Source organism: Ranitomeya variabilis, chromosome 4 (assembly GCF_051348905.1).
Source record: "Ranitomeya variabilis isolate aRanVar5 chromosome 4, aRanVar5.hap1, whole genome shotgun sequence".
Classification (NCBI taxonomy): domain Eukaryota; kingdom Metazoa; phylum Chordata; class Amphibia; order Anura; family Dendrobatidae; genus Ranitomeya; species Ranitomeya variabilis.
In genome coordinates, this window is record NC_135235.1 from 602,682,347 (window position 1) to 602,826,525 (window position 144,179).

The window sequence follows — 144,179 nt, forward strand, 5'->3', positions numbered from 1 at the left end:
GGATATCTATCACTAGGTTTCTGCTATGTAATCTAAAAGCACCGTAATGTAGGAGGAAAGGCACCGATTCCAGTGATGTGTCACTTACTAGGCTGCGTTTTGCGGTTTCAATAGTTAGTGTTTTATCAGCAGGAGATCATTAGAGGACAACTAGTCACATGTAGAGAAAAGAAAGAGAAAACTGTGACAATCACAACTGCTGCGTGCGCGTAGCATGAATAATGGTCTTTGTCCCTGCCTCTTGGTGCTATCAGATTGCATAGCAAAAACCTACCAACATATTCCCATTAAAGACACACTCTCGCAGCTTTTTTTATTCACTAATCGCATATAAATAATGTGGTGCTAGTGCAGCAATATGCTCACCAATCACCAGTCTTATTTGGTGTCCAAACCCAGTCAGGTGACTGTGAGCGACTTCCGGCTCACACACAAGCCCTATGTAATCCAGTGAGTCGGAATGTCAGTGTAAATCTATGGAAGCTCGTATGGATGCTCCATAGACTTACACTTTGAAAGCCACTTCTGACTCTCGCAGAGCACAGTGTGAGCCAGCTCATCAGGATTTCAGTCTCAAAAGAGGAGTGGCGCTGGAAACTGAGGAGGGTGTCGATCATTAAGTATATTAATGCATTTACAGTACACATATTTACGGAATAAAAAAATTTGTGGACAATTATTTTTTTTTTGGCTGTATTTTTACATGGATTCTCCCAGAGACCTCCATTCTTTGCACTGCAGGTACCATGTAACAGAATCTCAGAGTTTGCTGTAATAGAATCTCATCCTGCAAATATTAGCAGCGATTTCCAAACTGCGGCACGACTTTTGCGCATCTTTCCTATTGGACAGTGTGGGGTGTGACAAAGCCGATTGTGGCCTATACCGATCACCATCAGGTAAAAATCAATCAGTTATGAAACTTTATTATGTATCAAGAATTAACCACTGAATCACGGGTGAAGTCTCTTTGCGTTTTAATCCTGTGGTATCTCGTTGTAGCCAAGTGTTGGCGGCTATTTACATAATGTCTGGCTGTGTTATGGGGGTCCGCTCCCATCCCGAGCTGTAGTATCATTGTCCCCCTACCACCCAAGTTCTTTTGCCGAAGAGGTCAGGTATCGCCTACACTGGTGAATGCACGGTCCTGGACGTCTCGACAACTCCCGGCATTATAGTGGCGTTTGTAGGATCTTCTAACAGGTCCGGCAACAGGAATGTATGAGGCGAAAAACAAAAAATTACTGGTGCAAAAGTGGAGTTTTTATAGAGGAATCTGCACCTCGGGTAGGTGATTAGTCACGTGTGTCCTCCACAGACTATCTACTGGCAGGGCTCACAGTCCAGGAATCCTGAAGAAAGTCTTCCAAGTATTAACAATGCTTCAAGTTCATAGGAAGAGTCTTCTAGAAGGAGAGTTATCCTTCCCAGCCCTCCCATAACTGGTCTCTGCAGAACACAGAACAGACAGGGTCAGAGCGCGGAGCGCCACATCCCCTCCCCGGCCTCATAATCGGCATACAGGCAGCAAAGCAACGAGACAGGGGCTTATTTAGGTAAGGATAGCGCATGGATGTATAAGCTTCCAATCCTAAATTCAGGTACTGTACTTTTTAGGCTTAAAATACGGCATTGATTAATTAATTCCGCATATATAAATATATTACAATATTATATAAAAATATATCTCAGATAACTAAAACTCTACCCCATTACATGGCTCCAAATACTCCAAATTACCTCCTTCTGCCATAGAGGTATGATGACATTCTAACTAAAGTCACCACTAGGGGGAGCTCAGTGCATACAGATTGATACACATCTTCCTGAAATCTGATTTGTATGCAGTGAGCTCCCCCTAGTGGTCTCTTCAAGAAGAGCTTTATGTAGCTATAGTCTAAAGTTATAGGAGCTGTCCAGGCTTGGAGCTCAAGTCTGTAGTCATTCTATGTGACTGAAGACTTGTAAATCCTCATAGCACACAGTGTGTGCACTGTCAGGATTCTCCAGTGCAAGCATACATGCAGTCGACTAGACGTGTGATATCTTATTTAATACAAGTGCATGGAGCGAAGCCGGACACGTCTAGTCTAAAAGTGGTCGAAAGCGCAAATCATATACTTGCATGCACATGAATCCTGACAGTGCGCATGATGTGAGGATTCACAAGTCTGCAGTCACATAGAGTGACTGCAGACATGAGCTCCAAGCCTTCACAACCCCCTTTAAGCAGGTTTGAAGCTTTTTTTTATCAGTAACCGATCCATCCCACACACTAATTAATCATGGACCCGAAACCATATTCATGTTTCTGACTGTTAACTAGTATTGCTGCTTTAATAGAAAGTAATATATTGGATAAATGTGTGTATAAAAATCCCTGAATCTGCAGGAAGGAGAAGATATTATGGAATATATCGCTATCTGTCCGAACATGATGTGCGGAGAACAGAAGCCTTACATCTTCTGCAACAGATCAGTCACTATCTTTATCTAAGCATGGCTCATGACTCTCCCCATAGCGAAGCAGTAGGCTAAAAAAACCGGTCCCGTGACCGACACGGCATACATGCAGTTAAACAGGAAAGATATACTGTGTGATGTCCCACGACTCACAAGGATTTCGATGACGGTCTCTTCGTTTTTGGCCACTTTCGACGCTGAAGTTGTCTGATTTCAAGCAAGGAAGAAGAAAAAAAAAAAAAAAAAGAGGAAGGTAACCCATCACCAAGAAGAAAAGTGGGAACACACCACACTACAGAAGATCTCCAAGCCTTGTCCACAGGTAACAGATGCTACATGACCACCTATAAAAGGTGGTCATGTGCAAAACTAGGAGCAATATAATGGCAGCCATGAGCTTCCCCGTGGAGGAGACCAGGATAACACTATGTAAGATGTGACGGCCGCTGATTGCTCCCCTTAACCCGTAATCGGGATGACACTTACTTGAACTGCTCGAAACTTTCATCCTTCAGACCTGCAAGTACAAAATGAAGATTAGGCAGAGCTCAAGTCCAAGAAGAGCAGCAGACGGAGGAAGAACGACGACAACCACTCCTCTCAGCATCCTAGGAGTTGTGGTTCTCCAACAGTAACCTACCGAGCTCCACGTTCCGCGTGCGGGGGTTGCACTGTCGGGAGCCTCTACAGCTGCGCAGCTCCATCAGCTGGACGTGTAACTGGTTAAGGACATCCCGATCCAAAGTGTTCACCGCATTAATCAACTGCAAGAGATAAGTGTCCAGGAGGAGTCAGCCTGGTTAATAGGTGGCCCCTTCTGATGGATGCATGAGGGTGACCGCTATTGTCCTCTGTTAGCAGTTACATTGGCGCTTTTTACCTGATACGGGTCAGTGTTGAGGTCAAAATACTCCAGGAAGCCAGTGGCGAATTCACAGAACAGGAAGTTGTGGGTTTCATTAATGGTTCTCAGGCACCAGTAAGTGTTGTTGTTGGCGCTGGTGCAGGCACAGAATGGCCCCACTGTGATGGGAGGAAGAAGAGGCAACAGTGAGGAGAGGGGCTGACACCCACCCATCCACAGATACAGGACAGCCCTATGTAAATGGCTTCCCAACGAATGTCTGTCATCTACCCTGATAGGGCCTTATAGCGTGAGCCCAGTACTAGGACCTTACATGTCCAGAAGGGGGCGGTCTGCCAGTGCTGGTTGTCGTGGGTGAAACAAGTGAGGCCAGGCATGCTGCACGTGTCGTTGTTCTTCAGCCTTTTCAGCAGTTTGCGCAGTTTCTTCTTGCGTCTCTGATCCCGCAGGAGAGAGATCTTGTCGTGTTCTTTCAGCGATTTCCTGGGTACAAACCTCACAATCAGGACCCCTCGTCATCACTTACACGCACTGCAGGCAGCCTCTGGGTGCACTTACTTAAAGGGGTGCATAAGGGGACTCCCACTCGTCAGCTTCCCCTTCTTGTGTTTGAAGTGATAGCTGAGGAGACAGTGAAAGGCAGATATGAAGAATCATTTGTACCTGTGACATTCAGCATTACACACTGTCTCATGACGTCCGGGAGGTTTAATTCACGCCATGGTCGTACTGAATGTGCAGGTGGCGATACCTGATCTTGCTGCAGTCACAATCCTCCGGACGCTTCTTCTTCAGGTGGCCTCGGACCTCTCTCAGGTTCTTGATCTTATTCTGTAAAGTCTCAATCTAAAATATAAGGGTGACAATGTCAGGTTTGCTGTGAGGTAGAAGGAACCCTGACTTGTACCCAACAGCACCCTGTATTATACTTCAGAGCCGCACTCACTATTCTGCTGGTGCAGTCACTGTGTACATACATTACATTACTTATCCTGTACATATCCTGAGTTCAATCCTGTATTATACCCCAGAGCTGCACTCACTATTCTGCTGGTGCAGTCACTGTGTACATACATTACTTATCCTGTACTGGTCCCGAGTTACATCCTGTATTATACTCCACAGCTGCACTCACTATTCTGCTGGTGGAGTCACTGTGTACATACATTACATTACTGATCTTGTACTGATCCTGAGTTACATCCTGTATTATGCTCCTGAGCTGCACTCACTATTCTGCTGGTGCAGTCACTGCGTACATACATTACATTACTTATCCTGTACTGATTCTGAGTTACATCCTGTATTATACTCCAGAGCTGCACTCACTATTCTGCTGGTGCAGTCACTGTGAACATACATTACATTACTTATCCTGTACAGATCCTGAGTTCCATCCTGTATTATACCCCAGAGCTGCACTCACTATTCTGCTCGTGGAGTCACTGTGTATATACAGTTATATGAAAAAGTTTGGGCACCCCTATTAATCTTAAGCTTAATGTTTTCTAAAAATAGTTTTTTTTTGCAACAGCTATTTCAGTTTCATATATCTAATAACTGTTGGACACAGCAATGTTTCTGCCTTGAAAAGAGGTTTATTGTACTAACAGAAAATGTGCAATCTGCATTCAAACAAAATTTAACAGGTGCATAAGTATGGGCACCTCACCAGAAAAGTGACATTAATATTTAGTAGATCCTCCTTTTGCAAAAATAACAGCCTGTAGTCGCTTCCTGTAGCTTTTAATGAGTTCCTGGATGAAGGTATTTTTGACCATTCCGCTTTACAAAACAATTCCAGTTCAGTTAAGTTTGATGGTCGCCGAGCATGGACAGCCCTCTTCAAATGATCCCACAAATGTTCAATGATATTCAGGTCTGGGGACTGGGATGGCCATTCCAGAACAGTGTAATTGTTCCTCTGCATGAATGCCTGAGTAGATTTGGAGTGGTGTTTTGGATCATTGTCTTGCTGAAAGATCTATCCCCTGCGTAACTTCAACTTTGTCACTGATTCATGAACATTATTGTCAAGAATCTGCTGATACCGAGAGGAATCCATGCATCCCTCAACTTTAACAGGATTCCCGGTGCCGGCATTGGCCACACAGCCCCAAAGCATGATGGAACCTCCACCAAATTTTACTGTGGGTAGCAAGTGTTTTTCTTGGAATGCTGTGTTTTTTTGCCGCCATGCATAACACCTTTTTGTATGACCAAACAACTCAATCTTGGTTTCATCAGTCCACAGACCTTCTTCCAAAAAGAAATTGGCTTCTCCAAATGTGCTTTTGCATACCTCAGCCGACTCGGTTTGTGGCGTGCTTGCAGAAATGGCTTCTTTGCATCACTCTCCCATACAGCTTCTCCTTGTGCAAAGTGCGTTGTATAGTTAACCGATGCACAGTGACACCATCTGCAGCAAGTTGATGCTGCAGCTCTCTGGAGGTGGTCTGAGGATTGTCCTTGACTGATCTCACCATTTTTCTTCTCTGCCTTTCTGATGTTTTTCTTGGCCTGCCACTTCTGGCCTTAACAAGAACTGTACCTGTGTTCTTCCATTTCCTTACTATGTTCCTCACAGTGGAAATTGACAGGTTAAATCTCTGAGACCGCTTTTTGTATCCTTCCCCTGAACTATAATAATAATAATCTTTATTTATATAGCGCCAACATATTCCATAGCGCTTTACAGTTTAACAGCTTCAAACACAACAGTCATAAGTAACAATGTTAACAATACAATAATTAAAGCAACACAAGACGACCCTGCTCGTGAGAGCTTACAATCTACAATGAGGTGGGGGAGATACAAAGTACAGGTGTGTATTTACAATGATGTATTTACAATGATGGTCCGGCCATCTTCAGGGATTGGGGGATAGATGGAAGTAGTGAATGGGCTGCACTCAAACAAAATAACTGATTAGGGAACATGATAGGCCGCTCTAAACAAATGTGTTTTGAGCGAGCGCCTAAAACTATGCAAATTGTGGATGGTCCTAATTTCTTGGGGTAGAGCATTCCAGAGGATTGGGGCAGCACGGGAGAAGTCTTGGAGTTGAGAGTGGGAGGTACGGATTAGTGCAGAGGTTAGTCGAAAGTCATTTGCAGAGCGCAGAGGTCGGTTAGGCCGATAGACAGAAATGAGGGAGGAGATGTAAGGGGGTGCTGCACTGTGAAGAGCTTTGTGGGCGAGAACAAGTACTTTGAATTGTATCCTGTAATGAATGGGCAGCCAGTGTAATGACTGGCGAAGAGCGGACGCGTCCGAGTAACGATTAGCTAGATAGACGACCCTGGCTGCTGCATTAAGGATAGACTGGAGAGGGGAAAGTCGAGTGAGGGGGAGGCCAATTAATAGAGAGTTGCAGTAGTCCAGGCGGGAGAGGATCAGGGCGACAGTGAGGGTGTTTGTTGTTTCTATAGTGAGAAAAGGGCGGATTCTAGAGATGTTCTTTAGGTGTAAGCGGCATGAGCGGGCAAGAGATTGTATATGGGATGTGAAGGAAAGATCGGAGTCAAACAAAACACCCAGACAGCGTGCCTGCTGCCGGGGTGTTATTATGGTGCCACCCACGGAGAGGGAAACGTCAGGTTTAGGGAGGTTAGTAGATGGTGGGAGCAGAAGAAGTTCAGTTTTGGAGAGGTTGAGTTTCAGATAGAGAGCGGACATGATGTTGGTGACTGCGGACAGATAGTCAGTGGTGTTCTGTAGTACAGCAGGAGTAAGGCCAGGGGATGACATGTATAGTTGTGTGTCGTCGGCATAAAGATGGTACTGAAAGCCAAATCTGCTGATGGTCTGTCCAATTGGGGCCGTGTAGAGGGAGAAGACAAGGGGGCCAAGTACTGAGCCCTGGGGTACCACGACAATGAAATGGAAGAGGAGATGAAGTGGAGCCAGAGAACAGAACACTGAAGGAGCGGTCAGAAAGATAGGAGGAGAACCAGGAGAGAGCAGTGTCCTTAATGCCAAGTGACTGGAGCCTAGAGAGTAGGAGAGGGTGGTCAACAGTGCAGAAAGGTCGAGAAGAATGAGCAGAGTGGTCACCGTTACATTTTGCTGTCAGAAGGTCGTTGGTCACTTTGACGAGTGCAGTTTGTCGAGTGTAGGGGGCGGAAGCCGGACTGTGAAGGGTCTAGGAGGGAGTGAATGGAGAGGTAACGGGTAAGGCGGGAGTAGACTAGGCGCTCCAAGAGTTTAGAGATGAAGGGGAGATTGGAGACCGTCTGTAGTTGTTTGTGCAGGATGGGTCGAGGGTGGATTTCTTTAGTAACGGAGTAATGATAGAGTGTTTGAAGGAGAACGGGAAAATGCCTGAGGAGAGTGAGAGATTAAAGATTGTAGTTAGGTGAGTAGTGACGACTGGAGAGAGAGACTGGAGGAGATGTGCAGGAATGGGGTCGGTAGTGCATGTAGTCGGACGAGAAGAAGAGAGGAGCCTGGAGACGACTTCTTCTGTGATGGGATCAAATGCGGAGAGTGAGCCAGGGGAGATGCAGGGAGGGATGGATTGGGAGTCACTGAACATGGTGATTGGGAGCGGATTTCCTGACGGATATTGTCTATTTTCTCTATAAAGTGGGAGGCCAGGTCATCAGCACAAATGTCTGTGATAGGGGCTTGAGCTTTTGGCCTGAGGAGGGAGTGAAAGCTGTCAAAAAGTTTCTTGGGGTTGTTGGATAGTGAGGAGATCAGAGTGGTGAAGTAGGTCTGTTTGGCGATGTGAAGGGCAGAGTTATAGGTTTTGAACATAAATTTGAAGTGTATGAAGTCTTCTGGGGTGTGAGTTTTCCTCCATAAGCGTTCAGCACTCCTAGAGCATCGCTGGAGAAATCGGGTTTGCGATGTGAGCCAGGCCTGTTTTACTCTGTCTTTGGAGGTTCTGAGGGTGAGGGGAGCTAGTTGGTCTAGGGTGCTTCTAAGAGTGTCATTGTAGTGATGTACCGCCAGATCAGGACAGGAAAAAGAGGAGATTGGGGACAGTGATGAGTGTAAGGAGTCTGAAAGTGTATGAGGGTTAATGGTTTGTAGATTTCTGACTGAATGGTAGGTAGGAGGGTGCTGGGGTGAGCGAGGATTTGTGAGCATGAAGGAGAGAATGTTGTGGTCAGAGAGGGGAAGCGGTAAGTTATTTAGGTAGGAGATTGGACACAGCCGGACAAAGACCAGGTCAAGGCTGTCCTTGTGTGTCTCAGAGGTTGAGAGCTGTGAGAGGCCGAGCAAAGTGGTTAGTGATAGAAGCTGGGATGCAGATGTAGAAGTGGGGCTGTTTATGGGGATGTTGAAATCTCCCAGGATAAGGATTGGGAGTTCTGAGGACATGAAGTGTGGCAGCCAGGCAGAGAAATGGTCCAGGAAGTGGGTGGGCGAGCCTGGGGGCCAGTATATGACCACTACTCTGAGGGAGAGTTGAATAATCTGTTTTCAGATCATTTGACAGTTGTTTTGAGGAGCCCATGATGCCACTCTTCAGAGGAGATTCAAACAGGAGAACAACTTGCAAGTGGCCACTTTAAGTAGCTTTTCTCATGATTGCATACACCTGGCTATGAAGTTCAAAGCTCAATGAGGTTACAAAACCAAAAAAAGTGCTTTAGTAAGTCAGTAAAAAGTAGGTAGGAGTATTTAAAACAACAAAATGATAAGGGTGCCCATACTTATGCACCTGTCAAATTTTGTTTGAATGCAGATTGCACATTTTCTGTTAGTACAATAAACCTCATTTCAAGGCAGAAACATTACTGTGTCCAACAGTTATTAGATATATGAAACTGAAATAGCTGTTGCAAAAAAAAACAATTTTTAGAAAACATTAAGTTTAAGATTAATAGGGGTGCCCAAACTTTTTCATATAACTATACATTACTTATACCGAGTTATGTCCTGTATTATACTCCAGAGCTGCATTCATTATTCTGCTGGAGCAGTCACTCTGTACATACATTACTTATCCTGTACGGATTCTGAGTTATCTCCTGTATTATACTCCAGAGCTGCACTCACTATTCTGCTGGAGCAGTCACTCTTTACATACATTACATTACTTATCCTGTACTGATTCTGAGTTATATAGTACAGGATGCAACTCAGGATCAGTACAGGATAAGTAATGTATGTACACAGTGAAATAGTGAGTGCAGCTCTGGTGTATAATATAGGAAGTAACTCAGGATCAGTAAAGGATAAGTAATGTAATGTATGTACACAGTGACTGCACCAGTAGAATAGTGAGTGCAGCTCTGGTGTATAATATAGGAAGTAACTCAGGATCAGTAAAGGATAAGTAATGTAATGTATGTACACAGTAACTTCACCAGCAGAATAGTGAGTGCAGCTCTGGAGTATAATACAGGATGTAACTCAGGATCAGTACAGGATAAGTAATGTATGTACACAGTGACTGCACCAGTAGAATAGTGAGTGCAGCTCTGGTGTATAATATAGGAAGTAACTCAGGATCAGTAAAGGATAAGTAATGTAATGTATGTACACAGTGACTGCACCAGTAGAATAGTGAGTGCAGCTCTGGTGTATAATATAGGAAGTAACTCAGGATCAGTAAAGGATAAGTAATGTAATGTATGTACACAGTAACTTCACCAGCAGAATAGTGAGTGCAGCTCTGGAGTATAATACAGGATGTAATTCAGGATCAGTACAGGATAAGTAATGTAATGTATGTACACAGTGACTCCACCAGCAGAATAATGAGTGCAGCTCTGGAGTATAATACAGGATGTAACTCAGGATCAGTACAGGATAAGTAATGTAATGTATGTACACAGTGACTGCACCAGCAGACTAGTGAGTGCAGCTCTGGAGTATAATACAGGATGTAACTCAGGATCAGTAAAGGATAAGTAATGTAATGTATGTACACAGTGACTGCACCAGTAGAATAGTGAGTGCAGCTCTGGTGTATAATATAGGAAGTAACTCAGGATCAGTAAAGGATAAGTAATGTAATGTATGTACACAGTGACTGCACCAGTAGAATAGTGAGTGCAGCTCTGGTGTATAATATAGGAAGTAACTCAGGATCAGTAAAGGATAAGTAATGTAATGTATGTACACAGTAACTTCACCAGCAGAATAGTGAGTGCAACTCTGGAGTATAATACAGGATATATAACGCGCTGTATGTGCACAGTGACTCCGCTGTTTATAGAGAGGTGTTTAATATGTGACTTGTATATTGGAGTCGGGGTTATAAGCTCCACATAGAGCTTTATAGATAGATCTAGAAGTTTGTAGGGTCTGCAGTTATGGAGGATTGCACCGCTCACCTCATGGTCGATGTGCAGCTTGTGATCCTTCCAGGCCTGTAGAGACTTGTATAGATCCAGGTCGCATTTCACAGTGTCATTAGGAAGGATATGGCACCTGTGTATGGGATGGGACATTATGTAGAGGGAGACACTGCTGCCCGACCATACCTATGGCTGCAGTGATCCTGACCCCAGACCTCTCACCTGTGAGTCACTTTCACAGCACTAGGAACAACCAGTTCATTTGTGATTCCTCCAGTGCCACTAAAGTCATCGGCGTCCTTATCCTCATCACCATCGTTGTCTTCGGGTTCAGGCAGCTGACGCTTGGTCAAGTTCCTCCTCAGCACAGGTTCATATTCCTGCTCTATGTCCATATTAATGACATCCCCTGACACTTCAATGGACACAGAACGGACGGAGCGGTTCCTCATGTAATTGGCCTTGTACTCTGCAACAGAAGAAAAGCACTGAGGTCAAAATGGAGAATAAAAAAAATAAAGGGCAACTACCCTGTGACTACAGTTCAGCTCCTGTAATACCACAGAATAGCCACCAGATGGCGCACAGACAACACTGCAATGCTGTCTCCATCTACCACCTGTATGACACAGACACGAAGCCTACAGCGACTTGCACTGTATGTGCTGAGGAAAATCAGGCCTGAAGGAATCTGCTCCACTATCCCCAGAAGACACAGTGGGTACGGAAAGTATTCAGACCCCTTTAAATTTTTCACTGTTTCATTGCAGCCATTTGGTAAATTCAAAAAAGTTATTTTTTTTCACATTAATGTACACTCTGCACCCTATCTTGACTGAAAAAAAAACAGAAATGTAGAAATGTTTGCAAATTTAATAAAAAAGAAAAACTGAAATATCACATGGTCATAAGTATTCAGTCTCTTTGCTCAGACACTCATATTTAAGTCACATGCTGTCCATTTCCTTGTGATCCTCCTTGAGACGGTTCTACTCCTTCATTGGAGTCCAGCTGTGTTTAATTAAACTGATAGGACTTGATTTGGAAAGGCACACACCTGTCTATATAAGACCTCACAGCTCACAGTGCATGTCAGACCAAATGAGAATCATGAGGTCAAAGGAACTGGCCAAGGAGCTCAGAGACAGAATTGTGACAAGGCGCAGATCTGGCCAAGGTTACAAAAGAATTTCTGCACTACTCAAGGTTCCTAAGAGCACAGTGACCTCCATAATCCTTAAATGGAAGAAGTTTGGGACCACCAGAAGTCTTCCAACACCTGGCCATCCAGTCAAACTGAGCAATCGTGGGAGAAGAGCCTTGGTGACAGAGGTAAAGAAGAAACCCAAGATCCAGAGATGCAGTAGGGAGATGGGAGAAAGTTCCACAAAGTCAACTATCACTGCAGCCCTCCACCAGTCGGGCCTTTATGGCAGAGTGGCCCGACGGAAGCCTCTCCTCAGTGCAAAACATATGAAAGCCTGCATAGAGTTTGCTAAAAAACACATGAAGACGGATGAATGTGGAAGGCTGACTATCGCAAGATCGTTGTATGCTGCGAGAAAGCTTATCGCAATGCATTGGTTGGATGAAAAACCGCCAGGGAAAAAGGAATTCATCAACACGATAAATTGTATTGTCCTTATGGAAAGAAACATATACAGTAAGAGGAGTCAGAATACAAAATTTGAAAATGTGTGGGGTGGATGGATGGATTACCCAGGTGTGGCGTCTGCTGAGTTACTGCAATGTAGAATGGGTGTCATTTAGTTGTTTCTGGGGGGACTCCTACATGTACAGGCGTGTTTTTGTAAAGCTTATCATCTTTTCTCAAGAGGTGATGTTGTTAGATGGTTGTATTGGATAATGGGCAAGAGATTGGGGGGAGGGAGAGGATGGTTGGTTAGGGGGTAAGGGTGTTTAGTAAAATGAAAATGTATTATCAGGTCATGTATCTAACGTACGGTATTTGTCTGGAAATTGTATTGGACTGTGTTAATGGCGTTTCATATGCTTTAATAAAAAATACATGATTAAAAAAAAAAAAAAAACACATGACGGACTCCCAGTCTATGAGAAATAAGGTTCTCTGGTCTGATGAGATGAAGATAGCCCTTTTTGGTGATGATATTAAGCAGTATGTGTGGAGAAAACCAGGCACTACTCATCACCTGCCCAATACAATCCCAACAGTGAAACGTGGTGGCAGCATCATGCTATGGGGGGGTTTTTCAGCTGCAGGGACAGGACGACTGGTTGCCATTAAAGGAAACATGAATGTGGCCAAGTACAGAGATATCCTGGATGAAAACCTATTCCAGAGTGCTCTGGACCTCAGACTTGGCCGAAGGTTCACCTTTCAACAAGACAATGACCCTAAGCACACAGCTAAAATAACAAAGGAGTGGCTTCAGAACAACTCTGACAATTCTTGACTGGCCCAGCCAGAGCCCTGACCTAAACCCAATTGAGCATCTCTGGAGAGACCTGAAAATGGCTGTCCACCAACGTTCACCATCCAACCTGACGGAACTGGAGAGGATCTGCAAGGAAGAATGGCAGAGGATCCCCAAATCCAGGTGTGAAAAACTTGTTGCATCATTCCCAAGAAGACTCATGGCTGTACTAGCTGAAAAGGGAGCTTCTACTCAATACTGAGCCAAGGGTCTGAATACTTATGACCATTTGATATTTCAGTTTTTCTTTTTTAATGAATTTGCAAAAATTTCTACATTTCTGTTTTTTTTTTTTCAGTCAAGATGGGAAGCAGAGTGTACATTAATGAGAAAAAAAACATTTTTGAATTTACCATATGGCTGCAATGAAACATTGTGAGTGAAAAATGTAAAGGGGTCTGAATACTTTTCGTACCCACTGTACCTTCAGCCTCTCATTCCCAAAAAAACGAGCATGAAGGAAAACAAACAAATGGCATTACACCGCCTCGCCTTTTGACGCAGAGAACTAAACCCATGCAATAAGGGGAATGGGGCGCCATCAGTCACGCGACTGTGCTGGTGAGACCTTCGCACATATTCACACACTCAGGGACACAAACTGCCGCTTCTCCAGGACTCACTTTTCTTGGCGAGAAGCTTCTTGGTGCGGCCCAGTCGAGACATCTTATAGCCAATGGCGTCACAGTTGCATTCATCGCTGTTGGTGTTGTAGTAACTGGTCATGAGATTGGGGGACATCTTGCTGTCGGGGGCTGCAGACAGACTTGCCATCCCCTTACACTTATGCAGTCGTAACTTTCCTGTGGGATCCTCCACACACTGCCACTTCTGCAGACAGGAAAAAATAAGAACAAGGGATAGGTAAGAGCATTACACAGCATGAGGCTGAATCCAGGAACTGTCACTTTAAAAAGTGTCACATGACTAACAAAATATTCATCTACAGAATCATCACACAAGTAATACACTACAGACAGAAGAGCCACTGGGTACATACATTAGCATCAGTGAGTGACCTCCAACATTATACTTCAGAGCTGGACTCGCTATTCTGCTGGTGCAGTCACTGTGTACATACATTGCATTACTTATCCTGTACTGATCCTGAGTTACATCCTGTATTATACTCCAGAGCTGCACTCACTATTCTGCTGGTGGAGTCACTGTGTACATACATTACTTATCCTGTACTGATCCTGAGTTACATGCTGTATTATACTCCAGAGCTGCACTCACTATTCTGCTGGTGCAGTCACTGTGTACATACATTACATTACTTATCCTGTACTGATCCTGAGTTACATCCTGTATTATACTCCAGAGCAGCACTCACTAGTCTGCTGGTGCAGTCACTGTGTACATACATTACATTACTTATCCTGTACTGATCCTGAGTTACATCCTGTATTATACTCCAGAGCAGCATTCACTATTCTGCTGGTGGAGTCGCTGTGTACAGACATTACATTACTAATCCTGTACTGATGCCGAGTTACATCCTGTATTATACTCCAGAGCAGCATTCACTATTCTGCTGGTGGAGTCGCTGTGTACATACATTACATTACTGATCCTGTACTGATCCTGAGTTACATCCTGTATTATACTCCAGAGCTGCGCTCACTATTCTGCTGGTGGAGACCCTGTGTACATACATTACATTACTGATCCTGTACTGATCCTGAGTTACATCCTGTATTATACTCCAGAGCTGCGCTCACTATTCTGCTGGTGGAGACCCTGTGTACATACATTACATTACTTATCCTGTACTGATCCTGAGTTACATCCTGTATTATACTCATTATACTCCAGAGCTGCACTCACTATTCTGCTGGTGGAGTCCCTGTACGTTACTTATCCTGTACTGATTCTATGTTGGTTGTTCGGTGTAATATTTAGCAGTTTCTCGCTTTTCTACAGCTGGGAATAGGTCCGAGAGATGTTGGATTCTCTGATTTGGCTCCGTCCCGACTGAGCAATGCCATTTGAGCTGTAACTCCAGCAGACACCACCAGATGTCACTACTGACCTGCGCTTTTTCCTGTAGGGTATCACATATTCCTCACCTGCCCCAGCTGCTCGCAGGCCGTCTGATACTCCGCTCGCTGACACAAGTCTTTGACGCGCTGATACTTGGGCAGGAAGTTCTCCTCTTGTGGATCAATCTTGTCTGCCTCCCTCTTATGTAGCAATTTTCTGTAATTATATATATTTGTGTAATACAATATAGCCGGGGTCACTATTCAGCATTTATACAATGATGGCAGAGGACGGCACATACATACAGGTCTCAAGAGGTGACGTAAGAGCAGGTGCAGGTTCCCCACTCTTCCCCTGTAGGCGCAGGAGCACTTACCCCCGCTCCACCAGAAATGAATCTCTCCAGACTTTCACTTTTTTCTGAACTTGAAACCTGAAATAAAAAGAAATCTATCACACCCCAACAAGGCGATGATTTGGCGCAGTGATGGGCACAGCGACAGCCACGGCGTGCGCTATTTATACAATCACCCTTCTTTTATATGGGGATGCCACTGTGGAGTATCCGGTGACAGCCGGCGCAAAGATGCGAAGATTCCCAAATATGCTGATAATGTGCAGAGAGAGAGTGTTGCTCATCAGACGTGGCAGCAATGCCAGGAAGGAGGCCAATTAATGTCTCCTGTGCGGGTTCCTACATCCGTTGCCATGGTTACATCACGTTGTATGACTTGTACGGACCTTTGATCCAGGTGGATCTGTGTCACCGCACAACACATCCAAACATAACCGCAATTATTGCATACATTACTAGTTCTTCCAAAAATAACATTTATTACCTAACTAGAGGGTAAGATCGCTGAGGGCCCCACCAATCTGTGGGAATGCAGCACTAGTGCATGTGTCACCTCCGCTCCATTCATTTCTATCAGAGTGGCAGTGTGCTTGTGTCACCTCCGCTCCACTCATTTCTATCAGAGTGGCAGTGTGCTTGTGTCACCTCCGCTCCTCTCATTTCCTTCAGAGGGGCAGGGCGCTTGTGTCACCTCCGCTCCATTCATTTCTATCAGAGTGGTAGTGTGCTTGTGTCAGCTCCGCTCCACTCATTTCTATCAGAGTGGCAGTGCGCTTGTGTCACCTCCGTGTAGTGAAATATGTATATGTTTATATGTGTAACCAGCAGTAGTTTAACATCTGTCCTGAGACTTGCAGGACTCACAAGGTCACAACATATGTATCTTGGGAAGGCAGTCTACTGTCTCCAATCTTGACAGGGGGTCTGGCTGGGAACCAGGAAGAAGGGGAAACATTTCACACCTTCTAGCGCTTTGAAGAAAGATGTCAATTAAGGCCTGACACTATATATCTGTGAAAAACTTTTACACAGGGAATCTCAGAGGAAAATAATATATTCATTGGGGGAGCGGCCGTGGCCCAATCAAAAACAAGCAATTATTATATTAACCTGAGAGGCTGGTCAAGAAATTTGACCTGCAGAGTAACTCTATAAATTAGGCTTGTATACATATAAAGTTGTTCACATATTGGGGGCAGCCGAGCTGATGTGTTCCAGTACATTTTCACCCCCCCTCAGGGAGCAGAAAGCAGACTACAAAGTTAGACATTTCGGTAAGTTTTCTCCTGTGTATTTTTATAACTGTTTTGCATATTTGTATGTCTCTTTATTACCATATTTTTATACCTTTTTTATTATAAGCACTGTGCCTTTTGTATTAAAGCAAAACTTTAGCAAGTTGAACCTTGCATGTTCTAAAGAACTGTGTGAGCCTTATGAGACAGTAGTAGTAATATTTCCGGGACTCATCGCCCATGTATTCTGTGAGTGGTGGCAGCGTGTATGAGCGGGTGTGTGGCCTGGGTCGGTGTGCAATTTATGCTCCCATTACAGCATAGGACAGAGGTTGAATTCTGGACTGAGAGAGGAGAGATAGATTAAACCGTGCAGGCGCAACCCCAAGTCACATGCTGAGAAGTGGGTACGTGACAAATTGGTAGCAGCACTTTGGGATCTGTGACACTCCATTTCACTAATTTCTATCATAGTGGCAGTGCGCATGTGTCACCTCCGTTCCACTCATTTCTATCAAAGTGGCAGTGCGCTTGTGTGACCACTTTAAAAGATCCCTGCTCTTGCGATCGGTGGGGGTCCCAGTGAGTTAAATGTTATAAATGATCCCGCATCACACGGAGCTCTCACCTATTCACCGGTCTCTCCGTGTCCAGCAGTTTCAGAATTGACTTCCCGTCCATATCCGGGGGAATGTCCAGGCCGGCGATGTCCAGGATAGTTGGGGCGAGGTCGATGTTGAGCACAATGTGCGGGTTCCTGGGGATGGATGCAAAAAAAAATAAAAATAAAAAAAAACAGGGTTAGTGATGAATACTCCACTCACACCGAGAGCTGCAGTCACAATTCTACTGTTCCATCGTGTCATGTTCAGCGCCTTTTGAGTCTTTGCTGTGGTGCGTTTTGGTTGTGCGGTTTACATAGACGAGAAGCACTCACAAGTAGCCAGCATCCACGTTTGGTCCACGGATATAGAATGGTACCCGGATGTCAAATTCGTATGGCATGGACTTTCCCTTCACCAGACCGAACTGGCCGATGTGGTAGCCGTGGTCAGCCGTGTATATGATGTACGTGTTGTCCAGCTCGCCCAGCTCCACCAGCATGTCATAGATCTGGAAGACCATATTCACCGTTACACAATGTACACCTCTCCCCTCCACCCCATCACATATATACGGCCGCCCATCATCATCCTCCTTCAGGAGGGCAGCAAAGGAAATAGAGACACTGAAGTCAGATATGGAACGTAAGCTCATAAAATAATAAAGTAAATATAAATAATCCTGAGCAACTGTAACTTATCTTCCACTGACTCAAAGTCACAGCCAGAGCTGTATTCCTAATTCTGATGTTCCATTATATATTTTACTCTAAACACATCCAGAGCTGCACTCCAAATACTATTGTCCCATTATAACTTATATTTCAGGTACATCCAGAGCTTAACCATTATAGAATATACTCCATGCACATCCAGAGCTGCACTCAATTTTATTGTCCCATTATATCTTATATTCCAGGTACATCCACAGCTGCAGTCATAATTCTATTACCCCATTATATCTTATGTTCCAGGCACATCCACAGCTCCACTCCTAATTCTGGTGTTCTTTTAGGTTTTACACACCTGTCACATCCAGAGCTGCACTCACAATTCATTTGCTTTCTTGGAGCCAAAAAGTAGTGCATTATGGCAGCTCAGGTGATATTTACACTGTCAGAGCCTAGGTCATACAACTGAGAATGAAGTGCAGAGAAACTGAGAGAAATTGTGTGCACAGCACTGGATGTGACTGGAGTATAAGGCATGATATAAGCAGAATTGTGAGCGCAGCTCTGGATGTGGCCCAGTAGAAGACATGATGTCACTAGAGACATGGTGTACCTTGGGATCAGTACAGGATAAATAATTACAGGCGCTGTATTACAGTGAAAGCTCCGGTGTCTGAGGCTGTAACACCAGGAGACATCACCCTCTCACCGTCCTGTAATAGCAGGATTATTTTGGAAGCACACGAGAGGTTGGCAGTATTCTCACCATATTAAAGAACTCTGCTTGATGTCCGTTACCACTGATCAGAGCTAAACACTGTCCAGGCCTAGTCATGCTCACAGCTGAGGGTTTGTTAGTTTGTATCAGTACAGACAATACAGCAGCACAAGTCTCTATCCTGTGCTGGACTCCCTGCACTGACACACACAGGTGCCGGATGGCTGGGGGCATCCTTCCTGCGGTGTCCGCACCTTCTCCATAGAGTCCTCCACGGACATCAGGGTCTGTAGTCGCCGGCGCTGCAACATGTTGGTGAACTCCATGTGGATGGGCATCATGGGGCCCGTGTACCTCATGATCCAGTGCTTGTCTGGGTTTGGGGCGTAGTTGTAGCTTGGGGTTCTGAAAGACAAATCGGGGTCCAGCTGGTCAATGTCAGGGGTAGACAGGAGAGGTGTGGGTGACATGGCCTGGATACTCACATGTGCTGGGAGGCATTGGAGAACATGTCGGAATACTGGGGCGCAGCGTCTTCAGGGCCGTGGGGGGCGGCGTGGCTCAGCACCATCAGCACCGGTCGGTGGGGGTACATTTTCTTGGAGTTTTGGAAGAAGCTGAGGCTGTTGTTTGTGATGAGATCTGTCAGATAATCCTACAAGAAAAACAGGAGACAAGTGAGACTCCTCTACCTGATCCATAACCCGGGGAGCACCAGCAGAACTGTCACCCCAACATCTCATAGGCCTTTTTATTAATCCAGGTGATGACCAATATGGCCACCAGTAGAGTTCACATATAAGTTGCCACCTAACTAAGGTCTCTGAATGCGAGACCCTTAAACGGAGATGGCGGCCACATTGGTTGTCACCAGCTTCTATAGCATATAGTTTTTACACCTCGGCCCCTGCTCAGCAATTCCTCCGGCTGCCGCATCATTAACCTCTGAGAAGAAGGGCACCGCTGATCAATGATGTGTAATTGTTCTCCTCGTCAGCCCCGATCACACAGAGAATTTCTCCCTACAGGCTCTGTCGCCTGCGCCGAGACATCGCCGCTCATGTCAGGTCTGATCAATAATCCTGCTCGCTTATCGACAATCTGCAGAGAAGGAGCGAGGACATCACCCCAGAGGATGAACCCCAGGGTTATTAACGGGGCCGGGGTCCAGTCTTCTGCAGGACTCTGGAAGCTTGTTCCAAAATCTCAATTATAAATTATTTTTATGAAGAGATTGGAAACCAGAAAAACACCTTCCTGACCCAGTCCTTCCACAGCTCAGGGTTTGGTACAGTGTATTCAGTGTAATGAGCGCTTCACTAGGACGGTTTCCATATGAGAATCACACTCAGACCCCAGTGTGATCCCTCCGGAGCCACCCGCACCGGCCACAGGGTGGCGCTCACCTTGGAGTATTCCGACCCATGTTTCTCCTTCACCCCGTTCCGGCAGAGCGTGTAGTTATAGAAGCGCGAGTTCTTCACCAGCCCGACCCACTCCTTCCAGCCCGGGGGGACGTACGAGCCGTTATATTCATTAAGGTATTTGCCAAAGAAAGCTGCAACATAAGACGGAGGAAAAGATGAAGTCACAAGACGAGAACAAGGACAGCGGTGTTCTGCTCACCCTGCGGGGCGTGTGGCCGAGCGTCACCAACACCGGGCACCAGACACAGCGTCACATGTAAGTGTTAACAGTGTAGAGGCAGCCCCTGTACCTAAGCCTATCCTGTGCTACACTGCCTGCTGATGTATCTAATCCTATGTGTGATAATCTACTGTATCTAATCCTATCCTGAGTGGTACTGTCTGCTGAGCTACTATATCTAATCCTATCCTGGGCGATACTGTCTGCTGAGCTACTATATCTAATCCTATCCTGGGCGATACTGTCTGCTGAGCTACTATATCTAATCCTATCCTGGGCGATACTGTCTGCTGAGCTACTATATCTAATCCTATCCTGGGCGATACTGTCTGCTGAGCTACTATATCTAATCCTATCCTGGGCGATACTGTCTGCTGAGCTACTATATCTAATCCTATCCTGGGCGATACTGTCTACTGAGCTACTATAACTAATCCTATCCTGGGCGATACTGTCTGCTGAGCTACTATATCTAATCCTATCCTGAGCGATACTGTCTGCTGAGCTACTATATCTAATCCTATCCTGAGCGATACTGTCTGCTGAGCTACTGTATCTAACACCATCTTGTGTGATAATCTGCTGATCTACTGTATATAATCCTATCCTGTGCAATACGCTCTGCAGAGATACTATACCTAAACCTGTGTGATACAGTCTGCTACGCTACTGTATTTAATACTATCTTGTACTGTATCTAATCTGTCTACTCCGTACCACACTATAGGATTAGCAATAGCAGCTGTATGCTGAGCTACTGTATCAAATCCTATTCTGTATCTAGTCCTATTCTGTCTGACACTGTCTGCTGAGCTAATGTATCCAAGCCCATTAGATACATAGCTCAGCAGACAGTATCATGTAGTATAGGATTAGATACAGTATGATACAGAATAGGATTAAGCACAGTAGCTCAGCAGACAGTATCACACAGGATTGGATAAACAGGTCATGTCCGATACTATTTGCTCAGCTACTGTATCTAATCCTATTCTGAATTATACTGTCTTTTAAGCAAATCTATCAAAGCCATTCTTTTGTGCCGAGCTGCAGCATCTAACCCGATTACATATGATACAATCTTCTGAGCCACTGTATCTAATCCTGGGGAACCACGCAGCTCTACATCAGCCATCATATTACTTAATTGCAGATTGCGCTGTATCTAAGCCTCGGATCATTAGATTGTGAGCTCCGCTAATCCCCCGTCAGAGCACGGCCAGGTCCTCCACAATGGAGGGGTCGTCTGATACAGCCGAAAGGGGCTCTTGGGAAATTTACAGGGGCCACACTATAAAGTATATGATGTACATGGATGCATATGCAGTCACATCATCAGTCTCAACACTGGGGTTCGGGGGTCTCCCCCAGCGCAAGCTGCTATGCAGCATCTTATTTACAGATTTGGAGACTTATTTTTTGTCCCCACAAATTTTTGGTCTCACAGACTCCAATTAGCAATGAGAGTGACACACTGAGGATGAGGCAGAACGGGCGCAGATGGCGGAGCGGGCGCAGCGGGGGAAGGGGAGACGTTTTATTGTTCTCTCGCAGCCTCATCAATAAAACATGGAGGAGAGACGCAAACGTGTCCCAGAATTCTCCTCCAGATCTGTATGGGGATTTTTCCTGGATCACTTGCGGCTTGTGAGCCGACGACTGGCGACACCGTTCACTTCTTGGGGTTGTGCATCTGTGTCCGCCATAACACTGGACGGGGTAACCCACGATTATGGGGTGAGGATATGATCAGATCCGGCCGACAAGTGGCGCCGATGCCGCTAATTGCTGTGAATTGTTTGCAGCCGATTAGAATAATCCCGTCGACCGCCCCCGAACATTTACAGGAATCAATTTGTCGCCATTTATTCATATGAAAGGCAAAACAAAGCTGCCCCCGACCTGCGGAGCCACGGTTTCTGTCACCGCTGATGATTATTTATCTTCACTTGGGGATAACTGCGAAGACACGATCGCCTGTGATCGGCACAATCACCAGATGTGATAACATGCTGATACAGAGGACAGCCGCCGCAGTCCTATGTAAGTATTGCAACAAAGCCTCAGCTGTGCCACAAATGTGCAACATTTCAAACTGATTTACTGTACAATGGTTACCTCTGCCGTAACGGTGCCGGGAGCCCCAGCCTACACTAACACTACACAGATACAGACGTAGACTGCGCAGGACGCCGCGGACTCACCAGTCCTGTAGCCGGTGTTGTTCAGGTACACAGAGAAGGTGTGCGGTTCGTGCTGCGCCTGCCACGACGGTGACGAGCAGTTCTCGTTGTTGGTGTAGGTATTGTGGTTGTGGACATACTTTCCCGTCAGGATGGAGGAGCGGGAAGGGCAGCACATGGGGGTGGTGACAAAGGCGTTAATAAAGTGCGTCCCTCCCTGCTCCATGATGCGCTTAGTCTTGTTCATCATGGACATGGAACCTGGAAGAGAATAAGAAACCAGGAAAAATTGTAAGCGCAGACTTTGGGAACACATGGAGTCTGGATACACAACATAACACTACAGGATGGGTGGTATAACACCACTATAATAATACAGGACGGGTGGTATAATACCGCTATAATAATACAGAATGGATCGTATAATACCGCTATAATTATACAGCACGGGTGGTATAATACTGCTATAATAATACAGGACGGGTGGTATAATACTGCTATAATAATACAGGATGGGTGGTATAATACCACTATAATTATACAGGATGGGTGGTATAATACCACTATAATTATACAGGATGGGTGGTATAATACCACAATAATTATACAGGACGAGTGGTATAATACCACAATAATTTCACAGAATGGGTGGTATAATACCGCGATAATACAGAATGGGTGGTATAATACCACTATAATTATACAGGACGGGTGGTATAATACCGCTATAATAATACAGGACGGGTGGTATAATACCGCAATAATACAGAATTGGTGGTATAATACCACTGTAATTATACAGGATGGGTGGTATAATACCACAATAATTATACAGGACGGGGGGTATAATACCGCGATAATACAGAATGGGTGGTATAATACCACAATAATTATACAGGACGGGGGGTATAATACCGCGATAATACAGAATGGGTGGTATAATACCGCTATAATAATACAGGATGGGTGGTGTAATACCGCTATAATAATACAGGACGGGTGGTATAATACCACTATAATAATACAGGACGAGTGGTATAATACCGCTATAATAATACAGGATGGGTGGTGTAATACCGCTATAATAATACAGGATGGGTGGTATAATATCACTATCATAATACTGGACTGGTGGTATAGTGCTATAATACATCTATATATATATTAAAGAGGCATAGTGATTACTCGCTAATCCCGCCCCCTGCACAGTAGCTCCGCCCCCCACCACATCACTACACATAATCCTGCCCCCCACCCCATTACCACACACAATCCCGCCCCCACATTACCACACACAATCCCGCCCCCACATTACCACACACAATCCCGCCTCACCAGACATAATCCCGCCCCCCCAACACATCACCACACAATCCCGCCCCCCCACATTACCACACATGATCCCGCCCCCCCACATCACCACACATGATCCCGCCCCCCCACCACATCACCACACAATCTTGCCCCCCACATCACCACACATATTTCCGCCCCCCACATCACCACACATATTTCCGCCCCCCACATCACCACACATATTTCCGCCCCCCACATCACCACACATATTTCCGCCCCCCACATCACCACATAATCCTGCACCCCCACCACATAATCCTGCACCCCCACATCACCACACATAATCGCACCCCCCCACCACATTACTACAGATAATCCCGCCCCCACCACATTACCACACATAATCCTGCCCCCCCACATTACCACAGGAGGCTCCATCCCCACACATTACCACACGAGGTTCCGTTCCCCCACATTACCACATGATGCTCCGTCCCCCCACATTACCACACGAGGCTCCGTTCCCACACATTACCACAGGAGGCTCCTGAGCGTGCCGAGCGTTAGCTGGCTGGAAACCGCTAGTACAATATATAATAATATTAGGATACTACTATAACAATGTGGTTCTGGATGTGACTAGTACAAGGCCTGATATAACTGTGGTGAGGAATACAGGGGGTTCTCTTGGGTAGATCGGAGGTCCCATTGCACCCTTTGCTTCATCCGGTGCTACATTTCAGGGGCTCAAAGGCTCGGCCCCCCATTCTGCATTTGCTCAGCCTACACATTATCCCGGGGCGGCTCCGCAGCCACACTAAACGCTCTTCCATTAAGGCTCTCTGGCTGATTGTGAGGATGTGACAGGAGCATCTGTGCGGGCACGATCGGACATGCGGCACGGCCCTGGGGAGCGCGCAGGACCCCGCCACCACCGATATGGAAACACATGATCTAATATGAAGGTAATAGAGGATGACAGCGGAGGGGCGGCCGCCATCAGCAGCGCTCACACAACTGGGGCGAACATAAATATTTAAACTTACAGCCAAAACAACTTTAGATTTAAATCACTACAACCCCCAACAGACAAAACGTTACATTAACCCCCTCCATGCTCACCGGAGCCAAGAACGCCACCACCACTCCTCTGGTGTAGAGATACAGTATTGTTAAGTAATGTCTTCCCTCCTTGTATCGATATATATTATTATTAATCATTTCCTCTCTTGCTTCTCTCTATGTGATCAATATTCAATTCTTCCATGTATCAATAATACTAATGTGTCCATACTCAAGAGAAATAGTAACAATGTAGCAAAACACAAGAGGAGGTGATTATTAATAACTAGACTGTGGCCCGATTCTAATGCATCGGGTATTCTAGAATATGCATGTCCCCGTAGTATGTGATTCGCGGCAGACTGTGCCCGTCGCTGATTGGTCGAGGCAACCTTTATGACATCATCGTCGCCATGGCAACCATTATGACATCATCGTCGCCATGCTGTGCCCATCTCTGATTGGTCGAGGCCGCCCGACAAACCGTCGACCACTCCATATAAGGTATGGTCTACAAACCGCCAACCACTCCATATAAGGTATGGTCTACAAACCGCCGACCACTCCATATAAGGTATGGTCTACAAACCGCCGACCACTCCATATAAGGTATGGTCTACAAACCGCCGACCACTCCATATAAGGTATCCTGTTTGTAGACCATACCTTATATGGAGTGATTTCCAGGACAGACAGACAGACAGACAGACAGACAGACAGACAGACAGACAGACGGAAAAACCCTTAGACAATTATATATATAGATATATCACTATACCACAGGAGGTGATGACTGAGGTGCAATAATAATCGTCATCCTTTGGTATATTGATATATTAATAATACTCACCTCCTCCTCTTATGTATGGATACATTTTCATTAACATTGATAATTTCTTCCTTTCATATTGATATGTTATTACTAATCACTTCCTCCAATGTATCGATACTTTATCAATAATCACTTCCTCCTGTGTAAAAATATATTTTTAGTCAATGCCTCTTATATCGCTAATAAAGTAGCGATACGAAAGGAAATAATAATAATAATAATAATAATAATAATGTAGCAAACACGAGAGGAAATTATTAATTGTGTATCAATATAACAGGAGGTGATAATTATTATTTATAATAATCTCCCTCCTTTGTACTGTTACGTTATTATTGACTTCCTCCTGTATATCAATTTTTAATGATTGTTAATTACTTCTTTCTTAAATAATAATGTATCAATACTCTAGAGGAATTATTAATATTAATAATAAAAAATGATGATTAATTAAAAGACCGTAAATTATTATATTATCATATACCTCCTATATTAATGTAATTTTAACTACCTCTGCTATATTTCTATATTATTAATAACCACATCTTGTGTATACGGTATCATTACTATTACTTCGTTTCTTCCTCTTGTGTCGATGTTATTACTAATCATTATCTCTATGTCGTGATATATTATCAATAAGTTTTTCTCTTGTATTGAGCTGTTTCTCATCAATATTCACTTCCTCCTGTGTATTGATAATAATAAAGTATCAATAAATAAATAATTATGATAATAATGTAGCAAAACACAAGAGGAGGCGATCATTAATAATACATTAATATACCAGAGGAAGTGATGATGATGATTTTTTTTTTTTATTAATCATCCTCACTTCCTCTGGTATATTGATATACTATTAATAATCACCTCTTCTTGTGTAGATAAGTTTCCATTGCTAATAATTCCTTCCTTTCATATCGATACGTTATTACTGATACATTATTATTGATTCTCATTTCCTCCTGTGCATCAATAAATTATCATATTATTCATTTCTTTAGCTCATTCCTCTCCTTTTCTTACATTATTATTAATAATTACGGTACTTAATGATCGAATATTAGCTTTATTCTCTCCTTCCTGTGTATCGATACATTATTATTATATTAGTCCGGTCCCCTAGTGTCTCGCTACATTATTCTTCTTCATCTCCTGCACTTGTACTCATGTACTTTGTCGGGTTCACAGATACATTGGTATTCATGTTTTGCGCTCTCGTATCGATGCATCGAGGATTTTCGGCCGCCGGCTATTTACATTTTCTGGATGAGCAGAATAATAAATGATCCCCGGGGCAGGGACTGAACAATCTCCATCTAATTGAAGAATGAAATTACCCTAATGTCAGCTGCACGTAATAAACGTGGCAGCTCCATCACTGGTGTTAGCAGATCTGACAAGTCGTTGTAGACGCTGCCGTCTGGGGATTTGATGGCTCGGTAACTCGTAGTTAATGCATGCGGTGGCACGAGCGCTGCTGATGGATTCCAGGCGCAGGGGATAATCTGCTGCTCTGCAAATCTAAGCCCCCAAATTTCCTGAGATTTGTCACTCTGTATGGATATTAGTGACAGGAAATGATGGCGAGAAGAACGCGGCCGACAATCACCTCCCGGCACCGGCGGCTTCTTACTTCTCATCTATGTATACAGGGACAGGATTCAGCTGTCCATTAACCAGGGCACAACCAGCACCGCACGCCATCTTTATAGCCAAACATGTAGCCCGTCTGACGTTAGTCGCCATCTTTCTCTATATGCTACTAGAACGGACTTCACATCTCTCCCTTCCTCGCAATTTACATACAGACCAGGCCACCATCATGGCACGTACCCAGCTCCACGTCCTGGTCGTCGGTCAGCACGAGGATGATGTTGGGGCGAATATTCCTGCGGTCCCTCTGGAATCGGCCCTTCAGTCGCTGCTTGGACAAGAAGGGGAGGCTTCCACTTCCCTCAATCACCGACAGGACAGACACTATCAACAGGCCGAGCAGGAGAACCGGCCGCGCCATCGCGGGGCGATGAGGTCTTGTCTCTTCGGAGGGAGTCACAAGTTCTATGGAGAAAAGGACAACTTGTCAAAAACTGCCATTTCCACTTGTATTATGCACTCCATCCAAAGCTTGAACATGTCGTCAAGCTGCCCGCAGCCCTTTCACTGAAGAGTACAGGTATACTAGGGACTGCGGGCACCTTGCTGAAGCAGGGGGGACCTGTCGGGAGGCAGTAACATGACCGCCCCTTCATGGCTGGAGGTACGAGGCATTTTTCTGCTCACAATGGAGTCTATTTAACGAGGAATAATAATGCCATTTCCTACTAATCCCTTATTAATTGGCCTCATTCACAGTCACTAGGAGGACGCTGCATGAATCCGCCTCCGCGTGCTATGGATTATTAAACGCCATTATTCCAAGGTTCTGCACTCAATACTCAGTTATTCACCGTCTCATCGGGAACGTTGTGATCCTCACTGGAGCAGTGGGGTCACACGAGGCCGGAGCAGCTCTCGCCATCCCTCACAATCTGACAGCTGAACATTACAATCACCGGCAGCCCCCCATACATAAACACGGGCTTCCTAAATGGGGAAGATGAAGGGGCAGAGGTACGGGGCGGAGGGGCTGCTGTAATTACACTGGCACTGACTCCATACACCATTTTCCCCTTTGCAGCAGTCAGATATCTAATCTCAAGTGTCTGATCCAGAATTCACAAAGGCTTTGGGGCAGAAAAAGAAAAATGCCATGAATGGGGGAATATGTATTTTAGAGCCAAAAACGCAAACGAAAAATTGGAAACATTCACTTGAGACCACAGATAGTATGTGATGATGATGGTGGTATGAAAACCACTGGTGTCAGGCGAACTGAGGTCACCAATGACCCTAAAGTATCGGCGGCCAATGTTGTTGGGGATGAAATTTGCCAAAATGTGTAGAAAGGCTACATCCAAAGGATTCCGATAAGTCTCAAAATGAGGGCGCAACTCGGCAACCAAATATGATGTAGAAAAAAAAAATGTGACAGTGATCTTAAAACAGATCATTAAAACCTCTGACTTGACAACGGGGATCTCTGTACCACGGAACTCATTCCTTATTTGTAAGGCTTTTCTTTATAGGTTTTAAGATCACTGTAGCGTTATTTACTTTTTACAACTTTTTACATATATTTTTTGTTTTCAAATAAATATTTTCTCCATCATATTTGGCTGATGGTTGAGCCTCACTTTTTTGTAGTTAGTTCCTGAATTTTAGGCTTTTCTGAATTCAATGGATCTGGCCTCTATGAGGAGATGCATGTGGGTCATGAAGTCACAGTTGGGATTTGCAGTCCTGTGAACTGGTGGTTATAATTTCTGACAACAAAAGGCGACGGGTGCCCAGCCATGGGTCAGGCGACGGGTGCCCAGCCATGGGTCAGGCGACGGGGAACACAGCTGCCCCGCTATGGGTCAGGCGACGGGGAACACAGCTGCCCCGCTATGGGTCAGGCGACGGGGAACACAGCTGCCCCGCTATGGGTCAGGCGACGGGGAACACAGCTGCCCCGCTATGGGTCAGGCGACGGGGAACACAGCTGCCCCGCTATGGGTCAGGCGACGGGGAACACAGCTGCCCCGCTATGGGTCAGGCGAAGGGGAACACAGCTGCCCCGCTATGGGTCAGGCGACGGGGAACACAGCTGCCCCGCTATGGGTCAGGCGACGGGGAACGCAGCTGCCCCGCTATGGGTTAGGCGACGGGGAACGCAGCTGCCCCGCTATGGGTTAGGCGACGGGGAACGCAGCTGCCCCGCTATGGGTTAGGCGACAGGGAACACAGCTGCCCCGCTATGGGTTAGGTGATGGGGGACAGCTGCTCTCACTCTGTGTAGAGGCTGAATAGAGATTGCACTAAACTCTATAAGTACAACCTCTGCTATCATGGATGGAACAAAGCTTCGGCTCGGTGGGTACGAGGTTTTTTTCAACCATGAGAGAGTGTTGGGTTTGCTCCAAGTTGGACACAAAAGTGAAATAATTACAATTTTAATATGTCGGCCTCGCCTTTGTCTGCCTGGAAAAAAGCCTAGAAAAATAATACATGTAAGAAGGACAAGGCAGTGGACTCCAGCGCAGTTTACAGGCATTCTGTTTGCAGCAGAAAAACAACTACACCACCTCTGAAATGGTGGAAAAAATTGGTGGCGTCCCAGCAGACGGGGGAGGAGGGCTCATGTGACTGTGATTGCTGCAATTATTGAGAGCAGAGGCTTCTCTTACTCAATTCCTTCATCCAAGACGCCCAGAGAGCCAAAAACAGAGAAACTCAAACCAGAACTAGACAGAAGTGAAAGTGATAGAGATAAGCATGGCCCAAACCAAGGACAGTGGAGGCCTCTGGGCAAAACATTACTCAGAAATATCAAGCCAGGGGTCAAGGATGGAAATTATAAAACTACAGTATAATAAAACATCACAAAGAACAAATCACAAAAGTAACAGAACTATGCAACGCCCAAATATGACTCATACAGTGCATAAATATAATACTGCCATACAAGGCATAAAATGGTAACATACAGTGACAGAATAATAAAGTCATGGCGTCCCAATGATATCATACAGCCACCCAACCAGTACAGCTGGATGGTCGCCCAACGACTACAGCTGCACGGCAAGCACCCACTACAGCCACGAGGCAAGCACCCACTACAGCCACGAGGCAAGCACCCACTACAGCCACGAGGCAAGCACCCACTACAGCCACGAGGCAAGCACCCACTACAGCCACGAGGCAAGCACCCACTACAGCCACGAGGCAAGCACCCACTACAGCCACGAGGCAAGCACCCACTACAGCCACGAGGCAAGCACCCACTACAGCCACGAGGCAAGCACCCACTACAGCCACGAGGCAAGCACCCACTACAGCCACGAGGCAAGCACCCACTACAGCCACAAGGCAAGCACCCACTACAGCCACAAGGCAAGCACCCACTACAGCCACAAGGCTAACAACCACTACAGCCACAAGGCTAGCAACCACTACAGCCACAAGGCTAGCAACCACTACAGCCACAAGGCTAACAACCACTACAGCCACAAGGCTAACAACAACTACAGCCTCAGGGCTAACCACCACTACAGCCTCAGGGCTAGCAACCACTACAGCCACGAGGCAAGCACCCACTACAGCCACGAGGCAAGCACCCACTACAGCCACAAGGCAAGCACCCACTACAGCCACAAGGCTAACAACTACTACAGCCTCAAGGCTAGCAACCACTACAGCCACAAGGCAAGCAACCACTACAGCCACAAGGCTAACTACCACTACAGCCACAAGGCTAGCAACCACCACAGCCACAAGGCTAGCAACCACCACAGCCACAAGGCTAGCAACCACCACAGCCACAAGGCTAGCAACCATCACAGCCAAAAGGCTAGCAACCACCACAGCCACAAGGCGAGCAACCACCACAGCCACAAGGCTAACAACCATCACAGCCACAAGTCTAGCAACCACCACAGCCACAAGGCAAGGAAACACTACTGCCACACAGCACCTAAAGAGCACAGCGATAAAGCGTCAAAACATTACAAACATACAGTGACAAAACAACCCTACGAAGCCCACATAATATTACTACACGGTTTCCAAATATTACCGCTATAGTGGTATATAAGGGCTACATAAAAATGGCAAGGTCCTGAGGACACACAGATACACACATCGTCAAGTCATGTTGGTGATTGCCTAGCAGTGCAGCCTGTGTAAATATGGGAAACACTAATTGAGCTTTGGCTGAGTAACAGGAAGCGTGCGCGGCCCAGAGAACGTTCTCAATTCCGCAGCTAATGAGCACGACTTCCGTCAATTAAAATGCTTAACAGCAAACATAAAAGGGTCACAGGTATCATGGAACATGTCCACCTCAACCAGGAGCGACTAAACGTGAATGACGAGACCCCACATACACTCCACGGCTTAATTACATGTCTTATACTTCAGAGCTGCATTCAAAATCTGTCACTTGTCTATCCAGCTCCCGTTCCTAATGACATACATTAGGGAGATCCTCAGGGCATCGGAGGAGTAGATTGATTGACTTTGCTGCAATTCCTCCCTGGCAATAAACTATGTGGAATAATGAAGATATAATAGATATCTGCCACTGAAGCTTCTGTTAATATTAATTAAGGTTATGGCTCATAATGAGAGTCCCCATAGCTCCAAATAAGACATTCATCTCCGTAACTGCGGGCACATGGGCCAGTAATGGGATGTGAAGGGTGGAGCGCTCCCCCCGGGTGCAACAAATCATATATTATCAGGTTTAGGATCACCGGGAATACCATGACCATGATCTGCATCTCCTGTAAGAGAAGAGACGAGAAGCCAGAACCACTATTACCAGCCAGCAATCTCCCGCCCCAGCCGAGGCTGTGAGCAAGAGCATTAGGCACTCCACTTTAGGCCCTCCGAAATACAGAGCAATTATGAAGTGCGGCCACAACAACAACTAATTCACGTTATCATCAATCAGGGACTTAAAAAAAAAAAAAGAAAAATGAAACACTTAGTAAATTAATCAGTATACAACACAAGCCTGTGCAGCAGAGAGGCAGGTTACTGTATGGCAGATAATACAAGCCAGTGCAGCAGAGGCCAGTTACTGTATGGCAGATAATACAAGCCTGTGCAGCAGAGAGGCAGGTTACTGTATAACAGATAACACAAGCCTGTGCAGCAGAGGCAGGTTACTGTATGGCAGATAATCCAAGCCTGTACAGCAGAGAGGCAGGTTACTGTATGGCAGATAATACAAGCCTGTGCAGCAGAGAGGCAGGTTACTGTATGGCAGATAATACAAGCCAGTGCAGCAGAGGCCGGTTACTGTATGGCAGATAATACAAGCCAGTGCAGCAGAGAGGCAGGTTACTGTATAACACATAATACAAGCCTGTGCAGCAGAGAGGCATGTTACTGTATGGCAGATAATACAAGCCTAGGCTGCACAAAGGCAGGTTACTGTATAGCAGGAGACATGACTGTGTAACAGAGCAGCAGGTTACTGTATAGCAGATAATACAAGCCTATGCAGCAGAGGTAGGCAGGCTACTGTATAGTAGCTGATACAAGCCGGTGCAGCAGACAGTCAGGTTAAAGTATAGCAGGTGACAAAATCCTGTGTAGTAGGTTACTGTATAGCAGATAATGCATGTCTGTGCAGTTACAAAATAGATATCATACTCTACAGCATATGATACTAGACTGTTCAGCATAAAGAGAGAAATGGAAGTACAGCAGAAAATACAAGAATGTATAGCAAGTAAGAGCCACACCATACAAGTCCTTGAAGCGGCAGGTATTGCATAAAAAGCCTACACTGCAGTAGCATATAATACAAATGTGTACAGCACAGAGGCAGTTTACTGTACAGCAGATAACCTCTCTGCTGCACAGGCTTGTATTATCTGCTGTACAGTTGCGGTAATTGCCTCTCTGTTGCACAGATTTGTATTATATGCTACTGCAGTGTAGGCTTTTTTATGCAATACCTGCAGCTTCATGCTTCAAGGACTTTTATGATCTGCCTCTGACTTGCTATACATTCTTGTATTTGTCTCTTCATGCTACATGGGGTTGTATCATCTGATGTAGAGTGAACCATCTCTCTGTGCTGCACAGACATATCTGCTATACAGTAACATGCCTCTCTGTTGCACAGACTTGTATTATCCGCTTTACAGTAACCTGCCTCTCAGTTGCATAGACCAGTATTATAGCAGATAATAGAATCCTGTGCAGCAGAGAGGCACAATACTGTACAGCAGATATATAATACAAGCCTGTGCAGCACAGAGGGGCAGCTTATTGTACAGAAGATAATACAACCCTTTGTAGCATGAATAGACAGTCAATTGACAACAGATCATATAAGTCCTTGAGGCAGGGGTTGCATAAAATGAAAGCCTGCACTGCAGTATATAATACAAACCAGTGCAGCAGAGAGAGGCACAATACTGTACAGCATATATATAATACAAGTCTGTGCAACACAGAGGGGCAGCTTACTGTACAGTGGATAATACAAACCTGTGTAGAATGAATAGACAGTCAATTGACAGCATATTATACAAGTCCTTGAGGTAGGGGTTGCATAAAATTAAAGCCTACACTGCAGCATATAATACTAACCTGTGCAGCACAGAGAAGCAGCTTACTATACAGCAGATAATACAAATCTGTGCAGCTCTTACATATCTTTTGGTTCAGGAGTAGAAATTTATTCCAGCTCCCTTTCGATTAAGGCTGACGTATGAAGTGATTGCAGTTGGTGTTGGGAATCCTTCCTGGTAAAACTTTTAGCATTTATACATCCTGTCTACCGATGACAAGATGCGTCAGGCCTCATCAAACGCAGGCAAGAACCCCGAGCCCACAAGGTACATGCTAGGAACCACAGCAGATAGAGCCTAACATCCACCGATAAGTCGCCATTCCTCCTGCACGGCTGTCTTCTGTTTTCGGGGTTACCCTCTGTGTTTGTTTACACTCTCCAAAGTCTCCAGAGACAAAATGTGAAGCAGTAACATCAGGACCCCGAGGGGATCTGCTCAGTGTAAACAGAAGTATGATCATGTAACGCAAGCCGACACGCGTGATCTTATCTCCCCCTGGAGCTCCGCATCTCCTCCATCTGCACTCCTTAAAAGATTTAGGCTGGGTTTACGCACACAGATTTCTCTCCAATCAGACCGATCTTACAGATGACGAAATTGGTCAGAGTTGACCGTCTACACCCACGGATTTATTTTTAGCCTAGAGGCAACTCTCATCTTCTTCATCAATTCTGAGGAAGAGGATTTCTGTACCCTATAATGGAGTCATCATGGTACAATCATGGCGATTGCCAGTTTTTTTTTTGTTTGTTTGTGTTTTTTTTATGCAATTCAGATCAATCTTCGAGCAGATGATACAGACTTCACCTAAGACCAATGGTCTATTTACTCCCCCAAAAAGAAGACCCTTTTACTGGGGACTCAAAATGACAGTAACCGATCACCGTCTATGTAAATACGCTTGAATGAGCAAGATGCCTTCATGCTCAAATAATGGTCGGCAGCACGTCCCCCCATATCAGCCAGGGCTGTGGAGTCGGAGCCCGTTTTCGTGGAGTTGGTGTCATGGAAATTGAGGAGTCGGAGACAGAGGTTTGGCTTACCAATTCCACAGCCCTGGCAGGGCTGTAGAGTCCGAGTCGTGGAGTCGGAGCCCATTTTGGTGTAGTCAGGGTCGGTGTCTTGGAAATTGAGGAGTCAGAGGTTTGGCTTGACAACTCCACAGCCCTGAATCAACAGTGACGAAAATTATGCAAAATTTTTGGGATCTCAGTAATGATTGTTCTTCTCCATGCAGTTTGACTGTCGCATGTAAAATACGACAGTCGATCGGCACTCATTTAAGCAATTCATCTGTTGATGTAAAAGATCTTGTAGACCAATTCTTGGTCAGATTTTACATATTTTGCTTAGATATTTGTACATATACAAGCCCTCTAATCTTAGGTACAGGGATTGACGATGGTCCAATGCCATAAGAGCTAACGTGACCCCGCAGTTTAGTTACTCCTGAGCTCAACTAAAAGTCCCAGCATCAATGGGAATCTGAAAATGATGGAAACTGGAGTGATGGCTTAGTACATCCCACAAATACAAAACCTGCACCATTCTTCAGCCAAATATAGGAAGTAACATCGGACTAAAAGAGGAAACGAAAAGTCGAAAAAGCGATAATCCTTCAGATATAATCATGCTGGTAACATGGCATTCGGTTATATTTCACAAGACCCTGGATATGACCCCATGATCGACGCCGCTGCCGGACGACTTACCAGGAGATATAATGATGCTGGTCACATGGCATTTGGTTATATTTCACAAGACCCTGGATATGACCCACGCCGCTGCCGGATGACTTACCAAGCTTTGGGCGATGCTCCGTCTATGCTCTGTGTGAGGCTGATGCCCAGGTTTCAGTTTGGCACATCCACTGCAGCTCCAATAAGACACATGAGTGGATCCCGTGCGGCTGGCATCTGGCTACTTGGACGTGTGAAGAGAGGAGAGGTGGAATGAACCTGTGGCCAAGTCCAGGAGCCCATGTCTCAGCATAAGCTTTCAGCAGTCTGAGGAAGACGAGGCAGCAGGGAGGCATCACCGCCCCGAGTCCTCCCAGTGATGTCATGGGCTGGGATTCCTCAGGGAGTCAGCGGCAGGTTTAAACTTCTGAGCCAAATCACTCAAAGCTGCCAGACAGCTGCGGTGGCGAGACCCTGCGTGCAAGGCGAGGAGAAAAAGCGGGAGCGAGGATACAAAACAAGGGCACAGTCCCTTTAAATATTCTTCATTGTGAACAGCAGTGTCATTAACTCTTTCAGAGAAGCTCCGACGTCAGTGCCCGGCAGAGTGTGTAAGAGAAAACGCGCTGGGAAGAGACGACAGCTCCAGCGGAAGACGGTGCAATTAGCAGAATGCTGCATACATGACACGTCGGGGACAACAGATCGACTGGCACGCTCTCCGGGGTAAAGCCAACACTCAGGTTAATGGAGGGAAAATGACTCCGGTCTGTCCCATCCACTCAGCACAGAAGACAGGACGACTAATTGATCTCTCAGACAGCTGGCACACTCGCCCCACTGGTGGGGGCTCTATCTACAAAAACGATCCCACCAGTGGTGGCTCCACGCACAAGTGCAATCCCACTGGTGGTGGCTCCACGTATATATATAAAAAAAAAAAAAAAAAAAGTCATCCCACTGGTGGGGGCTCTACATATACAAATCATCCCACTGGTTGAAGCTCCACGTATACAAATCCCACTGGTGGAGGCTCCACGTATTAAAAATTTTTTTTAAAAAAAATCATCCTACTGGTGGGGGCTCCACGTATACAAATCATCCCACTGGTGGGGGCTCCACGTACAAAAAGGACCCACCGGTGGGGCTTCACATATAAAAATCATCTTACTGGTGGGGGCTTCACGTATAAAAATAATCATCCCACTGTTGGGGGCTACATGTATAAAAAGTCATCCCACTAATGGGGGCACCATGTACAAAAAGGACCCAACCGTGGGGGGGGGGGCACCATGTACAAAAATAATCTCATTGTTGGGGTCGCCACGTACTCTACCGATGGGGTTTCATGTACAAAAAAAAAAAAAAATCATTCCTTTGGTGGTGCTTCAGGTACAGAAATTCCAGCATAGTTGGAATTTGGGGGCTATATATACACACGATTACACCGCAGCTGAAGGCTCAATATACAGGAATTACCACCCACCACCAATGGTGGGGGCTCCACGTACAGAAATCATGCCCCACTGGAGATGTGCTAACACTAATGTTGGCAGAGACAGTGTGCTTTACATGCTGCGCATTAACGTTTGGTAGAAATTTGTTTTGCTTTGTCGTTTCCAAAACATCGCACACAAACATAGGAAGCCGGGTGGATCCGCTTATACATCCCCCGGCCCAATCATCTACAAATCTGTCGGCACACACCAGTGTGAGAGCAGAGCTGGCGCTGTGCCAGGACAGCAACTACCATGTTTACAAATAGTGAAGGAGTGAGAAGAAGCAGCTGAGGTTCTTGTATCCGGAGGAATCAACTGTTTCCCGTAGCAACTAGTTTTCAAATTGTAACAAACACACAACGAATCATCCTGGTTGCCAGGGGTTATTAATGAATAGACACAATGTTTGAAAACCACAGGACACTTAATTTGTCTGATGAAGCCCCTTTATACTGTTTGGTACATCAGGAGTAAAAACATCTTGAGACCATTCATGTGTGGGGCTTTTATCCAAGGAGGGGGCTCCATGTGACTAAGAACACTGCCATGAATACAGAATGGGAACTAAATCTCCTCCAAGAGCAACTTCTCCCAACCATCCAGGAGCAATGTGATGATGATCAATGCTTTTTTCAGCAGATGAAGACCATGTCACACGGCAAAAGTGATAATTAAGTGGCTTGCTGAAGAAATCAATGACATTTTGGGTCCATTGCCAGGAACCTCCTCTGCTATCTATCCTATTGAGAATCCTCAAAAAGCGGAAGGACAAAAACACAGAAATTGTAATAAACTCCAAACCCTGATTAGGCAAGAATGGGTGGTGGTCATCAGTCAGGATTTGGCCCAGAAGATGATATCCAGCTGCCAGGGCGAACAGCAGAACACTGTAAATATTGAGTCTTTACATAAAATTGATGTATTTGTCAAAAAAAAGTGTAAAAACTTATGATATTCTGATAATTGTACTTCAGTAACCAGAGAAACATCTGACTAAAAGCGAAAACTAAAATTTCCATCAGTCTCCAAACCATCTGGCCATGACTATAGAACATCAAGACCAGGTGAGCCTCATACTCTGGAGTAGAGTGTGAGGCGGTGAGTGGAATCATATACGAGGGTCATTATGTGTCCCCCCGGATGTGAATAGAAGCATACTAAACCAGCTAGAGAGCATTGTAATTACAGCCACAGCTGTGGTTACAATGCAAAATAAAACAGTGTGGATTTGATAAAACCATTTGACCAAGTCAGATTTAAGAAAATCTGACCTGGGCTTTTATTTTTGAAGAGATCTCTAGGATGGTAGTGGGACGGATCTCTCCCTCCACTCATGATGTACAATAACAAATTATATTCTGGAACCGTGTTAGCCAGAAAAATCCATGTGAATACTTTTCAGCCCAATGATGACAAAAGTATTCTCACAGTGATACCTTTATTGGCTAACCAACCAATAAAGGTATCACTCTGAGAATACTTTTGTCATCATTGGGCAGAAAAATATTCACATCCCTCCACTCAGAGTCTTGAAAATGACCTGTGTCTACGATTCTCATTTAAACTTTCAGTTAAGGCTTGGGTGTGTCAGTTTTGGTTTGCAAGCATCAGAGCAGGAGGCTCTGTGTAGGCCAGAACCAGATAAAGCAAAGCCATTGACACACCCATGAGTGATACGGTGGTGCAGTCGCCCGCCGCAACAGATTTGATAAGGACAATCCGGCTGCGAATCAGAGGATAACATTTGATTTATGTTTGTAAGTTGACAAAATAAAGACATTGAAGTTGAACTAACCTGGGTCACTGCCTCTTTACTGCACTGTCATGAAAGCTACTGCCTAACAATAGACAGAAATACTCAATGACCTTCATCTTCTGGACTATAGACCGCAAGACCTGGTGACCCGCATCTTCTGGAGTATAGACATCAAAACCTGGTGGCTCATCTTTTGGAGTGTATACAGCAAGGGATGGTGACCACATCTTCTAAAGCAGGGGTGGAGAACCTCAGGCCCGCTTGCCTTTTACAGCCCTTGATGACCTTTTATCAGTTCCTCGTTCAGATTCACGGGGACCACATTAAATTCTTTTTGCTCTGTAAGCAGGAGCACGCAGTGTTTATTACTGAACACTGAGGCGCGTACAGTGATAGACTACGTCCTGACACCAGCACGTACTTTGTGGGCGAAACTAACACACAATTTGTATGGCCTCTGAAGGATGGTATAAATATGCAAATGGCCTTTGGCAGAAAAAAACATCCTAGTGACTATGCAGAAAGAGGACATCAAGGTTCAAATAGAGACGCAAAGAAGTAAAATTTCTTCTTCTTCCTTTAGTTAAAGGAAGTTTAAGATCACATAGCAGGATTGAAGAGTATTTGTTTTTTTATTCTCCTCTGCACCCCTCACCCCCAGTTGCACTTATGCCTAGGTGCCATACAGTGTTGCCTTTATATATACATTTTTAATTATTTAGTAAAAGAATAAATTTTTCTTCTGTGCATCTCTATTTGAAGATGGATCTTTTTTTCTGCGTACTTATCTGACGTTCAGCAGCAAAATAATCCTGTACTTCAGTTTGCCAAAAGTCATCTGAATTATTCTCAAGGGTGAGCCGATTTCTTGTTTTTTTCCCCCTCAAGACCTGGTGACCCTATCTTTTGTAGAATAGACATCAAGACCTGGTGAGCCCATCTTTTGGAGTATAGCCATCAAGACCTGGTGACCCCATCTTTTGGAGAATAGACATCAAGACCTGATGACCCCATCTTCTGGAGAATAGACATCAAGACCTGGTGACCCCATCTTTCGGAGTATAGCCATCAAGACCTGGTGACCCCATCTTTCGGAGTATAGCCATCAAGACCTGGTGACCCCATCTTTCGGAGTATTGACATCAAGACCTGGTGGTGGCATCTTCTGGAGTATAGACATCAAGACCAAGTGACGCTCATTCCCTTGAGTAAACTTCACAAACTAGTAAACCTAATCTACCACAGCATAGATAGGGAGAATGGGTAATCTTCATTTCCTTGAGTACAAATGTCAGGAATGGTGAAGCATAGGTAATATTACTGATACCCTGGACCACAATTGCTCTGTTGGCATCCTGTTTTAAACCTACAGAGATGCAGGTGTGAAGGATCTCCTAAATGACACCTCTGCTAAGGCAGTAAGTATTGTATGGAAATTACATGCAATACAATATGAGGCCCAAGAGTTCCCATTGCAAAAACAAAAAGATGTAGAAGGTTTACTATGCGGCGAATATTTGCTTTTATTGTTTCCCTCTCTTTAGCTAAGCAGAGGATACTCCACTTTCTTATATGTTAACACATACTGACCCAGTGTATACGAAACGGCTTATGCTAGGTTCATAGGGGCCTACGGTCACATGGTGGGGAATTTCCAAGATATGTACCTCAGACAAGGAAATAAACATGATGTGGACATAGTGTAATGCTCACCCTCCTTGAGACACATCAAATGGATCAACAGATCTATGATAATCACGCTCAGATTTGTTCATCACACGGAGATAAGCAGCATATTGCGGTATGTGACGAGAACATTGGCTCCATGTGCGAGACATCTGGCTGGAGCTCAAATGCATTGAAGGTTTTTTTTCCCCATCTCAAATACTTGGACGGGTTTGGCTTGCTTGGGGCCCTAGAACCATCAAGGCCTGACGAACCATAAAGACAGTTGTGGCATGCTGGGAATTGTAGTTTTTCAGCAGAAGATCCACAGGTTGCAGATACTTGAGCTATACCATCAGCCCACCACCATAAACTGACATTCGCTGAAAGTCCAGGACCATTTTGCCGATAAATATGCTGTGGCATCTGAAGGCTTGCACTCTACTGCTGCAAAAGAAAACTGTGATATGAAACCTAGAGATGCTGCGGCTTTCCATGGAGATGTCTGCGTGTAACCGGATCCACTCAGAGCGAATTGTCTATTAGTTGTATTTATGTCTCCACTTCGCCCACAGAAAGAATGTCACAATTCACTCCGCAATCAAGATAAGAGCCGGGGACACGCTGCCGCCACGAAAAACAATTGCGTTTTATAGGACTTCAACAAAAGCTGGAAGAAGGATGATTGCCAAAACCCGATCTCCGGCCCTGGGAAAACACTGGTCACCCCCACATCGGAAAACCAGGCAGATGTATACATCATGGTCAATAGTGTGGTCCATGCTTATCCCATATAAAGTGTTTCTCATTATACACAGGATCGCAATCTACAGCAAAGCGCCAATCTGAGCTGAAAATCTGGGTGGAGTGGGTGAGATCAATTACACCTGCCCTGTGACACGCTCTCTTACAAGTTTGTGCCCCCCTCCCAGACTGTTTTCTGTCTGACAGATATTTGAACAATTACAACATTACATATCGATAATGAGGGAAAGTGTAAATCTACAAACAGCAGGGAGAATTAGCATCCAGGAAGGCAGAGACCAGCCTGGCACCACCTGCAGATGCTTCTGCCAGCTTGTCTTCCATCTCTGCCAGAGAGGTTGGCGTTCATGCTTTGGCATGTGAGATCCCAGCTTGTTATGGAAAATGCCGCAAGAGTGTTATAGACTGCAAAGCTGTGGAAGGGGGGCTGTATCCAACATTGATCCCTTACATTATGCCCGAATGAATGCTGATTGAAGCATCCGAACAGCAAGTACAATAATAAATAACGCTGCAATACATAAGGAGTGGAGTGATGGGATTTAGACCAGATGCTCACTAACACAGTATTCATCTCAATACAGAAGCAAGATTTGTATGTTTATGGTGTTGGGTATAAGGCAGAGACACATCGCACTCTCGCATCAGGGATTCATGTTATTAACATTCCATATATTATACATCACATTTTTATATACGTTGTAATATCCAGATCAGTGGATGCATTACCTTGTCATGTACGATTCTTCTAATCCTCAGTGACAAGCCCGGCTGTAACTCCTATACAAAGAGAAGGAAAACATTGCAAATAAATTCTAACACTGCCAGAGAAACTACTCCCCAGAGGGACAGCTGACTCCACCACTGAAGATCCTAGCTATAAACATACCAAAGGAAGTCCTCACTCTGCCTGAGAAACTCCTCCCCTGAAAATTAGGTGATCCCACCCCCGAAGATCCTAGCTATGAATATCAGAAAGCCTCACTCGGCCTGTGTAATTCCTATCCTGAAGATCCACGTGATCCCAATCTGAGGATTCTAGTCATAAAAATCAGAAATCCACCCTTGCCTCTGATGAAACTCCTCCCCTGAAGATCAGCCGATTCCATTCTGGAAGATACTAGCTATAAATATCAGAAATCCTCACTCGCCTCTGAAACTCCTCCCCTGAAGATCAGCCGATTCCATTCTTGAAGATACTAGCTATAAATATCAGAAATCCTCACTTGCCTTTGAAACTCCTCCCCTGAAGATCAGCTAATTCCACCCTTGAAGATACTAGCTATAAATATCAGAAATCCTCACTCGCCTCTGAAACTCCTCCCCTGGAGATCAGCCGATTCCATTCTTGAAGATACTAGCTATAAATATCAGAAATCCTCACTCGCCTCTGAAACTCCTCCCCTGGAGATCAGCTAATTCCACCCTTGAACATACTAGCTATAAATATCAGAAATCCTCTGCTCCCCTTTAGATCAGCTGATCACACCTCCAACGATTCTAGCTATCAACATCAGAAATTCTCACGTGCCTGTGAAACGCCTTCCTTGAGGATGAGCTGAACCGACCCCCGAGGATCCTAGCTATAAATCTATAGTGTCTGCACTAACGATCACGTGAATGATATGATAGATCCACAGAAGACAGGCGAGTAATCCTCACAGTCCATAACTGATAACAGTGTGGGAGCAGTTTAGGAGAGCAAATATCAGTCACACAAACAGTTGTAAATGGCGATGGAGATACTTGACAAAGTAATAAGAAGCGAAGGGCAGGAAACACTACAGTCAGCCTCAGTGTGAAATCGCTCATAAAGGGAGGAATAGATATTACTCATCCATTTTACAGTCTGCTTTAAATAGTTGGTAACAGGCAGTAGATAGAGGTGGTTAATACTTCACAAAGCTGATTACAGGACAAAAAATTTTATTCACTACGGTTTAACGCTTTTCACTTACGTTCTTCACTGTGATCACTTGTGGATGACAGGTTACCTGTTTTTCACTTTTTCTCCCTCAGTATTGAATGCCAACAAAGTGTTTGGGGGGTCTCGAGCTCTGCCCCACCTCAGGTCGTAATTTGCATCAAAGTCCTAAGTATTGTCCACATGCAGCCCCATTATTAACACACAGGTATCAGTCGGTAAATACATCGATAGAGTGGCAGTAACACCTGTGCTCTCTCCGCTGCCAAGTCGCCTCAGCGGTGCGCCCGCTGCAGAGCTGTAATTAGTGGGTATTAGAGCTGACAGCTCCCGCACCGCACCCGTTCCCTCAGCACAATGATTACTGCTCCAAGGAAATCCCACACAAATGTTTAATACCATATTACTTGAGGCTTGTGCATTCCTCACATACCGGCGTGCTGGTATTACAACACAATGGAGGCAGGGCTGTGGACCTAGAAAGGGAGGTAGAAGAGTCCCCTGAGCTTACACCCCTCTACTGTGCAGTAACAATGACCCAGAACTGCCCCATACATAGTCTGGGTTTTACCATTAATGAACAGAATGCAAGAAGTGCAGTGAAGACTGACACTTCTACAGAAACAATGCTTGGAGATAGTGGAAGCAGGGGATGAAACGTCCACAGTATGTCTGCAGGTAGTGTGAGGAGGTTATGTATGATTGAGATTGCCTTCAGCACTTTGCATCTAACACGCTCCACCAAAAAGAATGAGGAGAACCTGAGGGCATGTGGATAAAAGGTAAAACTGATAACTATAGAATTAGGAGGAGATACAGGGTGTATACAGTGCCTTGAAAAGAATTCATGCCCGTGAACTTTTCCTTTTTCTTTTACGTTACACCCACAAAACGTAAATGTATTTTATTGGGATTTTTTGTGATATACCAACACAAAGTATAAAGTATTTGTGAAGTGTAAAGGAAATGATACATGGTTATCAAAATATTTATAAAAAATATCACTCTGAATATTGTGATGTGCATTTGCATTCAGCCACTCCTGAGTCATTCGTCTGTAGGACCACCTTTTACTGCAATCACTGATGGAAGTCTTTTGGGGATGTCTCTACCAGCTTTGCACATCGTGAAGCTGAAATATTTGCCCATTCTTCATTGCACACTTTCTCTTGCTCAAGACGGATGGAGGAGTCAGTGATTAGCAATTTAAAAGTCTTGTCACAGGTTCTCAATGAGATTTCGTCTGGACTGTGACTAGGCCATGAATATGATTTTATCTAAACCATCCATTGTAGCTCCAGCAGTATGTTTAGGGTCGTTGTCCTCCTGGAAGGTGAATCTACACCCCGGTCTCAAGTCTTTTGCAGCCTCTAACAGGTTTTCCTCCAGGATTGCTCTATATTTAGCTCCATCCTTCTTCTCATTAACTCTGACCAACTTCCCTGTCCCTGCTGAAGAAAAGTATTACCACAGCATGCTGCTACCACCACCACGTTTGACGGTGGGGATGGTGTTTTGAGGGCGATGTGCAGTGTTAGTTTGCCACACATAGCGTTTTGCATTTAGCCCAAAAAGTTCTACTTTGGTCTCATCTGACCAGAGCATCTTCTTCTACATGCTCGCTGTGTCCCCCTACATGACTTTTTTCAAACTGCAAACAGGACTTCTTATGGTTTGCTTTAAAAAATGTCTTTCTTCTTGCCACTCTTCCATAAAGGCCAGATTTTGGGAGAATATGATTAACAGTAGTTCTGTGGACAGATTCTCCCACCTGAGCTGTGGTTCTCTGCAGTTCCTTCAGAGTGACTATGGGCCTCTTGACTGCTTCTATAATTAATGCTCTCCTTGCCTGGGATGTTCGTTTAGGTGGACAGCCATGTATTCGTAGGTTTGCAATTGTGCTATACTCCTATTTTTGGATGATGGATTGAGCAGCGCTCTATGATAGCCCAAGCTCTGAACCTATTTTTTAACCTACCACTGCTTTACTTTTCTCCACAACTTTATCCCTGAGCAGTCTGGTGGGTTCCTTGTTTTTTATGATGCTGTTTGATCCCTAATGTTCTCAAACCTCTGAGGCCTTCACAGAACAGATGTAGCTCTACTGAGAAGTAATTACACACAGGTGGACTCAATTTATTAATTATGGCACATTTGGGGGCAATTGGTCACTCAGGATTTTATTGAGGGGTATCAGACTACAGGGGGCTCAATATAAATGCATGTCAAAATTTTACACTTCACAAATACCTGCTACTTTGTGTTGGTATTTCACATAAAATCCCAATAAAATACCTTTAAGTTTGTGGGTGTAACATGAAAAAAATGTGGAAAGTTCACAGGATATGAATACTTTTTTTAAGGCACTGTACATGCAGAATAACACAGATACTGATAATTACATACAGAATACAGGACAGGAGATGTGGTATGGAGCAGTATATATATATATATATATATATATATATATATATATATATATATATATATATATATATATGTGTGTGTGTGTGTGTGTGTGTGTGTGTGTGTGTGTGTGTGTGTGTGTGTGTGTGTGTGTGTGTATATATATATATAAAATATATATATATATATATATATATATAAAATATATATATATAAAATATATATATATAAAATATATATATATAAAATATATATATATATATATATATATATATATATATATATATATATATATATATATATATATATATATATATATATATATATATATATATATATATATATATATACATATACATACATATACATACACAGTGGCGTGCGAAAGCATTCTCCCGCTTGGTTTTTTACCTATTTTGTTACATTACAACTTGTGTCTAAATATTTTTGTGATCTTATTTGTGTGTGATGCATCAGCACTAAATAGCCTAAATTACTGAAGTGATGTGAGAAAAATAAAAGCTTAAATTAAATTTTTGGGATCAAATAACTAAAAATTGGCATGCTCATATTTATTCACCACTTTTGCTATGAAGCCCCTAAAATTTCTGGTGCAAGCGATTATCTTCATAAGTTACATACTTAGCGAAAGGAAGTCCACCTGTCAGCAAGCTAGGTCTCACATGGTCTGTAGTATATAATACACTTTACCTTTTGTAAAAGGCCACAGAGACTGCACAACCATAAAGCAAGAGGCACCACTAACCAAATAACACCACGAAGACCAAGGAGATCTCCAAACAAGTCAGGGACAAATTGTACAGCTCGTTTTGCATTTGCCAAAAGACATGTGGGAGACTCCCCAAATGTATGGAGGAAAGTGCTGTGGTCAGATGAGGCCAAAATTGAACTTTTTGGTCACCGAGATAAATACTATGTCTGGCAGCAAACCAACACATCTCATCACCCCAAGAACACCATCCCCACAGTGAAACATGATGGTGGCAGCATCATACAGTGGGGATATTTTTTGGCAGCAGAGACAGGGAAAATGGTCCAAGTTGAGGGGAAGATGGATGGTGTGGAATACAGGCATATTCTTGAGCAAAACCTGTTTCAGTTTGTCAGTGATTTGAGACTGGGATGGAGGTTCACCTTCCAACAAGACAATGAGCCAAAGTATACTGCTAAAGCAACACTCAAGTGGTTTAAGGGGAAACGTGTACATGTTTTGGAGGGGACTAGTCAAAGTCCAGACCTTAATCTAATTGGGAATCTATGGTTAGAATTTAAGATTGCTGTCCATCAGAGGAAACCATCTAACGAGAAGGAGCTGGAGCAGTTTTGGCTTGAGGAATGAGCAAAAAATCCCAGTGGAAAGATCAGATAGACTTATCTAAAGCAACTTTCAGCTGTAATTGCAGCAAAAAGTAGGCTCTACAAAGTACTGACTTTAGGGGGCGGAATAGTTATGCACACTGAAGTTTTCAGGTTTTTTTGTTCGATTTGTTACTGTTTACTTCACAATAAAAAGAAAACAAACTGTTCACAATTGCAGGCATGTTATTTACATGAACCGATGCAAACCCTAAAATAAAACAGTGAAATTCCAGGTTATGAGGTGACAAAAAAATGCCAAGGGGAATGAATACTTTTGCAAGCCACTATACAGGACAATACAGATACTGAGAATTACCCCCAGTATAAAAGGACAGAAGTGGTACTGTGCAGTGTATATATACAGGATAATACAGATACTGAGAATTACACCCAGTATACAGGACAGGAGAAGTGGTACTGTGCAGTGTATATATACAGAATAATACAGATACTGAGAATTACACCCAGTATACAGGACAGGAGAAGTGGTACTGTGCAGTGTATATATACAGGATAATACAGATACTGAGAATTACCCCCAATATACAGGACAGGAGAAGTGGTACTGTGCAGTGTATATATACAGAATAATACAGATACTGAGAATTACACCCAGTGTACAGGACAGGAGAAGTGGTACTGTGCAGTGTATATATACAGGATAATACAGATACTGAGAATTACACCCAGTATACAGGACAGGAGCAGTGGTACTGTGCAGTGTATATATACAGGATGATACAGATACTGAGAATTACACCCAGTATACAAGACAGGAGAAGTGGTACTGTGCAGTGTATATATACAGGATGATACAGATACTGAGAATTACACCCAGTATACAGGACAGGAGAAGTGGTACTGTGCAGTGTATATATACAGGACAATACAGATACTGAGAATTACACTCAGTATACAGGACAGGAGAAGTGGTACTGTGCAGTGTATATATACAGGATAATACAGATACTGAGAATTACACCCAGTATACAGGACAGGAGAAGTGGTACTGTGCAGTGTATATATACAGGACAGGAGAAGTGGTACTGTGCAGTGTATATATACAGGACAATACAGATACTGAGAATTACACTCAGTATACAGGACAGGAGAAGTGGTACTGTGCAGTGTATATATATACAGGATAATACAGATACTGAGAATTACACCCAGTATACAGGACAGGAGAAGTGGTACTGTGCAGTGTATATATACAGAATAATACAGATACTGTGAATTACCCCCAATATACAGGACAGGAGAAGTGGTACTGTACAGTGTATATATACAGGATAATACAGATACTGAGAATGACACCCAGTATACAGGACAGGAGAAGTGGTACTGTGCAGTGTGTATATTCAGGATAATACAGATACTGAGAATTACACCCAGTATACAGGACAGGAGAAGTGGTACTGTGTAGTGTATATACAGTACAGAGCAAAAGTTTGGACACCTCATTTAAAGATTTTTCTGTATTTTCATGACTATGAAAATTGTAAATTCACACTGAAGGCATCAAAACTATGAATTAAGTGTGAAACAACTGAAAATATGTCTTATATTCTAGGTTCTTCAAAGTAGCCACCTTTTGCTTTGATGACTGCTTTGCACACTCTTGGCATTCTCTTGATGAGCTTCAAGAGGTAGTCACCGGGAATGGTTTTCACTTCACAGGTGTGCCCTGTCAGGTTTAATAAGTGGGATTTGTTGCCTTATAAATGGGATTGGGACCATCAGTTGTGTTGAGCAGAAGTCTGGTGGATACACAGCTGATAGTCCTACTGAATAGACTGTTAGAATTTGTATTATGGCAAGAAAAAAGCAGCTAAGTAAAGAAAAACGAGTGGCCATCATTACTTTAAGAAATGAAGGTCAGTCAGTCCGAAAAATTTGGAAAACTTTGAAAGTGTCCCCAAGTGCAGTTGCAAAAACCATGAAGCGCTACAAAGAAACTGGCTCACATGAGGACCGCCCGAGGAAAGAAAGACCAAGAGTCACTTCTGCTTCTGAGGATAAGTTTATCTGAGTCACCAGCATCAGAAATCGCAGGTTAACAGCAGCACAGATTAGAGACCAGGTCAATGCCACACACAGTTCTAGCAGCAGACACATCTCTACAACAACTGTTAAGAGGAGACTTTGTGCCGCAGGCCTTCATGGTAAAATAGCTGCTAGGAAACCACTGCTAAGGACAGGCAACAAGCAGAAGAGACTTGTTTGGGCTAAAGAAAACAAGGAATGGACATTAGACCAGTGGAAATCTGTGCTTTGGTCTGATGAGTCCAAATTTGAGATCTTTGGTTCCAACAACCGTGTCTTTGTGCGACGCAGAAAAGGTGAATGGATGGACTCTACATGGCTGGTTTCCACCGTGAAGCATGGAGGACGAGGTGTGGTGGTGTGGGGGCAGGGCCGGACTGGCCATAGGGCACTTCTGGCAAATGCCAGAAGGGCCGGTGCCAGTGGTGGGCCGCTCAATCCGCCGCCCCCACCGTCGCATTCAACTATACCGGCGTATAGACGCCGGTACAGTTGAATGCAATGATGGAGGAGAGCGTCTACAGACGCTCCTCTCCCATCATTCCCCGCTCTGCCTCTGACACTGTGGGTGCGCGATGATGTCATATCATCGCGCACCTGCTGTGTCCCGGGCAGACTGCAGCTGCTGAGACAGGAGCAGGAACCAGGAAGCAACGCTGGGCACGAGGAGAGGTGAGGAGAGTTTTTTTTTTTTCTGGACTGTGGGGCCATTCTCGGAGGAGGTGAGGGGAGGAAGAGAAGAGATGTGGGCTGTATATAGTTCTCTGTGGGCTGTGCTCTGTGCTGTATACTGCTGTGGGCTGTATATAGTGCTCTGTGGGCTGTGCTCTGTGCTGTATACTGCTGTGGGCTGTATATAGTTCTCTGTGGGCTGTGCTCTGTGCTGTATACTGCTGTGGGCTGTATATAGTTCTCTGGGCTGTGCTCTGTGCTGTATACCACTGTGGGCTGTATATAGTTCTCTGTGGGCTGTGCTCTGTGCTGTATACTGCGCTGTATACTGCTGTGGGCTGTATATAGTTCTCTGGGCTGTGCTCTGTGCTGTATACCACTGTGGGCTGTATATAGTTCTCTGTGGGCTGTGCTCTGTGCTGTATACTGCTGTGGGCTGTATATAGTTATCTGTGGGCTGTGCTCTGTGCTGTATACTGCTGTGGGCTGTATATAGTTCTCTGGGCTGTGCTCTGTGCTGTATACTGCTGTGGGCTGTATATAGTTCTCTGTGGGCTGTGCTCTGTGCTGTATATAGTTATCTGTGGGCTGTGCTCTGTGCTGTTATACCACTGTGGGCTGTATATAGTACTCTGTGGGCTGTGCTCTGTGCTGTATACTACTGTGTGCTATATATAGCTCTCTGTGGGCTGTGCTCTGTGCTGTATACTGCTGTGGGCTGTATATAGCTCTCTGTGGGCTGTGCTCTGTGCTGTATACTACTGTGGGCTGTATATAGTTCTCTGTGGGCTGTGCTCTGTGCTGTATACTACTGTGTGCTCTGTGCTATATATAGTACTCTGTGGGCTGTGCTCTGTGCTGTATACTACTGTGTGCTATATACAGTTCTCTGGGCTGTGCTCTGTGCTATATATAGTACTCTGTGGGCTGTGCTCTGTGCTGTATACTGCTGTGGGCTGTATATAGTTCTCTGTGGGCTGTGCTCTGTGCTGTATACTACTGTGGGCTGTATATAGTTCTCTGTGGGCTGTGCTCTGTGCTGTATACCACTGTGGGCTGTATATAGTACTCTGTGGGCTGTGCTCTGTGCTGTATACTACTGTGTGCTCTGTGCTATATATACCGGTAGCTCTCTGTGGGCTGTGCTCTGTGCTGTATACTGCTGTGGGCTGTATATAGCTCTCTGTGGGCTGTGCTCTGTGCTGTATACTACTGTGGGCTGTATATAGTTCTCTGGGCTGTGCTCTGTGCTGTATACTACTGTGTGCTCTGTGCTATATATAGTACTCTGTGGGCTGTGCTCTGTGCTGTATACTACTGTGTGCTATATATAGTTCTCTGGGCTGTGCTCTGTGCTGTATACTACTGTGGGCTGTATATAGTACTCTGTGGGCTGTGCTCTGTGCTGTATACTGCTGTGGGCTGTATATAGTACTCTGTGGGCTGTGCTCTGTGCTGTATACTGCTGTGGGCTGTATATAGTACTCTGTGGGCTGTGCTCTGTGCTGTATACTACTGTGTGCTCTGTGCTATATATAGCTCTCTGTGGGCTGTGCTCTGTGCTGTATACTGCTGTGGGCTGTATATAGCTCTCTGTGGGCTGTGCTCTGTGCTGTATACTACTGTGGGCTGTATATAGTTCTCTGTGGGCTGTGCTCTGTGCTGTATACTACTGTGTGCTCTGTGCTATATATAGTACTCTGTGGGCTGTGCTCTATGCTGTATACTACTGTGTGCTATATATAGTTCTCTGGGCTGTGCTCTGTGCTGTATACTACTGTGGGCTGTATATAGTACTCTGTGGGCTGTGCTCTGTGCTGTATACTGCTGTGGGCTGTATATAGTACTCTGTGGGCTGTGCTCTGTGCTGTATACTGCTGTGGGCTGTATATAGTACTCTGTGGGCTGTGCTCTGTGCTGTATACTGCTGTGGGCTGTATATAGTACTCTGTGGGCTGTGCTCTGTGCTGTATACTGCTGTGGGCTGTATATAGTACTCTGTGGGCTGTGCTCTGTGCTGTATACTGCTGTGGGCTGTATATAGTACTCTGTGGGCTGTGCTCTGTGCTGTATACTACTGTGTGCTATATATAGTTCTCTGGGCTGTGCTCTGTGCTGTATACTACTGTGGGCTGTATATAGCTCTCTGTGGGCTGTGCTCTGTGCTGTATACTACTGTGGGCTGTATATAGCTCTCTGTGGGCTGTGCTCTGTGCTGTATACTGCTGTGTGCTCTGTGCTATATATAGTACTCTGTGGGCTGTGCTCTGTGCTGTATACTACTGTGTGCTATATATAGTTCTCTGGGCTGTGCTCTGTGCTGTATACTACTGTGGGCTGTATATAGTACTCTCTGGGCTGTGCTGTATATAGTACTCTCTGGGCTGTGCTTTATATAGTACTCTGGGCTGTGCTGTATATAGTACTCTGGGCTGTGCTTTATATAGTTCTCTGTGGGCTGTGCTGTATATAGTTCTCTGTGGGCTGTGCTGTATATAGTTCTCTGTGGGCTGTGCTGTATATATTACTTTGTGGGCTGTGCTGTATATATTACTTTGTGGGCTGTGCTGTATATATTACTCTGTGGGCTGTGCTGTATACTACTGTGTGGACTGTGCTGTATACTTCTACGTGGGCTGTGCTGTATACTACTGTGTGGTCTGTGCTGTATACTACTGTGTGGTCTGTGCTGAATACTGCTGTGTTATCTACTACGCGAGCTGTGCTATAGTATGCAGGCTGTGCTGTATACTATGCGGTTTGTGCTATATAATATGCGGGCTTTGCTATATACTATGGGGAGTATATTATATTCTATGGGGGAGGCCATGTTATGTACTATGTGGCTGTGTTATATACTATTGTGGGGGTATATTATATTCTATGGGGGAGGCTGCGTTATATACTATGGGGGGCTGCATTATATTCTATGGGGGGCTACATTATATATTATGGGGAGGTGGGCTGTATTATATTCTATGGGGGTTACATACTCTGGGGTGGCTGCATTATACTCTGTGGGGTGGCTGCATTATACTCTGGGGTGGCTGCATTATACTCTGGGGTGGCTGCATTATACTCTGGGGTGGCTGCATTATACTGTATCGAGGACTATGGGGAATACGTTATACTATATGAAGAACTATGGGGTGCATTATACTATGGGAAGTGAATTGTACTACATGGATGACTGTGGCGGTGCATTATACTATATGGAGCACTATGAGGATTGTATTATGCTATATGGAGGACTATGAGGATTGTATTATGCTATATGGAGGACTATGAGGAGTGTATTATACTATGTGGAGGACTGAGCAGTGTATTTTAATATATGGAGGACTATAGGGAGTGTATTATACTATATGGAGGACTATGGAGCACATTATAATATATGGAGGACTATGGGGTGTATTTTACTAAACAATTAAAAGGCTGCATATTCGGATTGTTTTTGCTGGAACTAAAAGCCTTGTTGTCAGCAGCACATTGCCAGTGTAAACTGTAGATGTGCTGCTGAAAACATGATACTGTATGGTGATCTGTTAGTGATCTATTAGTGATCGTTCTGTCTCATCATTATTCCTCAGCTGGTGGAAAGAGGCCGGGAAACAAGCGTTGAACAACTTCAGTATTGTCGATCAAACTTGTTTAGCGGCCTGAACTCAGCGCACGTAAATACAACAGAAAGGCTTCTGTGTGATGTGCAATATGTTAGCATTTGGGGACCCATTTTAAACTTTGCCTAGGGCCCCACTTTGCCTAAAACCGGCCCTGCCTACAAGTGTACAAAGGTATTATACAGTCACCATGTGACAAGTGGGCCTGTGTAACTTCAAATGCCAGGGCTGAATTTTAGTCCCAGTCCGGCCCTGTGTGGGGGTGCTTTGCTGGTGACACTGTTGGGGATTTATTCAAAATTGAAGGCATACTGAACCAGCATGGCTACCACAGCACCTTGCACAGTCATGCTATTCCATTCGGTTTGCGTTTAGTTGGACCATCATTTATTTTTCAACAGGACAATGACCCCAAACACACCTCCAGGCTGCGTAAGGGCTATTTGACCAAGAAGGAGAGTGATGGGGTGCTACGCCAGATGACCTGGCCTCCACAGTCACCAGACCTGAACCCAATCGAGATGGTTTGGGGTGAGCTGGACCGCAGAGTGAAGGCAAAAGGGCCAACAAGTGCTAAGCATCTCTGGGAACTTCTTCAAGATTGTTGAAAGACCATTTCCTGTGACAACCTCTTGAAGCTCATCAAGAGAATGCCAAGAGTGTGCAAAGCAGTCATCAAAGCAAAAGGTGGCTACTTTGAAGAACCTAGAATATAAGACATATTTTCAGTTGTTTCACACTTTTTTGTTAAGTATATAATTCCACATGTGTTAACTCATAGCTTTGATGCCTTCAGTGTGAATTTACAATTTTCATAGTCATGAAAATACAGAAAAATCTCTAAATGAGAAGGTGTATACATACAGGATAAAACAGATACTGAGAACTACCCCCAGTATACTGGACAGGAGGAGTGGTACTGTACAGTGTGTATATATAGGATAATACAGATAATGAGAATTACACCCAGTATACAGGACAGGAGAAGTGGTACTGTGCAGTGTATATATACAGGATAATACAGATTCTGAGAATTACCCCCAGTATACAGGACAGGAGAAGTGGTACTGTACAGTGTATATATACAGGATAATACAGATACTGAGAATTACACCCAGTATACAGGACAGGAGAAGTGGTACTGTGCAGTGTATATATACAGGATAATACAGATTCTGAGAATGACACCCAGTATACAGGACAGGAGAAGTGGTACTGTGCAGTGTATATATACAGGATAATACAGGTACTGAGAATTACACCCAGTATACAGGACAGGAGAAGTGGTACTGTGCAGTGTATACATACAGGATAATACAGATAATGAGAATGACACCCAGTATACAGGACAGGAGAAGTGGTACTGTGCAGTGTATATATACAGGATAATACAGATAATGAGAATTACACCCAGTATACAGGACAGGAGAAGTGGTACTGTGCAGTGTATATATACAGGATAATACAGATACTGAGAATTACACCCAGTATACAGGACAGGAGAAGTGGTACCGTGCAGTGTGTATATACAGGATAATACAGATACTGAGAATTACACCCAGTATACAGGACAGGAGAAGTGGTACTGTGCAGTGTATATACAGGATAATACAGATACTGAGAATTACACCCAGTATACAGGACAGGAGAAGTGGTACTGTACAGTGTATATACAGGATAATACAGATACTGAGAATTACACCCAGTATACAGGACAGGAGAAGTGGTACTGTGCAGTGTATATACAGGATAATACAGATACTGAGAATGACACCCAGTATACAGGACAGGAGAAGTGGTACTGTGCAGTGTATATATACAGGATAATACAGATACTGAGAATGACACCCAGTATACAGGACAGGAGAAGTGGTACTGTACAGCGTATATATACAGGACAATACAGATTCTGAGAATTACCCCCAGCATATAGGACAGGAGAAGTGGTACTGTGCAGTGTATATACAGGATAATACAGATACTGAGAATTACACCCAGTATACAGGACAGGAGAAGTGGTACTGTGCAGTGTATATATACAGGACAATACAGATTCTGAGAATTACCCCCAGCATATAGGACAGGAGAAGTGGTACTGTGCAGTGTATATATACAGGATAATACAGATAATGAGAATGACACCCAGTATACAGGACAGGAGAAGTGGTACTGTACAGTGTATATACAGGATAATACAGATTCTGAGAATTACACCCAGTATACAGGACAGGAGAAGTGGTACTGTGCAGTGTATATATACAGGATAATACAGATACTGAGAATTACCCCCAGTATATAGGACAGGAGAAGTGGTACTGTGCAGTGTATATATACAGGATAATACAGATACTGAGAATTACACCCAGTATACAGGACAGGAGAAGTGGTACTGTGCAGTGTATATATACAGGATAATACAGATACTGAGAATTACCCCCAGTATATAGGACAGGAGAAGTGGTACTGTGCAGTGTATATATACAGGATAATACAGATACTGAGAATTACCCCCAGTATACAGGACAGGAGAAGTGGTACTGTGCAGTGTATATATACAGGATAATACAGATACTGAGAATTACCCCCAGTATATAGGACAGGAGAAGTGGTACTGTGCAGTGTGTATATACAGGATAATACAGATACTGAGAATCACCCAGTATATAGGACAGGAGAAGTGGTACTGTGCAGTGTATATATACAGGATAATACAGATACTGAGAATTACACCCAGTATACAGAACAGGAGAAGTGGTACTGTGCAGTGTATATATACAGGTTAATACAGATACTGATAATTACTGCTAGTATACGAGACAGGAGAAGTGGTACTGTGCAGTGTATATATACAGGATAATACAGACACTGAGAATTACACCCAGTATACAGGACAGGAGAAGTGGTACTGTGCAGTGTATATATACAGGATAATACAGATACTGAGAATTACACCCAGTATACAGGACAGGAGAAGTGGTACTGTGCAGTGTATATATACAGGATAATACAGATACTGATAATTACTGCTAGTATACGAGACAGGAGAAGTGGTACCATGCAGTTTCCATATATGCAGCATAAGGTAATTGGTACTGTGTAAAATATATATAAAAATTAGATACTGAAAATTATTTTCTCTATGCTTTGTTTTGATGTGACTGCACTGACATTCTACTCATGAATCAGGAGGCTCAGGATGAGAACAGTTGTAAATATGTCTTTCGTGCTGGTCAGTATTACTTCTCTTTAACATGATGTGATATCTGGATGTAACAAAAGACTCCAAAATTTTGTATTAGGAGCCTCCAAGCAATGAATCGTTCTTGCCCATCATCTTGGCACCATGTGGACTTGGCAGGGAACTCAGATTGTGCCAAGCAATAAACATTTTTGACAAAGTTCCATGGAGCCGGATTCTGCCAAGAAGGAGCCAGAGATATGGCGGGAATGTGGCTGTGAAATAAAGAGAAGAGGGAGGGGGCAAAAAGGCAGCCATGGAGAAAGAACACCTGACTGCATACAAGTCCACTGGACCACCCTTAGTTACTCAAGGAGGCTGAGATCTCCATCTCAAAAAAAGGGGTTAAAGGAGGCAGAGTAACTCTTTATACACCAAGTCCAGGACTGCTGTAATTATTAAGATGAGGGGCTCCACAAGCATGCCGCACAATTTGCATAATATAAAAAAGTCTGAAAAAAGTCCCAGTGTTATCCAAAAGGTTCTGGTCTGGTTCTGCAGAGAATAGGGCCACTGCCTGATTACACTTTGTTATATGGAGAACTGTGGTCACTAAGACTGCTCATCCTCTGTGACCCCACAAGTATTGATCAGCGATGCTCGCTGACTGCAGGGATGAGCCACTTACTGGCATCTGTCAGTCACCCTGCACCGATCCTACGCCCAGGACAATGCAGAAGCACCAACATCGATCACACCGTGTCTAATGGACTCCATGTTTATTTAATGGACAACGAGGTCACATGTATATTCTCTATATATATTGTACTTTGGTAATGAGCACCGACAGACCATTCATAGGGAAACCAGCTGAGGCCGCAGTCACTTCCCGCACATTCCTCAGACATGACTATCCCATTAAGAAGTGGAAAAGAAGGAATTATATTGTCATTTTTCCTACTGTTTTTTCTGGATGGAAACCACCTTCCTTTTTGCATCTAATTGTAATGACAGCAGCACAGTGGCTCAGTGGTTAGCACTGTAGACTTCCAATGCTGGCTTTCCGGCGAACACACATATATATATGATTGAGCAGGTCCTGGGTACAGGTGCTGGTGCAGCAAGAAAAAAGCCTAGGAGACGGCCACAGATAAGGGAAATTATTTGATACATTTACAGCAGAAAATGTAACAAGGATGTTTTCAGGTTTTCTTTCTACCTTCACTACTTATCATTTTCTCTCTGATTACAGACCTCGGGGATTGAGACGGAGAGGACAAATATTCAAGGGGAAAACTAAAAGCAGATTATATAAAACAAAAAACTTTGCACAATTGAAACTTTGCGCTGAGAGAACAAGACTCGGAGGAATCACGAAAGGATGACATTATAGGATAAGATACAGGCGGCAGCAGGGGAAGACATCAAGAATGGCAGAGAGAAGACAGGGAATAATGCGGGGAACACAACTGCACATAGGCACACTGCTCTCCCTGCAGGTCATCCACTAGAGATCCCAGAGAACAGTGCAGGATCTAGAGAGCCGGAGACAAGTCAGCAGCGGAGTACCTCTATACAAGGAAGAAACATAGCGAATAATGACCACAACATAGCATAGGCACACTGCTCTCCCTGCTGGTGATCCACTAGAGATCCCAGAGAACAGTGCAGGATCTAGAGAGCCGGAGACACAAGACAGCAACGGAGTACCTCTATACAAGGAAGAAACATAGCGAATAATGACCACAACATAGCATAGGCACACTGCTCTCCCTGCAGGTCATCCACTAGAGATCCCAGAGAACAGTGCAGGATCTAGAGAGCCGGAGACAAGTCAGCAGCGGAGTACCTCTATACAAGGAAGAAACATAGCAAATAATGACCACTACATAGCATAGGCACACTCCTCGCCCTGCTGGTGATCCACTAGAGCTCAGAGAGAACAGTGCAGGATCTAGAGAGCCAGAGACACAAGTCAGCAGCGGAGTACCTCTATACAAGGAAGAAACATAGCGAATAATGACCACATCATAGCATAGGCACACTCCTCGCCCTGCAGGTCATCCACTAGAGATCCCAGAGAACAGTGCAGGATCTAGAGAGCCGGAGACACAAGACAGCAACGGAGTACCTCTATACAAGGAAGAAACATAGCGAATAATGACCACAACATAGCATAGGCACACTGCTCTCCCTGCTGGTGATCCACTAGAGATCCCAGAGAACAGTGCAGGATCTAGAGAGCCGGAGACACAAGACAGCAACGGAGTACCTCTATACAAGGAAGAAACATAGCGAATAATGACCACAACATAGCATAGGCACACTGCTCTCCCTGCAGGTCATCCACTAGAGATCCCAGAGAACAGTGCAGGATCTAGAGAGCCGGAGACAAGTCAGCAGCGGAGTACCTCTATACAAGGAAGAAACATAGCAAATAATGACCACTACATAGCATAGGCACACTCCTCGCCCTGCTGGTGATCCACTAGAGCTCAGAGAGAACAGTGCAGGATCTAGAGAGCCAGAGACACAAGTCAGCAGCGGAGTACCTCTATACAAGGAAGAAACATAGCGAATAATGACCACATCATAGCATAGGCACACTCCTCGCCCTGCAGGTCATCCACTAGAGATCCCAGAGAACAGTGCAGGATCTAGAGAGCCGGAGACACAAGACAGCAACGGAGTACCTCTATACAAGGAAGAAACATAGCGAATAATGACCACAACATAGCATAGGCACACTGCTCTCCCTGCAGGTCATCCACTAGAGATCCGAGAGAACAGTGCAGGATCTAGAGAGCCGGAGACACAAGTCAGCAGCGGAGTACCTCTATACAAGGAAGAAACATAGCGAATAATGACCACAACATAGCATAGGCACACTGCTCTCCCTGCAGGTCATCCACTAGAGATCCCAGAGAACAGTGCAGGATCTAGAGAGCCGGAGACAAGTCAGCAGCGGAGTACCTCTATACAAGGAAGAAACATAGCGAATAATGACCACAACATAGCATAGGCACACTCCTCGCCCTGCTGGTCATCCACTAGAGATCCCAGAGAACAGTGCAGGATCTAGAGAGCCGGAGACACAAGACAGCAACGGAGTACCTCTATACAAGGAAGAAACATAGCGAATAATGACCACAACATAGCATAGGCACACTGCTCTCCCTGCAGGTCATCCACTAGAGATCCGAGAGAACAGTGCAGGATCTAGAGAGCCGGAGACACAAGTCAGCAGCGGAGTACCTCTATACAAGGAAGAAACATAGCGAATAATGACCACAACATAGCATAGGCACACTGCTCTCCCTGCTGGTGATCCACTAGAGATCCCAGAGAACAGTGCAGGATCTAGAGAGCCGGAGACAAGTCAGCAGCGGAGTACCTCTATACAAGGAAGAAACATAGCGAATAATGACCACAACATAGCATAGGCACACTCCTCGCCCTGCTGGTGATCCACTAGAGATCCCAGAGAACAGTGCAGGATCTAGAGCAGGGGTTGGGAATCTTCTTTCTGCCAAGGACCATTTGGATATTTATACCATCCTTCGGGGGCCGTACAACCTCCGCCCACAAAGTACATCCTGACTCTGGCACTGGTGTCAGGACGTAATCTTTTATTGCATGCCCTTCAGTGTTCAGTAGTGAACACTGCGTATGTGTGCTATTAGAGGAAGAAGAAATTAATGAGCTGGTTGTAATCAAAATACAGCTCCCTGCCAAAGAATGTGATCCCTGAGAATCTGCTCAGGGGCCTGATAAAATGTCATCGAGGGCCGTAAATGGCCCTGGGGCCTGAGGTTCACCACCCCTGATCTAGAGAGATGGAGACACAAGTCTGCAGCGGAGTTCCTCTATACAAGGGAAACATAGTGAATAATGACCACAACATAGCATAGGCACACTCCTCTCCCGGCAGGTCATTCACTATAGGCCCAAGAGAACAGTGCAGGATGAGGAGAGACTGGGAAACAGAGTAGCGGACTACATAAATACAGGGAGAATATTGGGAATGAAGAAAAAATAAATAAAAAATAAAATCGGGAATAATGCCACAAACACAACTGCACATAGGCACACTCCTTTCCCTGCAGGTCATTCACTATAGAGCCGGGAGGACAGTGCAGGATCTAGAGTGACGGAGACACACGTCAGCAGCGGAGTACCTCAATACAAGGGAAACTGTGAATAATGACTAACATAATATAGTATAGGCACACTCCTCTCCCTGTAGGTCACCCGTGGTAAATCCGAGAGAACAATGCCGGATCTGGAGAAATGGAGACACCTGGAACAATTAAGTACATTAATATAGCGAGAACACAAGGAATAATGGTGGTAAAAGCAGTGCATAAGCACACTCCAATCCTTGCAGGTCTCTTCTTAAACGAATCCTGGCGATACAATTGTACTATTAGCCGAGTCAGAGGGACTGATAGATCAGAGCCGTAACTGTGGAACTCAGCAGTAGCACAGCCGCATCCCCTCCTCCCATAAAACAACGTCCAGGGTGGTCATCAAATGTGAAGGCTTAGTCCTGCAACTACTGCTTATAGTCCATGAGCCGGGCCAGATATCGGTACCACCCGGAGTGACTAATTTTCTTTGGTATTTTTAGGTAGATGCATGTCTGTAGTTTATTTTTTGATATGATAGCCCTTACATATACGTAGCTTATTAACCCCTTCAGCCCTAGGCCTATTTGTACCCAAGTGCCTAAGCCAATCTGACCTGTGCCACTTCATGGGCTAATAACTTTGGAACGCTTTCACCTATCCAAGCCATTCTGAGATTGTTTTCTCGTGACATATTGTACTTCACGTCAGTGCTAAATGGGAGTCAATATATTTTACCTTTCTATATAAAAAAATGCTAAATATTCGGAAATTTTGGAAAAATCGGCAATTTTTTAACTTTGAAATTCTCTGCTTTTTACAAAAATACTGATACCCCCCATAATAGTTATTAATTTACACTCCCCACATGTTTACTTCATATTGGCATCATTTTGAAAATGAAACCTTATTGTTTTACGACGTAATAGGGCTTATAGTTTTATGCGCAATTTTTCACATTTACAGCAAAACCCACTTTTCAAAGGACCAAGTCACTTCTGAAGTCACTTTAAGGGGCTTACATAACAGAAACCACCCATAAATTACCCCATTTTGCAAACTACACCCCTCAAGCTGTTCAAAACTCATTTTTAAAAACTGTTAACCCTTTAGGTGTTCCACAGGAATTTTAGCAGAATGAAGGCGAAATTTCAAAATTTCATTTTTTTTCCAGATATTACATTGTAATCCAATTTTACCTGCAACCTAGCAAGGGTTAACGGCAAACCCAAACTTGGTTACCCTAATTCTGCAGTTTATAGAAACACCCCACATGTACTCGTAAACTAAAGTATGGGCACACAGCACAGCTCAACACGGAAGGAGCGCTATGTGGTTTTTGGGTGGCGGATTCACTGGAAGAAATCTAGGGGGCCATGTCACATTTGAAGGCTGCCTGAGGTACCCCCACAGTGGAAACCCCAAAAAGTGACCCTATTTTGGAAACTACACCCCCAAGGAATCTTTTAGGGGGTATAGTGACCACTTTGACCCAACCAGTGTTTCACAGTAGTTGGAAACACTTGGTTGAGAAAATGGAAAAAGTGCATTTTTTACATGAAGGTGTCATTTTAGGCTCATTTTTTTATTTTTAAGAGGTGTACCAGCAAAAAATGCACCCCACTATTTGTTCACCAATCTCTCCCGAACACAACAACACCCGATATGTTGTCGTACACTGCAGTATTGGGGAACGGCAGGCCTCGGAAGGGAAGGAGCGCCAAATGACTTTTGGAGTGCAAATTTTACTGGAAGAAATCTAGGGGGCTATGTCACATTTGAAGACACCCTGAGGTGCCCCAACACACGCACACACACTGACACATACACGTTCTGTGCTGAACAGGACTCTCCGGTCTTCTCTGCAGAGCTCCTATCTCCCTCTGTAGAGGCTGACACCTATTTCAGGATGCAGGCCTTAGAGATCTGTGTGTTGAATCCGGTGTAATCGCTGAAGGATCAGTGTCTGGAGTGATGGACGGCCGGAGGTACAACAGAGCAGTGAGACTACACAAGCTGGTCTATGAAGCACTTATGAGGCTTGCATGGAAAAACTTCCTTCCATGGCTAGAAGAAAACCATGCAAGGGACCTTCACCATCTGGATGAAACACTGAAGAACATCACAAACTTTCGCATCAGTGTGTCGCAGGGATCCTTCGAAAAGCTCTTGGATAATGAATCTTGCACACTTACCCTGAAGCTCTTTCAAGTTTATCTTGAGACCCTCAGAAATGAACAACTCTCAGCATTCTGGATGTCATACTTGGACATGGTCGAGACCATGCTGGCCCTGGTTCGAGCTTCAAGAGAAGGCAACTGGATGCTTCACCTAGGAGCAATCCGACAGATGATACCATGGTGTTTTGCCTATGACAAGGTCAACTATGCCCGATACCTAACCTATTACTATGCCACAATGTCTCGGCTGCCCATAGAACACCCAGAGGTCCATGAATACTTCATGCAAGGTGGCTTTTCGGTCCAGATCGGTAGCAAGAATCCTTTTGGACGAATTCCTGTGGACCAGACCATTGAAGAGACAATCAACAAAGACACCCAGACACCAGGGGGCACAAAAGGCTTCAGCCTCAAAGTTGGAGCTGTTTCCAGGTTCTACCTGACATCAGAGTACCGCAGTATGTACTTGAGGCAGCTGAGGGCCCTGGTAGGCCAACAATATACTGACTTCAGCCATTCAGACCTACAGGTGTCTAGGATTAGAAGAGATGAAGCCGATGTCCAATCTTTCGTTCAACTGCTGGAGACAGGTTGGGTGAACCCCTTCAACAAAGAGCATAATGGTGAACTTATCAGTTTGTCAACAGCGACTGTAGCACCACCAGATGTAGCCAAAGACCTTCAAGGGGCATACAGTATAGGAGAGGATGCATATCAAACATTCAAGGATGAGCGTTTGGGTACCGATAAGCCAACTACATTGTTTCATGACAAGATGACGAAGAACAAACTTAAAACGTTCTCTAACATCCAAATGAAGACACGCAGACAAGGTCTTGGCAAGGAGGTAATTTTGAAGGCTGACAGAAACCTATTTGGCCAGATGATACTTGTAGCTGAGAACAGAAAGCTACAAATGAGTGATGTCTTGACTCATCCCCTGGGTCCATTGCCATGGGCACTTGCCAATGGTGATGGGTCTATCCGCAAGACCAACAAGGCTGCCCTCGCAAGGGAGTTGGAGAGGAATGCTCGTCCTGCAGAAGTGATCCCCGAGCCCTCTGCAACCATCATTGATGGGATGAGCCTGGTTCAGAAACTGAAGGGAAACAATGCAACATTTGGCCAGCTAGCAGGCACAGCAATGAGTCGCGCTATCCATGAGGGTGCTAAGAGCAAGCGCATTGATATTGTCTTTGACATCTACAAGGAGACATCCATCAAAGATACAGAAAGAGTCAACAGATATGAAGGCACAGGGATCCATTTCAAGAACATTCAACATGGGCACAACATCCAGCAGTGGAAAAAGCTTCTAAGTAGTTCCTCCAACAAGGCAAGTCTCATAAAGTTTCTGGTAGAAGAATGGAAGGCGAAACACCACAGGGAGAAGCTTGAGGAGAAGGAGCTGTATGTCACATGTGAGCAGCTCTGCTTTAAGATCACCAAAGAACAGTGGGAAGAGGCTGCTGACCTTAAGTCAAATCAAGAAGAAGCAGACACACGCCTCCTTCTCCATGCTCTTCATGCAGCAGAATCTGGTTACAAGTCGGTCATCATCACTTCGGAGGATACTGATGTCATGGTCCTGTGTCTGGGCATGTGCCACAAAATCCCATCCCACCTGTTCCAGAAATGCGGTACACAGAACCGGACAAGATTCCTGGATATCACCACTCTGAGCCGAACATTGGGAGGCAGCGTATGTGATTCATTGATTGGTATGCATGCATTTACAGGCTGTGACACCGTCAGTGCATTCGCTGGCCGTGGGAAGATGACGACACTCAAGCAGTTGAAGATGAACAAGACATACCAGGATGCCTTTCAGGAAGTTGGTCGTTCATGGGAAGTGTCTACCGAACTTTTTGAGAAGTTACAGGAAATCACCTGCCACATGTACCTGCCAACTACCCAAACAACTGAGGTAAACAGGCTCCGTTATCAGCTGTTCTGTGCCAGACGTGGAGTGGTAGAGTCAAGTCAACTCCCTCCTTGCCAGGACTGCCTTTTCATGCATGCACTGCGTGCAAACTACCAGGCTGCGATCTGGAGGAGAAGTCTGCAGAGCCAGCCATGGGTTGCAAACCCAACAGACTGCGGTTGGATGATAGATAACGACGGAAAGCTTGTTGTCAAGTGGATGCAAGGGGCACCAGCACCAGAAGCTATTATACAGCTACTGTCCTGCAAGTGTGTGCGGTCATGTGAACTTCCTCAGTGTACTTGCCTCAGCAATGGCCTGAAGTGCACAGACATGTGCAGATTACAGACATGCCAGAACAAGGGTACTGAAGACGAGCCAGTAGAACAACAGTCAGATTCAGAGTCCGATGTTGAAGATATTATGGAGTAACATATATATATATATATATATATATATATATATATATATATATATATATATATATATATATATATATATATATATATATATATATATATATATATATATGCACATGACATGTTCAGTGTGTATTTACATAACTTGGATTAAATTTTGTTACAAATACTACATCTAGTCACTCCGGGTGGTACCGATATCGTCATATTTGGTTCTTGGCTCATGCTAAAATTCCTGTGGAACACCTAAAGGGTTAACAGTTTTTAAAAATGAGTTTTGAACAGCTTGAGGGGTGTAGTTTGCAAAATGGGGTAATTTATGGGTGGTTTCTGTTATGTAAGCCCCTTAAAGTGACTTCAGAAGTGACTTGGTCCTTTGAAAAGTGGGTTTTGCTGTAAATGTGAAAAATTGCGCATAAAACTATAAGCCCTATTACGTCGTAAAACAATAAGGTTTCATTTTCAAAATGATGCCAATATGAAGTAAACATGTGGGGAGTGTAAATTAATAACTATTATGGGGGGTATCAGTATTTTTGTAAAAAGCAGAGAATTTCAAAGTTAAAAAATTGCCGATTTTTCCAAAATTTCCGAATATTTAGCATTTTTTTATATAGAAAGGTAAAATATATTGACTCCCATTTAGCACTGACGTGAAGTACAATATGTCACGAGAAAACAATCTCAGAATGGCTTGGATAGGTGAAAGCGTTCCAAAGTTATTAGCCCATGAAGTGGCACAGGTCAGATTGGCTTAGGCACTTGGGTACAAATAGGCCTAGGGCTGAAGGGGTTAATAAGCTACGTATATGTAAGGGCTATCATATCAAAAAATAAACTACAGACATGCATCTACCTAAAAATACCAAAGAGAATTAGTCACTCCGCTTGGTACCGATATCGTCAAATTTGGTTCTTGGCTCATGGACTATTATGCACACTGGGATCAAGCCAGATTAACCCTTCATACTGGGTTAGCCATTAGTGGATGGTAGAGATTACCCTCTTCAGCCATTGATGTCCTATGGGACTACGCCGGACACTGGGGAGAATAAGTTAATGCCCCCCTTTAACATCAAGGCATTTCTCTTTAACCCCCTCTGCGAGTTTAAAGTTAATCCTTTTTTTAGCCTGGAATTCCCCTTTAGTACAGGAAACTATCGCCTGCCAAGGCCACGGAGTTAAAGGGCATTGAGGAAGAAATCTTTGCAGCTTTGTAATTCCTCCATGGTAATGGCCATGGGGGGGCAGTGAGCGCACGGTCGCGGTTTACTCGCTGCTTATGCCCCATTAATAATGCATCATTAGGCCTTCTTAGGTTATTCTAATTGCCTTAATGTGTGAAATTTACACCCAGCCTGGTGCCAGCAGTGCTAATGACCCCCAGCCTGGACTCCCTGTGTGCTGCCTGCATCACATCCAGAAGAGGGGATTCACCCGGCTTTCCCAGAACCCTGAATACAAGAGGTGGTCATTCAGAAATCGGAGAGCAGTAGTGGAAGCCATATTGGTTGTAAGGGTTTACTATGGAGCGCGATGCCATTAGCAGATGAATGGCCTACAACCTAGATGTAGGCCATATATAGGTGATGCTTAGACTGGCGGGATATGCCTGGTGGCGCAGTGTCCTTATAGCGGTACCTTCCCTTTAACAGCAAAATTCCAGCCGGATCCAGTCCTCAGAAAGAAAGATAAAACCGAAGGATCTTTAAGGAGCACTTGAGTTAATTCCGTGCCCCCCTTCCTCCCGGCATCGGCTGACATTAACTACATGACATAACATTGATTATGAGGTTTTATTACAAGGAACGTGCACCCCCCTCGCTCTCCCGCCGCCCTTGAAACGTCTCGTAATGAAAACCAACCCCGGGCAGAGCGAGCCAGCGAGAGCCCAGCGTTCCTGAATTACCAATAACTTGTGGCCTCCATCTCTATCAAAGAGCGGAAAGCTGATCCCCCGGCGGCGGCCCTCACTGCGGCTCCGGCAGAACACAAGACGCTTTGTTGCAGCTCGCTTCCTTATGATGCGGAGACAATTTCCTCTTTTTTTTTTTTCTTCCTTTCATGAGGATTCTCGAGGAAGAAATCCAGATAAAAAAACTGCGAAAACCAAAACGGAAAATGCGCAAATGTTCACGGAAATGACTAAGAACGTCAACCGCGCTTAACCCCCACAACACTGATAAGACCCCTCATTTCCCCCAAAGTATCATCTTCAGAGCTGCCTTTATAAAAGTTTTACAACCTTAGGCGTCACATGACTAGGTGCGCATACGCAGGAAACGGAAAGCGACAAAGGGGCGGGGCTTGACAACAATTTCCTGGTTTGTGGGAAAATCAGTGTCAAGGATAAGCCGACAAACTGCAGCACAGGTAATGGAGACGCGTAGATGGGCGAGAGACCAGGTTTTATTTTTACCTCAAGTTTCCCTTTAATTTACATTCATCAGGTCACCCACCAGTACAACCTGTGGGTAGGATGACGGTGGGTGTGAATTGTATAACAGCCCTCATACAACCTAAACCACGTATTTGGCAGCTCAGGTGACACAGACTTGGATAATCCCCTCATTTCTGCTCAAGTGCCCAGTCAAGGAGAAGGAGCGGGGGGGATGGGAGAGATTTCCTGCAGCCATTAACCTATGCTGTGAATCTGTGACCCTGGCGGGATAATCCGATGGCGCTGTAAGTGATGGCGGATAACGCAGCACTGCACAGACGGTAACAGCGTACATCTGTCACTTATACTAATACTTCTCAGCTTCTACACAAGTGTGACCACAACAGGCACACACCATGTCTCCGTGCCACGTACTGGAGTGTAACCATTCAGGACGCAGTACCACTTACAACCTAATAAACTGGGGGTGGCACTGTAGAGCTCTGCCCCTTCATTAATGGGAGCCATAAAACACCAAGTCATGTGAACCACCATAATAAGGTATGCAAATTGCCTCTTCAGAGAAAAAGAGGACTTAACTCTATAGCGCTACCTATTGGAAGTAGCGATCCTACAAGTCACAATCAACCCTCTAACGAGTCGTGCAATATGACTTAGGATAAAAGCCAAATCAGTATCTCAATTCGCAGACACGGTGTTTCGGGCTGTTGGCCCTCGTCAGTGCGAAGCATGAGAACTAATGTGGCTAGGTGAGAGGCTCTGGACTGGGGTCTAAGGGGTAAGAGGGTAGAAATCAAGTGGACGTTTATCACCTAACAGTAGATTATTATACAGAGTTCTCTATACTTACAGGGGGTATTCCCATTTCCAAAATCATATCCCATTATTAAGTAGATGTAATAATAATATTTGCAAATACCTCCAATTAGAAATGTAGTATAGTTATTCTGATAAGCTATGTCACTTACCCCATGTGCACAAATAACTGTCACTATATCAGTGGTCGTAACTATGGATAGCTAAGCTACTGCAATGCCCTGCACATGGGGCAAGCATCATAGCAAATCAGAAGAACTACACTGCACTTCTAATTGGAGGCATTTATTACTTTTATTATTATTACACCTACTACATGTTGGGATGGGATCTTGGAGATGGGAATACCCCTTTATGGTTCTCTTTTTTGTTTCGATCAGTTTGATAATCGTTAAGGCTGACATCCCTATACCGACAATTGCTCATAAACTAAAGCAGGAAAGGATCCATCTCCGGAAACCCATAAATCTACTGCCCATCATCATCCACATTGCTAACAGCTGGAGGGCGAGGGAGAAAAGGGGACAAGACATGAAGAATAAGCATGCATGACTATCTAGTTGCTGCTTTTCCTCTATGGTTTCAGCCATTTTCGGCAGGGTATGTGACTTCTGTCGGACAGATGAATAACATTTACAGTGTCTCGGTAAATCAGCCATTCCACGAGGGTGTGGGTGATTTATAGGGATTAGACAAAAAAACCAAGGCTGCTGGCTTTCAGACACAGCACCACCCATATGCGTAGGTTGTCCATGGTACTGCTGCTCAGCTCCATCCACTTTACAGTGCTCAGTTGCAATACGAGACACAACCTTTAATCAAGGGTGGCGCTATTTTTGGAAAAAAAAAGCCATGTTTTTATAATCCCAGACAATCAGTATTGATAGTGAAGAGCCATCTTGACATCTGCAGTCGGGGATTAGTCTGCACAGCCCACTACACATTATAGTCATTCTCTCCTGCCATAAGCCTATAGCCACCCTTAGGATGGCGTTCTAACCTACGAAACAAGGGGCTCCTCATATAATGATACAGAATGGTTATTGGCCCCTTCAAGATTAGTAATAAAATCCACTCACCGCTGTCAGCGGCAGCTCGTGGAGTCGGCTGCATTGACCGCGACGTCACATAAAATCTCCGATTCTGAAAAACACAGAGGAAGTCACATCATAAATATTTACTTCTTCCAAGATCACAAATGGCGAATACGATAGATGGACGATCCATCATGAAGGATCTAAGAAGTCACCAGGATCTGTGACCGTTCCATTCGTCGGCTGATGTCCCTATAGCCACCGTTACATCGGCTATGCCACAGCTTTCCGCGCCCACTGAAAGGCAATTCTCTCTAATACAGTGGTACATCAGAAGAGCCCAGACAGTTCGGAGTTAATGCGTGCGCTTTCACGCTGCCGCTCACTCCGATTTATTCTGCTCTGCTTTATGTGACCTGGCAGCGATGCGGATAAATCACGGATAACGCTCGGCGCTGCCGCCTGACCCGTGTTTACTGCTCGCTGCAGAGTCTTAATTACAATCCGCAGGAAGCCGACAAGAGCGGCATAATAATAATAACGAGGCGTCAGCGGAGAGAGGACATTAGCGCTAATACAAATGAGCTTCATTACAAATAGGGGAGAGAACAGGAGCGCCCGGGGCCATCGTCTGCACCGCCGCCACGTGGAGTTTAATTAGCGGGAAATCAAATGCTCCATTTCTGCCACCAGCACAACTGTCAGGACGATAAAGGGCTAGGAGGGAGGAAGGTTCGAGGTGGAACACGGCGGACTATCACTTAAAGAGCGTTTCACGGTAATAGTCAGCTCCCCAACTGCTGGCAGAAAACGTCATGTAGGCCCAAAACGTCTGACAAGCGATAAAACGCAGCGATTTCATCCTAATGGCGTATTTATCTTAGTACCTGTTCCGTTGCAGTGTCCCCATGACAACCCTTCCAGTCTTGTTATTAACCAATGTATGGATTAAATCATCATGCCTACCTAGTATGATGGTATTCACATGTGTGGATACTGATGTGGATGGGTATTTTGACCAAAAGAAGATCACCATGAAAAGTCTGAATTGCTATGGGGGGGGGGGTCTAAAATTGTTGATGATGAAGGGACTCTATCTCCGGAAAATGACTGACCAAGGTCAGAGAGCAAAGCTCAGGAAGAGATGTCATGGGGACACGGATAAAGAAGATCCGGACACAAATTGAATAATTTTGGGTTCCCGGCTACAAAATAGTCTAGTCTGCAGTATCAGGGCCAATGTGGAGCGTGCTGAAGAAAAGACGACTGCTCTAAATCCCACCACATTGGCAGGAGAACAAGACAATTCCTGGAAAGGTGTTAAGGCCCCCATAAATATACATTAGACTAATGTCGGCTGATCCCACCGATATCGACAGGTTCGGCTGAGGATCTTCTGTGTATGGGGGGTATCGACTGACTGATGGTCGGGAAAGATGTTGATCGGACATGTCTGATTTCGGCCTGCCAATCCCATTGTTCTCCAGGAAATAAGCCACCTGCCGACGCATTTCTCATAAACACAGGAGCGCTCGGTCGCGAAAGGGCTCGGTGTATGGTGAGTGTTGACTAAAATTATTGTCGAAGCTTCGTTCTCTCGACAGCCATCCAATGTGTATTGGCAGCTTAGGGTCTACCAGAGGAGGAGAATCACACTACCGATCACTGTTCTGGAGGAGGATCCCTTCCGATGGTGATAAGCGGCTTTGCCCTCCTCCTTCTTGAGACGCTGATCTTCCAGTTTTTACCTAGTTCTGTAAAGATTCACGGGAGACCTAAGAGAAATGTAAAATCACGTCTCTAATTGGTCTGTAAGATGACACAGACACAACAGGAGCAGCGGCGCCTCGGGCTGAATAAGGCTCCAACCCGTTACCTGGCCGTGTACAGTGCCACCGGGATCTACCATCATGGGGCTACACGGCGACATCTGCGTTCTGGCCAACTGAACGACCAAGAACATTTGTGCAACTTGCTGTCACACGACTATTTTATTGTGTCGTGTGCAACTTACAACCAGCGACAGCAAACGCGTGTGATTGTGTTGCAAGCTGCAACGTGACACCATGGAAAATCACTACATCCAATGTTGCAATACACTGCTCAACAATGTAGCCCCAGCCTACAAGAGGCAGACTAGGTGGACATCAACCCCATCATCCCTGCCGCTAGGCGCTCACAGTCTAACCTCCTATTCACACTTACAATGTATCAACTTCCATCATCTCAGAGTCAAGGGGGGGAGAACAATCCAACCTGCATTATATCACTCCCGTCATTGGCAATCTGTCCTCTCCCAATGTATCACTCCCGTCATTGGCAATCTGTCCTCTCCCAATGCATCACTCCCGTCATTGGCAATCTGTCCTCTCCCAATGTATCATTCCCGTCATTGGCAATCTGTCCTCTCTCAATGTATCACTCCCATCATTCCAGCCACTAAGGCTATGTGCACACGTTGCAGAATTGCCGCGGAAATTTCGGCGGCAATTCTGCAACTCCCTTCCACGGGAAATGCACATGCGGAATTGGCATGCGTATTCCCGCTAAACACTAGCGTTTTGCAAGCATTTTTAGCTTGCTGAATGCTAGCGTTTTTCAAGCGATCTGTAGCATCGCTTGGAAAACTGATTGACAGGTTGGTCACACTTGTCAAACATAGTGTTTGACAAGTTTGACCAACTTTTTACTATTGATGCTGCCTATGCAGCATCAATAGTAAAAATATATAATGTTAAAAATAATAAAAAAAATAAAAAAATCGTGATATTCTCACCTTCCGGCGGCACCCACAGCCTTCCCGCTCTTCGCTATGCTCCCGGCAGCTCCCGTTCCCAGTAATGCCTCACGGCAATGACCCCAGATGACGTAGCATCACGCGAGACCGCTACGTCATCACATGTAATTGTCGCAAAGCATTACTGAGAACGGGAGCATCGCGAGGTGCGGGAAGGCTGAGGGGGCCGCCGGAAGGTAAGAATATCACAATTTTTTTTTTTTTTTTACAGGTACATGGTTCCCAGGGCCTGGAGGAGAGTCTCCTCTCCTCCACCCTGGGTACCAACTGCACATGATCCGCTTACTTCCCGCATGGTAGGCATTGCCCCATGCGGGAAATAAGCGGATCAATGCATTCCTATGTGTGCGGAATCGCTGTGATTCCGCACAAAGAATGAACATGCTGCGTTTTTTTTCCGGAATGTGATTCCACCGCGGAAAAAAACGCAGCATGTGCACAAAAAATGCGGAATGCATTAAAAATGATGGGATGCTTATGTAAGCATTTTCTTTAGCGGAAAACGGCCGGAAAAAAACGCTAAAAAAAGGCTAAAAATCTTGAACGTGTGCACATAGCCTAGAGTTCAGCCTAATTGGCAACATTGAGATTACGTTACAAGCCCATCAGCTGTATCAACAGGACTAGGTTCACCATAAGGGATCAGAATATTATTTTTGTCAATTTACGGGCAAATTGAGCTTTTGACGACGCCAATGTACCATTAATTTGGAGGAATTTGCGTCATTCTGAATGTAAAGAAAAGAGAAGGTCCAGTCCTGGCTCTGATGATGGGAGAAGATTACAAGCTCCTGGGTATCACACTCCTGTACCGATCCAGGAATGCAGGGGTGCACATCCCCCCTCCGGATGCCGCTGCCAAGTATTCAGCAAGAGGCTGCAGCCCCACAAATGATCTCATCCCATTTTGTCTCTTTTGACAAATTAGACCCCTTTCTTCATCCAGAAAATGTCTTTACAGACTCTTTATAACACAGAGGAGCCGACCGTGCACACAGACGCTCCCGCCGAGCAGCTGCAAATCTACAGGGAGAGTCCGGCTGAGCATGTCATTACAGGGTTAATGGAGATATGCCCACTGATTGCGCCATTGAAATGTAAATGGCAGCATAGAGGATAATTCAGGAGCAGACAATAGACCTGGACTTTACCCCCCCAACAAATGACAAGGAGTAAAGTCAACCTCCCAGGACCACGACACCCACAGGGGGTGAAATGTAACATTCACACATTGAGAATCTTACATAGATTTTCACAACATCAAGAAACGTCAAATCCAATCAAATCACAAATCCTCCTTATTTTCGCAAAGTTCACACGGAACATCCAGCATATTTTCAACAAGTAGATGAGCCTACTCCTTGCATGAGAAAATTGCATATTTGAAGCAGACACCTGTGCAACGTGAGAACCTCGAATACGAACGCAGTCGTGTAATAGGATTCCACCCTTGTAACCTACTACAGACTCAATAAATGCAGAGTTCAAACCTCCAAAGACAAACATCAGCACATAAAAAAATGCCCCTGCCGGAAACATCATAGTGTGGATTTCCATGGACGAGCAGCCTTACATCACCAAGCACAATGAAAAGCATCAGATGGAGTGGTATAATGCCGCTGGCACTGACGCTGCTGCAGTAGAAGTGTTTTATGCAGTGATGGATCACACTTATCTATCTAGCATTTGATGGACAAGTCTGCTTTTGGTAACTGCCAGGAGATCGTTACATGCCTGACGGCATTATGCCGGCTGTAAAGTATGGAGGAGGACGGATAAGGCTATGAACTGATTTTCAGGGGTCGGCCTCGAGGCCTTATTTACAGTGAAGGGAAATATTAATGCTTCAGCACAAAACATTTTTGACAATTGTACTGTACACTACCAACCATGTGGGTACAGTTTGAGAAGGGGTGAGGGGTGGGAGAGACACTTGTGTTTTCCATGACTGTTCTCCAGTGCACAAATTAAGGTCCATAAAGCCATGGTTGGCGAAGAACATGGACAACCTCACAGAGCCCTGGACCTCAACCCCATCTGACACCTCTAGGATGAACTAAAGCAGAGATTGCAAGCCCTGCAATGTCATCCAACATCACTATCTAACTTCACAAATGGGGTTCTCAAATAATAGGCAAAAATTGGAATAGACACCCTCCAAAATCTTGTAGAAAACCTTTCCATAAGATTAGATGGTGTTTTAGCTTAAATGAAGGGACCCACTCCATATAAATGCCAACCGATGTACTGTGGAATGTATATAAAGAAGCTACTGTAGGTGTAACGTGGAGGTGTCCCATTCCTTTTGCACGTGTAGGTGTAACGACGAGGAGGCCTCATTCCTTTTGCACGTGCAACATGGAGGCGTCTCATTCCTTTTACACGTGTAGGTGTAATGACGAGGAAGCCTCACTCCTTTTACACATGTAGGTGTAACGACGAGGAGGCCTCACTCCTTTTGCACATGTAGGTGTAATGATGAGGAGGTCTCATTCCTTTTGCACATGTAGGTGTAATGACGAGGAGGCCTCATTCCCTTTGCGCGTGTAGGTGTAACGACGAGGAGTCTCATTCCTTTTGCACATGTAGGTGTAACGATGAGGAGTCTCATTCCTTATGCGCGTGTAGGTGTAACGACGAGGAGTCTCATTTCTTTTTGCACATGTAGGTGTAATGACGAGGAGTCTCATTCCTTTTGCACATGTAGGTGTAACGATGAGGAGTCTCATTCCTTATGCGCATGTAGGTGTAACGACGAGGAGTCTCGTTCCTTTTTGCGTGTGTAGGTGTAACGACGAGGAGTCTTGTTCCTTTTTGCACATGTAGGTGTAATGACGAGGACTCACTCCTTTTGCACATGTAGATGTAATGACGAGGAGGCCTCATTCTTTTTGCACATGTAATGACAAGGAGGTCTCATTCCTTTTTGCACGTGTAGGTGTAATGACAAGGAGGCGTCAATTCCTTTTGCACGTGCAACATGGAGGCGTCTCATTCCTTTTACACGTGTAGGTGTAATGACGAGGAGGCCTCACTCCTTTTACACATGTAGGTGTAGCGACAAGCAGGTCTCATTCCTTTTTGCACGTGTAGGTGTGATGACGAGGATGCCTCATTCCTTTTGCGCGTGTAGGTGTAACGACGAGGAGTCTCACTCCTTTTTGCACATGTAGGTGTAACGACGAGGAGTCTCATTCCTTTTGCACATGTAAGTGTAACGACGAGGAGGCCTCATTCCTTTTGCACATGTAGGTGTAACGACGAGGAGGTCTCATTCCTTTTGCACATGTAGGTGTAATGACGAGGAGGTCTCATTCCTTTTTGCACATGTAGGTGTAATGACGAGGAAGTCTCATTCCTTTTGTTCACATCATGTGTATAATTTTAAATATATCTAGTTGCCATAGTCCAAAAGGGTAGAAAATCTGGGTAACTGCGGCCATATTGTTACCGAACTTTTCCAGAAATAGATATTGTATAGCAGATATGTTGTAGGAGGGTGAGTTATATACTGCTCTATTCTGAAGACTCATCATAAGATGTTATATGCTGCAGGGAAAGGAACAGAAATTGGGAGATTTGTATATTTTTCCTCTTTCCTGCAGATTTGATGGATTTATATATTTATTTTCCCTTTCCGTAGACTTGATATAGGAGTAAAGATGCTGCAGACTGGGAAATTTATGTAGTTTTCTTCTTTTTTTCTTGGAGGCTTGTGATAAGATGTGAGGTGCTGCAGTGAGCCGAGCGGCTGTCTCCCCGAGTGTGAAATTACTGGCTGAGGGGAGATTTCACAGCGGCTTAATCACAGAGAGGAGGTGTCACAGTGGGGAAAGATGGACACAAATCCCTTGCCCTGGCACAGCAGCAATGACAAGAGTCTCAAGTGTTTCACCAAGTGGAGAAGGAGGAATAATCCTCCCCACACTCTCCAGACACGAGATCAGTGTCGTAAGATAAACCAGAGTTTACAGCGGACCAGAGCGACAGCAGAAAAGACCATTTATAACGCTACAGTGGGTTATATTATGTTGGTATCACGTCTATTGCCTCCATTTCACAAACTGGGAAAGCTAAATTACAGGGACTTGTAATAATACAGGTAGAAAAGATCAGGTTATAACTCTACATGAAGGATACAGCGGCTGATAATTATGCAGGGCATATGCGTCAGAAAAAGAGATGAGTAAGTCGATTCACAGGATTCTGGTCCAGGTCAGTGGTATCTGGTCGCTAGATGGGAGGCCTTCAAATCACATCTTTTGGCATGGCTTCTGATTAGCTGGGGCTGGCGCAATGTCATCTGTATATCACGTGGCAAAGAGGACATCAAACCAGCCCAGACAAATCAATCTAGCATCCAGTTGCTACTGACCTGGACCAGAGTCCCAAGAATCGATCCGTTCATTTCTAGTCAGAATCTAAAGATGAGGGAAATATATTCCATAGTCCGATCCTCACACTCCCAACTCCAACACTTTTTCATGCTGCGCCATTTCTTTAAAATGTACCAACGCAGGCAATCAAGTTAAATTCCCAGTTTTAAGCGTAGCCTAAAAGCATTCAGTCACACTCCGCACATTTGGTAGGACTTCATATCGGGGCCTATACAGATGCTGGCTGGTGACCGGCTCATGCAACTTTACTTTAATACCCTTAAAAAAGCCCCAGAAGAAGACGAAAAGGTGAAACTCAAGTCAGGCTGCGGAGTTTTCGAAGATATGCTGTTTTATCTATGCCATTTTAGCACAAACAAGTAACTATATACTTATGGATCGAGAGCTGATAATGTGATGTTAAAAAGAGTGACCATTTCAATTTTTACTTCATAAACTGGTAATACACGTGAACATAAGAAACCTTGTTACCGGTATATATCTTATCAGAGAAATCTACTTCTTTCTCCCCCAGGACTGATTTTTCATTCTCAAAATTCTCAGTTCACAGGTAACATCTGTGTTCAGTGAATACAGATTTACATTACCGAGATAGGAGCTGATATTTGGTGCTTCTAAAATTCCATATAGAGTGAAAGAAGTGGGAATAGCTCTGCCTCTAGATCCTCCCTCCCCTCTAGTTAGCACTTTATGAGCACCAACTGTTATCTACTATATTAGTAATGAGAAAATCTGTCTCCACTGAATACAGATTTTACTCATGAATTGAGAATTTTGAGAAAGATCGATCAGTCCAGGAGGACATTGAAGCAAATTTCTCTGATAAGGATAGATTTCAAAATTTCTTATATTAACATGCATTATTGATTTATATAATAAAAATGTTAAAATGACAAGTCTTTAAAGAAGAAATTTGCCTTTGCACGAACAGTTACTACTGAGAGAAGTTCCAAATTTGGGTATAACGTTTTATACATTATTTTAATACCCATGTTTGTTATAAAGATGGCTGGACCATACATGACGAGCATTTTTACCTTACGAGTCTCCCCCATTTTCTTATAGATTGTAAGCTCTTGTGAGTAGGGCCCTCACTGCTCTTTTTCAAATTGTTGAATCCTATATCTGATACTGGTTTGTACATGTGACGCTGAGTCACTTCTTCTGTGAGATGGGATAGTCAGGAGTCTGAGGTCAAAAGCCAGGAAGCTATGTCAAACAGATGGAAGAGAAAAGGTGCAGTCAGATAACATTCCAAAGTCAGAACTCCAGGAGGATAGCGGATCACAGTAGAATAGGTTAAACAGACGCATGGTCAGAACGAGGTCCAAGATCAGGCAACTAAAGATCTATAAACAAAATGCAAAGCACAGAGACACAAACCACACAGTAGCTGAATGTACATCTGAGAGTAACAGCCAAGTTAAGTAACCTGGCAATTACCTGGGATAATGAACACCTGGACACAGCCAGCGTCTACCAGTCTCAGATTGGATGGCCGACCTATCAATCAACACACTGACAGCTCAGCACGCCCCTGAACCAGACTGGACGACTGAGCTGTCAATCAAAGTACTGACAACGTTAGCACACCCTTGTACCAGACTGGATGGCTGGACTGACAGTAACCGCATTGTAGACACACTGAGGAGTGGAACCGTGACAGTACATTTATTTCTGTCTGAATTGTGAAGTGCTGCAGTATATGCAGGCGCTATATAAAACGGTAATTAGTTCTTACCGGTAATTGTATTTCCAGGAATCCACCTGACAGCACCATTGGAGGACGTCCTTCTTATCCGTAGTGGGATAGTGGGACAGGAACCACAAGCAGTTAAAAGGACCCTCCCCACTCCACCCACCAGTGATTTTCTAAGTACCACATCTGGATGGATGCAAAAAAGAGAGTTTATTTACAATTACACACCAATGTTACATCACATTAGTCAGTAGTATAAGTTTGCAGTGGGAGGGAACTAGTAGTGCTGTCAGGAGGATTTCTGGAAATACAATTACCGGTAAGAACTAATTACCGTTTTCCAGTCCACCACCTGACAGCACCATTGGAGAATACCAAAGGATGTTTAAAGGGAACCTATCACCCCGTTTTTTTCGGTATGAGATAAAAATACTGTTAAATATGGCCTGAGCTGTGCATTACAATAGTGTAGTTTGTGGACCCCGATTCCCCACCTATGCTGCCGAAATACGTTACCAAAGTAGTCATTTTCGCCTGTCAATCAGGCTGGTCAGGTCGGATGGGCGTGGCTTCTTCCCCCAGATATTGCGTAGTTTTCCGTTGGTGGCGTAGTGGTGTGCGCATGTCCAACGTCCCCAATCCTGCACGGGGGGGTGAAAATAGCAGCGATGTCCGTTATTCCATTGGTGGTCGGTGGGCGCGGCCATCTTCCTTTGGCCGCGCGTGCGCAGAAGCGGCGCTCTGCTGGCCGCGGCTTCAGGAAAATGGCCGCGGGATGCTGCGCGTGCGCAGATGGAGATCGCGGCGGCCATTTTCCTGAAGCCGCGGCCAGCAGAGCGCCGCTTCTGCGCACGCGCGGCCAAAGGAAGATGGCCGCGCCCACCGACCACCAATGGAATAACGGACATCGCTGCTATTTTCACCCCCCCGTGCAGGATTGGGGACGTTGGACATGCGCACACCACTACGCCACCAACGGAAAACTACGCAATATCTGGGGGAAGAAGCCACGCCCATCCGACCTGACCAGCCTGATTGACAGGCGAAAATGACTACTTTGGTAACGTATTTCGGCAGCATAGGTGGGGAATCGGGGTCCACAAACTACACTATTGTAATGCACAGCTCAGGCCCTATTTAACAGTATTTTTATCTCATACCGAAAAAAACGGGGTGATAGGTTCCCTTTAACTAGGGTGGGACTACTGCATGTAAGACTTTTCTACCAAAGGCTAATTGATCTGATACGACATCTAATTTATAGTGTCTAGCAAAGGTAGAAAGACTAGTCCAAGTCGCCGCCCTACAGATTTGCTCAGCTGAGGCTCCCCCCTTCTCTGCCCATGATGTAGAAATGGCTCGTGTTGAGTGGGCCCTAAGAGTGTCCGGGGGATCTTTCCCTTGGTTTGTATATGCTAGGCTAATCATGTTTTTAATCCACCTAGCAATGGTTGATTTTGCTGCTTTACAACCCCTATTTGGACCACCGTATTGTATAAATAACTTAGTGTCCTGTCTCCAGCTTTCTGTCGCCCCCAGGTATTTTAGAACAGTCTCCCTAACGTCAAGGTTATGGTAGACCCCTTCTTTTGCGTTTTTAGGGTGTTGGCAGAAAGAAGGAAGGATTATCTCCTGATTTATATGGGTAGATGATACTACTTTGGGGAGGAAAGCTGGGTTAGGTTTGAAGACTATTCTGTCGTCAAAGATTTGAAGATATGGGTTCTGGATAGAAAGAGCCTGCATCTCCCCCAGCCTTTTAGCCAATGTGATGGCAATTAGGAAGGCAGTTTTAAAAGGAGAGATTGGCTATGTCCATATCTTCCGACAGTAAGTAAGGGGTTTTACACAAAGTGTTAAGGACCAGGTTTAGGTCCCAAGGAGGAGATGATTTCCTCACAAGTGGCCTCATTCTCTGTGTGGCCCTGGAAAATCTCGCTATCCAGGGATGGGAGGCTAGTGATGTATCAAAAAATACACTAAGTGCTGCAATCTGTACTTTTAGAGTACTAGGCCGAAGGCCCTTGTCAAATCCGAGTTGCAGGAAATCGAGGATTCTGGGAATATTTGGTTTCGAAGTATCCACCTGACCTTCTCCCAGAAAGGAACAATACCGCTTCCAGATCTTGTTGTAATTCGCCGAAGTCACCGGCTTTCTGCTTGCCTGGAGTGTGGTAATGACATCTTCTGACAGGCCTCTGGATCTTAGGGTTTGCCGTTCAGGATCCAAGCAGATAGGTGAAGAGAGTCTGGATTCTTGTGGAATACCGGACCGTGAAGTAGAAGGTCCTGCCTGTTCGGTAGAAAGACTGGTTCCTCTGTTGACATCTTGGATAGTAGAGAAAACCAGCTCCTTTTCGGCCAGAAAGGAACCACCAGGATTACGGTTGCGCTCTCGTCTCGTATCTTCCTGAGTGCCTTCGGTATCAGAGGAAGAGGCGGAAATGCGTACAGGAGACCTTCTCCCCAATACGGAGACAAGGCGTCTACTCCTGTGGCTCCATCTAGAGGATTCAGAGAGAAAAATGCTCTGGCCTTTGTGTTTGACCTGGTGGCAAAGAGGTCCACCTGAGGCATTCCCCATTTCTGGCATAGACTGCTGAATACTTCCGGGTTCAGTTCCCATTCTCCGGGATGTACCGACTTTCGGCTCAAGAAATCTGCTACCTGATTCTTGGCACCTTCCAGGTGAACTGCCGAGATGGATTTGACAGATCTTTCTGCCCACCTGAAAATCTGGTCTGCTAAGTGTTGCAGTGGTGGATGTCTTGGACCTCCCTGGTGTCTCAGAAATGCCACTGCTGTGACATTGTCGGACAGTATTCTCACATGTCTGTCTCGGACCAATGACTGGTCTGGCACAACACTTTCCAGATCGCGTACAGCTCTCTGAAATTCGACGATCTTGCGGCAATTTGAGGAGTCCATTCTCCCTGGTAGTATGTTCTTCCTATATGACCGCCCCATCCGTATTGACTGGCGTCTGTGGTAACCGTAACACAGGGATTGAGTACCCATGGTACTCCCTCTCTCAGGTTCCTCGGTGTGGTCCACCAGGTTAGGGATTTCTTTACCGATGGAGACACAAGCATCTTCCTGTCTAGGGAACTCTGTTTTCTGTTCCAAGATCCTAGGACTTCTCTTTGCAACTCCCGTGAGTGGAATTGGCTCCATCTCACACAGGGTATGCATGCTGTCATGAAGCCGAGTATCCTCATTGCCTCTCTTATGGAGGGGGTACTTCTGAATTGATGGATGTGCCTGATCAAGGCCTCTTGTCTGTCTTCTGGTAAAAAAGATGTTCTTAGATTGGAATCTAAGATCACCCCCAAAAATTTTATTCTGGAATTTGGGACCAGGCAGGACTTTTTCCAGTTCACAATCCACCCCAGTTCCTGTAGGATGGAAAGAGTGAACGTGCAGTCTATCTTGAGGAGTTTCTGTGATTTCGCCATTATCAGGAAGTCGTCCAGGTATGGGATTATGGTCACATTCTGATTCCTTAGATAGGCCACAACTTCCGACATCAGCTTGGTAAAGATCCTGGGGGCTGAAGCAAGCCCGAAGGGGAGACATCTGAACTGGAAGTGATGTACAATCCCCTTGTTCATTATGGCAAACCTCAGGAACTTTTGGTAGGAGAGGTGTATCGGGACATGATAGTATGCGTTGCTTAGGTCTAGGGTACACATTACCATGTCTTTGTCTATTAGAGGCGTCGTGGATCTTATAGATTCCATCCGGAATCTTTTGTACCGGACCCATTTGTTTAATGGTTTTAAATTTATAATCGTCCGGGAGTCCCCGGACGGTTTCTTTATTGAAAACAAATGGGAATAATGGCCTTTGCCTCTTTCTGAGATGGGAACTGGCACAATTGCTTCTAAATCCAACAGTTCCCGGATGTTTGTCCACATGGAGGAGTCGGAGAGCGGGCAGGGTCGGGTCACTACAAATCTTTCTGGGGGACTGCTGGAGAACTCTAATTTGTATCCCTGTGCAATTACTTGTAGAATCCAAGGATTCTGGGACACCTTTTGCCAACCCCCTAGAAATTTCTGTAATCGACCTCCCACCTTTATGTCATTTATTTGACTTTGGTGTGCCTGCACTAGGGAAGATGGAGTCTCTACCCTTTCCACCCTTGGGATAAGACCACCTCCCAGTCTTCCCTTTCCCCTTGTAGTCTGTCCTCTGACCAGGTCGGGACCTACGAAAGGGCTGATATTTTTTGGTATTCTCCTCAGGGAAACCCTTCTTTTTATCTGAGGCTTTTTCTAGAATATCGTCTAGAATCGGCCCAAATACTTTATTCCCTGAGAATGGGATTCCACACAATTTATTTTTTGACTGGAGATCCCCCGACCAGGTCTTTAGCCATATGGCTCTTCTGGCCGCGTTAGACAGAGATTCGCTTCTAGCCGCAAAACGTACAGATTCGGCAGAAGCGTCTGCCATAAAGCCTGTTGCGAGTTTAAGCAATGGCAGGGATTTAAGGATAACCTCTATGGAAGTCTTGGCTTTGAGGTGATCCTCTAAATCGTCAATCCATAAATGCATTGACCGGGCTACGGATGTTGCCGCTATATTGGCCCGTATTATTGCCGCGGAGGACTCCCAAGTTCTCCTTAGCAAACCGTCCGCTTTTAACGCGGAAGAGTCCTCAAATGGAATTGAGGTTTTCTTTGCCACCTTTGCTAGTGGGACATCGATCTTGGGAACTTCATCCCACACTTTAATGTCCTCAGGGTTGTAGGGCAGACGAAGTCTAAAGTCCCTGGGAATCACTAGCTTCTTCTCCGCTTCCTGCCACTCTTCCAGGATCATGGAACGAATGTGATTGTTGACGGGGAAGACTTTTGTCACCTGGGCATGTAATCCACCAAACATCTCGTCCTGGATCGAAGTCTCCTCTGGTGTATCCTGTAGCTGCATGGTGTTACGTACAGCATAAAGAAGCTCATCTGTGTCTGCTGCAGAGAAGAGATATCTCTTCCCTTTGCCCACAGATCCGTCTCTTTCTTCCTGGTCAGAATCCTCCGAAACGTCACCCTCGGAAGAGGGGCTAGACTCCCTTGGTCTCTTCCGTGAAGTCTGCGGTTCTGACTGAGTCTGGGAAAGATTCAAGCTTGAGATAGAAGCCTGAACCTCCTGCCGAATCATGGTTCTCATGCTGGATAGCAGTGCCGTCTGCTCATCACCCACAATCTTAGATGTGCACGATCTGCATAATGGTTTCCGCCAATTTTCTGGAAACTTAGTGGCACAAATCGGGCATTTATTCTTCCCCGATCTTTTCCTTTCAGTTGTGGGGGTGGGAGGCTCAGCCTAGGGTAAATAGACATACGTGGCACCGTAAGTAGGGAAGCAGAGGAGGGGGGCTTTGTGGTATGGCTTTTACATAGCCTACTCACGTGCCCCTGAAGCTGGTCAGTCTCCTCAGGTCTGGTAGGCTCCTCCATGATGAGGATAATATCACTATACAGCCGTGTGCACCCTTGTCAGGATAGCCGGCGGAACAAAGACCCCCATAGAATGTTTATATAGGTTTTACCTGGTTGATCCTGCCTCCTTACCGCGCCCCGCGCGGTCGACCGTGCTGAAAAGGCCTTCCTAAAGGCCGGCGCCGCCACTGGCGTCCCCCGGTCCGATGCTCGTCGCGACCGGAAGTGACGCGGCCGCCAACCGGAAGTGACGCGGCCGCGTGTCCTGGAGCCGGCAGTGGCTGCCGCACAGAGAGCGCTCACCGAAAATGGCCGCGGCCGCATACGGGAACAGCCGCCGTTCGCCCCCAGCAGACAGCGCCCGGACCGAGAGCCCCAGCATGGAGAAACGGACCCTGGACCCAGGAGCAGCGCTACACTGGGGAGGCTGAGGGACCCCCCATCGCAGGTATCAGCCGCAGATATCTTGCGGCGGGGAAGGGAAAGGCTGGGCCCCCCGATCCCCACCATCTGCACAGCACCGTCGGAGGATACGCTTGCAGTTCCTATCCGCAGTGGGACAGGAAAAACACTGGTGGGTGGAGTGGGAAGGGTCCTTTTAACTGCTTGTGGTTCCTGTCCCACTACGGATAAGAAGGACGTCCTCCAATGGTGCTGTCAGGTGGTGGACTGGAAAATACGATTATTATCATTATTAGAATATAATGATGCGGTCAGACATATTAGGCTGTATAATAACGGATAGCTACTCCAGGTTATAATAATGCACAGCAGATAGGTCAGGTTATAATACAGCATGTTGTAATAGATGGCATATGGCAAGTTGTAGGTTGTAATTATATGGGACATATACAGAATATATTAATATGGGGGCAGATACATATGTAAACCCTCACCAGTGCTTATCTTCCATTCACCATAATGCCTAATAACACACTGGTCAGTTCTGATTTTTTACCTTCATTATGGGCACTCATCTTTTCGTCATTTTACTTACTTGTTGGGGGGGGTTGAATTCCTACTCAGCACCTCCCTGGTCAATTCCAAAGCACAATTCTAATGATAATGAGAGAAGTGACACCAATCACATGGTGAATATAAGAGATGATTGGGGATGGGAAGTATCAAATACGTATCTGTGACCATCAATACAACATCCCGCGCAGCCCCCCATGGGTCCCGAAGGGTGACAGTCACTGCCATTGTTTTCAGCCTCTGCGACAGACGACCCCTCAGCTTTGTTTCTGGAAGACCTCTAGGTGGGGGTTTGATGGAGACCACCCAACTCTGTGCAAAGCCAACAGACCCTGACAAGACAATCCGGATTTCGCAGCAGTACGCAGCAAGCCCCCCCGACGGTCCTCGCAGCTCATTCTGGAACTAATCCTCTTAGATATAAAGCCTTCCTGCTGAGATTAGCTGCTGCCTCTAAGAGTCGCCCCAAGCGCCGTTCTACAGACCTGAGGTTATCCAAACGGCCGTGAACCCTAAAGTATCACCACGAGTGATCGTATTGTTCACAGTGAACCATGGAGATAAGTGTCCAGGCAGAACAGAGTACCTACAAGTATATATTTGGTTACAGGAGCTCGGCCCCTGAGAACAGTCTGCAGCTTTTTAAGAAACTAATCTTAACCCAATTTGCTCTTACAACTGAGAGTCATGTGTATTCCCATCATTTACGATGTATACTGGGTGTCTTCTTTGAGAAAACCACCCACTTAGAGAAGACCCCTTCAAATGCAATTTTGGGTGGTGGTTGCAAAAGCACCTACTGCCATTTTTCTGAACTGTATATCATTCTGCATGGAGAGATCTTCATAATGGGGAAGAATTCAAAAGTTTTGTTTTAGAAATCTTCACCCTCCTCAGAAGACTTTAGTTATATGGTCCTTGAGGGCGAAGCTCCATGGCTCTGCAGTCGGTGTCACACATTCTGTTGTGTTCCAGAAGGCACCAATAATTAAGTATCAAGTCCTCATCAGTTTGCCCTAAAATTTCGGAAAACGCTTTCTGGCAGAGGGTCTTACATTTGCTGTCTCTGCTCTGTCTTTTCCCGCTGGAGACGCGGGGATATTAAGCATTCAGTGCGTCGCTTTTCCCTGTTTTTCCTCTTTTCAAAGCGCAAGGATCAACAGTGACAAAAAACTCATTCATAGAGATGGTTAGAAGGCATCAAGAGGCGGGTGAGGGGCTCATTCCCATTCTGTGCCGCGCTCTGGTTCTTTCCTCACATAATAATGGGGGCCAAGGTTGTTTGGGGGGTGCTCTCAGCACCTTTTCCCAGGACACCGGGACACAAAGGCTGAACCCAGGGGTTAAACGGGTCATTAGCGGGAAAACAATGGAGTCCGCTGCACATTTAATTAAATCCCAATTTTACCGAAAAGCGAGAACAAAAACGAGCAGCCGGTTCTCACAGCAGGAAAACAAGACTTTTACTAGCGCAAGGATGTATCCGGGAGACGAAGGCAATGGCGGCGGCCAAGAAGCCACTCTGCGACTTGTTACCCCAACAGGAGGGGGGCAGCAGATATAACAAACAGAAGGGCAGGGCCAGGAGGCGCAAAAGAGCAAATTAACCACAAGCATAGGAACCAGTGGTCAGCCTCCAGAGTACAGCATCGTGGGGCTCTGGATGCCACGTGCAGTTTTCACATTCATCGCTCTAAACACAGCAACGACACAAAACTACTCCAAATCTGCAATGTATCCATGCAGGTGTAATGAATCAGCCTTGAATCCAGGGAAATGTTTGTTCCTTTGCGATTACTTTTTGTAAGGCAGAAAACAACTGTAGACGTTAAAAAGAAACTTACTTGTGCAAGCAAGACTAGATCAGGACACTGTCTTCACCTAAAGAAACTACAGAGTTCCCAATGAGATGGAATTAAAATACAAAACATCTTTAGAAAGTTGTAGATCTTTATACGATGATTGAAGGAGTAGTACTTTCTTATATAACCTCCTTAAAGGAAAACCATACTGTTTTCTGGCCCTTCTCCTACTGGATAATGTGCCTTCATCTGACACGTAATCAGTCCTGGTCAGAGTCTACCACAAACATGTGTTATGATTGATAAGGACACGTACACAGGCGATCATCAATATCTAAATGAAAACCATGCATGAGCCATTCGAGAGTTCACGCCAGATAGAATAAGTTTGAGAGGTAAAGCATGTAACAGATGTATGTTGTATGTGACCAACAAATGTAGGAAAAGGTGTATTGGATTGTTGCAGACAAATGGGCACCAATGTGGAGGTCCAATAAAAACAAAAATTGTGATGTAAAAACTTTTATTTAATTACTGCTTTGAATTAACAAACTGAGTTTAGATTTGCTACATGGTGGACAAGCTTTTTTTTTTTTTTTTTTTTTTTTTCTTCTTCTTCTTCTTCCGGCAGAAGACGGACAGTCCCTTTAAAAGCTAATGGACAATACTCTGTACTCCTCCTTCTAGACCTGTCCTCTGCTTTCGACACAGTTGACCACTGCCTCCTACTACAGATCCTCTCCTCCTTTGGCATCAAAGACCTCGCCCTATCCTGCATCTCCTCGTACCTTTCCAACCGCACATTCAGCGTCTCCCACTCCCACACCAGCTCCTCATCCCACCCTCTCCCTGTTGGAGTCCCCCAAGGCTCTGTTCTAGGACCCCTACGCTTCTCAATCTATACACTTGGCTTGGGACAACTCAAAGTCCCATGGATTCCAGTACCACCTCTATGCTGATGACACTCAGATCTACCTCTCTGGCCCAGACGTCACCGCTCTGCTCTCCAGAATCCCAGAGTGTCTATCAGCCATATCCTCCTTCTCCTCTCGCTTCCTCAAACTCAATGTGGACAAATCTGAACTCATCATCTTTCCTCCAGATCTTCCTTACTTGACCTATCTATCGCAATCAATGACATCATGCATTCCTCCATACCGGAAGTCCGCTGCCTCAGAGTAACCTTCGACTCTGCCCTGTCCTTCAAACCACACATCCAAGCTCTTTCCACCTCCTGTCGCCTCCAGCTCAAAAATATCTTCAGAATCCGTCCTTTCCTCAACCGTCAATCTACTAAAATGCTTGTGCATGCCCTCATCTCCCGCCTTGACTACTGCAACATCCTTTTCTGCGGCCTCCCTGCTAACACCCTTGCACCTCTCCAGTCCCATCCTTAACTCTGCTGCCCGACTAATCCATCTCTCTTCTCGCTACTCCTCTGCTTCCCCTCTCTGCAAATCTCTTCACTCGCTCCCATTCCCTCAGCGTATCTAGTTCAAATTACTAACACTGACCTACAAAGCCATCCATAACCTGTCTCCTCCATATATCTCTGAACTAATCTCCCGATATATTCCCTCACGTAATCTCCGGTCCTCCCAAGATCTCCTTCTCTCCTCCACACTTATTCGCTCCTCATCCAATCGCCTCCAAGACTTCTCCCGAATATCCCCCATCCTCTGGAATTCTTTGCCCCAACACGTCCGGCTATCAACCACATTCGGATCCTTCAGACGGAACCTGAAAACGCATCTCTTCAGGAAAGCCTACAGCCTGCACTGACCCCGCTGCCTCCTCATCACTACCGAAGCTACCGCCTCCCCAACACCGGAGCTCCTGCAACCCTCAACCTACTATCTCCTTCCCCATAATCCTGTAGAATGTAAGCTCGCAAGGGCAGGGTCCTCGCCCCTCTGTATCAGTCTGTCATTGTTAGTTTGTTTACTATAAGTGATATCTGTAACTTGTATGTAACCCCTTCTCATGTACAGCAACATGGACTCAATGGTGCTATATAAATAAATAATAATAATAGTTTTAAACACCTCCATACCCATTAAATGAATGTCGGCTGAACCATCCAATTTCAATGAGACCTGATGTGTATGGCGGCTTCTAGAATCTCCCCCACAGATGAAAATCTGGGAAGTGAAAAACCAGACAGCTGAATTCAACCCCAATCCTTTATTTTCACAAGAATCTCTCGCCTCTCCCCCTTCGTCACTGAAAATATTCTTGGGAGAGCCCGCCACTCATACGAGGAAGTCGGTAGAGATCTGTTCAATGAACGTTCATCTGACAACCATCTCAAGGGTATCTAGAAGACAAAATTAGAGCGCTCTATAGTGAAGTCCTGGTGATAAGAAACCAAGAAAAGTAGATGGAATCTGCTCACCTGGTGGAATTGTTCAGATCAGGAACAAGTCTGGTGATAGTAGGGAAGGTGGTATTCCTGGTCTAGACTGCTCCTCCACCAATTGATGCCTACAGAACAGCTCATTAAAACAAATGAGAGGCAAAAACTAAAAAAATGTCGCGATGGGCACTGCCACAATTAAGACAAGGATGAGAAGGCATAGAAAAACAATGAATATTAATTAAAAGACAGAAACGCGTTTCAAAATCAATCTGACTTCTTCCTCAGGCTACGATTTAAAGAATTATAAGGGTATGTTTCCACGTTCAGTTTTGCTTCAGGCTTTGGTCAGGATTTTATGCAGGTAAAATCCTGACCAAAACTGCACCTGAGGTCACTGGCAGGTCACCTGCGGTGTACCTGCGTGTTTTGCTCATAGTAGCAACATGCTGCGTTTCGAAAAAACGCACCACGCATGCGTTTTCGCGGCAAAAACGCATGCGTTTTTTAACGCATAGTGGAGTCTGGATTTCATGAAATCCCATCCACTATGCTGTAACATCTGGACGCTGCGTTTTTGACGCTGCGGAAAAACGCAGCGTCAAAAACGCAGCGTTTCCTGAACGTGGAAACATACCCTAAGAAATTATAAAAGTTAGCAGAGATCCAAGGAAATTGCGTGTCCAACCTACTGGTGAGTATCAAAACCTGGACATACAATAAACATACGAATAGTTAAATAATCATAATACAAATAAAAGGGAATTTTGGATTATATATACACAATCGCTGAATGAAAAAGTAAGTAAATTTTGAAAGTTTTTTCTTTCAATCCCCACAAAAATTGGGGCTTTTTTTTTTTTTTTTACTTTTTTTTCTTAATTTTATATTCTTCTCTAAATAGCCCGAGGAAGAAATCAGATCGATTTTAAATCACTTTGCTATCTTAATAAATGTTAATTGTTTTTCTACACCTTCTCATCCTTGTCTTCATTGTGACAGCGCCCACCACAATGTTTTTTTTTTCTTATTTTTTTATTTGCATCTCAAGGGTATGGCAGCTTTTAGAAATAGCACAGGCCATGTTTGATGCGGTAAAAATCCATAAATATCTTATGGACTCTGTGGTCCCCGCTCCCTTAAAACCACATTCTCCTTCGGACTGGTTGGAAAAGACAGTGAGGACATCATAAAGGGTCATATAGTCCAGAGGTAACTCCCATGTCTGGTGCCTCCACAGATAAGAGATGACACAGGTGACCATAATGGCAATTTTTAGAGGTGACACTCAGGTTCCCATACAGTGTGAACAACATCACGATGTGGGGTTACGCCGGCCTGATCTTGCCATTCTGCAGAACGATATGGGGGGTCCAGACAGTACTGTAAATTAGGTGTGCTCAGCCCCCGCTACCTCCCAGCAGAGTCGTCGTTCATTTCTTGGAAGTCGTTCTCTACAGAGGTAACACAAAGTAAGTATGGCTGACTTCAGGACAGGTGCATAGTCCCAGATGAGCCGTCGATTTTCTTTCATGATGCCGTGAGCTGCAGTAATGGGTGCACGCCTCAGGGTTAATACTTCTGCTCCTTTTTGCAGGGACTTCAGCACCCGCCATTAGTAGAAGGAGTTCAAAGTGGAGCATAAAGTGCGAGTCGACCCAGATTCTAAGAGCTGAAGAATTCTGTGAACTCGAGGTGAACCGGAGGCCTCAGTGCGGATCCTCTGCTCACCCACATCCCAAACAACAAGAGTTGGCAGGATGGCAAAGCGACGTCATCTGATGAATGTATCGGAGCACAATTTTGAGATTTTTGATCCTAAATATCTGCTAGGAGGATGAGCCCAGCGATGCACAACAGGTACGAAAGCTGATCATACACTGATGACCTTTATCCGTATCACCAGTCATCAACAGAAAATTTGGATGTAATACTGATAGGATTCAGAGGCGAGATGAACCTCCAGAAGACATACTTTTCCCACATGTTCCTCCCTGGCACTGGTCGCCGCCTCCTTCCATGATTTCTCACTGCGACAACATGAAAACCACAAATATTTCCAAAATTCCAGCAGAAGTTGCTCCACACCAGACACTATATGAATTTCAGCTGCCCAGATGTCTGTCCCGGGAACAAGGTAAAAACAAAGAAAAAGTCCGGCAAACTCAAATAGCACAACAGTCACCTCAACTCCATGAACGGTTAAAAATTGGGCAATAATAAACATACAATGTATGGACAAAACCATTGGGACACCTAAAGTGGCTTTTAGGACTTCCCATTGTAAATTCACAGCCATTAATGTGGAGTTGGTCCAACCTTTGCAGCTATGACAACTTCCATTGTTCTGGGAAGGTCTTACACAAGATTTTGGAGGTGTCTGGGAATTATTGCCCATTCATCTAGTAGTGCATTTATGAGACCAGACAATGATGTTGAGGAGAGCCCAAGCTCACCATCTCAGTTCTAGTTAATCAGTTCATCACAAAGGTGTTGGATGGGTTAAGGTCAGTGCTCTGTGCGGCCGGTCATTTTATTCCACACCAAACCCAACCATGTCTTTATGGACCTTGTACACCGAGTACAATCATTGGGAACAGAAAAAGGCCTTCCCCAAACTGTTCCCACAAAGTTGGAAGCTATAACTTTCTAAAATGTATTGGGCGGAATCATTAAGATTTCCCTTTCCTGGAACCAATGGACTGAGGCCGACCATTGAAGAAAAAGCCCATCTCATTATCTCTCCTCCACCAAACCTTACATCCGGCACAATGCAGTTAGGCATGTAACATTCTCCTGGCATTCACCAAACACAGACTCATCCATCAGATGCCAGATACAGAAGTGTGATCCGACATTCCATAGAACACGTTAACACTACTCCATAGTACAGTGGTGGTGGCTTTAGAGCACTGACACTTACCATTGTGCTTGGTGATGTAAGGTTGCAAGCAGCTGCTCGGCCATCGAAGGGAGAGATATTAAACACGGGGGGCAATGGGGTTTAATGAAGAACCTGAATACAATGATGATGATGATGATGATGATGATGATGATGATGATGATGATGATGATGATGAATCTCAATACAATTTATAATGCTTTTCTACACCTCTGTCACATCCGTCAAGCTTTGCAACAATAATCCCTGTTCCATACCATAGTCCAAATATTGATCCTAGGTTACATTATGGCTGCCATTATGGTTTGTACAAGAGTTGCAACACAACTATTCTATAATCCTACACTGCAAATCTGTCTGGTAACAAAATGATACATCATTACACGAAAACACTGGTGATGGCTCCAAGCAAAGGAAATTGGACTGTATGACAGATGGGACAGAGGACAGCGCCGACTCAGTGCTCCGGCTCGTCGTGTGATTGACATCTGTGTTGTCATTCTCTAGAGAGTCTGTCCTGATAAGTCATAGGAAAATCTCGCCAGGTTGTTCAAAAAAGGGAGACGCAGAGGACCTGGGGACGACATCCTACAGCAGTGACTGAGAGCTACAATGGCAGGTGGTGTCAAGCGATGGGATCTCTGCAGCAGCGTGTGAACATGGAGAGATGCAAGGTCAGCATGGGCTGCGGCATCAAGTGGGTTATGTTCACGTGCAGAGCTTTTTTGCGGCGTTTTTTTCCCACAGCCGAAATCTGTTCTCTTGACAACAAAAACTGTTCAAAATGCAGGTGTTTTTTTTGGTGTGGATTAGAATTCTAAAAGAAAAAAAAAAATAGTCTTTTTGATAGTTGCATGCATTTTTATTTTCCAAGAATTAGGCTATGTCTCCACGGTACGGATGGGCGGCGGCATCGCCGCTCGGCGCTAAGCCCCGCCCCCTTAATGGGACACGATCATGCCGGATGTGTTAACTCTTCACATCGGGGATGATCGCTCTCTCCCATAGGGCCCTGTGATATGCCTTGCGGGGACGCTGCGTCCCCGCAAGGTGTACGGGCATGCTGCGATCTGAAAAGACGCGCAGCATGTCCGTAGTCGCAGGGCCGCCGCGTGCGGGTTTCCACGCATAGTGGAGACAGGATTTCATCAAATCCCCTCCACTATGCAGAAACATCTGGACGCTGCTTGTTTGACGCTGCAGCGCTGCGCAGCGTCAAACAAGCAGCGTTTCCTGAACGTGGAAACATACCCTAACAAAGTCCTCGTGTAGGACTGCAGCGACCCTATAAAGGTTTTTAGTAAAACTCGAAGCTAAGAGATGAAGAAGAACGTGACCTCCTCCCCGTTGGGTTTATCTCCACATGGTTCAGTCTCTACATATTGGCCGCAACAAGTGTTTTATACGATTAAAATGAAGTCAAGCGGCGGCGTGGCGACTTCCACGGAGCGAGGCTGATAATACAAGCCCTCGCCGGCGACCTCGTAAAAGAGATCACACGAGGAGTTAATTGGAAATCCTGCGCTCTTTCTGCTCTTCTCTGCTGGAGCATCAGCAAAACAAAACAGAATCTTCAGAGCCGACCGCGTCCCCCCGACAACCAGCGCAGAATAAGCCCCCGCTGCAGCGCTACAATTCATAGACTCCTTCCTGCTGAACGAGAGAAATTACTGGAGAAAAGACGAAGTTTATAGTGGAGACGGAGCTCCATCACTGGCGGCTTTCACGCGTTTCAGAACATACCTTTCTGGAGACCTTAACAAAAACCCACAGTCCTGCTACAGGGTTTTTGAAGTGTATCCACGTAAAAAAAAAACCTTGTGTGATCAAAACCTAAAAGTTCCCACATTACATAAAAAAAATCCATGGATACATCACAAGTCGGCATCATAGCCACATTACATAGAGAATATCCCTAAATATACCACACACTACCTCACTGATACAGAAAATATCCTCAAATATATCAGAGCGTCCAGATGTAGAAAATATTCCCAGATGTGTCACATCACAGCGATATATCCACATTATGCAGAAAATATCACTAGATCTGTCATAACACCGGGTCGTAGTCTCATGCAGGATATCCCTGGATGAAGCACGCGGTATCATACTCGTGTTATATATAGAATATCCCCAGATGCAGCACACGGTGTCATACCCACGTTATATATAGAATATCCCCGATACGGCACACGGTGTCAGAACCTCATTATATACAAAATATCCCAGGATGCAGCACACGGTGTCATACACACATTATATACAGAATATGCCAGGATGAAGCACACAGCGTCATACCCACATTATATACAGAATCAGGTACGGACTGGGGCTGAAATTCAGTCCTGGCATTTGAGATCACACAGGCCCATGTTGTCCCTGTCACCATGAACCAGATGGGATATATTACTAATATTACCCTGGATGGAGGAAAGGAACAGTTTTAACAAGACCAATATTTCTATGGCCTGGTGGGGTAAGTGACGGAGTCAGCGACTTTGTGCTCCATCACAAGTCTTAACAGTATGGGGGTCTGGAGAACACCGATTCTGTTAACAACATAGCAGACAAGGAAGCCCATGACCAGACAGGCCCTTCTGGCATTTGCCAGATGGCCAGTCCGGCCCTGTACAGAATATCCCAGGATGAGGCACACAGTGTCATACCCACATTATATACAGAATATCCCAGGATGAGGCACACAGTATCATACCCACATTATATACAGAATATCCGAGGATGAGGCACACAGAGTCATACCCACATTATATACAGAATATCCGAGGATGAGGCACACAGAGTCATACCCACATTATATACAGAATATCCCAGGATGAGGCACACAGTGTCATACCCACATTATATACAGAATATCCCAGGATGAGGCACACAGTGTCATACCCGCATTATATACAGAATATCCCAGGATGAGGCACACGGTGTCATACCCACATTATATACAGAATATCCCAGGATGAGGCACACAGTGTCATACCCACATTATATACAGAATATCCCAGGATGAGGCACACAGTGTCATACCCACATTATATACAGAATATCCCAGGATGAGGCACACGGTGTCATACCCACATTATATACAGAATATCCCAGGATGAGGCACACAGTGTCATACCCACATTATATACAGAATATCCCAGGATGAAGCACGCAGAGTCATACCCACATTATATACAGAATATCCCAGGATGAGGCACACAGTGTCATACCCACATTATATACAGAATATCCCAGGATGAGGCACACAGTGTCATACCCACATTATATACAGAATATCCCAGGATGAGGCACACAGTATCATACCCACATTATATACAGAATATCCGAGGATGAGGCACACAGAGTCATACCCACATTATATACAGAATATCCCAGGATGAGGCACACAGTGTCATACCCACATTATATACAGAATATCCCAGGATGAGGCACACAGTGTCATACCCGCATTATATACAGAATATCCCAGGATGAGGCACACGGTGTCATACCCACATTATATACAGAATATCCCAGGATGAGGCACACAGTGTCATACCCACATTATATACAGAATATCCCAGGATGAGGCACACAGTGTCATACCCACATTATATACAGAATATCCCAGGATGAGGCACACGGTGTCATACCCACATTATATACAGAATATCCCAGGATGAGGCACACAGTGTCATACCCACATTATATACAGAATATCCCAGGATGAAGCACGCAGAGTCATACCCACATTATATACAGAATATCCCAGGATGAGGCACACAGTGTCATACCCACATTATATACAGAATATCCCAGGATGAGGCACACAGTGTCATACCCACATTATATACAGAATATCCCAGGGTGAGGCACACGGTGTCATACCCACACTATATACAGAATATCCCAGGATGAAGCACACAGCGTCATACCCACACTATATACAGAATATCCCAGGATGAGGCACACAGCGTCATACCCACACTATATACAGAATATCCCAGGGTGAGGCACACGGCGTCATACCCGCATTATATACAGAATATCCCAGGATGAGGCACACAGCGTCATACCCGCATTATATACAGAATATCCCAGGATGAGGCACACAGCGTCATACCCACACTATATACAGAATATCCCAGGATGAGGCACACAGCGTCATACCCGCATTATATACAGAATATCCCAGGATGAGGCACACAGCGTCATACCCACACTATATACAGAATATCCCAGGATGAGGCACACAGCGTCATACCCACACTATATACAGAATATCCCAGGATGAGGCACACAGCGTCATACCCACACTATATACAGAATATCCCAGGATGAGGCACACAGCGTCATACCCACATTATATACAGAATATCCCAGGATGAGGCACACAGCGTCATACCCACATTATATACAGAATATCCCAGGATGAGGCACACAGCGTCATACCCGCATTATATACAGAATATCCCAGGATGAGGCACACAGCGTCATACCCACACTATATACAGAATATCCCAGGATGAGGCACACAGCGTCATACCCGCATTATATACAGAATATCCCAGGATGAGGCACACAGCGTCATACCCGCATTATATACAGAATATCCCAGGATGAGGCACACAGCGTCATACCCGCATTATATACAGAATATCCCAGGATGAGGCACACAGCGTCATACCCACATTATGTACAGAATATCCCAGGATGAGGCACACAGCGTCATACCCACATTATATACAGAATATCCCAGGATGAGGCACACAGCGTCATACCCGCATTATATACAGAATATCCCAGGATGAGGCACACAGCGTCATACCCGCATTATATACAGAATATCCCAGGATGAGGCACACAGCGTCATACCCACACTATATACAGAATATCCCAGGATGAGGCACACAGCGTCATACCCACACTATATACAGAATTTCCCAGGATGAGGCACACAGCGTCATACCCACATTATATATAGAATTTCCCAGGATGAGGCACACAGCGTCATACCCACACTATATACAGAATTTCCCAGGATGAGGCACACAGCGTCATACCCACACTATGTACAGAATATCCCAGGATGAGGCACACAGCGTCATACCCACATTATATACAGAATATCCCAGGATGAGGCACACAGCGTCATACCCGCATTATGTACAGAATATCCCAGGATGAGGCACACGGTGTCATACCCACATTATGTACAGAATATCCCAGGATGAGGCACACAGCGTCATACCCACATTATATACAGAATATCCCAGGATGAGGCACACAGCGTCATACCCGCATTATATACAGAATATCCCAGGATGAGGCACACAGCGTCATACCCGCATTATATACAGAATATCCCAGGATGAGGCACACAGCGTCATACCCACACTATATACAGAATATCCCAGGATGAGGCACACAGCGTCATACCCACATTATATACAGAATTTCCCAGGATGAGGCACACAGCGTCATACCCACATTATGTACAGAATATCCCAGGATGAGGCACACAGCGTCATACCCACATTATGTACAGAATATCCCAGGATGAGGCACACAGCGTCATACCCACATTATATACAGAATATCCCAGGATGAGGCACACAGCGTCATACCCACATTATATACAGAATATCCCAGGATGAGGCACACAGCGTCATACCCGCATTATATACAGAATATCCCAGGATGAGGCACACAGCGTCATACCCACATTATATACAGAATTTCCCAGGATGAGGCACACAGCGTCATACCCACATTATGTACAGAATATCCCAGGATGAGGCACACAGCGTCATACCCACATTATATACAGAATATCCCAGGATGAGGCACACAGCGTCATACCCACATTATATACAGAATATCCCAGGATGAGGCACACAGCGTCATACCCACACTATATACAGAATTTCCCAGGATGAGGCACACAGCGTCATACCCACATTATATATAGAATTTCCCAGGATGAGGCACACAGCGTCATACCCACACTATATACAGAATTTCCCAGGATGAGGCACACAGCGTCATACCCACACTATGTACAGAATATCCCAGGATGAGGCACACAGCGTCATACCCACATTATATACAGAATATCCCAGGATGAGGCACACAGCGTCATACCCGCATTATGTACAGAATATCCCAGGATGAGGCACACGGTGTCATACCCACATTATGTACAGAATATCCCAGGATGAGGCACACAGCGTCATACCCACATTATATACAGAATATCCCAGGATGAGGCACACAGCGTCATACCCGCATTATATACAGAATATCCCAGGATGAGGCACACAGCGTCATACCCGCATTATATACAGAATATCCCAGGATGAGGCACACAGCGTCATACCCACACTATATACAGAATATCCCAGGATGAGGCACACAGCGTCATACCCACATTATATACAGAATTTCCCAGGATGAGGCACACAGCGTCATACCCACATTATGTACAGAATATCCCAGGATGAGGCACACAGCGTCATACCCACATTATGTACAGAATATCCCAGGATGAGGCACACAGCGTCATACCCACATTATATACAGAATATCCCAGGATGAGGCACACAGCGTCATACCCACATTATATACAGAATATCCCAGGATGAGGCACACAGCGTCATACCCGCATTATATACAGAATATCCCAGGATGAGGCACACAGCGTCATACCCACATTATATACAGAATTTCCCAGGATGAGGCACACAGCGTCATACCCACATTATGTACAGAATATCCCAGGATGAGGCACACAGCGTCATACCCACATTATATACAGAATATCCCAGGATGAGGCACACAGCGTCATACCCACATTATATACAGAATATCCCAGGATGAGGCACACCGTGTCATACCCACATTATATACAGAATATCCCAGGATGAGGCACACAGCGTCATACCCGCATTATATACAGAATATCCCAGGATGAGGCACACGGTGTCATACCCACATTATATACAGAATATCCCAGGATGAGGCACACAGCGTCATACCCACATTATATACAGAATATCCCAGGATGAGGCACACAGCGTCATACCCGCATTATATACAGAATATCCCAGGATGAGGCACACAGCGTCATACCCACATTATATACAGAATTTCCCAGGATGAGGCACACAGCGTCATACCCACATTATGTACAGAATATCCCAGGATGAGGCACACAGCGTCATACCCACATTATATACAGAATATCCCAGGATGAGGCACACAGCGTCATACCCACATTATATACAGAATATCCCAGGATGAGGCACACCGTGTCATACCCACATTATATACAGAATATCCCAGGATGAGGCACACAGCGTCATACCCGCATTATATACAGAATATCCCAGGATGAGGCACACGGTGTCATACCCACATTATATACAGAATATCCCAGGATGAGGCACACAGCGTCATACCCACATTATGTACAGAATATCCCAGGATGAGGCACACAGCGTCATACCCACATTATATACAGAATATCCCAGGATGAGGCACACAGCGTCATACCCACATTATATACAGAATATCCCAGGATGAGGCACACAGCGTCATACCCACACTATATAGACAATATTCCCAGATGCAGCACAAAGATCCCAGCAGAATCTGCAGATTTATATTCACCAAAGGCTACATTATCACGATGAGTACTTGGGGAGTTTTGATGTAGCATTTTTTGCCGCATTTCTGTACCTTTTAGGATATGTGCACACGTTAATACATTTCTGCATTAAAAATGCGTCTCTTGGTATGACAAATGCTGAGCAAAATAAGTGTCTTTTTTGATGCACCCCCCATTCATTTCTATGGATGAAGTACGCTTCAAAAATGCTAAAAGGATAGACATGCTGCAGATCTGATATTTCAGAAACCTCATTCACTTTGCTGGTGCTGTAAAACACTGCACTTTTTTTCCTCTGCAAAATGACAACATGTAAAGACACCTTTAAGTTCATTTATGTTTCTTGTGATTTTTCATTGCATTCGAGGGCATTTTTAGTTTGTGTTTGACTTTGCGGTTTTTGTCTCTTTTTGGTACGTCATGTTTTAAAATAAAGCTGGTTTGTTTTTTCATATTTCCTGGTATTTGGCTTTGACGAAACTTTATTCTTACAGTCATGTGTGAGTTACTTGTGTTTTTTACCTTCAGATTTTCCGCATTTAATGCAAGTCTCTGGGGAAAATCCAAACATAACTCTCGTATTTGAAAGAGAAATTGACATGGTGTGGGTTTGAAACTTGCACCGTAGAACATATTACACAGACATTAAAAAAAAAAAAAGGAAGGACAGTGGACGTGAGATTTCTATAAATCCCATCCACTTTCCTGGAACTTTAGGACGCTGCGTGGGAAATTAACCTTATGTAGAAATCTCCTCTGATACATCACAACGTGGCGCCATATCCACATTATATGGGGAATATCCCCGACTATATTACGACTCGGGAGTCATACGCATCCACCGTTTGGACACCAGTCTAGATGAAGAGCGTTCTGGAGTAAAATGCGCCAAATCCATTGAGACGAACACTTAATAAATTTGACGTAACCTGAGCTACCATTCCCTACCGCAAGAAATAGACTCCTGCCGGTGAGTGTGGTATATTTCTATAGCAAGATATGTAAAATATGAATTTGGTCAGGCCCCACCCCAGTTCTGCCCACTTTTCAAAAAGTTGGTGGCGCTGGCTGGGATTCTACCTCAAAACTTTAGCGCAAAGATATACGTGTGATGTTTTAGGCAGTTTTATGTCAGCAAATTGATGTCAGCTACTTAAAAATAGTCCTGGATAACCTTTTTATTTATTCTGCAACCAGACAGACATCACCAGGCTTCTACATGAGAGGACAGATATAGCAAGGTGCATATACAAAAAGATGAAAACAGCACCGAGGGCCTCAACTCATTGTTTTATTTCTACTTTTTTTACCTATAGTTTTTGGGGGTTTTAGACATTTTTTTTAGTTGCACCTTTTTTAAGCTTATTTTACATGTTTTATGTTTGTTTTTTAAATGATCCCCATTGTGGGCAGAGTGTTTGTTTTCCAGATAGTGGTGGCTGAGTCATCATGCGCGACTTGACATCAGTTGAAATGATGGCTATCACCTGGTGTACACAGGACAGCTATCGCCTGGGGCGTATGGCCTTGTCGGTATGATATAGAATATATCAACGCTATATATGACTGTGAGGTGTAAACAGGAGATCAGAATGCTTATGTGAATAATATATATATTTTTTTGTTATACACACACATCAGCTCAGATATCACCCAGTTTACCTACATGCTCTTCAACATTAACCCCTTCACCCCCGGAGCTTTTTCCGTTTTTCCGTTTTCGTTTTTCGCTCCCCTCCTTCCCAGAGCCATAACTTTTTTATTTTTCCGTCAATATGGCCATGTGAGGGCTTATTTTTTGCGGGACGAGTTGTACTTTTCAACGACATCATTGGTTTTAGCATGTCGTGTACTAGAAAACGGGAAAAAAATTCCAAGTGCAGTGAAATTGCAAAAAAAGTGCAATCGCACACTTGTTTTTTGCTTGCCTATTTTGCTAGGTTCACTAAATGCTAAAACTGACCTGCCATTATGATTCTCCAGGTCAGTACGAGTTCATAGACACCTAACATGACTAGGTTATTTTTCACCTAAGTGGTGAAAAAAAATTCCAAACTTTGCAAAAAACAAAACAAAACAAAATTGCGCCATTTTCCGATACTCGTAGCGTCTCCATTTTTCGTGATCTGGGGTCAGGTGAGGGCTTATTTTTTGCATGCCGAGCTGGCGTTTTTAATGATAGCATTTTGGTGCAGACACGTTCTTTTGATCGCCCGTTATTGCATTTTAATGCAATGCCGTGGCGACCAAAAAAACGTAATTCTGGCGTTCCGATTTTTTTTCTCGTTACGCCGTTTTGCGATCAGGTTAATGCTTTTTTTTTATTGATAGATCGGGCGATTCTGAACGCGGCGATACCAAATATGTGTAGGTTGGGCGCTTTTTTTATTGATTTATTTTGATTGGGGCGAAAGGGGGGTGATTTAAACTTTTATGGTTTTTTTTTTTTTTTCACATTTTTAAAAACTTTTTTTTTTTACTTTTGCCATGCTTCAATAGCCTCCATGGGAGGCTAGAAGCAGGCACAGCCCGATCGGCTCTGCTATGCAGCACCGATCATAAGATCGCTGCTACACAGCAGAATTGCAGGTGTGCTGTGAGCGCCGACCACAGGGGGGCGCTCACAGCCACCGGCAATCAGTAACCATAGAGGTCTCAAGGACCTCTATGGTTACTGTCCTGATGCATCGCCGACCCCCGATCATGTGACGGGGGTCGGCGATGCGCTCATATCCGGCCGCACGGCCGGATGCGGTAGTTAAATGCCGCTGTCTGTGTTTGACAGCGGCATTTAACTAGTTAATAGCGGCGGGTGATCGCGATTTCACCCGCCGCTATTGCGCGCACATGTCAGCTGTAAGAAACAGCTGACATGTCGCGACTTTGATGTGCGCTCACCGCCGGAGCGCACATCAAAGCGGGGGTCCCGACATGTGACGTACTATACCGTCACATGTCGGGAAGGGGTTAAGGGTATGTGCACACGTCAGGATTTCTCGCAGAAATTTTCTGCAAGAAATCCGCTTTTTTTTTTTTTTTTTTTTTTAGCATTTTGCAAGTGTAATTAGCTTGCAGAATGCTAAAGTTTTTCAAGCGATCTGTAGCATCGCTTGGAAAACTGATTGACAGGTTGGTCACACTTGTCAAACATAGTGTTTGACAAGTGTGACCAACTTTTTACTATAGATGCAGCCAATGCAACATCAATAGTAAAAGATAGAATGTTTAAAAATAATTTTAAAAAATAAAAAAAATGGTTATACCCACCTGCAGACAGCCGATCTCCTCAGCGGCTTCCATTCCTATAGATGGTGTGTGTGTGTGCAGGACCTTCGATGACGTCGGTCACGTGACCGCAACGTCATCGCGGTCATGTGACCGCAACGTCATCGCGGTCATGTGACCGCAACGTCATCGCGGTCATGTGACCGCAACGTCATCGCGGTCATGTGACCGCAACGTCATCGCAGGTCCTTCACACACACCATCTATAGGAACGGAAGCGGCAGCATGCACCGATGAGAGGCGGGAAGACTCCGGGGGCCATCGAAGGTGAGTATATGACTATTTTTTATTTTAATTCTTTTTTTTTTTTTACCAATTATATGGTGCCCAGTCCGTGGAGGAGAGTCTCCTCTCCTCCACCCTGGGTACCAACCGCACATGATCTGCTTACTTCCCGCATGGTGGGCATAGCCACATGCGGAAAGTAAGCAGATCAATGCATTCATAGGTGTGCGGAACCCCCGCAATTCCGCAAATTTAATGAACATGTTGCTTTTTTTTCCGCGATGCGATTTTTTCGCGGAAAAAAATGCAACATTTGCACAAGAAATGCGGAATACACTGAAAATAATGGGAGGCATATGTAAGCGTTTTTTTCGCGTTTTTATCACGTTTTTATAGCGAAAAACGCAAAAAAAAACGCGAAAAATACTGAACGTGTGCACATGGCCTGAAACTGCGACAAAAAAAGGACGTGGAATTATGGAAATCATGGTGTGGAAACGTTATTGATCTGCAGATGAAAAAAAAATGGAAACTACATTTTCATATATAGGCCAGTAAGCTTAACCTCTACTGTGGGTAAAATCCTGGAGGGCATTCTAAGGGATGCTATGCTCGAGTATCTGAAGAGGAATAACCTCATGACCCAATACCAACATGGGTTTACTAGGGACCGTTCCTGGCAGACTAATCTGATCAGTTTCTATGAAGAGGTAAGTTCCGGACTGGACCAAGGGAACCCAGTAGATGTAGTGTATATGGACTTTTCAAAAGCTTCTGATACGGTGCCACACAAAAGGTTGATACATAAAATGAGAATAATGGGGATAGGGGAAAATATGTGTAAGTGGGTTAAGAGCTCGCTCAGGGATAGGAAACAAAGGGTGGTTGTTAATGGAGCACACTCGGACTGGGTCGCGGTTAGTAGTGGGGTACCACAGGGGTCAGTATTGGGCCCTCTTCTTTTTAACATATTTATTAATGACCTTGTAGGGGGCATACAGAGTAGTATTTCAATATTTGCAGATGACACTAAACTCTGCAGGGTAATCAATACAGAGGAGGACAACTTTATATTACAGGAGGATTTATGTAAACTAGAAGCTTGGGCTGATAAATGGCAAATGAGCTTTAATGGGGATAAATGTAAGGTCATGCACTTGGGTAGAAGAAATAAGATGTATAACTATGTGCTTAATTCTAAAACTCTGGGCAAAACCGTCAATGAAAAAGACCTGGGTATATGGGTGGATGACAAACTCACATTTAGTGGCCAGTGTCAGGCAGCTGCTACAAAGGCAAATAAAATAATGGGATGTATTAAAAGAGGCATAGATGCTCATGAGGAGAACATAATTTTACCTCTATACAAGTCACTAGTGCGACCACACTTAGAATACTGTGCACAGTTCTGGTCTCCGGTGTATAAGAAAGACATAGCTGAACTAGAGCGGGTGCAGAGAAGAGCGACCAAGGTTATTAGAGGACTGGGGGGTCTGCAATACCAAGATAGATTATTACACTTGGGGCTATTTAGTTTGGAAAAACGAAGGCTAAGGGGTGATCTTATGTTAATGTATAAATATATAAGGTGCCAGTACAAAGACCTTTCTGATGATCTTTTTAATCATAGACCTGAGACAGGGACAAGGGGGCATCCTCTACGTCTGGAGGAAAAAAGGTTTAAGCATAATAACAGACGCGGATTCTTTACTGTAAGAGCAGAGAGACTATGGAACTCTCTGCCGTATGATGTTGTAATGAGTGATTCATTACTTAAATTTAAGAGGGGACTGGATGCCTTTCTGGAAAAGTATAATGTTACAGGGTATATACACTAGATTCCTTGATAGGGCGTTGATCCAAGGAACTAGTCTGATTGCCGTATGTGGAGTCAGGAAGGAATTTTTTTCCCCAATGTGGAGCTTACTCTTTGCCACATGGGTTTTTTTTTTGCCTTCCTCTGGATCAACATGTTAGGGCATGTTAGGTTAGGCTACTTTCACACATCAGGTTTTTGGTTTCAGGCTAAATCCGGCAAATTTGCAAAAAACCGGATCCGGCGTAAATTGTGAAAAACTGATGCACCGGATCCGTTTTTTTAGCTGGATCCGGCTCTCTTTACTGCAGAGGGAGAGAGAGGGATTTCCCATGCCAGAATCAAAAACAAAACTTCTGGGCATGCTCAATGTGTAAAAAACGGATTCGGTAGCCGGAACCGTTCATTCACACATCCGTTACATGCGTTTATTGCCAGAAACGTCCCTTCAGGCTTTTTCGCCGCACAGAAAAAACGTTGCAGTCAGTCAGTTTTTTTTAAATGGGGACCCCCCAAAAAAAATTACGTGAGGCCCTTATAATTAATAACCAGCAAAGGCTAGGCAGACAGCTGTGAGCCAACATTAATAAGCTAGTAAGGGGCCATGGATATTGGTCCCCTCCCAGACCAAAAACATCAGATCTCAGCCACCCCCAGGAAAGGCGCAACCAGTTCTGGAGTTTAGCCTCCACTCTTCCCACTTGTTCTAGTGTGTTAGCAAGTGGGGTAATAGTATTGGGGTTGATGTCAGCTTTGTATTGGTGAATGACCTCGGGGAGACCAAAACATCCAACACTGCGGAGACACCATCACGTGTTTCTCAACGCAGTGATCCAGAACACTGCCCCCATCCCTTATGGGAAATATGCAAACGCATGTAAAGTAAGCTGCGGAGACACCATCATGTGTTTCTCAACGCAAGCAATGAATAGCCAGGCCTTTCTCCGGGAAGGAACAACCACGGGAAGGGCAGCATCCAATAAAGGAGAATATCCAATAAAGGAAGACCACCTATGCCAAGCATGGTATCCATCCACAAACATGGATGTTTTGGTCTCCCCGAGGTCATTCATCTGTTCCTTCATAGCCTTTCACCAGGCACTGCTCCTAATAGCCAGTTTCCTACTCCACACTGATGAGGGGCAAAAACCCCGAAACAGCTGTTTGTGGATGGATACCATGCTTGGCATAGGTGGTCTTCCTTTATTGGATATTCTCCTTTATTGGATGCTGCCCTTCCCGTGGTTGTTCCTTCCCGGAGAAAGGCCTGGCTATTCATTGCTTGCGTTGAGAAACACATGATGGTGTCTCCGCAGCTTACTTTACATGCGTTTGCATATTTCCCATAAGGGATGGGGGCAGTGTTCTGGATCACTGCGTTGAGAAACACGTGATGGTGTCTCCGCAGTGTTGGATGTTTTGGTCTCCCCGAGGTCATTCATCTGTTCCTTCATAGCCTTTCACCAGGCACTGCTCCTAATAGCCAGTTTCCTACTCCACACTGATGAGGGGCAAAAACCCCGAAACAGCTGTTTGTGGATGGATACCATGCTTGGCATAGGTGGTCTTCCTTTATTGGATATTCTCCTTTATTGGATGCTGCCCTTCCCGTGGTTGTTCCTTCCCGGAGAAAGGCCTGGCTATTCATTGCTTGCGTTGAGAAACACATGATGGTGTCTCCGCAGCTTACTTTACAAGCTTTGTATTGGTAGCTGACATCAAGCCCAGGGGTTAGCAACTGAGAGCCATCTGCCCTGATTATTAATAATAGGGGGCCCCACATTTTTATTTTTTTGGGGTGGGGGCCAATGCTAAGTATACAGCTGTGAGCTGATATTAATAGCCTGGGAAGCTCCATGTTTATTATCACCTTCCCAGGCTATAAACATCTGCCCCCAGCTGGTTATTAAAATTGCGGGGGTGACTGAATTATTAGCTAAATACCTGAACATTAAACTACATGCACTGATATGTCACGCACATCTTTCTATCTAGCTATTCTATCCTGACTCGTCATGGTGTAATTTTGCTATACTCGGTTGATGAAATGTTGGGTTTTCTAGGACATGGGGGCGTAAAAAACAGACAGCACACTCATGGTCTGAGTGCCGGGCACTTTTTTCTCTCGCACCCATTGACTTGCCTTGGTGAGCCTCGGCCGACATACGTGGCCAATCGCAGCATGTTGTGACTTTTTTTTCCTCAGTCCGATCTAAGAAAAAAATTGCAGAGGAGTCCCACTCTTGTCTTTGATGCAGTAATAGCTGGAGTGTGGGCTGTGGACCACATGTGCAACACCACAAAGAGGTCTCCATGAGGGAACGATAGTGTCTCAGAAGCCGTTTTTACATATATACATATAACGATGCCAGGCTGCACGTTGCTCATGCTACGTCCCCTAAACGTGTTAGCACCTCCGGACTTATCAGGGACATCTATCGGCAACGACAAAGGTGCTGCCAGCAGGGGATCTTGATGATTTCCCAAGTGTGTGCAGCCGAAGCTGTAGATGCGGGGATTTCTGACCCAAAAATTGAATAATTTGAGATGTATCAAAAAAAAATGTGCTCCATCCTCTGCAGACCAGTAACTTGTCTCCACCAGACGCCACTTTTCCTTCTTGGTGATATAATGTTGCGGAATAGAGATACTAAATATATATATAACGTATGCCTTACACATATGACAGGGCTGTGCACCGAGCCTCGCTCCCGGTGTATCCGCCGTGCAGGTGCCGGGGCCGCCGGTGTGTCTGCTCTCAGGACAGTGACAAACGCTCCACACATGGGGGATCCCGCTGGTGACACCCCGCCTGTCCTCACGTACCTGTCATGCTCCGGCTGCCGCTCCCCGGTCACTCCCAAGCTCCAGTCCCGGTTGCAGGTGTCGGCACCGGCGGCCGCTTCACCACTGATCCGCAGTCAGCGCAGACGGCTTAGAGCTCCGCCCCTCCTGCCTAACCCCGCCCTGGCACCACCTACTGCCTTTCAGCCCCGCCCATAGCTGGGTTAAGCCGGCGCTTCATACCTGTGATATAGCGGAGATCCTGCCGCACGGTGCTTTGCGTTTCCTCGCCTTACATCGTGCGGCGGGAGACAGCGGAGTTCCTGAGGTCAGTCACGGCGCCTCACACATACGTGAGGTAATGCTCGACTATGGAGTCGTAGGGGTTACTGTCACCATGGTGATTGGAATGGCGCCAAAAAGTCCCCAGTTGACTACAACGGTGTCCATCGAAGTTTCTGTCATTTTCTGAGGGAAATGTGCGACTGTCGTGTAGTGGAGCTGATTCCTGAGAAGAAACATGGTGGTAAGAAAGTATCAGGGTGTTCCCAGTGTTACAGAGTGTTTCAGGAGACGCCTCTGAACTGTGCTATTGGCCGACATTCGGCTGTGTGGGCCTGCTTGTCCTTGCCTAATGGAAGGAGCAGGGCTTCCAGCAGCACAGAGTATTTTCAGGAGTCCTGTGGGTCTCCATCTGTGAGGGAACCACAACTCCCAGACTACAGGAGGTAATATCCTGAGAGGTAATAAATTTTTAGAGTATTTTTATTTACCTAAAGGGGATTGTTCCCTTTCAGTAAATGAGTGCCTGCTGTTTTCACCATCCCCAGGTCCACTTCTAGGTCTCTGCCATTCAGTGTGGTGCTGATGTCACGTTGACAGCGCTGCAGCCAATCACTGAGCATAGATGGAGCGCCCCGTTCAGAGTTGCTGCACTCATGGATTGGCGTCATATCCCTGAGCCACTGTCAGGAGCAGCGGGCGCCACTCATTGGTGGACCAGGGGAAGGTGAGAAGACAGTTTATCATGTTCTAACTCCTTTAAAAGGTTTTCAAATCTAGTTGGGGGGGGGGGACAAAATCTGATGAAAAGATTTGCCAAAAGGCTGAAAAAAAATTAAATTCTTAAAAAACACACTTCTGGAAATCTAAAGACAGTATTTAAGCGGTTACCTCTTGGAAAGATTAAAAAAAACAACGACTTTTGCTTCAGATCTCTCCCCCAAAAAACTTTTTTTTTTTTGTTAGATTTTGCCGCAGAAACTGAGGAAACGCATCATCCAATAATTGTTAACTGCAGCTGTAAAAAATGGATTGTATACCGATGACAAGTGAAGGAAAAAAAATACCAACTTTTCTGGATAAAACTGATTTTTTTTTTTTATATACACTTGTGTGAACCTCGCCTAAGGGTGTGTTCACATGTAGCTTTTTGTTCTTTCTTTTTTAAAGTTGGTTTGCTCCAAAATAAAGCCTGTGTAAAAACAAAACAAATACCACGCCTAAAAGATTCTTCTTATTAATTTCTATTGACTATATGGGTATTCCCATCTACAAGATTAACCCCATGTGCAGGGCATTGCAGTAGCTTAGGTATCCATGACTATGACGAAGGATGAGCAGACCAGTGGATGGTCGAGTTCGATCAAAGTTTTGTTTGTGTACCAGAACTCCATGGAAGACCATGGGTACCCAGACTTTGGTGCTGTATAATGGTCTCTCTGCCCGTGTTCGGAGTTTAGTACCACACACTAAGTGTCCGGTATGAACACCGCTCATCTCTAGTTAAAGGGCCACTGTCACCCCCCTCCAGCCGTTATAAACTAAAAGAGCCACCTTGCGCAGCAGTAATGCTGCATTCTAACAAGGTGGCTCTTTTAGTTTTAGGTTCAAGTATACCCCAAATAAAGCGTTTTGATACTTATCCAAAATACCGGTCTTTAGCCAGGGAGGCGGGTCCTCACTCCCCAGATTGAACCGCTACTCTGCCGTCACTCCAATCTTCATGGGCTTTCGGCGCCGCCCCCTCAGCGCTGTTTACGTTTCAAAACCGGCGCCTGCGCTGTGTACTACTGTGCTGCGCAGTAAGCTCTGGCCGTCTGACATCCCAGCCAGGCTTGCAGACTGCGCCTGTGCGGGCAGTGCGGCCACCCACCTTTGGAATCCCAGCCCCGCACTGTGCATAATGCATAACACAGTGCGGGGCTGGGATTCCAAAGGTGGGTGGCTGCACTGCCCGCACAGGCGCAGTCTGCAAGCCTGGCTGGGATGTCAGACGGCCAGAGCTTACTGCGCCTGCGCAGCACAGTAGTACACAGCGCAGGCGCCGGTTTTGAAACGTAAACAGCGCTGAGGGAGCGGCGCCGAAAGCCCGTGAAGATTGGAGTGGCGACAGAGTAGCGGTTCAAGCTGGGGAGTGAGGACCCACCTCCCTGGCTAAAGACCGGTATTTTGGCTAAGTATCAAAACGCTTTATTTTGGGTATACTTGAACTTAAACTAAAAGAGCCACCTTGTTAAAATGCAGCATTACTGCTGCACAAGGTGGCTCTTTTAGTTTATAACGGCTGGAGGGGGGTGACAGTGGCCCTTTAAGACCACTAAGAACTGTTACTATATGAGTAGTCGTCGTAACCATGAATACCTAAGCTACTACAATGCCCTGCTCATGGGGGTAAGTGACATAGCTTACACTGTGTTACAAAGGTTTTGTCCCTCGGTCAATTTTGAGTGTTCCGGATAGATTTTTTTCATGCTGATTTCAGAAATGACTTCAGATTTTTCCTATCGCGTAAGGTTTTTGAGAAATAATGCTAAACATTATAATATTCTGTTATTCCAAAAACTCATATATGAACTTTTTCGAAACAGTATATTCTGAATTTTCCACTGAAATAGCATAAATTGCTGATCTACACATATGCAAGCACTTATGCGAATTCCGCCCAGGCGCAGTGAATCATTCGGCTGACCGTGTACGGAGCATACCACATCTCCTGGACAGGGGAGGAATCAAAAGACAATACTGACATTACAGCAGGGGATCACCGAGGATTTCTTTTGTCAGGTATTCACTGACTGTTTTTAAACCCTTTACCACACGTCCTTGGCAACAGCAGGGTACTGATCTTTGAACAACTCGTGGACAACATGCTCACAGCATATCATTTGATGAAAGGAAATATGTCACTAAAAATGCATTTTCTACTTTCTCACTTGGACTTTTTTCCCAGCCAGTCTTGGTGCCATTAGGCTACTTTCACACATCAGGTTTTTGCCGTCTTGTCGGTTCCCGCGTCGCGTAAAATATGGCGTAAAATATGGAAAGCTGATTAAATGGATCCGGTTTTCCGCCAGATCCGACTAGCGGAACCGGCGAAAAACCGGATCCGTTTCATCAGTTTTGCATCCGTTTTCTTCTCGTTTTTTTAATCCATTTTTTGACAAATCCGTTTTTTAAAAACGCCCCTGGGAGGCACCCAAAATGTGATTGGCTACTGAAAACCTATATATACAGTGTTCCTTCAGCCCATCTGTGACAGGTTGTAGAGGATCAAATGTTTGGAGAGCAAGATGGATGTTGTTATTGCGAATATTCTGAAGATCAACGTGGATTTTACTGTAGAGGCGAATCGCTTGAAAACAATAGTTCTGGAGAAGAAGCGAGAGAGACAGCGCATTATGCGTCTGCGCCGACAGCGTTTGTGGATCCACCCCATCACTGCACAGAGAATGACACGTGGGGTGTTTTCTACTTTATACATGGAGCTACGAGGAGACCCAGAGAAGTTTTTCAGCTATGTGCAGATGAAAGCAGAGAACTTCGATCTAGTGGTGGACCGAATTGGACATCTCATCCGAAGGAGTGACACGTATTGCCGATTCGCCATTTCACCGGCGGAGCGTCTGATGGTCACTCTTCGGTAAGCCATTTTTATTGTATCTCCTCCTGTAAAGCACACTTAACTTTAATATTGTTGCTGGTATTTTTTTTAGAATAATTTTTAGTGTATTTCATACAGTTATAGCTGCATTATAACTGTAATGTTATCGATGGTATTTTTTATGAATTTTATTGTATCTCCTACTGTATTAGGTGACTTATAACTGTAATGTTATTGCTGGTATTTTGTAATAATTTTTGCCTTTTATTCACAGATTCCTTGCAACTGGAGAATCCCTTTCGTCACTACATTTTCAATTTCGGTTGGGAATTTCCACCATATCGGGATTTGTCAAGCACACTTGCCATGCATTGTGGGACTCTTTGCACGGCGAATTTATACCACATCGCACAATGGAGAGTTGGTTGGAAATAGCCGATAAAGTCCACCAAGTTTGTCAGTTTCCCAATCGCTTGGGTGCTGTGGACGGGAAACATATCTGCATCGTGAAGCCGACTGGATCTGGCCCGGAATATTTTAACTATAAAAAATACTTTTCCATTGTGCTGATGGCCATCACAGATGCAGAATGCAAATTTATAGCGGTGGATATTGGGGCGTATGGCTGCTCCAATGATTCCCAAGTTTTCAAATTGTCGGCTATGGGCCGTCATCTCTATGGAAACATCTTCCAATTCCCCCCCCCCCCCCCTACCCCCCAAGACCACTGCCTCAAACCTCTGGGCCACAAATGCCATTTGTGTTGGGGATGAAGTCTTCCAGCTGTCGGAACACCTGCTGAAACCCTACTCCAGTAGTGGATTAATGCAATCTAAGAGAATTTTAAATTACCGCCTCACACGAGCACAGAGAATGGTGGAGTGCGCTCTTGGGATTCTGACCGCCAAATGGCGAGTTCTATTCACAGCTATAAACTTGGAAGACTGACACTGTTGGCGAGGTGGTGAAAGCGTGTGTTGTCGACACTGCACAATTTTGTGATATGCAAGGAACATATTTCCATTGAAGACCATTCTGAAGAAACCACTTTATCACAACATTACGTTTCAATGTTCTGTGTCAGTTTCCCAAATGAGGTACAAATTTGCAGAATACTTTATTTCACCTGAAGGAAGAGTAGACTGGCAGGATGAGAGAGTTTGAACAATGTGTCTTGGACCTTGTAACCAAAAGTATTTTACCCTAAGATGTGTACCTGTTTGGGTTGTACCCAAAGTATTTAACCTTCTTTTACCCAAGTTGTGTACCTGTTTGGGTTGTACCCAAAGTATATAACCTTTAACCACATTATTAAGCCTTTTTTTACCCAACATATTTAACCTTATAAACCGTATAAATAAATTAAAGACAACATTTTTAAACAGTTTTATTAACCTAGTTGTTTAACAAATAAAAAAATATAAGTTTTAATAGATTAGGGTGGTGATATTGCTGGAGGGGCTGTCACAGTAGCGTAGCTGCGTCCTGAGCAGGCGGGGGGCCCCGGGTGCCAGCAGTGGGCCCCCCGCCTGTCATCGCAGGGTCAGCTGTACCAGCATTTAGCCGATACAGCTGACCGCAATGATGAAAGGAGTGCTGCGCTCCTTCCTCCATCATCCCCTGTCCGAGGCGAGCGGGAGCTCAGCGCATGAACCAGGAAGAAGAGGTGAGTATTTATTTTGTTAAGGGGTGCTGACTTACAGTACACAATCTGCCTATGGGGGGTCTGCCTAATACTACAGGGTCTGCCTGTGGGGGGTCTGCCTTATACTACAGGGTCTGCCTATGGGGGGTCTGCCTAATACTACAGGGTCTGCATATCGGGGGGGTCTGCCTAGTACTACAGGGTCTGCCTATCGGGGGGGTCTGCCTAGTACTACAGGGTCTGCCAATCGGGTGGTCTGCCTAATACTACAGGGTCTGCCTATAGGGGGGTCTGCCTAATACTACAGGGTCTGCCTATAGGGGGGTCTGCCTAATACTACAGGGTCTGCCTATAGGGGGGTCTGCCTAATACTACAGGGTCTGCCTATAGGGGGTCTGCCTAATACTACAGGGTCTGCCTATAGGGGGGGTCTGCCTAATACTACAGGGTCTGCCTATAGGGGTGCTGCCTTATAGTACAGGGTCTGCCTATAGGGGTGCTGCTTTATACTACAGGGTCTGCCTGCGGTTGCTACCTTATACTACATAGGGGTGCATTATACAATATTGAGTAGGCCTGTGGGGAGTGCATTATACTATACTGAGGACTATCTGGTACATTATACTATATTGAGGACGATCTGGTGCATTATACTATATGGAGGCTATCTAGAGGGGCATCATACAGTGTGGGGATTACAGTTTTGGAGCCATCAGTTTGGAGGCTACTAAGGGGTCAGTATACTGTGTATAAGAGAGCATCATACTGTGTATAGGGGCGCTGTACAGGGGGAGACTCGGGACATTATTAAATGTAAAGTGGGCACTTATTGTTATAGGGGAACTCAGGTTACTGTGACTATCAAAGGGGCACACAGGACAATATTACTTTCTAGGGGGCAAAATATGGGCTCTGTTTTCTAGGGCACTTGCACCTGGCACTGCTATATTATAGAGGGATGCCTTAGAATTTAGAGGGCACAGAGAACCACACAGCAGGGGCAGTAATAGGGACACATATGGCAGTAGCGGCTCAGTATTGGGGTATCAGGTGCAGTAATAGGGACACATACGGCAGCAGCGGCTCAGTATTGGGGTATCAGGTGCCGTAATAGGGACACGTACGGCAGCAGCGGCTCAGTATTGAGGTATCAGGTGCAGTAACAGGGTCACATAGGGCAGCAGTGGCTCAGTATTGGGGTATCGGGCAGTAATAGGGACACATACGGCAGCAGCGGCTCAGTATTGGGGTATCAGGTGCAGTAATAGGGGCGCATAAGGCAGCAGCGTCTCAGTATTGGATTATCAGCAGGATGAGGAGTTTGTGCAGGTTGGGAATAGATGGTGATGGGGATGGAATATGAGAAGTGAAATGTGTCTTTGTTGTATTCTCTGCAGCCGAGTCGTTGCTGGAAGAAGTTGTCATGTCAGTCTGGGCCAGATGGAAAAGACTGGAAAAGTGAACGATTCCATCAGAAAAAACGTCAGCGGTAAGACGTTATCTGTAACTGTGCAGTGATCTGTTATATGTTCTGTAGGGCTGGTATCTACCACTGACCATATGGCGGTAATATCCATGTTGGTCGTTATATAGAGATTATCTTCAATAACAGCGCAGTCATCTGCTGAGGTTCTCCTCCACTATTAGGGCACATCACCGAGTTGTAATCAAGGTTATCTGGTTAGTGGTCCACTCAGAAGCTTCGCCCCCCTGAGCCAAAACCCTAGCTACGCCTCTGGGCTGTCAGATTGGGAGACTTCGACAGTGGAAGTGTGGAGAGAGGAATGTGATGGTGGTGGTGAAGGATCAGTAGGTAAAACAGGTGAGGGGGTGGAGAAAGAAATAGAACGGGTGGACATGAAACCGGGAGTAGTATTGGGAATTTGGAAGATTGGAGGGGTGGAGTGGGTGGATTGGGAGGCAGAATGATGGGTGGAGAAGAGGGTTGTAGTGGCATGATGGGTGAAGGAGACTGGTGGTAGTGGGCAAGGAGAGGAGGCACGGATGATGTTGGTGGGAACTGGTATGGGGCGGGATGTTTGTACGGGACAGGATGCTGGTAGTGGCTGCAGGGAGGGACAGTGGCTGGAGGAGGGGCAGATGTGGCTTGGGAGGTAACAAGCGCTAGAGCAGACTGGCACGATTGCATTACTTGTATCTGCTGATCAGGAGATAGTTTATCCATGCGCTCGAGTACCGACTGGAAAAATGTGTGGTTCGGTGAGTTACTTATATCTAAATGCTTCCATTGCTGAAGTGTCTGCAACTCAAGAAGACATTTGTTTATCAAATTAAAACCTGCGGCCATTTGCTCCGACAAAAGTTTCAGACAGTTCTGGAAGGATGCATTCAAATGCAAGAACTCGGGCACATAACTCTGTACCTAACCCCTCTGGCGCTGCTGCCCAGAATCCACAGGTGTACTAGAGGTGGAAACATCAGAGGGGTGGCGTACAGGAAAAGCTATATCCTCACCGGCAGATTCATGCAACGCAGCCGGCCAGGATGCTCCAACGCTGGTGGATGGGACCGAGGGATCAGATGTGAGGGAAGGTGCAGAGGGGCCGGGACTGTCGAAGTGTCCCTCGGTGGCGGACTCCTGAGGGATCGCCCCAGAAGGGTTCAACTCTGCAGGATCCCGAGTGCTGCCGACGGTACTGTGGAACAAAGAGAAAACAAAATATAATTAATATATTGATATTGCATGGCCCTGGCTGAAACATAAAAAAAGGGTTAGACATGTAAACATTTGTTATTAAATGTGGTGGGTAATATTTACCTTTAGCTCCCCATCGTTGATCTGAGGAACGACAGGGCCCTTGCATACTTCTACTTGCTCCTGCGTCCACCAGATCCACTCGGGGCCCGCATCTTTGTTCAACTCCTTCTTGAAGCGATCCCTGATTGACCGCCACCGCTTGACAATTCTCTCGCCTTAAAACTGAAGGCACAAATTGGTTAGTATACAACACTTTACATCCAGCTACATAACTGAACTGTGTATACTTACGTGCTTGATTCTGGGCCCGAGCATCGAGGTCCTCCCAGTTGTCTACAAGCTGTTGGCACACTTGCTCCCAGAGCCGACGGGTCACAACTATATCGGCGTGGCGGTGGTCACCCATGTTCCACAGCGGCTTCCTCTCTCAGATCAGATCGATGAGGAGGTCGATATTTAGCCCGGCCTCCTCACTGTCCGAGTCAGGAGCACGCTGTGAAGCCTGTTAAAAAGACATTAGAATCAAAACAACGTAAAGTTTTAAAAAAAATATATATATATATGCTTACCCGATGACCACCGCCCTGACTTGCACACCGATGACCCTGGGAGCCGCTCTGAGGACCTCTGGATCGAGCACCAGAATCTGAAGACTATAAGAAAAAAAAAATTATGTGCTTTTATGTTGGCTTATGTGTTGTGTGCAGTGTGATGTCTATAATGATCAGTTTGTATGTGTTGTGTGCAGTGTGATGTCTGTAATGATCTGTTTTTTTTATGTGTTGTGTATTGTGTGAGGGTGTGGTTCTGCGATGCATATAAGAAACTTACCAATTGCGAGCCCACTCCAGATATACTGTATCTCCACCCCTTCGGTCTTCTTCTGGAAGCACCTCTTCTGCTGCTGCAGCTTCCTGTTATACAAAAATGATAGATTGATAAATACATAAATTCATAAAATATATATTTAAATAGATATGGGATAGATAGATATGAGATAGATAGATACAGTTATATGAAAAAGTTCAGGCACCCCTATTAAGCTTAATGTTTTATAAAAATAGTTTTTTTTTGCAACAGCTATTTCAGTTTCATATATCTAATAACTGTTGGACACAGTAATGGTTCTGCCTTGAAATGAGGTTTATTGTACTAACAGAAAATGTGCAATCTGCATTCAAACAAAATTTGACAGGTGCATAAGTATGGGCACCTCACCAGAAAAGTGACATTAATATTTAGTAGATCCTCCTTTTGCAAAAATAACAGCCTCTAGTCGCTTCCTGTAGCATCTATTGAGTTCCTGGATGAAGGTATTTTTGACTATTCCTCTTCACAAAACAATTCCAGTTCAGTAAAGTTTGATGGTCGCTGAGCATGGACAGCCCTCTTCAAATGTTCCCACAGATGTTCAATGATATTCAGGTCTGGGGACTGGGATGGCCATTCCAGAACAGTGTAATTGGTCCTCTGCATGAATGCCTGAGTAGATTTGGAGCGGTGTTTTGGATCATTGTCTTGTTGAAAGATCGATCCCCTGCGTAACTTCAACTTTGTCACTGATTCATGAACATTATTGTCAAGAATCTGCTGATACTGAGAGGAATCCATGCGTCCCTCAACTTTAACAAGATTCCCGGTGCCAGCATTGGCCACACAGCCCCAAAGCATGATGGAACCTCCACCAAATTTTACTGTGGGTAGCAAGTGTTTTTCTTGGAATGCTGTGTTTTTTTGCCGCCATGCATAACGCCTTTTTGTATGACCAAACAACTCAATCTTGGTTTCATCAGTCCACAGGACCTTCTTCCAAAAAGAAATTGGCTTCTCCAAATGTGCTTTTGCATACCTCAGCCGACTCTGTTTGTGGCGTGCTTGCAGAAACGGCTTTTCGCATCACTCTCCCATACAGCTTCTCCTTGTGCAAAGTGCGTTGTATAGTTGACCGATGCACAGTGACACCATCTGCAGCAAGTTGATGCTGCAGCTCTCTGGAGATGGTCTGAGGATTGTCCTTGACTGATCTCACCATTCTTCTTCTCTGCCTTTCTGACGTTTTTCTTGGCCTGCCACTTCTGGCCTTAACAAGAACTGTACCTGTGTTCTTACATTTCCTTACTATGTTCATCACAGTGGAAATTGACAGGTTAAATCTCTTAGACAGCTTTTTGTATCCTTCCCCTGAACAACTATGTTGAAATAATCTTTGTTTTCAGATCATTTGACAGTTGTTTTGAGGAGCCCATGATGCCACTCTTCAGAGGAGATTCAAACAGGAGAACAACTTGCAAGTGGCCACTTTAAGTAGCTTTTCTCATGATTGCATACACCTGGCTATGAAGTTCAAAACTCAATGAGGTTACAAAACCAAAAAAAGTGCTTTAGTAAGTCAGTAAAAAGTAGGTAGGAGTATTTAAGACAAGAAAATGATAAGGGTGCCCATACTCATGGACCTGTCAAATTTTGTTTGAATGCAGATTGAACATTTTCTGTTAGTACAATAAACCTCATTTCAAGGCAGAAACATTACTGTGTCCAACAGTTATTAGATATATGAAACTGAAATAGCTGTTGCAAAAAAAAAAAACAATTTTTATAAAACATTAAGATTAATAGGGGTGCCCAAACTTTTTCATATAACTGTAGATAGATTTGGGATAGATAGAATGGCAAAAAAAAATCATTAAAAACAAAACAGTTATTTACCTCAATGCGCTGCAGACTTGGCTGGCAGAGTCTGTGCCTGGCAGGCTCTGTTGTTGGCTGGTAAATGGATGAGTGAGGGACTCACTGGCATTGTTTATATGTGTCCTGGGGGCCAGCCAATTGGTTCTGAGCATGCTCAGATTAAAAAACCGGATCAGGTCACCGCATCTGTCTTGTTCCGGATCCGGCACATTCCAGCACCCATAGACTTGCATTGTAGCAAAAAGCTACGGAGACAAAAAACGTTACTGTAGACGTTTTTTCCAGAAGCTGGAATGGAAATTTTCGCCGGATCCGGAAAAAAATGGAAGGAACGGTGGGCCATGCGGCGTAATGCAGCGCTAATACAAGTCAATGGGAAAAAAACGGATACGGTTTTTATTTCGCCGGTTTCGGTTTTTCAAAAAAGAGCCAGAATGGGCCGGAAGGAAAAAACCTGATGTGTGAAAGTAGCCTTAGGGATGAACACGGTGAAAGATTATTGCGCTGATGGAGAAAAGGTACCAGGGAAAGTGGAGTACGTCAATGCTGGCTGACTATTGCTGGAATCTTATTCGAGAAGCATCTGACACGGATTATAAATGAAAGTCGTCTGCAAAACACTTTTGAACAACTGCTTTTGCTACTGACATTGATGCACATGTATGTAGTGTCTCGGATGTCATAATGTAGACTATAAACTGTTTTTTCCTAACCCTTTACTGCCAGCTGACGGAATAGTAAGTCAGCTGGCAGTATCCCCCGCTTTGAGGTGGGTTCCGGCGGTGAGCCCACCTCAAAGCCGCGACATGTCAGCTGTTTTTAACAGCTGACATTTCCCCGCAATAGGCGCGAGCGGAATCGCGATCCACCCGCGCCTATTAAGTAGTTAAATGCCACTGTCAAACTCTGACAGCAACATTTAAATGCACTTTCGGACGCCAGTCTGGAAATAACGTGCAGCGACGACCGTCACGTGATCGGGGGTCATAGGTGCATTGCCATCACAACCAGAGGTCTCGAGACCTCTATGGTTGTTGATGGCAGATTGCTATGAGCACCACCCTGTGGTTGGCTCTCAGCAAACCTGTAATTCTGCTGCATAGAGGTGATCTGAGCATCCCCTCTACGTAGCAGAGGCGATCGCGCTATGGCAGCTATTGAAGCATGCCAAATGTAAAAAAAAAAAAAAAAAGTATAAAAATTTAAAAACATAAAATTTCAAGAAGCATCTGACACGGATTATAAATGAAAGTCGTCTGCAAAACACTTTTGAACAACTGCTTTTGCTACTGACATTGATGCACATGTATGTAGTGTCTCGGATGTCATAATGTAGACTATAAACTGTTTTTTCCTAACCCTTTACTGCCAGCTGACGGAATAGTAAGTCAGCTGGCAGTATCCCCCGCTTTGAGGTGGGTTCCGGCGGTGAGCCCACCTCAAAGCCGCGACATGTCAGCTGTTTTTAACAGCTGACATTTCCCCGCAATAGGCGCGAGCGGAATCGCGATCCACCCGCGCCTATTAAGTAGTTAAATGCCACTGTCAAACTCTGACAGCAACATTTAAATGCACTTTCGGACGCCAGTCTGGAAATAACGTGCAGCGACGACCGTCACGTGATCGGGGGTCATAGGTGCATTGCCATCACAACCAGACGTCTCGAGACCTCTATGGTTGTTGATGGCAGATTGCTATGAGCACCACCCTGTGGTTGGCTCTCAGCAAACCTGTAATTCTGCTGCATAGAGGTGATCTGAGCATCCCCTCTACGTAGCAGAGGCGATCGCGCTATGGCAGCTATTGAAGCATGCCAAATGTAAAAAAAAAAAAAAAAAGTATAAAAATTTAAAAACATAAAATTTCAAATCACCCCTCTTTCGCCCGAATCAAAATATAACAATAAAAAAAGAAAATCAAACCTACACATATTTGTTATCACTGCGTTCAGAATCTCCCGATCTATCAAAAAAAAAAAGAACATGATCGCTGAACGGCGCAGTGATAAAAAAAAAATCAAAACGCCAGAATTACGTTTTTGGTCACCGCGACATTGCATTAAATGCAATAACGGGCAATCAAATTAACGTATCTGCACAAAAGTGATATCATTAAAAACTTCAGCTCGTCCCAAAAAAAAATAAGCCCTCACACGGCCATATTGACGGAAAAATAAAAAAGTTATGGCTTTGGAAAGAAGAGGAGCAAAAAATCGAAAAAAGCTCCGGTCATGAAAGGGTTAAAAACCTTACTTGATACAGACTTTTGGAGCACATATTCGTGTTCAGCATATCAAAATCTATAAGATACAATAAAATTTTCTCAGGGGACAAGAACTTCCCTGAAATTTGTTGCGCAGTGTTATCAGAAGAACGATACTACATTTCTAATTGGATGTCTTTTCTATTATTATTGCACTAACTACATATTGGGATAGGATCTTGGAGACTAAAGTCAGCCAATTTCGCCAATATTAGCATAATAGACCAATACACTAGTGTTTATAGAGGAGCCTCCTGTCTCTTCCCTAAAAATATGTTTTTGGGTGATCTAAAGACTGATCCTTTTGTCATTCGGGAGATAAGTTGCTATTAGAGCCCGATCCATAGAAAATATATGAACGTTTGTATGGGGTGGGGAGGAGACATGGCTGTAGGGCAAACGATTGCTTGGGTGATGTCTCGGTAAGGCCGGTTTCACACGTCAGTGGCTCCGGTACGTGAGGTGACAGTTTCCTCACGTACCGGAGCCACTGACACACGTAGACACATTGAAATCAATGCATCTGTGCAGATGTCATTGATTTTTTGCGGACCGTGTCTCCGTGTGCCAAACACGGAGACATGTCAGTGTTCGTGGGAGCGCACGTATTACACGGACCCATTAAAGTCAATGGGTCCGTGTAAAACACGTAACGCACACGGATGTTTTCTGTGTGCAGTCCGTGTGCCGTGCTGGAGACAGCGCTTACAGTAAGCGCTGTCTCCCCAGCATGGTGCTGAAGCCGCCATTCATCCGTTCTCTCCAGCGCTCGCTGGGGAGAAGGGATGAAAAATCTTTTTTTTTTTTGTTTTGTTTTTATGTGTTTAAAATAAACTTTAGGGCATCCTCCCCCCTCCCACCCGCTGTGTGCCCGGCCGCCGGCATTAAAATACTCACCCGCCTCCCTCGACGCTTGCTCTCCGCCCTGCAGCTTCTCCTGTATGAGCGGTCACGTGGTGCCGCCCATTACAGTTGATGAATATGCGGCTCCACCTCTATGGGAGGTGGGGCCGCATATTCATCAACTGTAATAGGCGGCACCACGTGACCGCTCAGTGCAAGAGAAGCTGCGGGGCGGAGAGCAAGCGTCAAGGGAGGCGGGTGAGTATTTTAATGCCGGCGGCCGGGCGCACAGGGGGTGGGAGGGGGGAGGATGCCCTAAAGTTTATTTTAAACACATAAAAAAAAAAAAGATTTTTCATCCCTTCTCCCCAGCGAGCGCTGGAGAGAACGGATGAATGGCGGCTTCAGCACCATGCTGGGTGGACAGCGCTTACTGTAGCGCTGTCTCTCCTGCACGGTCCGTGTGGTACCCAGGCGGCACACGGCTGCCACACGGATGGCCTACGTGAGCTCACGGACACGGATAACTCCGGTACCGATTTTTTTCCGGTACCGGAATTATCTGGACGTGTGGGACAGGCCTAATATATATGGGGACTTTTAGTCATTGAAAGGGTTGTGGTATCCAAGCAGCACAGAGTATTTTTAGGATACAAGTCTGCTACTCTGGTTCGTTGTGCAGGTAGAATTTCCCATGCAAGTGAATGGGACTGCGGAAAAAAACCTACCTGTTACTTAAAGACACCTGTGAAACTTCCATGTCAAGAAAAAAGGATGACAAATGGATAAAAAAATTAATACTGAAAAATAACATGAAAATGCTCAATAGCACCAAAGTTTCGGTAATACCATCCAAAGGTCTTATGTAAACAACTGCATTATCACTTCAGAAAACTGGAAATGACACAGCGCCGCTCTATCGTATTACTGCCACCTGCAGCGCCGACAGACTCCTTTGACATGTTTCATACTACGTTTTTTTTTCAGGAAACGAGACTTCTGGAGGATTTGACACGCTTTTGAGCACAACCTTATAGCAAAGTTTTTGCCACCTTATTGCTCGTGTGACTGGTACGTAAGGCTGTGTCTCTGGACAACTGCCCGTTCGGCCCCCTCTGTCTGGTTTGCATTCTCTCCATCAGTGTATAAATTGCAGTTTTTTGTGATTTGTATCATCATCGGTCTCGACGTCCTCCATGATCTGTGATCAACCTTTTTATATATCATCTTACTAAAAATACAGTAAGCGCTGTACGTTCTCCGGAAGCCGCGGCTGTCGCATCAATCCTCCCAGCGCAGGAAAACTGCTTATGAGAAAAAAGAAATCTATTTTCAGAGCTGAGCAGAAATATCCGACCTGATGGATGTCCCTGCAGGAGATGAACGTTGATGTCCCGCCATAGCCGCCACATAAATGTCAGGCCTAAGATCTACAGGAAAGTACCGCCATTTATACCGCCAGCGTTGGCAGGAGTCTCTGTAGACACATTACAAGGCACAGATTACTTTATCTTCAGCCCAACAAGACGACTTCTACTCAGTGATTCACGAGACACCGCAGGCAGAAGGACTTATGTATTTACTGGGAAGTTGGCGGCTGCGCTGCCAGGGAAGCTGCAGAACGTCGTCTCTGTTATACAACTGATCACGCCTGGGCTTAGAATGAAAAGATGCAGATTTACTGAGCATCACAAAACGTAACTGCATGCTCATGAGATATGCAGGGACAGCATTCTGTGCCAATCGTACAGCAGGAAGATGGGGGGTATGGAGCTCCAGTGGGAATATTACTACTGTCATGTTCCCAAGTGCTCAGTGTATCCATATAATATAAATTCCTGAATCTAGAGCTCAAAGCTGCTGGCAGGAGAGCAACTCCTTGGCTTTAGGCCAAGACTGCATGTGACAGTCTCTCACAACTTATCAGCAACTTTGCAAGCGGTTGAAAATTCAACTGACTTGAGTTTGATTTTTTTTTTTTTGGGCGATAAATATTATTGCAATAGGTCACTGGTTGCAACTCTTCCCCATTAGATGACATGTCGCAATGTGACAATGTGATCTTCTTGATGTCATTTGTGTAAACTTCCTGCAGAAGACCTCCCACAGAAGTATTTACCACAGTTGATATCATTGGGAAAAAGCAGCAGGAAGCCATACATCTCACTTTTTGCAAACCTCACTCGCAGCACAATTTCATCTGCTGCAGATCTGAAACTGAAGATTTAAAAAAATAAAATATCTTCTGTGTTATGCTTACACAGTAGAATGCAGCCGATTTCGTGCAAATTAATACACAAATTGCGTGATAGACTCCTCTCGCTTCCAGAGCTGCAATCACTATTCTGCTTTTACTTGAGAAATATTGCAGTGATATCCAGAGCTACTGTACGTTTACAATTCTGTCATTAACTTGTTATGCAATAATTCTCCCATTATGCAACAAATTATACACCAGTCATACAGAGCCGTGTCTTATCAAGGTCTTTTGCTTCTATGATTGGAGGCATGGCTGATTCCATAGATTTGCTGCGAAGACCTCATTCTTTAGATTTATGGAATTGATTTTTCAGTCGCAGAATTTGTAAATTTGAGTTCAGCTTTGGATGATGTGACTGGCGTATAAATAAGTCTTGCTATAATTATGACTGGAGAGTGAGAAATGATACCATTCCAAAGACATACTGATAGGGAATTTAGATTGTGAGCCCCAACGGGGACAGCGATGATAATGTGTGCAACCTGTAAAGCGCTGCGGAATATGTTAGCGCTATATAAAAATAAAGATTATTATTATACCATTCCTGGACATTGCTGGGATGCTCCGTCTGTGCTGCAAGAGCTGAGCTCTGCTACACCAGTTATTCTCCTCCTGTGGTTTAATTTCCTGCGCTCTCTCCATCCTCTTTTCATTAGTCGTGTTCAGTCTGTTGCAGGAATCCTCTGCTGGGAAACGGGATCTTCTATCTAAAGCAGAATTGTTCCACTTCAAAACTAAATTGTGAAATTGCTGCGCTGCCTTCCCCATCCCCCTCCTCGCCTGCACCCGATGAAGTGCACGCTATTCATTTATGGATCTCATTTGTTTCACGGAGGCACCAGGTTCCTCTTAATATGTAGGGTGTGCTTCAGGGGCACACAGCTTTCCACTAGAGACAAATCCCTAAATGGAAAATAAATGGAATGGTGGTGATTGTTCAGGAACAAAGCAGGTTGGTGGTTGTAAATTTTCTATTTCTCAGAAGACTTTTCCACTGTTATCAGCCTGCTAAATAGCTGTAAAATCTATACCAGACCCCGACCATCACATTGTATTGCTGTCACAATACTGTATAGGACCTATTAGAATCTGTGGGGCTCAATGCAAAAGCTGCAATGAGGCCTCTAACTATCACAGGTCTTTAACCTTTAACCATGAAGCCTGTTTTCATCAAATAGTTTTTTATAACCATGAAGCCTGTTTTCACCTTCCTGACCAGCCCAATTTTTCTCAATTCTGACCACTGTCACTTATGAGGTCATAACTCTGGAACGCTTCAATGGATCCCACTGATTCTGAGACTGTTTTCTCATGACATATTGTGCTTAATGATAGTGGTAAATTTCTCTGATATGACTTAAGTTTATTTCTGAAAAAAAAATTTGAAAATTAGGCAAATTTAGAAAAGTTAGCAATTTTCAAGCTTTGAATTCTTATGCCCTTAAATTAGAGCGTCATATCACACAAAATGGTTGACAAATAGTATTTCCCATAAGTCTACTTTACATCAGCACAATTTTTGAAACATAATTTTTTTTGTTAGGAAGTTATAAGGGTTAAAAGTTGACCAGCGATTTTTCATTTTTACAACAAAATTTACGAAACCGTTTTTTTTCTTATTTTAAGTGACTTTGACGGGACTATATGACAGAAAATACCCAAAAGTTACACCATTCTTAAAGCTGCACGCCTCAAGGTGCTCAAAACCACATTCAAGAACTTTATTAACCATTCAGGTGCTTCACATGAATTAATGGAATATGGAAGAAAAGATTTTTTTTCACAAATTTTTTCCTTTAGACCCAATTATTTTTACTTTCACAATGGTAACAGGAGAAAATGGACCATACAATTTGTTGTGCAATTTCTCCTGAGCAGGCCGATACCCGATATGTGGAGGAAAATACTTTTTGGGTGCACGGCAGGGCTTGGAAGGGAAGGAGCGCAATTTGACTTTTTGAATGCAAAATTGGCTGGACTAAATAGCAGAAGCCATGTCCCTTTTGCAGAGCCCCCGATGTGCCCCAAAACAGAACCCCCCCCCCCCCCCCCACAGGTGGTGCCATTTTGGAAGCTAGACCCCTCATGGAACTTATCTAGATGTGTCATGAACACCTTGAACCCCCAGGTGCTTCACAGAAGTTTATACCGTTGAGCCGTTAAAATTAAAAAAAATCACATTTGTCACACAAATTTTGTATTTTCACAAGGGTAACAGGAGAAAATGGGCCCCAAAATTTGTTGTACAATTTCTCCCTCCCACCCCCAAGAGTGATCCCATTTTACAAACTAAACTTCTCGATGAATTCATCTAGGGGGTGCAGTGATCATATTGATACCAAAGTAGTGTCCCAGAATTTCATACCATTGGTCAATGAAGAAAAAATAATTTCCATTTGGTACGACCAAGATTGTGTGTTAAACCCAAATTTTACATTTTCATACAGGGAAATTGGTAAAAATGGCACCAAAATGTGTCCCACAATTTTTCTGAATGTACAAATGCCCCATATGTAGCTGCTGTACAGTACTGCTTAGCCACACTGTGAGTCTCTGGAGCTCTATTTGTCTCCTGGAGCACAGATTTTCCTAGAGTAGTTTGTGGACTACATATACAAAGCCCTTAAATGCTAGAAAAGCAGAATCCCGTCATGTGACCCCATTTTGAAATTTATACCCCTTTGGGAATTTATCTACAGGTGTGACGATTTTGACTCCATGGGTGTTATCTAGAAACCAGCAGTAGTGGATGTTGCTGAGTGAAAATTGCAAACTGTTGTTGTAGTGACCAGTACATTATGACCAGCTCATGCTTCTGGAGATGAGGCAGGCTTTCATCACTACAGAAAAGCCAAACATGTGGGTGCTAAATGTGGGTTAGACACACTGGGGCATTTGGATTTGGGAACATAGAATATGTTGAATTTTTTTGAGGGATGAGGAGCCATTTAGCTTTTCCAGGGCCTCTGTGCTACCAGTAACGTGGAAGGATCCTTAATTTCTATTAACAGATGATGAACCTGAGTGGGGACTTGCTTTTTTTTTTATTGAGTTGTTCCCAATAAAAGCTTCATTATACATAACATTTGGTATCACATTTATCCAGCCCTCTACGCTGAGCACTTAGTTTGGGGTTTCCATCTAAATCTCGAAGTGACGTGATTCAGATGAAACCACCGAGGGCTCCATTCACTGTAATGAGCCAGCAGATTTGGACTCTGGACTTCATCTGGCCTCTGTTAAGCGTTGTCCTTTTCAAAAGTGGACAAAAATGTGGCTGACGGCACCTTTATGCACACCTAAAAAGACGGACACCGCCATATCACATGTCCTGTGGTGTCCACAGTACCTCCATCTACCTCATTATAGGGAATCTTCCGCTGGGGGTTCCATATGAATCACGTATTTTAGAGATTTACATGGAAACCCTTGTGTAAGCGCAGAGAGCAGGATAAATGTGCGCCGAGCCTTACTGCGATATTAGAGAGGCAGAACGAAAAAATTAACAGCATGTGAAGAATTGGTTTTATTTTTTATGCCGTTCCTCGTGCCGTAAAAGTGATTAGGCGACTTTTTTTCGGGTCAGTGCCATTACAGCGATACCAGATTTTTTATCAAGTTTTTATGTTTGGCTGCTGTCACACAGTAACAGACGCTTTTTATTGGTACAAGTTGACTTTTTTTATTGGTACCATTTATGGGCACATTACATTTTTTGATTGCTTTTTATTCTGATTTTTGGGAGGTATAATGATCAAAAACCAGCAATTCAGGAATTTTTATTTTTATATACAGTTCCGCATGTGGTAAAATTGGTAAAGCAGCTTTATTCTTCGGGTCAGTGAGATTACAGTGATACCTCATTTATATAGATTTTTTATGTTTTGGCGCTTTTTACACAATAAAACCTTTTTTATAGAAAAATTATTATTTTTGCATCACTTTATTCTGAGAGCTATAACTTTTTCATTTTTCTGATGGAGCATTTTGGCAGCTTGTTTTTTGCGGGACAAGATGACGTTTTTAGCTGTACCATTTTTATTTACATTCATCTTATTTATTGCGTTTTATTGCACTTTTTGTTCAGCAGTGTGATAAAGCATTGTTTTTGCTTCGTGTCACTATTAACAGCGGCATCAGAGTAGTTAAACGTCTGCGATCGGTGCTCACATAGAGCTGACCCCACACCAGATCGTGGCAGCGCTAAGCGTAAACCTGCACAATTTTGGCGCCGTACATATACTTCTCTTTGCGGGAATGCAGCTCCTGCAGAGCAGTAAATGTACGGTGCATGTGGGGAAAGGGTTATTAGTAATTTTTTTTTTTTTTATATGTGCAAAGGCCCCCTAGTCTCTAGGGCCCTGGCGAGATAGCAACCCCCGCACCTTTTATAGTTACATCTCGGTTTGTTACAATGTTTTAAAATAACTATGTGAACTGCCCAAATTATTATTTATTATTATAGCGCCATTTATTCCATGTGAGTAGGGGTATACATAATAAAAACAGGTACAATAATCTTGAACAATACAAGTTGCAACTGGTACAGGAGGAGAGAGGACCCTGCCCGCGAGGGCTCACAATCTACAAGGGATGGGTGAGGATACAGTAGGTGAGGATAGAGCTTGTCGTGCAGCGGTTTGGTTGATCAGTGGTCACGGCAGGTTGTAGGCTTGTCGGAAGAGGTGGGTCTTCAGGTCTTTTTGAAGATTTCGATGGTAGGTGAGAGTCTGATATGTTGTAGAGAGTTCCAGAGTAGGGGTGATGCGCGAGAGAAATCTTGTATGCGATTGTGGGAAGAGGAGATAAGAGGGGAGTAGAGAAGGAGATATTGTGAGGATCGGAGGTTGCGTGCAGGAGAGTACCGGAGATGAGGTCACAGATGTATGGAGGAGACAGGTTGTGGATGGCTTTGTATGTCATGGTTAGGCTTTTGTACTGGAGTCTCTGGGTAATGGGGAGCCAGTGAAGGGATTGACAGAGGGGAGAGGCCGGGGAATAGTGGGGGGACAGGTGGATTAGTCGGGCAGCTGAGTTTAGAATAGATTGGAGGGGTGCGAGAGTGTTAGAGGGGAGGCCACAGAGCAGGAGGTTACAGTAGTCGAGGCGGGAGATGATGAGGGCATGGACTAGGGTTTTTGCAGATTGTTGGTTTAGGAATGTACGGATCCGTGAAATATTTTTGAGTTGAAGGTGGCAGGAAGTGGAAAGGGCTTGGATATGCGGTTTGAAGGAGAGATCAGTGTCAAGGATTACCCCGAGACAGCGAGCTTTTTGAACTGGGGAGAGTGGGCAGCCGTTTACTGTAATGGATAGGTTCGTTGGGGGGGTCGCGTGAGATGGGGGAAAGACAATGAATTCTGTTTTGTCCATGTTAAGTTTTAGAAATCTAGCCGAGAAATTAGCAATCTGTCTCCAAACAGATGACACGATTTGTGTTGTTTTAATAGTTTCTTATTAAAGGGAACCTGTCAGCAGGATTGTGTTGAGTAACCTACAGACACTGTCAGGTCGGCGCTGTTCTGCTGATTAAAATGATATCTTGCTTGATGAAATCCGTCTTGTGGTTGTTTAATCTTTATTTTCAGTTTTGAGTTAATGATATTCTTGTGCTTTGGGGCGGCCTGCGGGGGGTCTTCATGTGGTGATCTGATTAGCCATTCATGTGTATGGCTTTAGGCTTCTGGTGCCCGCCTGCAGAAGGGTTTTTTTCCCCAAGATACACTACCATTCCAAAGTTTAGGGTCACTTAAAAATGTCCTTATTTTTTAAAGAAAAGCAGTTTTTTTTCCAATGAAGCTAACATTAAATGATTCAGAAATACACTCTATAATACATTGTTAATGTGGTAAATGACTATTCTAGCTGCAAATATCTGGTTTGTAATGCCATATCTTCATAGGTATATAGAGGCCCATTTCCAACAACCATCACTCCAGTGTTCTTATGGTACTTTGTGTTTACTAACTGTGTAAGAAGGCTAATGGATGGTTAGAATACACTTGAAAACCCTTGTGCAAGTATGTTAGCACAGCTGAAAACAGTTTGGCTGACTTTGGAGGACTTAATTGAACAGCTTCTCCAGCTGCGGGTGGAAGCCAAGGCCGCACCCCAGGAGACGCCAGCAGAGGAGTCCCCGACCTCGGTCCCCGCAACACTGATCGAATTTCTGCCGACGTCTCCACCGATGTCACCGCCAGTGGGGCCAGCCGCGAGGGAGGACGTTGCACCAGCCGGTAAGCCCGCCGACCCTGCCCCATTAGCAGAGGACCTGCTGATAGGCCCAGTTGCAGCGCCCCCTCCCCCCGGAACCTACCGACTCCAGCACCTCCTTCCCTGGGACCAGGCCACCGGCATGGAGCACCTTCTAAAGGCTCCGATCTTGCCAGTCACCCTGCTGGGCGCGGTTTATGCCGAACGCACGGTGTGCCGCTGGGTGAACCCCGGGTCCAACTTTATGGGGTTCCCCGGGGTGGCGACCCAAGAAGGAGAGATGGTGCAAGCCCTCAGCTGGGAAGAATATCAAGCCCAGCTAGAACGGCAGTGGGAAAAGCGGGAGAAGGCGTACCAGGCCGGGCTGGAGGCCCATCACCAAAAAGACTTAGCAGTGAAGGACCGGGCCCGCAAGGACCCCACCGCTCATCAGGCCCCGTGCAGGCAGGGCATCGTCATCGCCTTTAAGCTCCGTGGAGGCTGGGGCTTTATTAAAGAGCCGGGCCTGTACGCCGAAATGTTTGTTAACCGGAGGGATGTCGAGTCCCACCTGAGGGAGGGTCATCCGGACCGGGACCTCTACCCAGGGGACGAAGTCACCTACACCCGGCACTTTGGGGAGAAGGGGTGGTTCGCTTTGAATGTCCACAAGAGACAAGACCCCATGACACCCCCAACCAAGGTGCCAGCAAAACAGCCCCCTGTGGTGAAGACGCCCTCCTGCGACCGATCCACTGTTACCACAAAGACCACGGTGGTTACTCCCACTTGCACTGTGGTAAAGACCACAACCTGCACCGTTGCTACCACCACCACTGTGGTGGCCGGAAGCCTGGCCGCGGTGGTAACTGGTGCCCAAGCTGGCGTCGGTACTAAAACGGTGGCCACCCAGACCCCTGTCTGGGACAAGGAGGCCACCTCCTGATCAGTCAGCCTAAAGCCCTAAAGTTCTACAAATTGTAAATAGTTAACTGTTCGTCTTCTGTGTTTTCTGCTGCTAGTACCCGACCAGGGTTGTTCTTAAAGGGATCCCTTTGTTTACCCGGGATCCCTATTGCTTTTTATTTTTGCTTTTGTTTTCCCTTTTTGCTCCTTTAAACCCCCTATTTGAAAAGACTGCCGAATCATGGGTGGTGAATGGTTCACAAACTGTGTTGTAAATAGTTTGCACCCTGTTAAGGGTGCCCTCTACTGGTTTTACAAGAAAAAGAACTCTTTGCAAGGAAACTGTTTCTGGAAACAGTACCGGAGTTCCTGCCGTACACGGACTTGCAATTGAGCAGTTGCACTACCTCAAAGAGACTTGGTTCCCTCTTAAAGGGGAAGTTCGCCAGTTGCACTTAATATACAATGTTGCCTTAAGAGTAAGTGAATAATGTTTTACATAACAAGTTATATGTAGCCAGTTAGTTAGTTATAGAAAATGTTTGATAATGTTGCTAGAAATAGAGGACAGGAAGTGAACCCATAGGGGTTAGCGGGTGAGTCCTCCTAGGAGCCATAGAGAGATGGCTCAGTAGTCCTGTGCTAAGAAAAAAGGCAGTAGGCCTGGGCAGATAGACAGGCGGTCCTGCGTAAGACAAATCAAGAAATCAAGAAGAAGGTGTTGTTCTTAGACGAGAGAAATGAAGAAAAGTTAATTTATATTTTAGGAGTTTTACAGTAAGCCTTTAGTGGATCTAGCTTATACGTCCTTAGAGGCAAAGTTAAATTATTGTTCAGAATTTGCACTTAGTAGAATACCCGGCTGGGTAATAAAAGTTATTTATAGTGTGTTATTTAAAATATTTAACTATGTTTGTTTGTAACGTTTAAGAGTCCTCACCTCCCATAAAGGGAAGCACTGTTATTATTTCCTATTACTTGTTTATTGCATTCCAAAATTTGTATGTCTTTTGCTGACATGTATTGTTGTTTTCTTCCCAGTCCGGGAGTACTGAATTTAACCTGGGGGAGTGCAGCTCCCCAGAGTCCTGGTCGTTGCAGTACTGATGCTCCGCCGCTAAGGGGAGTGATGGTACGTCTGATGGCACTTAAGGAGTTCACCTGACCAGGTATCATATATAGGCTGAACTGGATGGATATAGGCTGAACTGGATGGACAAATGTCTTTTTTCGGCCTTACTAACTATGTAACTATGTATCACAGACACCAATACACTTCATAGTCTGGCCTCCAGGGGGAGCTAAGGGTGCTATGTATTAGGCCACTCCTCACAAACTGGTAAAACTGGGGGTTGGATAGAAATTTAGACAGAAGCTGACTGGGTTGGAACCAGGCAACATCCTGTGGCAGAGGGTGTTGCAGGGGAAGATTCAGGGGGGGTCCCTGTCAGGGGTGGGATCCTGACAGAGGCCTAGCGAAAAGGACAGAACGTTAAGGAACCGCGCCTGCACTACATCGCGGCGGTATCTCAAGAAAGGACAAGAAGCGAGGTTTATTGTAGAGAGTGAGAAACGAGATCAAAGCAAAAAGGAGATAACACCAGTAGGAGTCGTGCTGTAAGATCGAGGCAACATCCAACTGAGGCGCGTAGCCGGTGGCCAGAATGCCGAGGAAGTATTGGGCTCCAAGCATTACTTCAAACCAACGGCAGGACAGTTAATTATAGGTTGGCTGCCTCACCTAAATCACCTAAGCAGATATAGGGGGCAATTGTGGGAGAGGGGCGTCACTAGGGTCCCGGAAGAACTCCAGGCCTACCCGTCATACGGGTGCGTCCTATCCATATCATCTGGGGGATGGAGAAGAACATCAGAACAGACATAAGTTGTGGGAAAGAACATCAGAAACAGACACAACAGTTGTGAGGACTATCCCGTGGTGCTCAGCAGGGAAATACTACAACACACAGGCGCTAGAAGGTAGGCACAGATTTCCACCTGCAAAGGGAACTCTGGAGGTGCCATCGGACCGGCCGGTCTCAGACAGCCCTGTTAACCTACTTTGGATTGAGGATCTTGAAGCCTTCAGTAAAGAGACTGCAACCCTGTGTCCTCGTTATTCATTGCGACCTGCACCACGCACCACCACCTACAACTTTCATTGGACGCCCCTTAGCAGGGTCACGGACCGGGTGTAGCCACCGTGACAACCCCAGAACTGAGACAGAGAGGCCCGATTACGAGTACCCCGCGGCCCTGCGTCTGGGGGCGCTCCACAAGTACATTAGAGTCTGTAGTTTGAGAAATCGACGCCTCACAGGTCGTCAACTGGCAGCTTCATTAAATAGTACACGCAAAATGGCAGTGTCAATGTCTACAGTGAAGAGGTGACTCCAGGATGCTGGCCTTCAGTGGCAAAGAAAAATCCATATCTGAGACTGGCTAATAAAAGGAAAAGATTAATATGGGCAAAAGAAAGACATTGGTTTGAGGTGTTTGGATCACACAGAAGAACATTTGTGAGACGCAGAACAACTGAAAAGATGCTGGCAGAGTGCCTGACGCCATCTGTCAAACATGGTGGAGGTAATGTGATGGTCTGGGGTTGCGTTGGTGGTTTTAAAGTGGGAGATTTGTACAATGTAAAAGGGATTTTGAATAAGGAAGGCTATCACACCGTTTTGCAATGCCATACCATACCCTGTGGACAGAGCTTGATTGGAGCCAATTTCATCCTACAACAGGACAATGACCCAAAGCACACCTCCAAATTATGCAAGAACTATTTACGGAAGAAGCAGGCAGCTGGTATTCTATCTGTAATGGAGTGGCCAGCACAGTCACCAGATCGCAACCCCATTGAGCTGTTGTGGGAGCAGCTTGACCGTATGGTACGCAAAAAGTGCCCATCAAGCCAAACCAACTTGTGGGAGAGGCTTCTGGAAGCATGGGGTGAAATTTCTCCAGATTACCTCAGAAAATTAACTGCTAGAATGCCAAAGGTCTGCAATGCTGTAATTCCTGCAAAGGGAGCATTCTCTGACAAAAGCAAAGTTTGAAGGAGAAAATTATTATTTCAAATAAAAAAAAATGTTTTCGAACCTTGTCAATGTCCAGACTAGATTTTCAATTCATTTGGTAACTCATTGAATTAATAAAAGTATGAGTTTTCATGGAAAACACAATTGCCTGGGTGACCCTAAACTTTGGAACCATAGTGTATATATATTTATTATGTAAACTAGGGGGCAGGTCACTCAGTGACCTGTCAGAATCCATACACATGAATACATAATCAGAGCACCACATGAAGACCCTCCACAGGCCGCCCCAAAAAGCACCAGCATATGATTAACTGAAAGCTGCAAATAAAGATTAAACAACCACAAGACTGATTTCATCAACCCAGGTATCATTTTATTCAGTATAACAGCACCAACCTGTCTGTAGGTTACTGTGCACAATCCTGCTGACAGGTTCACTTTAAGTTTCTGAAGTGCTCTGCAAAAGACTGAATCTGGGACAAGGATTGGATTCAACCCTCTAAATCAGGGGTGGGCCATTTGGATATTTATACCATCCCTTCGGGGCGTGGTACAAATTGCATGCAAAGTCCGCCCACAACTTACGTCCTGGCACTGGTGTCGGGAAGTAATATTTCATGGCATGCGCCTCAATAGTGAAAACTGCGTGCTCACAGAGCTGGAAGAAATTAATGGACCAGCAGCCATCAAGATACAGCTGCCCACCCAAGTATTGCAGTCCCCAGTAATCTGCCCGGGGGCCAGATAAAATGTAATCTAGGGCTGTAGATGGCCTGTGGGCCTGAGTTTCCACACCCCTGCTTTAAATATACACTGATGTACTGAATTCCGCCCTGATAAAGAATCTGTACAAATCCTTTGCCTCTGGATGTAAATTAGAATGTTTCCAACTTCTGAAGTACAACATTCTTTATTATACGTGGATTAAAATTAACCTCACAAGAGAGTCATGCCCCTCAAACCACTGGCAGCATTACATACATATAGGATCCCTCTTGAAGCACAGGGCTCATTCAGATGTCCGAGCACAGACTGACCGACAGCATAGAGGACCCAGCCCACCACAAGAGCTTACACTCTAGAAGAGAAGCTACAGGAGAAAGAACTCAGCTCTGTGTTCCTACCGTGTCTCATCAGTTCATGTGACTGTTAGGCTACTTTCACACTAGCGTCGGTACGGGGCCGTCGCGCTGCGTCGGCCCGACGTACCAACGCATACTGTGCAAGCGCCGCACAATGGGGGCAGCGGATGCTGTTTTTCCACGCATCTGCTGCCCCATTGTGACGTGCGGGGAGGTGGGGGCGGAGTTTCGGCGGCGCATGCGCGGTCGGAAATGGCGGACCGTCGGCACAAAAAAACATACATGTAACGTTTTTGGCTGCCGGCGGTCCACCACACCACGACGCAACCGTCGCACGACGGTTGCAACGTGTGTGCATACGTCGCAATGCGTCGCCAATGTAAATCTATGGGGAAAAAACGCATCCTGCAGACAACTTTGCAGGATGCGTTTTTTCGCCAAAACGATGCATTGCGACGTATGCAAAAAAACGCTAGTGGGAAAGTAGCCTTAGAGCTTTTCTCTAATCTTTATTTACAGCCCCATTTTTTGTTATGATGGGCCTATCATAATATTACTCCTCCTGAATGTGGCTACAGGATGGATGTATTGGGGTTGTGAGTTGGATTTATGTTGCTGCACTCCACGTTGGCAGAGGTTGTTCTGTGCTGGAAAGGATCCTTTGTCCTCTCTATTTTTGTGCTATGAAGTTGTAAGACACCTGCATCTCCCATAGGGTCTGAGGCAGAGTATTGTGGGTATTCTGTGCACGCTCTGGTTCACAGCTGCAGTCTCCACTGCTCCTCTCTATATTCCCTCACTTCGTGTAGAACAGTAAACAGATGATGAGGTCGGCCGTTCTGCTCCAGCAGCCACATTTCATGCGCCCAGTTATTTTTACACATTTAGCCAGATGAATTATTTATTGCCCTGTCATTTCTCCAAATCATAATAATAAGAGTTTTCTATTCTTAGCTCCAGTAAAGTAGAAGTGACAGGTAAAATGTGTCTGAGTCTTACATTTAATATTAGTCATGGTAATGAGTCTCCCACACTGGGAATCAACAGCAGTCTAGTCACCGATTGCAATGATATATAATCAGTAGTTGTTTGGTTACAGGATGCATTGTTGTTCTCAGGGTTTTCGTCTCTGGATACTTTGTTTTTCTTGAAGGAATTGTAAAGCAGGAGTTAACCAAAATTTGACTGCTTTCTGTTAAAGAGTTCCTGCCTATGGATAGGGTCTGGTATTGCTCCTCGGCTCTCATGAAGTTAATAGGATCACCAGTTACATTGTTACTTTAAGTTGATTGGCTTCTGGATACATTGTTACTCTTAACTGATCACCAGCATAAGGGCCCCTTTCCACTTGCGAGAGAAAAAACGGTCCGTAATCTGGACCGAAAAAACGAATGTAACGTATGCGATTGTCATGCGAGTGCAATGCGATTTTTAATCGCATCATCCTTTTTTTGTAATCGCATCATCCGTATGACATCCGTATTACTGTCCAATTTTTGCGCACTAGTGTCCTTTGAAAAGCCGGCAAATCAGTGCTGTGTACATTAAAATCACACTGACAGGTTAGAATAGAGTAGATATATACACATAGAATAGGTATATATACATATATATATATATGTCAGTGAGACACCTATATATGTATATTTATATGTATTGCAGCGCTAGATAGCATAAAAGCCGCTAATTCAATTGCCGGCTTTTGCTATCTCCTTCACAAACCCGACAGGATATGAGACATGGTTTACATACAGTAAACCATCTCATATCCCTTCTTTTTTTACATATTCCTCTTCACTAATGTAAGAAGTGTCTGTGTGTCAAATTTGGGGGCTCTAGCTATTAAATTAAAGGGTTAAATCACAGAAAAAATTGTCGTGGGCTCCCGCGCAATTTTCTCCGCCAGAGTGGGAAAGCCAGTGACTGAGGGCAGATATTAATAGCCTAGAGAGGGTCCATGGTTATTGCCCCCCCCCCCCCCTGGCTAAAAACATCTGCCCCCAGCCACCCCAGAAAAGGCACATCTGGAAGATGCGCCTATTCTGGCACTTGGCCACTCTCTTCCCATTCCCCTGTAGCGGTGGGATATGGGGTAATGAAGGGTTAATGTCACCTTGCTATTGTATGGTGACATTAAGCCAGATTAATACTGGAGAGGCGTCAATTATGACACCTATCCATTATTAATCAAATAGTATGAAATGGTTAATAAAACACACATTATTACAAAGTCCTTTAATGAAATAAAGACAGAGGTTGTTGTAATATTTTATTATACTGGTAATCCACCTGAAGACCCTCGTTCAGTAACAAAGTTAAAAAAACAAACAACAATATTCCATACCTTCCGTCGTTATTTCCCACGATGTAAATCCATCTGAAGGGGTTAAATCATTTTACAGCCAGGAGCTGTGCTAATGCACTTGCTGGTGCCTGTAAAACCCCGGGTACTGAATGGAAAGCAGGGGATTGTCCTGTACTTACCTTGAGTTGTGGTGATGCGCCCTCTGCTGGATGTCCTCATATGAACTCGAGCCTGGTAAAAGTTCCCACGCTCGAGTTCATATGAGGACATCCAGCAGAGGGCGCCTCACCGCAACTCAAGGTAACTACAGGTCACCCTGCATTTCATTCATTTGACGGGTTTTTACACACAGGAGCACAATTGCATTAGCAAAGCTCCTGGGTGTAAAATGATTTAACCCCTTCAGATGGATTTACATCGTGGGATGTGACTGATCATCGGAAGGTATGGGATATTGTTTATTTTTTATTTTTACTTTGTTACAGAGCGAGGGTCTTCAGCTGGATTAAGAGAATAATAAAATATGACACCCCGTGTCTTTATTTCATTAAAGGACTTTGTAATAATGTGTGTGTGTTTTATTAACCATTTCGTACTATTGGATTAATAATGGATAGGTGTCATAATTGACGCATCTCCATTATTAATCTGGCTTAATGTCACCTTACAATAGCAAGGTGACATTAACCCTTCATTACCCCATATCCCACCACTACACGGGAGTGGGAAGAGAGTGGCCAAGTGCCAGAATAGGCACATCTTCCAGATGTGCCTTTTCTGGGGTGGCTGGGGGCAGATGTTTTTAGCCAGGGGGGGCCAATAACCATGGACCCTCTCTAGGCTATTAATATCTGCCCTCAGTCACTGGCTTTACCACTCTGGCGGAGAAAATTGCGCGGGAGCCCACACCAATTTTTTCCGTGATTTAACCCTTTAATTTAATAGCTAGAGCCCCCAAATTTGACACACAGACACTTCTTACATTAGTGAAGAGGAATAGGTAATAAAAGAAGGGATATGAGATGGCTTACTGTTTGTAAACCATGTCTCATATCCTGTTGGGTTTGTGAAGGAGATAGCAAAAGCCGGCAATTGAATTAGCGGCTTTTATGCTATCTAGCGCTGCATTAAATATAAATATACATATATAGGTGTCTCACTGACATATATATATGTATATATACCTATTCTATGTGTATATATCTACTCTATTCTAACCTGTCAGTGTGATTTTACTGTACACCGCGCTGAATTACCGGCTTTTCAAAGGACACCGGTGCGTAAAAATCGGACAGAACTCGCATGGTGCGAGTGCTGTGCGATTTTTTTCTCGCACCCATTGACTTGCATTGGCGAGTCTCGTCCGAGAATCGCAGCAATACGCAGCATGCTGCGATTTTTTTCTCAGCCGACCTAGATTTTTCTCAGTCCGATTTCGGCTGAGAAAAAAATCGCAAATGAAAAGACACCTATTAAATAACATTGGTCCGAGTGCAATCTGATTTTTTATCGGATTGCACTCGTCCGTTTTCCTCGCAAGTGCAAAGGGGCCCTAACATTTATTTCTGGATGTTTGGTTGCTGGTTACTAGAGTTGACCGAATATGTTCGGAATCGGTCACTGAATCTGAAATTGCCATATTGGTACCCTATAGGTGCCGAATTTGTTTGATCGGTTCTGAACATATTCATTAATCTACTACCATTGACTCCAATGATGTTTGGCAAATATTGCAAAACAATATTCACCACCGATCGTAATCGGAGCAGAATTTTGAAAAATTTGCTCAACTCTACTGGTTACTTTCTTTTTTTTGGTTAGTTGGCATCTGTTTGTTTTATTGATCATATTACTTTTCTGCTCCCAGTTTAGCTGCTTGTTAGGTTGCTGATTAGTTTTGTTGCTCCTAGTAGTTTGGCTGCTTGTTAAATTGTTTTATTCGGTTATTGGTTACGTTACTTCTTTTAGGCCATGTTCACACTTTGCGGGTTTTACCGCGGATCCGCTGCGATTTTGAAGCTGCGGGTCCGCAGCAGTTTCCATAGCATTTACATTTACATGCAAACCCTATGGAAACCGCAATCCGCTGTGCACATGCTGCGGGAAAAACCGCGCAGAAACGCAGCGGTTTACATTCCGCAGCATGTCACTTCTTTGTGCAGAATCGCTGCGATTCTGCACACATAGGAATGCATTGATCCGCTAACTTCCCGCATGGGGCTGTGCCCACGATGCGGGAAGTAAGCGGATAATGTGCAGATGGTACCCGGGGTGGAGGAGAGGAGACTCTCCTCCAGGCCCTGGGAACCATATTAGTGTAAAAAAAGAATAAAAATAAAAAATAATGATATACTCACCTCTCAGCGCTGCACGCGGCCATCCGTTCGCAGGGTTGCTGTGCGAGCAGGACCTGCGGTGACGTCGCGGTCACATGACCGTGACGTCGCGGTCACATGACCGTGACGTCACGAAGGTCCTTCTCGCACAGCATCTTTGGAACCGGACCGCCGCGTGCAGCGCCGAGGAGATCGGGACGTCAGAGGGTGAGTATAACCAATTTTTATTATTTTTAACATTACTATTGATGCTGCATATTGCTGCATATGCAGCATCAATAGTATAGGAGTAAACCCGCAGCAGAAACCGCAAAACAAACCGCGATAAATCTGCAGGGATAACCGCAGCGGTTTTGCCCTGCAAATTTATCAAATCCGCTGCGGGAGAACCCGCAGAGGACCCCGCAAAGTGTGCACATAGCCTTACTTGATTGGTCATCAATACCATTGTTGACCTTGCTGATTACTTTGCTCCCAGCTGTTTGGCTGCTGGTTACATGGTTGCTGGTTACATTTTTGATCTTGGCTAATACTTGGATGTCTGTGTTGCTGCCGCCTCTTCCTCCTCGGGGGCTCGTGTTGCTTTTTCTCGGAACATTTCTTTACATGATATTGTGGTTAATCTTCTCAGAATAATAGCGGAAGTTTATACCAGTGAAGGGCGATGTTTCTTCCTTCTGTGTTGCAGTATGTGTGAAACTGATGATTCAGCTCTTGCATTTCATAACTCATTCACATGCTGAACAGAAGATGAAAGCTCTTGGGGCACAGTGTATAAGTTTCTCCAGGGGCCCTCCATCCATTATGACACATGTACCATATAGAGTGATGAAAATAAGTATTTGATACACTGCTGGTTTTGCAAGTTTTCACACCTACAAAGAATGGAGAGGTCTGTAATTTTTATTGTATGTACACATCAACTGTGAGAGATAGAATCTTTAACCCCTTTCTGACCTCGGACGGGATAGTACGTCCGAGGTCAGATCCCCCCGCTTTGATGCAGGGCTCCGGCAGTGAGCCCACATCAAAGCCGGGACATGTCAGCTGTTTTGAACAGCTGACATGTGCCCGCAATAGCGGCGGGTGAAATCGCGATTCACCCGCCGCTATTAACTAGTTAAATGCCGCTGTCAAACGCAGACAGCGGCATTTAACCGGCGCTTCCGGCCGGGCGGCCGGAAATGAGCGCATCGCTGACCCCCGTCACATGATCGGGGGTCAGCGATGCTTCTGAATAGTAACCATAGAGGTCCTTGAGACCTCTATGGTTACTGATTGCCGGTAGCTGTGAGCGCCACCCTGAGGTCGGCGCTCATAGCACACCTGCATTTTTTGCTGCATAGCAGCGATCTGATGATCGCTGCTATGTAGCAGAGCCGATCGCGTTGTGCCAGCTTCTAGCCTCCTATGGAGGCTATTGATGCATGGCAAAAGTAAAAAAAAAAGTGAAAAAAATATAAACGTTTAAATCGCCCTCCTTTCGCCCCATTCAAAATAAATCAATAAAAAAAAAATCAAACCTACACATATTTGGTATTGCCGCGTTCAGAATCGCCTGATCTATCAATAAAAAAAAAGCATTAACCTGATCGCTAAACAGCGTAGCAAGAAAAAAATTCGAAATGCCAGAATTACATTTTTTTGGTCGCCGCGACATTGCATTAAAATGCAATAACGGGCGATCAAAAGAACGTATCTGCACCGAAATGGTATCATTAAAAATGCCAGCTCGGCGCGCAAAAAATAAAAAATAAGCCCTCACTTGACCCCAGATCATGAAAAATGGAGATGCTACGGGTATCGGAAAATGGCGCATTTTGTTGTTTTTTTTTAGCAAAGTAAGTAATAACCTAGTCATGTTAGGTGTCTATGAACTCGTAATGACCTGGAGAATCATAATGGCAGGTCAGTTTTAGCATTTAGTGAACCTAGTAAAAAAGCCAATCAAAAAACAAGTGTGGGATTACACTTTTTTTGCAATTTCACCGCACTTGGAATCTTTTTCCCGTTTTCTAGTACTCAACAGGCTAAAACCAATGATGTCATTCAAAAGTACAACTCGTCCCGCAAAAAATAAGCCCTCACATGGCCATATTGACGGAAAAATAAAAAAGTTATGGCTCTGGGAAGGAGGGGAGCGAAAAACGAACACGGAAAAACGGAAAATCCCAAGGTCATGAAGGAATTACAATTTGATTTTCGGGATTTTTTTTTATGATTTTTACAAAATGAATTTGTCTTTTATTGCAGGGGTCCCCAACTCCAGTCCTCAAGGCCCACCAACAGGTCATGTTTTCAGGATTTCCTTAGTCTTGCCCAGGTGATAATTGCATCACCTGTGCAATACAAAGGAAATCCTGAAAACATGATCTGTTGGTGGGCCTTGAGGACTGGAGTTGGGGAACACTGTTTTATTGCATGAAATAAGTATTTGATCTAACAGAAAAACAGATCTTAATATTTGGTACAGGAACCTTTGGTTGCAATTACAGAGGTCAGACGTTTCCTGTAGTTCTTGACCAAGTGTGCACACACTGCAGCAGGGATTTTGGTCAACTCCTCCATGCAGACCTTCTTAAGAACTTTCAGAGTTCGGGTCTCTCACTGGGTAATATTGAGTTTCAGCTCCCTCCAAAGATTTTCTACTGGGTTCAGGTCTGGAGACTGGCTAAGCCACTCCAGGACCTTGAAATGCTTCTCAAGGAGTCACTCCTTATTTTCTCTGGCTGTGTGTTTCAGGTTATTGTCATGCTGGAAGACTCAGCCACGACCCATCTTCTGTGCTCTTACTGAGGGAATGAAGTTGGCCAAAATCTCGCTATATATGACCCCATCCATCCTCCCTTCAATATGGTGTAGTCATCCTGTCCCCTTTTCAGAAAAACAGCCCCAAAGTATGTCTTCCCTACTATGCTTCACAATTGGGATGGTGTCCTTGAGGTTGTACTCTTCCTTCTTCTTCCTTCAAACACGACGAGTAGAATTGATATCAAAAAGTTCTATTTTGGTCTCATTTAACCACATGACCTCTGGATTATCCATATGGTCATTAACGAACTTCAAATGAGCCTGTACATGTGCTGGTGTGAGCAGGGGGACCTTGCGTGCCCTTCAGCATTTTAATCCATGACGGCGTAGTGTGTTACTATTGTAAAGTTTGAGGCTGTGGTCCCAGCTCACTTCAGGTCATTGATCAGGTCTTTCCGTGTAGTTGTGGGCTGATTCCTGACCTTTCTCAGAATCATCCTTACCCCACGAGGCGAGATCGTGCATGGAGCCCCATACCAAGGGAAATTGACAGTCATCTTGTGTTTTGTTAATTTTCTAATAATTGCACCAACAGTTGTTGCCTTCTGACCCAGCTGCTTGCCTATTGTCCTGTAGCCCATCCCAGCCTTGTGCAGGTCTTCAATTTTGGTCCCTGGTGTCCCTTGATAGCTCTTTGGTCTTGGCGATGGTGGAGAGGTTGGAGTGTGATTAAGTGTGTGGACAGGTGTTTTTTTTATACACGTAACAAGCTCAAACAGGTGCAATTAATACAGGTAATGACTGCAGAGTAGGAGGGCTTCTTAAAGAAAAACTAATAGGCCCATGAGAGCCAGAATGCTTGTTGGTAGGCGATGAAATACTTATTTCTTCCAATAAAATGCTATTTTATTATTTAAAAATCATACCATGTGATTTTCTGGTTTTTATTTTTTACTTTGTCTCTCACAGTTGAAGTGCACCTATGATAAAAATTACATACCTCTACATTCTTTGTAGGTGGGAAAAGCTGCAATATTGACAGTGTATCAAATACTTATTTTCCTAACAAGCTTTCTAGCTTTTGCAAAACTACAGCTTTTTGTATGCCTTTACCATAGGTCATCCATCTTTCCACACGTCACTGGACTCCACAATATTACACACCATCTTAATGTTGTGTCTCACTACTCAAACATAAATATTCTACCGCTTGCAGAGTACCAGTAAAGGCATTTTACATTGCGTTAAATATAGCAGCTTCCGGCAGTGAAAGTCTGAGTCTACTGATAATAAAACTATGATCTGCTACATTTACTACATATCAAAATGGATCAGAAAATGTCATTGAGAAATTATCAGTCGCTTGACAAACAGTGTGTAGTGCAGAATTGCACTTCGTCTGATGAACTCGTCTGATAACCTCGTGATGCACTGTATAACCAAAAAGAGTCACTTTATAAAGACTGCCTAAGGCCGGCGTCACACTAGCGTACTGCATCCAATGCGAGAGCATCGGATACGATATGCTAATGACACTTGGCTCCTGCTCGCAGCAGAGCAGGAGCCGAGTGTCATGTGTCTGCTCCGATTCTCTCGCACAGGGAGGATCGGAGCACAGCTGCGGAGGAGGCGGAGAAATGAATTTCTCCATCTCCTCCATTGCTGGGGTCCGCTTATAACGCACATCACTCGGATGATATCCGAGTGATGTGCGCTGTCTCACTCGCACCCATAGGCTCATATGGGTGCGAGTGAGCCGAGAGTTTTCCTCGGTCCGAGACAATCGCAGCATGAAGAAAACGGCCAACAA

The 144,179-nt window shown here is 44.9% G+C and overlaps 2 protein-coding genes across 14 annotated transcripts; both read right to left on the reverse strand.

Annotated features, from left to right (window-relative positions):
• Positions 1–910: 910 nt before the first annotated feature.
• Positions 911–107,702, reverse strand: SULF2 (sulfatase 2). Of its 12 annotated transcripts, XM_077253284.1 has the most exons (23): positions 107,496–107,614; positions 69,345–69,408; positions 41,902–41,952; positions 27,468–27,692; positions 22,463–22,702; positions 20,018–20,169; positions 19,097–19,266; positions 18,866–19,016; positions 17,558–17,733; positions 17,249–17,377; positions 15,407–15,463; positions 15,117–15,246; positions 13,668–13,875; positions 10,811–11,057; positions 10,625–10,721; positions 4,080–4,174; positions 3,887–3,949; positions 3,642–3,811; positions 3,344–3,486; positions 3,104–3,227; positions 2,950–2,980; positions 2,617–2,670; positions 911–1,449 (listed from the first exon to the last, which is right to left on the reverse strand). In XM_077253284.1, exons 4-23 carry the CDS (start codon positions 27,646–27,648, stop codon positions 1,419–1,421), a joined length of 2,649 nt encoding a protein of 882 aa, XP_077109399.1. In that variant the 5' UTR covers positions 27,649–27,692; positions 41,902–41,952; positions 69,345–69,408; positions 107,496–107,614; the 3' UTR covers positions 911–1,418. The 12 variants fall into 12 exon arrangements, with proteins under 12 accessions (XP_077109399.1, XP_077109406.1, XP_077109396.1 ...); XM_077253291.1 differs by lacking the exon at positions 2,617–2,670 and having other exon boundaries at positions 107,496–107,702; XM_077253281.1 differs by lacking the exon at positions 41,902–41,952 and having other exon boundaries at positions 107,496–107,635.
• Positions 107,703–113,341: 5,639 nt separating this feature from the next.
• LOC143769229 (uncharacterized) lies at positions 113,342–116,129 on the reverse strand. Of its 2 annotated transcripts, none has more exons than XM_077257767.1 (3): positions 115,992–116,129; positions 115,761–115,915; positions 113,342–115,638 (listed from the first exon to the last, which is right to left on the reverse strand). In XM_077257767.1, exons 1-3 carry the CDS (start codon positions 116,104–116,106, stop codon positions 115,519–115,521), a joined length of 390 nt encoding a protein of 129 aa, XP_077113882.1. In that variant the 5' UTR covers positions 116,107–116,129; the 3' UTR covers positions 113,342–115,518. The 2 variants fall into 2 exon arrangements, with proteins under 2 accessions (XP_077113882.1, XP_077113883.1); XM_077257768.1 differs by having other exon boundaries at positions 115,761–115,922.
• Between the last annotated feature and the right edge of the window lie 28,050 nt (positions 116,130–144,179).

What these genes read in the sequence shown, in the direction of transcription:
- SULF2 (XM_077253281.1), bottom strand. Translation starts at nt 69,378, where the DNA reads ATGCAGCCGACTCCACGAGCTGCCGCTGACAGCG. An exon ending in TCCAATGCCTCCCAGCACAT is followed by an intron (nt 19,017 to 19,096) that starts GTGAGTATCCAG and finishes TTTGTCTTTCAG; the next exon opens with AACCCCAAGCTACAACTACG. An exon ending in CACGCGGAACGTGGAGCTCG is followed by an intron (nt 2,981 to 3,103) that starts GTAGGTTACTGT and finishes TTGTACTTGCAG; the next exon opens with GTCTGAAGGATGAAAGTTTC.
- LOC143769229 (XM_077257767.1), bottom strand. Translation starts at nt 116,106, where the DNA reads ATGGGTGACCACCGCCACGCCGATATAGTTGTGACCCGTCGGCTCTGG. An exon ending in TCGGGCCCAGAATCAAGCAC is followed by an intron (nt 115,916 to 115,991) that starts GTAAGTATACAC and finishes TTCAGTTTTAAG; the next exon opens with GCGAGAGAATTGTCAAGCGG. An exon ending in TCAACGATGGGGAGCTAAAG is followed by an intron (nt 115,639 to 115,760) that starts GTAAATATTACC and finishes TTTGTTCCACAG; the next exon opens with TACCGTCGGCAGCACTCGGG.